This window comes from Centropristis striata, chromosome 22 (genome assembly GCF_030273125.1).
Source record: "Centropristis striata isolate RG_2023a ecotype Rhode Island chromosome 22, C.striata_1.0, whole genome shotgun sequence".
NCBI classification, from domain to species: Eukaryota; Metazoa; Chordata; class Actinopteri; order Perciformes; family Serranidae; genus Centropristis; species Centropristis striata.
The window spans coordinates 19329608-19473297 of record NC_081538.1 but is presented as its reverse complement, the minus strand read 5'-3'; the positions used below and the strand labels follow the sequence as shown (position 1 = coordinate 19473297).

Genomic DNA, 143690 nt, shown 5'->3' with positions numbered 1-143690 from the left:
GTATACATTTTAGTATACACACTTTTTGTTCATATTAATATTATGTTTGTTTATTTGAGAGAGAAAAAAACTCCTGAAGCTGTTGTAATGGAGACACTATGAGAGAGCCTGCAGCTCCGTGTGCATGTACTGACTGTCCCCTGTGCTACTGTTTATAGAGAATAAATGTGCAGATCCTGACTTCCTGGTGACTGGTGTCCTTCTCTCTATGAGCAACCATCTTAAAGCTGCTACATATATATATATATATATATATGAGAGAGAGAGAGAGAGATGTAAATATATATACATAGATATACACACACTTATATGTAAATATATATCATATATCATATCAAATATATATCATTTTTATTAAATGAATCTGTTTTTGATACAAAAAAAGTTTTTGTAATTTACTAATGAAATGTACAGGAATATCTGATATGTTAATATATTTCCATATTTATGAATTTAATCTGTTTTTGAAAAAAATTTTATTGTAATTTGTTATTGTAATTTAATAAGTTGAAAACATGGTTTTTTTATGTAGCTGTCATTGACTTTAGTTATAAATGTGTTATAATGAGTAGCTGCCATTGAGATGATCCACCACCTGCCCAGCCACACCTGCCCCAAGCTCCTGATTGCGCAGCTGGGCGAGTAAGAAGTCCCCCCCAAACTTCTTGGGACGGTCCTGGAAGTCAGACATTTTGACCAGAACCTCCAGCTGATCCCCTACATGCCACTGTCCTCCTCCCCTCCTTGGGAGAATGGTGAAGGAGCTGTGAGCTGGATCACTGGTCTGATTCAGGGAAAGAGGAGCTGGCAAAAGTGGAGGTTCAGGCCAAGCAATGGTTTCTAGAAGGAGGATTTCCTCCACAGCATCCTCTGGAGACAGTGGCTGGAGGGTGCAGAAGCCTTGATGCATGTCAGAGTCTGTGGAATCTCTTGGGACAGGGATGGTAACCTTCACTTCCTGTTGAAACTGGCAGAGGGGCAAGACACAAGGTGACAAAGATGCATTAAACAAATGTGCTAAAAGCAAATTTAATCAGCAAATATTGTTAACTTTTATCCATAGAAAATATGCATTTGTCCAAAGCATTCAAATTAAAGTTATTTTATCATGTATTTTAAGTTCTTGTTCACTGAAATTTATGTTTTGGGATAATTCTTGTCATTCACTTTTGGGTGACTTTTTCTGGTGAGTCAAGTTACTGTCAGCCTTTTTTGTACCAATGTGGGTTTTTTTAGCCTTCCTGGTGGCAGCTGACTTGTATACTAGGGATGCACTAATTGCACAATTCTGGGCTGATACCGATGTTTAAAATAACAATATGGCCAATGCCCATGTTTTTTGTTGTTTTTCTGTATTTTGTTTTGTTGTTATTGTTCCCCCCTTTTGTGCCATTTGTGGCAACAACTAAATCTTCTATTATAAAATTATAACTGAAATGTCTTTCAGCCCTTCACCACACAAATGTACCATAGTCCCTGTACAAAACAAAAATTGGCCTCTTAGGAAAAACCTTCTCATACAGTGGGCCTCCTCTTTTTAATATGAAATTGTACTTTTTTAATCTCAAGTATTGCGTATCATAGCCTACTTCTTAGTAAGATGCATGCTTCTCTTTTCAAAGATAAGCATCTTGCAGTTCAGTCTATTTCTTTTCTCATCCAAGATGTGAGACGCAGAGCTGAACAGCTGCTCACTGTCCGTACTTGTGCATGGCGTACATATAGGTATCTGCGAGCCATTTTGCCATTTGCAGAAAGGCAGATGGCAGTTAACATCGATACTGATGTGTGAGTGATAGATTGGTGCATTCCTATTGGTGCATTCCTATTCCCTGAATCAACTTCCTGGAACATGCCAATGACAATCCCCTTATCGCTTCTGCTTGCAACTGCTTACAGATTTGGCACTGATGCAAGTTCTACCGGATCCACACCTGCTGGTGTGGAATGCTTTGTTTATTTTGTTGTTGTTGTTGTTGTTGTTGTTGTTGTGAATTTGTGGACATGGTGTCTGATATCTCAAAGAAGATCCTGAACATTGCTGCTGAGCATCCAACAGCTAATGCTCTCATCATACACACAGGAGCCCTTGATGTTGTGAAGCAACAATCAGAGGTATTAAAGCAAGACTTCACTGATCTGATTAACAAAGTCTGATGTTTAAATACTGAGGTGTTTTTCAGTGGACCACTACCAGGAGTTCGGCAAGGGGATGAGAGATTCAGCAGGCTGATGATGCTAAACAGATGGCTCAAAGATATGTGTGCCGCTCAATCAATGAACTTTATTGACAATTTCAACATCTTTTGGGGACGCAGGTACCTCTTTAAGGCAGATGGAATTCACCTCAATAAGGCAGGACTACAGTTGCTAAGCTCCAACATTTTTTATCATTTGCGTCACACACAAGCAGCCTGTGTCAAGGACATGAGGCAAGACGTTCCAAAACATTGGATAAGATGTCGCTCTGGTGAGGGTGCTATGATAACAACGCTCAACTAAAAATCACCGCCCTCCCCCACCCCCTCTGAATCGCCATACCTGTGAATCCCTGAATGACCCTATCTGTGAGTCTGACTGATATGTGCCGGGTCCAGGCTCTGATATCAATATCAAGGTTGCTCTGTTCCAGCAACAGTCAGGGCCCCATGGAGTTCAGTCAGCTTTCTCAATCCCTGTGATAATAGGTAACAGAAAAGGGATCAAACTGGTGAGAAATAAAAAGAGTTCAATTAAATCTGCCAATCTACTGAGTATAGCATGTCATCCTCCAAACTCACCAGCGTCTCCTGTTAAGCATAGACCACGGGCCCTGGACACAAACTCGCCACGGGCCCCTGCCTACACACGCAAACAGTGTGCGTGCAAAGGTGCTCTTCCCATTACGCACATAACAACACCGGGCAACACACAACCACACAAAAAACTGTCATTTTAGGTTTGTTTTGTTTGGCACCTGCCACGTACAGGACGATATATATATATTATTGGAGAGACAGAAAGCTCAAATAGCCAGCCCTTGCAGTATTAATTAAAATATAGCTAACCACCTATTTTTAAAAATGAAACTATCAACCAGCGCACCCAGAGTGTCCCATTAATACTCTCTCTCCCTCGCGCTGGCCAGCGCACACAGACGCACTTACACACACAAATACAGGCACATGCCATGGAGGAGTCATGTTGTAATGGTAATAAACAAATGCACTAAATCGCGCTAATATGTTCAGACCGACCGTCCGACCAGGGGGTCGAACACGGCACTCAGATGCCGAGTACTCAGATACCGGCTACATTCCTAGAAACCACTTACCTAAACCACCGGCCTTTCCCTGGCCTTCGAGGAAAAGTCCTTGATAAAGTAATCACAGTCCAACTCTCTGACCAGTTTGGCCTCTACGGCCAGTTACATAGTGTGGTTTCAGCCGTTTCACCTTTTTCTTTCCACTGTTTTCGTTTAGCTGATCCACTGAGCGCCCACGTCTCCATTTTAAAAACTAATTTTTTTTCAACTTTGACCCCAGCGACCAGCGTATTGTGTCATCACACATTACTGATTTAATATTATAATTTCTAAAGCATTTAATTGATTTTATTATCATACTACATTTTGAAAGCCACATTCATTCCAATGTATTTTTAAATTGTACCAAAAAAAAATTTTTTTTTTAATCTGAAGGCCAAGGGCCCCTATTGGCTCTAGGGCCCTGGGCACACGGCCACTTTGGCCATGCGGTAATCCGTCTATGCTGTTAAGGATTTACATTTAGCTCTTTTAAATATCAGATCTCTGGTTGGCAAATCTTTCTTAATCAATGATTTTATTCAGAAGCACAACCTTGATTTTATGTTTTTAACTGAAACTTGGTTAAGTCAGGATAATAGTGCAGCAGTTCTTATTGAGTCAACCCCCCCAAATTTTAGTTTCTTCAGTGAAGCAAGAATACATAAGAGAGGAGGTGGAGTTGCCACCCTGTTCAAGGACAGCTTCCAATGCAAGAACATGTCTTATGGCCAGTTTGACTCCTTTGAATATGTTGCCATTCAGTTAAAATCACCCTATAGAGCAATCTATTTGACCATCTACAGACCCCCCAAATATGATGCAAGGTTTTTTGATGACTTTGCCAAACTACTGTCTATTGTGTGCATGGATTTTGACTGTGTTGTTTTAGTAGGTGATTTTAACATTCATGTTGATAATCCTGAAGATGGGTGTGCTAAAGAACTTTTAAATATTCTGGATAACTTTGGGCTTTCTCAGCATGTCACAGATCCAACACATAACAGAGGACACATATTAGATCTAATTATTACCAAAGGTCTTAATATCTCTGAGGTTGTGGTGAACGATGTTGCTCTTTCTGATCACTACTGTGTTTTGTTCAAAATGACCACCCTTGCTAATCCTACAAAAGATGAAGCAGAGGTAATCAGGAAACGCTATATAAATGAAAACACTTGTGCATTATTCACCCAGGATTTTACACCATCACCAACCCTGCCCTCAGCTCTAGTTGATGACCTTGTTAACAGTTTTAGTTCCAATGTTATGACTGTTATCGACTCTATCGCCCCAATTAAGACCAAAGTTCTGTCAGGAAAAAAAAAGTCTCCCTGGAGAAACACCACTCTGGTTAAAGCACAGAAAAAAGCATGTAGACAAGCAGAACGCAGGTGGCGAAAGAACAAACTCCAGGTATATTACGACATTTATAAAGAGGGTCTTCGCAACTTTAATCAGGAACTGAAGAATGCAAGGCAGTCATATTTTTCAGAGATTATCAATAGAAACAGTAATAATGCCTGCACACTTTTTTCTGTAGTAGACAGACTGACAAATCCCACAGCATCAGTTCCTCCTGAACTGCTGTCTAACAAGTCATGCAATGACTTTGCAGCCTTTTTCACAAACAAAATATTACAAAATATTATAATATAAAATAAAACAAAATATTACAGATAAGACAAGCAGTGTGAAGCTCCAGCTCAAGAATGATAACACTAGTCTACACTACACCAACACTAGATAACTCTAGTCACGCTAGGACATTTTAGCCTCCTAGATTACACAACACTACGTTTCAAAATTAAAGCCCACAACCTGCTGCCTTGATATTCTGCCTTCAAACTTTTTTAAAACTGTTTTCAACTGCATAGCTCTGGACGTACTGCAGATAATAAATACTTCAAATACTCCAAGCAGGACAGTTTCCACAGACTTTGAAAACTGCAGTAATAAAGCCTCTTCTAAAAAAATCTAATCTGGATTCCACAACAATTAGTAACTATAGGCTAATATCAAATCTGCCATTTCTGTGGAAAATCATTGAAAAGGTTGTTCTTGAGCAAATTCATGCTTTTATGATGCAAAGCAATCTTTTTAACACATTTCAGTCTGGATTTCGGCGACACCACAGCACTGAGACTGTACTTATCAAAGTCTTAAATGATATTCATCTGAACACTGATGCAGGCAAATCCTCTGTCCTGGTTTTACTGGATCTCAGTGCTGCATTTGACACAGTTGATCATAACATACTATTCAGCAGACTGGAACAGTGGGTGGGGCTCACCGGCACTGTGCTACAACTTTAACACTTATCTGCTGTACTCTACTGCCCTTACTTTTTAATTACGCAATGTTTGACTTGTGCTTTTTATTATTTTATCTATTTTCTTATCCTGCTGTATCTTATTTTATCTTATTTATATTTTTATTTCTATTTCCCTGTTTTAATTGACTGTTTTTACTGTTTTCAATTGTGTCTTGTTGTTTTAATGTGTATGTAAAGCACTTTGAATTACCTTGTGTTGAATTGTGCTATACAAATAAACTTGCCTTGCCTTGCCAATGTGTTATTATTTGTAAAGTGTGCACTTTCCTAATAAACTTGACTTTTGAAAAAAAATCCCCTTTTTGGCTGTATTGCGTTCTTCGATTGTCGTAAACTCTCGGGGCGAGGCCTCTAAGCTGATTATATATTAGTGCGTGATATTTACATGACGCTTGTTTTCAGCTGCCATATTTATCAACATCCTATCACTCTCATGCTGTGATTGGCGAAATACGAACGCTTCATGAATCACATGTGAACCCTGTCGTAAGATGATTTATACACTTGGATCTGCATTGGTTTCTACGTTTGTTTGATAAATAAGGGCCATCATCCTGGCCAAACAAGTGTGCAACTAAAACCAGGTTCTCACCTCCAGAACGTCCATGTTGTATAGCACCAAGATTAAGACTGCCACAGCCAGAAAGAGGAAGATGGTGATGAACTCGCTGGATAGATGAGCTCTGACCTTCATGGTAGTCTTCATCTATGGCTGCAGCGTAACACTGTCACCACTTCCTCTGGTACTGGATTAAAAATAGAAACAACACAAAAAACAGAGTAACTTTCATATGTTAAAGAATTTGAACTCAGACGTGGAATTTCCTAATACTTCTACTGTGAAATGTCCAGTTTTGAATCATGGGACTAAACTTAAAGACAGCAGCCACTTTCACTTGCAGTTCAGCAGGATTCATTCCTAGATGACCCTATCATGTACCCAGCCTTCTGTAAAACACTCTAGCCAAGTCCTTCTGTTAATTCGTTTTCACTGTAGACACTGTCTACAGACAAGTGTTAAATACAGGCAAGAGTTCCTTTGTAAAGTACAGATACTGTAGTATCCCCTTGGGGGAAATGCTGAGAAGCACATTGTACATGTAAATGCAGCTTTGTGCATAAACAAACAGTGCACAGTGTACCGGTATCATGTTTCAGGGGCAGAAGGTTTTTCCCCTGAACTGTCAGTCACTTAAGGAAAAACTGAACTTAAACTTTCCTCTGGAAAACCCATGTTTTAGACTTTTTATAAATATTAAATAGCTATTTATTTGGGGGAAACAGAAAATTGTATGTCATGATGTTTAACCCTTGTGTACTCCTAAAAAAATGTAACACCCATTCTCCTCAGGGGTCAAAAAGGACCCCATGACATTAGACTGGTTTTAGGACATGTAGAAAATGATTACCAACTTTTCTTTTTTTTTACCTTTTGAGGCAACGCATGACCAAAAAATTGATATATAATTTTCATATTTTTTTCATTATTATTGGTCAATTTTAGTCAAATATATAAAATATACAGAGCCCCTAAAGGGACATGGTGAGAATAAAACAAAAAATTGATATATAATTTTCATATTTTTTTCATTATTATTGGTCAATTTTAGTCAAATATACAAAATATACAGAGCCCCTAAAGGGACATGGTGAGAATAAAATAAAACTTTGGTTTCCCGTAAGGCCGAGAAACATTTCTCGTGAGCATGAGATGCTTTCTGGTGGCCAGTACAAAAGAGGATGGGCCCTCTTTTCCCAGAAGAAGGACTCGTAAAAATTTAGAACTATGAAAATGACAAATATAGACAAACTGGAAAAACAGTGACTATTTTACTGACAAAGGAAATGACAGCAAAACACTGCCTATAACACAAGCTCTCCCAACAGAGCTTTATAAAGGCTGTACACAATACAACAGTAAAGACAAAACATGCGTATCGGCCCTATTTATCATATCATATATAATCATTTTATTGCACAAAGTGCCGACTATAGATGAACCCAAACAGTAGATAAGGTGTAAAGGCACAGCATAACATCAGACAGAATTCTCACATTAACAGCGATTGTTGTTTCAGTGCCGCGGACAGCTCATGCATAACAGAACATGCGCAGATCATACAAATTTGCCAGAAAAGCAAATCGAAGACTGAAAACAACAAGCAGATGTATGAATTATAACAGAACAACACACGCTTTCATTTATCATAAATCAACCGTATACAATAAAGTCTGGTTGAAATTTGGCTTCTGTGCGAAAAAATTTGCTACTCAAAACATTTAGGCACCGTCCATATGGCTTATTCACATCACAACATTAGTTGCCCAAACACTAGATAAGGTGTTGACACACTGCATAACATCGGCCTGCATCAGACAGAATTCTCACATTAACCGGCAAGTGTTGTTTCAGTACCGCGGACAGCTCACGCGTAACAGGAAATGTGCAGATCATAGCCTACGGCAACCAGTTAGTGTGGAAAATAGTAAAGACACAAGACTTAGACTTTCTGTTGTCTCACGCCAGTGTTTACTTGTACTGTTTAAGGTTGAGCTGCCAGCCGTTGTGAGAAATAAAGCATGATGCGGTCCGAGCCGCAATATAAGGACCACCCGTGTCCGACTGGTCGCTCCTCCGCCCTACATCATCATAAACAACACAACGCAGAGTTCCAGGGTGTGGAGAGGCTCATCCCACACGGGCCGGTTTACAAATACAATTATACATTTATTTCCTTTCTTCCATACATGTTTATATTTTTTTGTAACAAAATATGTTTTTATCAAACTTGGCTGGATGGGCCAGTGAGTAAAATGGGTGGGCCAGTGCCGCCTAGGCCCATTACTGGCTACGCGTCTGGACTACACTATTGTTTTGTTTTCTCAAGATCTCGAATTAATTATATCGTTATCTCGGGAAAACAACTGTCGTTTTTGCAAGTAAAGCAGCAATGTCCTTATAATGAAGTCCCAGGTCAAAATATAGCCGAACTAACTCCTGTAATGTTATTTACACACAGAAACAAGCTGAAATGCAGAGGGTGTTTTTACAGACACCAAGCGCGCATGCAATGCTTTCTGGTGAGCACGAGAAAGTATCTCGAAAAAAAAGTAATAAAAGCTGATTTTTTAAAATAGTTATAGTGAAATAATTATTTCTTGATGGGAATGCACAGAGTAGCTTATGTCAACTTTTAGTGAAACTTATGTTTTGAAAACATTGTACATTTTTGGATGTCAGCAAAAATAAAAAAATAGAAGAAATAGAAATAGAAGTCTTTTTTATCTGTCTAATTTATCTGTATTATCTGCACTTTGGGGGCTTTCCTGGTGGCACACCAGCGGGCGGCCCGAGTTCAATTTCCAACTCGGAGCCCTTTCCCGCATGTCTTCCCCTCTGTCTCCCCCTTCACTCTGTCCTATCAATAAAGCCCAAAAATGCCCCCAAAAAAAATCTATAAAAAAAAAATTATAATAATTTATCTGTATTATCTGCACTTTGAAAGTCTGTCTGACTGAGAGCGGGCTGGAGCAGTCATCAGAGCGGTGTGTGTTTCTTATTCTTTCTCTCTGCCACTGAAATGATCGGGTCAACGTAGTTTTTTAAAAGCTGGATGAGCTTACAGTCGCATAGGGCTCCTTTCCCACTGTCTAAAAAACCCCACGTCTGATCTCCAGCTGACGAGCTGCCAGCGCTGCTCGTGTGCACGCTGCAATGGAGTATCATGTGTAAGCGACATGGGTAGATATGAAGGAAGAAATCAGTACAACACAGTCCGGGTCTGTTTCATAACTTTTAGTCAGCCTTTTTCTAACGCACAGTACATTTCAAGCCTGAAGCAGGCTTGAAATGGGGGTGAACTTGGGGCTGAACAGAGCCCCCCAGGTCAATAACATTATAACAGTATTTTAACCTTACTGTAAACACCAGGAAAGAACATAATGTTTCTATCACAGTATTATTAATATATCCCATTTTCACTCTTACATATGTATGCACATGAAAACAATTACCTATCACTTCGTGTACAGCATCTAACTTTACATAAAATAATGTCCATACACTGCAGCGTTGGTCAGTAGCCTGGCTAACACCAGACTAATCACAAATGAGATATAGTCTGGAGACCACCAATTCATTTTTCCGTAGAGGAGGTGTGGTTTACGATCCTCCAGAGCCGTTTATTGGGCTCTACGAATGTCTATCAAAAGCGTCTGTACGTAGCTCTTAGCCAATCGTATCAGTTATACCAGATGACGTATGTAGAGCGACAGAAATTGATGTTTACATAGCCAGACTAGCCCATCTCTACTTTGAGATTAAAATGCTCAATTCTGCTTCTGCAGCGTTTTTTTGCAGCATGTTCTGGCTCTGGCTGCTCTTTAGTTTCAGCTCACAGTCTACCGGGTGTGTTGGTGTGTGTCTGAGCGAACCAAGATCAAATGTGGGGTTCCTCAAGGGTCCATTCTCGGGCTGCTTCTTTTCAACATCTATATTCTACCGCTAGCTCAGATTATGGAAGATCACAACATCTCCTATCATACCTATGCCGATGACACACAACTCTACATTTCAGTGTCCTCACATGACTACAGTCCCTTACTCTCACTGAGTAACTGTGTTCATCAAATCAATGAGTGGATGTGCCAGAACTTTCTCCAGCTAAATGCAGAGAAGACAAAGGTGATCATTTTCGGCCCTAAAAATGAAAGGTCTAAGATCAGGCCAAATCAAGCCAGAAATCTTGGTGTAATTATTGACTCAGACCTGAACTTTAACAGCCATCTAAAGCTTATCACGAAATCTGCCTATTACCACCTGAAAAACATAGCTAGAATTAAGGGGGTTCTGTCCAAGCAAGACATGGAAAAACTTATCCATGCATTTATTTTTAGTAGGTTGGATTATTGCAATGACATCTTCACAGGTCTTAACAAAAAATCAATCAGGCAGCTGCAGCTGATCCTAACGCTGCTGCCAGAGTCCTCACAAACACCAGGAAACTGGACCATATTACACCGGTCCTTAAATCACTACACGTCGGCAGACACTGTCTACAGACAAGTGTTAAATACAGGCAAGAGTTCCTTTGTAAAGTACAGATACTGTAGTATCCCCTTGGGGGAAATGCTGAGAAGCACATTGTACATGTAAATGCAGCTTTGTGCATAAACAAACAGTGCACAGTGTACAGGTATGATGTTTCAGGAGCAGCAGGTTTATCTTTAAACTTTCCTCTGGAAAACCCATGTTTGAGACTTTTTTATAAATATTAAATAGCTATTTATTTGGGGGAAACAGAAAATTGTATGTCATGATGTTTAACCCTTGTGTACTCCTAAAAAAAATGTAACACCCATTCTCCTCAGGGGTCAAAAATGACCCCATGACATTAGACTGGTTTTAGGACATGTAGAAATTTATTACCAACTTTTCTTTTGTTTACCTTTTAAGGCAACGCATGACCAAAAAATGTATATATAATTTTCATATTTTTTTCATTATTATTGGTCAATTTTAGTCAAATATACAAAATATACGGAGCCCCTAAAGGGACATGGTGAGAATAAAATAAAACTTTGGTTTCCCGTAAGGCCGAGAAACATTTCTCGTGAGCATGAGATGCTTTCTGGTGGCCAGTACAAAAGAGGATGGGCCATCTTTTCCCAGAAGAAGGACTTGTAAAAATTTAGAACTATAAAAATGACAAATATAGACAAACTGGAAAAACAGTGACTATTTTACTGACAAAGGAAATGACAGCAAAACACTGCCTATAACACAAGATTTCCCAACAGAGCTCTATAAAGGCTGTACACAATACAGTGTCAACAGTAAAGACAAAACATACGTATCGGCTCTATCGCACGGCACAATAATCATTTATCATATCATATATAATCATTTTATTGCACAAAGTGCCGACTACAGATGAACCTAAACAGTAGATAAGGTGTTAAGGCACAGCATAACATCAGACAGAATTCTCACATTAACAGCGATTGTTGTTTCAGCAAATCACAGAATGAAAACAACAAGCAGATGTATGAATTATAACAGAACAACACACGCTTTCATTTATCATAAATCAACCGTATACAATGAAGTCTGGTTGAAATTTGGCTTCTGTGCGAAAAAATGTCCTACTCAAAACAATTAGGCACAGTCAGTCCATATGGCTTATTCACATCACAACATTAGTTACAGGTAAACCCAGACACTAGATAAGGTGTTGTTAACGGCAAGTGTTGTTTCAGTACCTACGGCAACTAGTTAGTGTGGAAACCAGTAAAGACACAAGACAACTTTCTGTTGTCTCACGCCAGTGTTTACTTGAACTGTTTAAGGTTGAGCAGCCGTTGTGAGAAATAAAGCACGACGCGGTCCGAGCCGCAAATATGTAACGACCACCCGTGTCCGACTGGTTGCTCCTCCGCCCTACATCATCATAAACAACACAATGCAGAGTTCCAGGGTGTGGAGAGGCTCATCCCACACAGGACGGTTTACAAATACAATTATACATTTATTTCCTTTCTTACATACATGTTTATATTTTTTTGTAACAAAATATGTTTTTATCAAACTTGGCTGGGTGGGCCAGTGAGTAAAATGGGTGGCCCATTACTAGCTATGCGTCTGGACTACACTATTGTTTTGTTTTCTCAAGATCTCGAATTAATTATATCGTTATCTCAGGAAAACAACTGTCGTTTTTGCAAGTAATGAAGTCCCAGGTCAAAATATAGCCGAACTAACTCCTGTAATGTCATTTTCACACAGAAACAAGCTGAAATGCAGAGGGTGTTTTTACAGACACCAAGCGCGCATGCAATACTTTCTGGTGAGCACGAGAAAAAAATAGTAATAAAAGCTGATTTTTTTTTGATAGTGATAGTGAAATAATAATTTCTTGCTGGGAATGCACAGAGTAGCTTGTGTCAACTTTCAGTGAAACTTATGTTTTGAAAGCATTGTACATTTTTGGATGTTAGCAAAAATAAAATAAAAAGTATAACACCCATGCTTCTCAGGGGTCAAAAAAGACCCCATGACATTAGACTGGTTTTAGGACATGTAGAAAAAATTACTACCAACTTTTTTTTCACTTTTTAAGGCAACTCATGAGCAACACATTGGTATATAATTTTCATATTTTTTTCATTATTGTTGGTCAATTTTAGACAAATATACATAATTAGGCCTCATATCAAGAGAAAGAAAGTAATAAAACCTGAATATATTTTTTCAATAGTAATAGTGGAGGTAAATTCTTTATGGGAATGCACAGAGTAGGTTATGTCAACTTTTAATGAAACTTACATCTGCTGTTAACACAAACAGATCAAGGACAATTTAAATCCCAATGTTCACTAAACTACTGATCTAGATTAATCCAAAAATATAATAGCATAATACAATATTATGTATAACTATAAATAAAGGACATAGCATAATTTCAGTCACTAAACTCAAGTAAATGTACTGAAGTACAATGTACAATATTTCCTTTAAAATCTAGTTAAACAGAAGTATCAAGTTTAAGAAGTTGGACAAAGAAAAAATAATATGTAAGTAAGTACTGGGCGTTCTCTGTGGCACACCTGGTAGAGCGCATACCACAGAGGCCCAGTCCTCATAAGCGGGCGGCGCGGGTTCAAAACGGCTCGGAGCCCTTTCCCGCATGTCTTCCCCTCTGTCTCCCCCTTTCACTCTCAATCTCTCCTGTCAATAAAGCTAAAAAATGCCCAAAAAATATATTAAAAAAAAAAAAAAGTATACGTAAGTACAGAATGGTAGTGGCAATATTTCGTTTTCACATGTCTATCAAAGGAAGCTATAATATTCATATCTTTTATGTCAGAATATCATGTGTCTTACCTTCAGCAGAGAACCGTGATGAAATCTGAGATTGTTCTTCTTCTAATGTCACAGGAGGATATGTGTGGGGGTAGACTTTTTCTCGTGGTTCCACATGGTCACCGACAATGTGGAGAAACCAGTGCAACAGGTTCTGTACTAAAGTTTTCATGTTAGTACCTTAACAGCTGAATCAGAGAAGGGGGAAAAGCAACTCTACTAGGACACTCTACTCGAACTATTAAAAATTAAATCAAAAGAAATTCAAACTTCATCAATTCAGATTTTTGGTTTTCAAAGGAAAATAATCCAATCAACCACCTGTTGAACTGTCTGCCTTTGCCCTGGAGCCCAGGAAGGAAGGTCATCTCCTTAGCAACGTCCAGGCTTAACGCTTTTGTTATTCCAGCGAACTGAGACGAACTGTTTGGTGCTTGACAAAGGAGGGTCTCAGGCTTACACACACAAACTTCCTCATATATGGCTGCAGGTCCGGATGGCTGCCTGGCTATGGTGCTTGGTCACTGACCTTGATTCACTTTATAAGTCAGACTTTTTTAAAGCTCAAATACAGGGAGGTGCAGAGGATATATTATAGGGGCTGGGGCCCAAATTCATAAAATAAATATTCCTTGAACTATGACTTCATGCAACACTGTCAAAGGGATATTACAATGTATGCATTTAAAACAAAGCCATAACCAATAGTGTGCAGGTTTAATTTCATCATTGGGGAGGACACATATTAAGTGGGGGTCTGGGAGTCATGAAACACATTCTGATTCTGATTTGTTCCTTTTTGCATCAATTTATGGTGGAAATGTCTTTATTTTTCTAAAGGAAAACAAGGTGTTCTGTATTGTGGTCCAGTATTAATGTTATCTCTGCTGAGTCAACACACATGTAGGCATGCTTTACTTTACTGTCCTCTTTTGTGTGTTTAAACATATAAAAGGTATGAGAAACACAGTTAGTGGGGCGGCATCGCTAACTTATTGTTCATTTTGTGATAAAAGCACCAAATTTGGTATATAGCTTAATATATTAAGAAAAAGACTGGATATTGGGCAATCGCATATTCACATTCTGATGACCATGGCCGGCAAATGGCGGCCAGTTGTTACAGGTAGATAGAACCTAGCCTAAAAGTTCAAGTGAAAATATGTTTTTTGACAATGTAAAACAATAACAAATTAAAGAAAATGCAACAAAATGGTGAGATTGTTTCTACATGTTACAGTAATTAACGGAACCCCTTGGTGTTCCGATGTTCCGTCTGCGGCACATTGGGCTCATCATCCAGCCGGCAGGCTCACGTGGCTGTAGTGGGCTCAATTTTATCTAGTGCCTGAGGCAGCAAAGCAGCCCCAAGTCATGATGCTCCTTTCATTATACTTCACTTTGGGATGATGTTGTCATATTGGAATGCAGCGCCCTTTTTACACCATACGTAGTGCTACGAGTTTTTATTGATAAATTCAGTGTTTGTTTTGAGGACTGATGAAACATTTTCCACTGAAGTGTCAGGTTGTTCTTTGGCAAACTTCAGGTGTGCACTGATGTTTATTTGTGAATCAACAACTTCCTCCTTGGTGTCCTGCCAACGACCCTACACCTGTTCAATCTTGTGTGTGAGAGGTAGACTCCTTTTTACACCATACCTAGTGTTGCATGTTCTTTTTGAACAATCCAGCCTTTATTTTGTGGACTGATGAAACATTTCATGAAACAACAAGTGTCATGGAGTGTCAGGTTGCCCTTTGGATATTAGCAGCTTCCTCCATAGTGTCCTGCTGTGGATATGTTTTGTTCAATCTTGTGTGTGTGGTAGACTCATGACTAGAGATGTTAACCAGTTTCAATTATTCCTTCAAGTCTTTACTTTTTACCCCGGAGGTCTTTTATACCTCAATGAGCTTTCTGCGTTTGGCCTTTGGAGTAGAGGTCGACCAAAACATTGGCTGGCCGATACATCGGGCCGATATTTGCGTTTTTTTACTTGTATCAGCATCAGCCTATATGTGTGTGCATTGGGTAGTCATGCATTGAGATGCTGGAGATCACGTGAAGCGCATGCATTGCCCCTCCCTCTCTGGCAGAGAGCGGCTGGTAATGTTGGAAGACTGCCAACAACAACAAGGGTAAGTTTTCAACTTTAAATGTATTTTTTTACCTGTCTAATTTATCTGTATTATCTGCACTTTGAAAGTCTGTCTGACTGAGAGCAGGCTGGAGCAGTCATCAGAGCGGTGTGTGTTTCTTATTCTTTCTCTCTGCCACTGAAATGATCGGGTCAACGTTGGTTTTTAAAAGCTGGACGAGCTTACAGTCGCATAGGGCTCCTTTCCCACTGTCTAAAAAACCAAGCTCCCAGCGCTGCACGTGTGCACGCTGCAATGGAGTATCATGTATGCACATGAAAACAATTACCTGTCACTTTGTGTACAGCATCTAACTTTACATAAAATAATGTCCATACACTGCAGCGTTGGTCAGTAGCCTGGCTAACACCAGAATATATCACAAATGAGATATAGTCTGGAGACTGTATAATAATAACACAGGACACCGATGTGTTACTTCGAGTACCTCTGTTTACTGTGAACCAGGCAGCGCACATTACACACATTGCATTGTGGGAGCTAAGCATCCTGTGAATAGTAGTCCTACTACTACTACACCTCCCCCTTATAGCTAAACTCTTTCTTCATTCAAATACTTCTCTGTGTTTTACTTATGAACTAAAACTGAAACACATTATATCATTCTTATCAACATTTTAGCCTTAGCATACTTTTGTGCTTTAACTCAAGATTTATGAACTGTAACATCCCAAATCACTTTGTTTTTTTCATGGGAACATAACTGTCATTTTTGACTTTATTCACGAGTCCAGTTTGTCAGGGGGCTTTGTCACCCGACCAACTCTGGTAACAGTCCCTATAGGTCGGAGGTGACTTCTGTTACTCCTGAGGAGACCCCTGTCTGTCTCCACCATATCAGACCTCGGAGTGTTGGCTGATCCGACGACTGCTCCTGTGGTTCTCTCAGTGGTAATCCAGACTTTTTGACCAGCAGTCAGTTTTGGGAGAGGTCTTGAGCGGTGTCTCAGGTTGTAGTTTGTGGCCTGCCTATGTCTTCCCTTCTCCTCCCTCATGCGAAAGGCCTGCAGGTCTGGCCACTTAGGATCCAGCTTGGTCGTAGATTGGGGTAGACATGTACGCAGGTTCCTTCCCATCAGCAGCTGTGCTGGTGAGAACCTGTGCACCAATGGGGTGGACCTGTAGGCCAGCAGTGCTCTGCTGTAATCACTGTCTTTTTTCCACAAGTCCTTGATGGTCCGTACAGCGCGTTCCGCCTCCCCGTTCGCTTGAGGGTAGCGCGGGCTGCTCGTGATATGTATGAAATCGTTGACTTTTGCAAACTCTCTGAACACTGATGATGAAAACTGCGGCCCGTTGTCTGATATGACAAACTCTGCAGTCCCGTGCCTGGCGAAGAACTCTTTAATAGCCCCGATTGTCACCTCAGCCGAAGTTCTTTTGAGCTCTGCTATCTCAATGTATCTCGAGAAATCTATGATCAACAGGTAATCTTTCTTAGACCACTCAAAGAGATCCATGCCAACCTTCTGCCACGGGCGGTCCGGCAGGGGAGTAGGCACCAGTGGTTCTTTGAGCTGTGATCTGTGTTTTTGACATAGTTCACACTTTTCCACCATTTGTCCTATCTGGGGGGAAATGCTAGGCCACCAGACGGATTCTTTTGCTCTTGCTCTGCATTTTGAGATCCCCTGATGTCCTTCATGCAGCCGCTGAAGCACATCTGCTCTTAAGGGGGGTGGAATAACAAGTCTCTCTCCTTTCATAAGAAGGCCGTGAGCGATGTGGAGATCTGCTCTGTCCCCCCAGTATGGGTTGATGTGTGGGTTAGCCTCACAGTTCTCCGACCACCATGTGAGACAGTGTTCTGTCACTTTATCTTCTCTCTGTGCCTTTTTGATCTCCTCCAGCCTTTTCTCTGTAGCTGGGAGAGAAGACAGTACACAGTCCACAAAAACCTCAACCTCTTTCTCCAGCTGTAGGTCTCCTGCTGTAGGCGGACCCTCTAGGGGAGCTTTGGAGAGCGCATCTGCTGTGATGAGTTGCTTCCCTGGAACATGGACGATGGTGTAGGACAGGGGTCGGCAACCTTTACTAACAAAAGAGCCATTGTTGGCCAAATAAAGAGAAATAATTTCGGAATGGAGCCGCAAACCTTATTTTGAGCCTTACAAGAAAGAAACTGAGTTTAAATTAGCCTACCAGCAATACTAATAGGTCATAATGAGCATTTATTAATATGTTTTTGTCAGAATGCAGTGAAGACCCAAGTGCAAATGAGGCTGGACACCGAAGAAATATCTCAGGAGATTTGGATTGAAAGATATCCTAGCTAGGGAAACTCAAAACTAGACTAGAACTTGGCAAAATTTAGAGGTTACGCTGGACCGTCGACTTTGGTAAACTATGACCAACAGCTGACACAAGTGTTTTGAAAAAAATGTAAATACAGTGTGTAAGCTTCACATTTTTACAATAAAGACTACAGATTGCTTTAGGCCTACACCAATGGTAAATGAAAATTAAAAAAGTAAAGAAATTAACATTTCATTTCGTATAGGTTTCTTTGTCACAGCCACATGGAGCCACATGTGGCTCCGGAGCCTCAGGTTGCCTACCCCTGGTGTAGGAGAACCGCAGCAGCCGCAGATGAAACCTCAGGATCCGCGGCGGGAGGTCATCTAACCCTCTTGTGCTCAACAGTGGAATTAATGGCTTATGATCTGTCTGTAGTGTGAAATGCAGACCTAACAGGTAAGATGCGAGTCTCTCACATGCCCATGTTGCTGCCAACGCCTTTTTCTATTTGCAGGTATCGCTTCTCTGTGTCTGTTAATCCTCTAAAAATGTATGTCAGTGGTCGCCATGAGCCGTCAGTCTGTTGCTGAGTGAGAACGGCTCCCAAGCCGTATGGCGATGCATCTGCAGCAACCTTTGTCTCAGCAGTGTTGGAATACTGGGCTAACACATCTGGAGAGCTCAGTATCTGTTTCAATCTCAGAAAGGCTGTTTCCTGGGGCTCTGCCCATATCCATTCGTTCCTCTCTTTCTGCAGTTCTTTTAGCGGTGTGGTTATTGTGGCTAGTTGGGGCAAGAATTTGGCAAGGTAATTTGCCATGCCCATGAGGCGCCGCACATCTTCCACGCATGTGGGCTGTGGTAACTGCTGGATAGCCTTGACTTTATTCGGGTCAGGCTCGATGCCTTTTGCAGAGACTTTGTGGCCCACAAACATGACTTCTTCTCTTGCAAATTCACATTTCTCATTCAGCGTGAGACCCTCCTGTCGTATCTTCTTAGGCACGCGGTGCAATCTTTGGTCGTGCTCCTGCATGTCCCTGCCATACACGAGGACATAGTCCGCATGACAGAGCACTCCATCGCAACCCTCCAACATCTGTGACATTCTCCTCTGAAAATGTTCCGGAGTGGATGCAATACCAAAAGTCGGTTGAATTGGTATCTCCCGAAAGGAGTGATGAAGGTCGTGAGGGCCCGTGAGTCTGGTGTGAGAGGAATCTGCCAAAATCCAAATTGAGTGTCAAGTTTGGTGAAAACTTTGGCATCTTTCATCATTGCCAGTGTTTGGTCCACAGCTGGAAGAATGTGACGCTCTCTTTTCACGGCTGAATTCAGGGGTGTGAGATCCACACAGATCCTTGGTGGTTTCTTTCCTAGTTTGGGAACGACAACCATTCCTGAACACCATTCAGTCGGCTCTGTGACCTTAGAGATAACTCCCATGTCTTCCATTCTGTTTAACTCTACTTCACTGCGTCTCTGAGGGGCAAGGGAACCCTTCTGGGTGCGGAGAGAGCAAGTGTGGCACCTTGGTCAAGCTCTATGTGGTAAGGTTCTTTTAATTTGCCTAGTCCCTGGAACACATCTGAATAGGCTGCTCTAAAGTCTGTCTCTGTTTCCATGACAGCATCTACTCTCTCTACAAGCTTTAAAGCTATTAGTGCTGGTCTACTTAGAAGTGCATGTTCTAGTCCTGACACTATGTAGATATGTTGAGTAGTGGTGCGCCCTTTTGCTGCCATGTTTGCTTTGAAGCAGCCCTTTACCTTAAGTGGGTATCGACCTGGCCCTAGCAGTCTCTTTTTAGGCTCCTGTAGCTCCCCGTCTCTCTCTGGCTTGTACAGTCTCTCAGGTATTGATGTTACATCTGCCCCACAGTCTAGCTTAAACTCAACATTCTCCCCATTTATATGGATTCTTTCCATCCATGGTTCTGATGTTTCAGTTCCTGTGTCTCCTAGAAAATAATAGTCGTCAGTGTCTGTGTCGCCCTGAATTTCTACAACTCCGCGCAGACCTACTACATCTCCTGAGCAACATACTGCAGCAAAATTTACTTTTTTTCTACATTTCCGACATTCTGCATCTCTCGCTGGGCAGTCTTTCCATGAATGTTTTTGTTTACGGCCGCACCTGCCACAGTCTCCCTGCGTCTGATTATTTGGCTTTTGTTTTTGTTGCCATTTCTGTTTCCTCTCTCTTTTCTTGGTGTAGATGATGGCGTCCATGTTTGCTTTGTTGTCCCCCATTATGTCACTGTGGATTATAGTCTGCTGTTTCTTTACTGTTTCACTTTATCTGACTTTTTGTATGGCTTCAGCAAGTGTCAGGTCAGAGTCCATTTGTAGCTGTTCAGACAGTCTTTTGTCTCTTATCCCAACTACGATTCTGTCTCTTATGAGCTCCTCTTTCAGTACTCTAAAGCCACAATTTTCAGCAAGTTTGTGCACTGCTGTGATATAAGCCTCCACAGTCTCTCCGTCATGCTGACGTCTGTTATTAAACTGTGCTCTTTCGAAAATTATGTTGTGCTTTCCGATATAGTGTAGCTCAAATGCTGCTTTGACAGCCTCATATTTCTTTTTATCTCCATAAGTCAGTGGTAAAACTGCTAGCACATCATCTGCTGCATCACCCATTGCATACAGGAGTGAATTCACCTGGTATTCTTACTCCTTTTTATCGAGAGCCGTTGCGATGCGAAACCTTTCAAATCTGCGGATCCACCGCAGCCATTCTGCTGGGCTTGAAAAGTCTAACGGGTCTGGGGGTGTTAGTTGTACAGCTGTCGCCATCTGCGATGATTCCCTCCTTTCCATGTGGAGTCCGGGTCCTCGGGTGCGCCGTCTCTCTCGACTCACTCACTGGTGTGCTGGTGCTAACGAGCTAGGGCTCCACTCGGCGATCGGGGCTCTGCCGTCGTCTTCCTAGCGGTCAGTTCCGGTTTAAACTGCACTAAACTTTTTCGCCAGCTAACACTCTTACTGAAACTACCGCAGAGACTTACAGTACACCACTTCTGACACCATGTATAATAATAACACAGGACACCGATGTGTTACTTCCAGTACCTCTGTTTTCTGTGAACCAGGTAGCGCACATTACACACATTGCATTGTGGGAGCTAAGCATCCTGGGAATAGTAGTCCTACTACTACTACAGAGACCACCTATTCCTTTTTCCGTAGAGGAGGTGTGGTTTACGATCCTCCAGAGCCGTTTATTGCGCTCTACGAATGTCTATCAAAAGCGTCTGTACGTAGCTCTTAGCCAATCGTATCAGTTATACCAGATGACGTATGTAGAGCGACAGAAATGGATGTTTACATAGCCAGACTAGCCCATCTCTACTTTGAGACTAAAATGCTCATTTCTGCTTCTGCAACGTTTTTCTGCAGCATGTTCTGGTTATGGCTGCTCTGTAGTTTCAGCTCACAGTCTACCAGCAGTGTTGGTGTGTGTCAGTGTGTGTGTGTGTGTGTGTGTGTGTGTGTGAGAGAGAGAGAGGGTGTTGGAGGGAGGGGAGTTGTCATTCATGCCTCATGTCATTCAGCCACACACATCCACTGATTTTATGGTCAGTAGACGAGCTGCTGGGGGTCTCTCGCCGGCTCCGCTGTCCCCCGGCTCGCTGCGAGATCACCGGCGTTACAGCAGCGATCGGTAGCGGGGCTAGTTGGTAGATTAGGCTTTTGCCAAATCCTGTCAGAAGCAAGGCTAAAACATCCTTTTTGGTGGTGAAACAGGAGTTTAAAGTCAAACGTTGTTCTTCTTTTAAAATAAACTTTGGCTTGAAACTATCTAGAACACTGTCTACAGCTAGATCCAAAGAGAGTTTTGCGTCTGCTGCAGCCATGTTGGATCTGTAAGAAAACTACAAAACTACAAGCTTCCGTCTGTCCAATAGTATGCGTCATCGTCTTGCCGTCCCTCCCCGTTCTGTGATTGGATCCCTTAAACAGGGCTAAGAAACGGCCTTAGACACCACACTGTCTGCAGGTTCGAAATGAAATCGAGAGCAAGGCAGAATGGGTATACCCAGGCTAGGTGGTCAGTGTTTTTTCTCCTCCTCTCTCTCTTTTCTTGCTGTGACACGTTCATTAAGTGTATCATCTAATAGATGGGATATTAAAACAAACTTTAATATACAAATCAAACAGAAGATGTAGCACTAGATAAAAATATACTGCATTTGTGTTTTTGTTTCTTTAATGGCTGAAAAGACTAATCCTGTCTGGCAGCACTTCACTGAGCCAACACCAGGCAAGGCTCGGTGCAACATCTGCCATTCTCTGGTGAGCTGCTGCTGATACGGGAAAAAAGAAAAACACTTCAAACATGTAGACTCATGTGCGGTACATCACCTCGAGGCCTAGAACAACATACACATTGTTTGCTATCCAACTGTTAATAAGTTTTGTTTGTTTGTATATAAATGTTTCTTTTTTTGTTTAAATTGAGACTTGTGTAACATTTGTTATCATTGTGTCATTTTTATCATGTAAATGGAGGGAGAAAAGACAATATCGGCTTCAAGAATCGGCCCAAAATAATCGGTATCGGCCTTAAAAAACCTGAATCGGTCGACCTCTACTTTGGAGTGAACTTGACTGGGTGCCCACTTCTAGGGAGAGTCGCCACAGTACTAAATCGTCTCAATTTGTGGACAATTTGTCTAACGGTGGACTGGTGAATACCTAAAGTCTCTGTTACTTTGTAACTCATACAGTCTGATGCAAATCAACAATTCCTGATCTTTTTTGCAAGGCATGGTTCACTTCCTTTTTCTACCAGCATTATGAATGTTTCATGGATACATTCAATAAAGACATGAAATATTATAATTGTTTGCATGGTATTAGGTTAAGCATGTTGTGCTTGTCTATAATCAGGACTTAGATGCAGATCAGATCACATTTTATGACAAATTAATGCAGAAAACGAGGTAATTTCAAAGGGTTCACATACTGTTTCTTGCAACTGTATATTTGGAACAAAATTAGTTATTGGGCCATCACAAATTCAGACCCTGGTTGCCGTGGGGATGATGGTTTCTCAGCACTACAGAACTAAGAACAGATATGCTTGCTATCCAATCATTGAAAATACAGAAATCTCCAAATTGACTAAGGTTTTTGAAGCCAAATCACAGCATGGGTTTTTTTTTTATGTTGTTCCAAATGTCTTAGTTTATTGATGTAATATTCTGGAGGGGTTTTGATCATTTTATACATTCTTGGTATTAGATTGATTAGATTGATTTATTAGATAATTGATGATCGTTCCTCTTAATTTTGCTCTCAAAGTGCACCAGAGTCATACATTTCACTTTAAAGTGTCCAAAGAATTTGACCCCCTAGAGGCTCTGAGGTCCACAGCCCCCCCTCCCAGAAAACAGTTCCAATATCCCTGTACCCACAGGTGATCAGTACCTTTAATAGTAAAATTGGAAATGCTTAAAATTTAATAGGGGTGTCTGTAAACATGCAAATTAAAGTGCATACATATAATAACACATAAGTGAGTAATAACTTTTAAAAAATCATCTGTACCACATTTGCTCTAGCATCCACCATCTGACAAAAAATGCACAAAAAATATTAGTTTTTACTGATTCACAGCACAAACTAATATTATTATAATATAATGAGACAACCAATTACTTTGGTAAAGTCTGTAAAAGTGTGAGTGAGTATTTTATTTGGTTCTCAGGGTTATAGGATCTAGATTATGTCCAATATTGCACCTGGGTCCAATGGGAAAGGAGAGTTTAACCAACTGCTTTTAGCCATTTTGAAAAAAATGGTTGCCACAGCAACCAGGGTTTGAGTTTGTGATGGCTCAATATCCAGTTTTGTTCCCAATATATTTATCAACACATCTGCCAAATTTGGTGCTTTTATCACAAAATGAACAATTGGTATGATATCTTGAGCTATGCCACTCCACTAGGTTGTGTTTTGTTCTCCCTCTGACCTTGGTTTTTATAGTTAACGAAAAACTAACAAAATAACGAAAACTAGAATTGAAAAAACATTTTCGTTAACTGAAATAAAAAAATAACAAGAGTTTTAAAAAAAAACGATAACTAACTGAAACTGTATTGTGTGGTTACAAAACTAACTAAAGTTATAGTAAAAATGTCTTTCGTTTTCGTCTTTGTCAACTATTTTCATTCATAATCCAGTGTTTCTATTAGAAAAACGATTCTGTTAGTCAACATGCAGGAACACATTGGTATATAATTTTGGGATGTCTACACACAAACCAAAATTCAAAACACCCAGAACTGTAAGAGTTAATAACCTTATTGGGGCTGAGATGGGTAAGACAAAGGAAATAAATGCAAAATGTATTAGGACCTCTTTCAATCTCACACCCAACACATAGCCCATTACAAAAACACTAAAACTAATAAAAACTAAACAAAAACTAAGCATTTTCAAAAAAAGTAATTTTTGTGTGTGTTTTGGTGTGGTTTTTTTGTGTTTTTGGTGTTTTAACATGTTGATTCAGTAAGTTAAAATGACAAAATAATAATCAGGTGAGGTTGTGCTGAAAGAGATGATACCAGCATGGCATGGCAATAATTATTTAAGTTGCATATACAGGCAGAATGAAAAAGAGTCAAAAACCAACAAAATAGCTCCAAACTCCAAAGGGTTGAAACTAAGACTAATAAAAAAATCCAAAACTATTATAACCTTGCCTCTGACAGGAGTATCTGTTGATTGTTCAGCTGAAAAACAAAAATCTACTGTACTCTAGCAGTAAGATGACTCCAGAAGATGGCAGTATACAACACACTAAGGATGCAAACTGCCGTTTAAGTCCAAAGAAGAAGAAGCAGGACCCTTTCCCAACAACAATGGCGTCCTCTACGAGGGGAGACGGCGTGAGTGAAGCACAGACAGGGAAAACATCGAAAAAGACTAAAAACCAAGGTAAGTTATGGGTGCTGTGGAGTTGAATGCTATTATTTGACAAACCAGCTACCCATTTAGGGTGATGCAGAGCTGAATTGCTCCGGCTACTTAAAGTGTTTACATGTGAATTGTAAGGCACGCTTGAATTAACGTTAGCATTAAGCTAGCAAGGAGCTACCGTGTGTTGCCCACAGTTGGTGACTGTTAATACAAAAAAAAATACTTTCCCCTCGGTGACTTTGTTTTGAGCTTCAACCAGTGAACAGCATATCCCAAAACACTGGTGTAGCACAGATTTATTTAATCCCTGTGTTCTTTGCTTGTACGTCGTCACCCTGTTAAAATAATCGCCTAACTTATTTTTTCAAGTTTTGCAAGAAACACAAAAAACTTCCCCAAAAGTGTAACATGTGACATTTATTGATCATTTCACTCAAAAGGATGTAACAAAGGATGGCTATTGGCATAGTAATAACACTGTGTGTAAATTATGTAAATTAAGAGAAATAAAGGACTTAGGCAATTTTTGGAAGACGTCTTTGTGACTTAAGCAAGATATGGTAACACTTTATTTTGAAGGTGTCTACATAAGAGTCACACAAGCCTGTCAGAAACATGACATGACAAGTATCATGAGCATTTGTTACTTCAAAGTGTCATTAATGTTCATGACACATCCCATGTCATGTTTATGACACACTCATGTCACTCTTATTTAGACACCTTCAAAATAAAGTTTTACCATATCTTGCTTAAGTCACAAAGGCATGTTCAAAAAATTGCCTAAGTCACATTTTATTTTGACTTAGGCATAATAAATCCACTTGAGTCACATGCTTGACATAGGCCATTATCTTTAAGAGGTAAAATCACATGATCTGATCAACTGAGGATGTAGGCGATTTTACCATATGAGGAGATGATTTAGGCAAAAAAAAAATAATGACAAAAAATGACTTATGCGATTATTTTTACAGCGTGACGACATGGACCAAGTGTCAAATATAGTTTCTAGCATATTATTGTCTACTTTATCCTCCCAAAGTTAGTAAGGCAAATAATTAGGGTGATCATATTTTCAAATCCCAGGACTGGGGCCTTAACCCCTTGATGCACAACATGGGTCTAAAGCAGGGATGGGCAACTTAAATGCTGGAGGAGGCCACAATTTTTCATAGACACTACCACAGGGCCATATAGGACGTGCACTTCACCAGATATGATGAAACTGCAATTTTACATGTTTACAGTAGGGCTGCACGATTATGGCCAAAATGATAATCACGATTATTTTGATCAATATTGTAATCATCACGATTATTCATCATGTTAGGAAAAACATCTGTATTTTTATTGCACTACTTTTAAACAAACAATAGGAACAGTTTTTAGTGTGTGTACAGAGTGTCCGGTGCTTGTTGTAAACAAACAGAGATCGCTAAGTGAACACCTCCTCTAGCGGCATACACACTGTAGTGCTACAGAGCTAGCTGTTAGCCTATTAGCAATTTGCATACTGGATGCTAAGGGGTTAACATCCCCTCTGGCTCTGCAGGTGGGAGAGACTGCAGCAGGAGGACTGTGCCGCTTCGACTCCTTCTTACTCTTCTTATGTTAAGAAGAGTAAGAAGGAGTCTCCAGTAACAGCAGAAAAAGTCGCTGGATTTGTTGCCAGTAGCTTTTTTGAAAAAATGTTGCTAAGGATGTCTGAAAAGTCGCTAAACATAACAAAAAAGTCACTAAGTTGACAACACTGATTTGCCAGCTTTTACAAATGGCGCGTGTTGCATTAAGTACTACGTCACATCCTGCTGGTGGTTGGTGGACTACTGGTGTAGAATGTGCTTGATTAGATCTGCAGGAGAGACACATTTTAAAATGATATTGGTATGCTATCAGGTTAATTTAATCGTGCCAGCCAAAATCGTGATCACAATTGCTCAAATGCATGTATACCAGTATAAATAGGAATACAAAAGGTTTGAAGCAAATAAAAAATAACCACTTACTGTGATTTCTTTTTTTTTCAGTGCAAGAACAGCAGACTAACATTAATTGCAAGAAGTAATTTTTTGCATTTTTACACTGCACTATTAAGATTTCATGCTCAAATGCATGTAGTTATACTGAGGGCCACTTAGAGTGAGGGTGCGGGCCGTATGCGGCCCCCGGGCCTCCAGTTGCCCATCCCTGGTCTGAAGTGACCCGACTGAGTTTTTATTTCCTATATCTTTGCAATAAATGAATTTCATCATTCAGTATTCTAGGTTTTCCTCAATCCACTTGTTTTTGATCATCATGCGTCCTAATTTTTTTTTTTTCATTTCTTACTTTTTTAATAACAATCCTTTTTGTATCACTATGGTTCTAATGCACAACATGGGTCAAAACTTTCATTATGGGGTATTGTGTGTATAATTTTAAGGAAAAATGAGTTTAATGAATTTTGGAATAAGGCTGAAACATGACAAAATGTGGAAAAAGTGAAGCGCTGTGAATACCTTCCAGATACACTGTATGTGTGACAAAATGATACATAAACATGTTAAATTTATTAAATATGAGTGTTGGCCTCTCTTACTGCTAAAGTAACTATTTGAAACAAATTACTATTATTATAGTATTAGGTCATTTAATTTTAAATCAAATTTGGATGAATGAGTAATTTTTGACCCATGTGTGTAAAATTGATGTAATAATAGAAAAACAATTTTTCTTCATAAAGTATGAAAGGAAAAATGGATAGAATGATCGGTTGTAATAAAAAAAAAGATATTCAAAGAATACTTGGACTGTAAAATCATAAAATAAATTTATTTAAAAAGATAGAGAAAAGAAACACACAGCCACCATGAATTAACATGAGAAATTAATGCGGGTCATTTTTCACCCATGTTGTTTATTAGAAGGGGTGTTAATATGTTGTGCACCAAAGGGTTAAAGAGCAAGCAAGTACCTTAATGCACACGTGCATGCACCATAGGCCTTTTTATCAGGATAAAACAAGTCGATTTTAAAGTCATAATTCGCTTCAGTGTTCTTTTTAAACTTTTCTTTTCAAGCACTTATGTTATGACAGTGTTAGACCAATATATCCAAATGTGTTAAGATCAAGAAATCGTTGTTTTTACACCCTAAAAAACTAACATTTTTCTTTTTAGAAATGCAACATGCAGCCAGCTATATGCTGCCTTTTTATAAAAAAAATTTTGCATTTATGCATATCAGGCTTTTTGAGACATTTGTATTAGTATGTATGTATGAATGTATGTAGTAGTGTATGTAGTAGTATGTATGAATTCTCGCCCAGCTATAAATGCACCTACAAACATTCATCAGTGTCCTACTGTTGTAACGGGTTCACCACTAAAACAGCAACAACAAATGATGTGGTTTGAGGTGTATGGGAGGAAAAAAGCAGGTGTCATAGAGTCATTGGTTCTGATGCCTGTGTCATGCAGTGGATGAATCTGAACTCTTGACTGTTCCTGATGGATGGAAGGAGGCGGCTTTCACTAAAGATGACAACCCCCGTGGTCTGCTGGAGGAGAGCAGTTTCGCCACGCTTTTCCCCAAATACAGAGAAGCTTACCTGAAAGAGTGCTGGCCGCTTGTAGAGAAGGCCTTAGGAGAGGCGGTAAGTGCGCTGAGTCAAGTTCTCTCTTTAGACAAAAAGGGCTGAAACCAAACCATAATGTTTCTGGATCAGAATCAATTTCAAACAAAATACATTTGCATGCACAAGGATTTCATTGGTCACCGATGTTCATATATGTTTACTAGGGTGGGCTTGGGGGGTGTACCAGGGTATTCAGATATTCTGTCAGTATGATTATCACTACTGTCAAAAATAAGAACACTGCTCTTTTAGTCTGTTTAGGCTGGTAGTCATGCAGGGTTTTTAATGCGTAATACACAGCGGCCGCTTCTAGAGGACAGTCTCTGCATCGTTCCATGTTATGCTGGGCTTACACCAAACGATTTCCCCAGTCCCAGACTAAAAACTGAAAGTCTTTAGTAAATCTAGGAGTTTTACTGGAGTCACGGAGATCCCGTTATCTCCATTGTTAAGTTTAAGGTAGTAATCTGCACTGTTTCATATCAGTCTTTTCCTAGTCTTGGGTTTGGATCATATCAAACGTGTTTGATATTATCACAAGTCTCAGTGACGTAACACAATCAACAACCAATAGATGAGCGGGGAAAAGGTCTCCGGTTCCAGACCGGCCAGTAAAACCACTTCCACCGGAAAAAGTAACATAATAATGATAGTAAGCTCAGTCCTAAATAAAAATATAGTAATATATTTACAGCCACAAGCGGGATTTTGGGGGCGCTGTTTCTTAGTAAAGAGAACAGTAAGGAGACCCAGTTAAAATGTATAAATAAATATATAGCCTACATAAATAAGAAATAAATAATCGATGATTAACTAAAGGAAAGTTGATAGAGCTGGTAAATATAATTCTTCAATTAAATAAATTATAATTAAATGACAAATGTATATCATGAATTCATTTCTAAATGTTCTTTTCCTTTATTCTTCCTTATATCTATTTTTACTGTAAAATAGTCAACGTTTCATGTCAGAAAAACAGAAACCCTTTTTCAGATTTGTGAGGGGGCAATTTGCGGCGTCTCCTCTTCTTTTTGTTGTTTTTGTTTTTTCTACACAAACCACTGCACACACTAGAGCAGCTGGAGCCAGTTTTTACTTGGAGCACGATGAGGAAAAAAATTGCATGGTAGGTAAAAAATGCTAAAAGAATCCAGTTGTAGTCTTGTAAATAGTGACCCTGAAAGATTCACAGTCTGTCTAAAATAGCATAAGACATAAACACCATGACAGTCCCACTGGCCTCCATGCTGCTTTCATCTGTTTACTATCCCTGAAGAAACAAAACAGAAAGTCTATCAACTATTTTTGGGGGTTTTCCTGAGTTTTTATGGTAAAGGTTATATAGCGATTCGGGCAGAAGTTTGACTTTGTGTACTCTCGCTGCCATTATTTAACATTATATTTTAAAAAAGTGATTATATGATCATTTTTTGCCCATGTTGGGTCATTGAATTAACGTAAACATAAAGACTTCAACGGGAAAACATATTTGTGCTGATCAGAGCTCCTCTACTTTTCTTTAGGTTTTTTTCCCCAAATACATTTATTTTGATAAAATAATGCAATTCTTTTACCAATAATATTGTTGTAGCTGCAGCATGGTGCATGGGAGATAAATGAAGATATTTGTTGTAATTAAAATATTGTAGGATACATATTGTAGCAAGTTTTTAATAAATATATTTTTGTGTCTGTCATATGTATTTAATTGCTTGAACTTGATCCTGTACTGTATGCACATGTAAACAAGCTTGAACTGGAAGGATTACGCCTGGTCAGGCTGAACTGCAGCCCTGTACTGCACCTGGTAATGTTTGCATCTTGTGTAACATGGATTTTTGTTCTTCTCAGCACATCAAAGCCACTCTGGACCTGATAGAGGGAAGCATCACAGTTTGCACAACCAAGAAAACTTTTGACCCTTATGCCATCGTGAGAGCAAGAGATCTCATCAAGCTGCTGGCCAGGAGTGTCCCATTCGAACAGGTAACGATCACAGGACACTGCTGTCACACAGGGTTGTGGTCTGTTGATTACACACTCTCTTGTTCATTTAACACACATGTTCTATGTAGATGTTGTTCCTTTTGCTTTTTTGAAAAGTGATAATGCCTGTTGGCCGCAGCAGCAGCAAACACAGGAGAGATGTTGAGTTCTATTCATTTTGCGTTCATCCTGTTTTTCACTTCCAGGCAGTGCGGATATTACAGGATGACATGGCGTGTGACATCATTAAAATCGGGACCCTTGTAAGGAACAGAGAGCGTTTTGTGAAGCGAAGACAGCGACTTATTGGCCCCAAGGGCTCCACCCTAAAAGTGAGTCCCACATCTATTACCTGCAAAGAAGCAGCACATAAAATACTACTTTCTTTTCATTGTTTGTGATTGTTTAACTGTTCACTCAGTTGACCGACTTCAATAACTAGACTCGCTAGAGTCCCAGTTAAATACAGGTAACACACTTTTGGGATGTAGCTTTATAGCAAGCATCTATCGAGCCAATAGCTGCATTCACAGTGTGTTCGAGGAGAATTTTCCGCAGTTATTTCGCCAGGCTTTTTTTTTAAACATAACTGTCCTAATTTTTATTATACAGTAAAATTTATTAGACCACCTTGTTTTCTCCCCGCGACCCGGCCCCGGATAAGCGGAAGAACATGGATGGATGGATGGATGGATGTTTTCTTCAATTTCTTGTTCATTTTAATGCCTGGTACAACTAAAGGTACATCTGTTTGGACAAATATAATGATAACAAAAAGAGCTCATAAGAGTTTAATTTAGGAGCTGATATCAAGATATTTTTCATGGTTTTCGTGACAATGATTTTGGTTATTATCAAGAAAACAATGGAAAATGTCTGTAGCGTTTGGCCATTATAAATACAGCGGAAGATGAAGAATTACAAGACTTAAGTATGTGTGTGTGTAACAGTGTGCCTTGTACCTATGGTGCACATTGGAGCACCCAATAAAACCGACTTGTCATGTTTGTCTGAAACCAACACTGAGTAAGCTGCTTGCCAACTTAACTCTGCTGATGTCCAAAAGGAATTATGTTACACCAGATGCCAGTGGAGTTTCCTTTTTCATAGTTGATGTAACCTTAAACCCTCTTGCTGTCTCTTTGTTTGGATTATTTTGAGGATCTACAGGTATTTTGACTTTTTTTTTTATTTACACTTTTACAGCTGTGTTGTTTTTACCATAGCTAGCTGACTGATTACGGTTTTCAGCAGATTATTTTCCACCCCGAGTATGGCAAAAGAGTAGAATGGCTGCCATGTGAATATGATCCAAAATCGTTCAGCCCCAAAACCCAATAAATTTTACTGAAGTACAAGTTGAGCATGTTGACTCTAGGAAATGGTTACATATGTAAATATGTGTGATATTAGGAGGAAAACATCTGCATTTATCAGTGTTACTGTTAATAGATTGATTCTTTTTAAGTCATAATTTAAATTACTACTTTCCTAATTAATTACAAATTACTTTCCTTTCCATTTTCTTTAGGCGTTAGAGTTGTTGACCAACTGCTATGTGATGGTGCAGGGCAACACGGTGTCAGCACTGGGGCCGTTCAACGGACTAAAGGAGGTAAGACTTCTTTTCACCATGCCCTTTGGTCCCAGTTAACCCTCTTGGACCTGTCATACACTGATCTTAATCATTGCATATTTTAATGAATTATTGTAAGGGAGAATAAAGGTTCTTCTACGTTTTATTTAAGGCATCATATTTTGACGGCCTTCTTGTAAATTCTGTGGTGGATTCTGTTAACACATCCATGTGCTCCTGTTTTGAAAGCTACATGTGTTTAGCGACAGGAAGTAATTCATACGGTTAGCAATTAATACTAGCAGTGTACAGAGTTTAGCTTTTTGGGATTAAAACAACATTTTATGGACACTAGGAGGTGTACTCACTTTGAAGTCACATTGGTCTTTGTAAATGTAGTCCTTATTAAAGTCTGTCTAGGCTTCTCACAGTTGAAATACTAAAACCTCGACCATCAAGAAGCTTTTGTTTAGTTTTACTTGTTTATACATTTTTTAAAAATTAGAGCAGAATAGCCTTTATGTGCTTCCTGAATTTTCTGATTGTGAAATTAAGTGTGCCGGAAGATTGCTTTTATTTTGAAGTCGGGTCTAACATGTTCTTACCGTAGCGCTTAGTAAATACATGCACCGGGAAACAGGTGGAGGCTGACTGGCCGCAGTGTGCTTTGTTTTCTGTCAGTAACGTTAGCTAGCCATTCGCTCCAACAGGCAGTCTGACCTCACTTAGAAACTACAGTGATGCTAACAGAGTGCTCACGATGTTACGGCTGTTATGACATCTCAAGTGTTTGACTTCCTGGCACTGTTCCATTCGCGCGTCCCTGCGGCGAGAGAGCAGAAGTTCGTTCGTTCTGTTCGTTCCGCGGAGCCTACCGATGTTGTCACTGCTACAGAGTTACAGCGCGGCGCCGCTACTAAATTAACCCATTAAGGCCTAAAGCGCATGGAAAAAAATGCCTGGAAAACCTATGGGCGATTTTCAAATGACCCCCTAAAACCTGAAGTTTTTCTGGAAATTCAACACCTACTAAATAATAGATTTTTCAGCCTCTGTAGCAGATAGAAATTAAATTCAAAAAGTATTTGAGAGCTTATAACCGTGGCTTTCATACGAAGTTGAGTTTATTTGTCCAAACCTTCAATAAAGTTTTTTAAAAAATCAACCAACTCAGCAAATGTTACATTTGACTGAATAAAAAATCCTATGCATAATACTAATACATGCCCATTAGCAAGATGCAAACATGATATGACCAGTGGAAGAACAAGACATAGTTCTCATTAGCCTACTGTAATAAAAAATAAAATAATTATCATAATAATAATAATAATAATAATAAATAATAATAATACATTTTATATATTGCACTTTTCAGGGTACTCAACGACGCATAAAGTAATATAAGACAAACAGTCATGATTTCTTATATCATCATCACAATCAATTAGCCTATTATTAATATTATTAATATTAATATATTATTAATAATATTATTAACATCTCCAGATGGCCACAAATCTGTCTGCTCTTCGGTGAAAATATGTTGTCTAAAAACATATTCCTCATCCATAAATCCCGGTCGATTGGTTCTGAGGGTTCAAAGTCCAGATCAGCAATAAAATTATCGGCGCTGTTTTCATCAAGATTGCTTCCGTCACTTACTGCTGAGCTCCTCCACTATAGTCGTCTTCCTCCATGATTTATAAGTTCTGGAAAAGTCCGATGTTGCATTGCGACACTCCCGCATGTATTCTGATCATGATTCTGATGCATTTCATTGGCCAAGAGACCGAAAATAGGTGGAAAAAAATACAAATACTACAAAATGACATATCCGCTGTCCTGGCCTTAATGGTAGAGTGACGCAACAGCGCTCCCGGTTTTAATGGTAGAAATGCGGCGCTTAAGAAGCTCTTAAGCGCTAAGAGCGTCTTAGGGACGCTCTTAAGAGCGCTGTGAAAGAAGGAAGTGTTTCCCAGAGTCGTTCTTAGCTTAAGAAGATCTTTCACTAAGAAGGAAGTGTAAGATCGCCCTGACCCACTCTTAACGGCCTTCTTAGCGACCAAACGCTCAGTGCAGCCGCATCAGGGAAAGTTATATCGGACACAAAGGAATACTAAAACCCTGCGTAATGATGAATGTGCGCTCATAGCTGCAGAACACTGACGCAAGAAAAATAATAGCATAAGAAGAAAAATAACGATATAAAAATAAAGAATTGCCCATGTGTTCCTGTAGCTACATAAATGAAATAAATCATCATTACTATCACTCTTTACGTTTTCACACACATTCGGCATCTGCATATGAGTTTACAGTAGCTATAAAAACATAAAAAACCCTGTGGTATTTCACAGATATGAGGGAAACTGACAGGTGTAATTGAACTCAGCTGGAACCTCATCAAGAGGGTCTCCACCTGCAAGTCTATATAAAGGCGTTGCCGAAGTCCACGCGTGTGAGACACCATGGCTGCAATACAGCATATTCTCGCTGCGAACCAACAGCGTCGCCGTGCGCAAAGTCAGACGGTTTATATAAACGCTTATGTGCGTCAGCACTTCTCCCCACTCGACGTGCTGTCGGACCGGGCTGTCCAGTCCAAGTACCGGCTTCCTCGTGAGGAGATCCACCGCCTCGTCACGCTCGTGTCACCACACATCCAGAGGGCAACCCGCTGCAATTTTGCCCTCAGCCCGGAGGTGCAGCTCCTCGCCGCGCTGCGTTTTTACGCAGTGGGGAGCTTCCTGGAGGTGGTGGGGGACGGCACCGGCCTCAGCAAGGCACCGGTTTCATGGAGTGTGGCAGCCGTGACACCGATCCTCCTGCGCCATGCCCGGAGACACATCAGGATGCCCACCACGCGGGACGAGGTCCGCCAGTGGGGTATATATGCGTTAATGGCTTGATTACTACTCGGATACACCTGTTAGCTGTGATCACACACACACACACACACACACACACACACACACACACACACACACACACACACACGTAGCCTTATTGCACAGGTGTGTGGGGTGACTTAAGCGCTGATAAAGTGGTGGGTGATCGATTTGCCTGGCATCGATTGATTTATATTTCAGCACCACGGCGGTGGACAGCTCCCACTAAGAGCTTCTTAAGAAGCTTCTTTGGCGGGATCTTAAGAAGGCAGTTAAGAACGCATCTGGGAAACACCCCTATCTTAGCGCTCCTTCTTAGCCGAACCCTTCTTAAGAGCCTTCTTAAGTCCTTAAGAACGAGCGAATCTGGGAAACGCGGCCAATAACATTATTAATATTATGAACTTCAGAGTCTTTGTCTTGGTCTGTTGTCGTGTGGTTAGTATAAGGAGTGCAGAAGCTGACCTGTGTAAAGTTCACTGGGACAGTAAAAAATTTTGTGCAACGAATCTACAACATCCCAACATAAAGAAAACACTTACATTAGAAATATGAGCCCACTGTTCTGTGTGTGTGTCGTCTTGCTTTAAGTAAATATAGATGTAGATTTATTATTGTAAATCAATTAACAAAACACAGTAGTTTCAGAGCTTTGAACATATTCATAGAACTGAAGTTACATCTAGTAACTATTTACCTCTGCTGGTCAAAATAATGAGCTGTCCTTTTAAGTTACCTTTAGCCCCTTTCAGACTGCCCTTTCTTGCTGCGATACTTACCATCTGTGACGTTTTGCTTGCAGTCCTGCTCGCTTTTGATTGCTGAATAAAGTCCAATAGTCTCTGAGTGCAACAGTCGTAGCCTGTCCCAACTCCTGCGGTAACGTAGTGCTGGTAATTTGGAGAATTGCTGAATGAAAACTCTCCTCAGGTCTAATTGGGCTCTAGAGATGAGATGAGGTGGAACAATAATCCCTGTTGGGAAATCTGGGTGTTTGCAGCAGCAAAGAAATAGTTGGGGTCAGAGCTCCAAAGTGTTCAGTATTAAATTAAGTTTATGAATTTATTTAATTTGTATAGCACTTTTTTTGCACCAAAGTGCTTCACACAGACTAAAAATATATGTATAAACATAAGAGGAAAACACACAGTACAGACACACACAGATTTTGCTAAAATTAAATGATATGAAAATAGAAGCGGATATAATGACACTGAAAACAAGTGAATCAGATTAATGTAAGGATGCTAGGACTGTGGAGGTGAAGACAGATTGTAAACAGGAAATGGTAATTTGTTCATCAATGACTTTTTGCACATTAAAGGCGGATAGAAAATGTCTAATTTTAAAGATAGTTATGATTTGGATGAAGCTGGACCTACTAACAGAAAGTCACCCCGCCTGTTAAACAAATGATTGTTGCTTATTTTAAGCTAGTTTTTTGTTGTTTTTGTTTACATAATGGCAGTTTCAGGCCACTTGCAATTTCCATTTAACTGTTTATTTTATAATGTCCTGTTTCATTGCAGTGGTGTTGTCAGTGTCCTCACCTCAGCCTCACATATATATCTCTTAAGCAGGCAAGCTCCAGACTCCTGGCTAAATGTTGTTGGTTTTTTAAATGTTTTTAGTATTTCTATCTTAAGAGAGGCAGGGGGTACATCAATAGTTAAAAAGTTATGGGGAAATTAATGTTTAAACCACCACTGTCATGAAAAAAAAAGTTTTGCAATAAAAACATCTAATAAAACAAATCACTAAAAATCAGTTATTAATGAAAATGAATGCTGAAATCAAAGGTAATAATGTTGACTTGAGTTAATATAATTTCTGAAATATTTTCCCATCTGGGGGCATGAAGCTCCTCAGTCTTTTATTTAAAACTATTCACATTTACATATTATTGGAACATTAACACTATAGATTAGAAATGCCCTGTTCACGAGGAATTTTTAAAATGTCTCTTCCTCTAATGTTCAGGTACGCAAAGTGGTGATGGACACAATGAAGAACATCCACCCCATCTACAACATAAAGGTATGTTCAAACTGCTGACAGAAGGTTTCTGTCCGGCCACAGCTCAAAAACAATAGTACTGGACAGAGTGAAATGTTTGGACAGGCTGCAATCATGCCCAATGACGATGTTTTCCATCCTTGTTCTTGATCTCCTGACTGAAATAAATCCCTCTGGGCTTGTCTGCCATGGCTGGTGCAACCTGGAGCTGAGGGCATGAAAGAGCCACAGATGCTATATGTACTATTCTACGATAACATATTGCTGCCACGCACACAAAAAAAGGCTCAGTATTGCGATATAACAGGATGGTTTTCACATTATTTCATGAGTTATTGCATAAGAATGCTGACTCAGAAGGATTTTGAAACGCAACGCTCCTATGCGCTGGCGGCTGTGGCTCAAATGCGTAGGGACCGTCCACAAAGTGCATGTTACCATGAAAAGGTGTAGGGTAAAAACAAATCCATCCACACAATAATCCATCCCAGCTGGTAATTGAAGCTTGTAGTAGCACTAAAACCCCCTCACATATTAATTAGCTCATCTTGGTTATACTGCAACACTTACTTTGGGAAAATCTGCATTTATTTAATTTTGGGGATTTTTTTCATCCTAAAAATGAACATGTGCATGACAAAAGAAACTGCTTTTGGCTTGCAGATGCTGAAGTAAGACCAAGGTTTGGGAATGTTGCTGGGGCAGATGGGATGGAGGCAGTGATTTTGGGTGGTTGGTCTCTACGTTTTTAACTTTGTATGCAATTGCATCAAAATGCATGTAATCCAAAAGAAACAATAGTGATACAAAACTTCCTCGTCTCTAAACCTCATCCTATTGTGTTGTTATAACATGACTACTCATTTGCATCACAACAAAAGCTGTTTACTTAAATGGGTACATCACACATCTTACCTTCAATACTATTGTATGAAACCACAGTCCTTCGTTTTGAAATGTAAAAAGAAGACTTTCATCGAAGAAAAAAGACGTATTACTACTATAAGCTTCAATGGTAATGTTATTGAATATTTTCTGTCTAAAATATACACATAAGCGTATTTTTCCAAAACAATAGTTGTAGTATTACCAGCTGGGATGGATTATTATGTAGATTGATTTTTTTTATTTTTTTTTTTACACCACACCTTTCCATGGTAACATGCACTTTGTAGATGGTCCCTGCGCATTAGAGCCACAGTCAACAGCACATAGGAGCGTTGGACTTCAAAATCCTTCTCAGAGTACACACACTTATAAAAAAAATACATCATCCACTGTGCTCAATAACTGTAGAAGCTCATCATGTGTCAAACCAAGCTTAAAGTACATTTTTATTGCTGCTACTGGATGCTTGAATTTCTCTTGGGATAAATAAAGTGTCTGTCCGTCTATGCCTGCTCGTTTTGTTATCATGAAATAACGTGAAACTATCACATTATAATGTGACACTGAGCCTTTTTTGTGTGTGTGGCACCAATACGTTTCTGTACCATTCACAGGGTTTTATTTTAACTTGTCTTTATCTAACAACACTGTGAAACAGCCTTCAAGTCTGACTTGTTCAATACGGCCACAGATGTCCTGGAGGATTACTAGTCCTGGGACTAATAATGACTAGAGCATTAATTGATAAGTGGAGGCAGATGATGTTGTGCTGTTATGCCAAAAAAAAAGTATCTCATTTTTAATTCCTTTGACTCCACCCATTTCCACATTTTCTGACAACTGGAACCATCAGACACTGATGATCAAACGGGAGCTGTCCAAAGATCCTGACTTGCGGATGCAGAGCTGGGAACGTTTCCTGCCCAAGTTCCGCCACAAGAACCTGACCAAGCGCAGGGAGCCCAAGAAGAAGAGTGTGAAGAAGGAGTACACACCGTTCCCCCCAGCACAGCCAGAGAGCACGGTCAGCTGTTTGCTTGGAAAGACATTTATTTGAACATTTATAGTTTAATAACTGCCCCAATCCTGTTCATGGAGAACACAGTAATGCTAATTTACTTGCTAAAGATAACATGTAGCATATTGTGTATATGCACAATTGTTAATACAGTATCATGCTTTATTATGGAGGAAAAAAAGCTATGCGAAGGCAGATGTTTTTAAGTTCTTCTGACAAAGTACATTTCATTTTAAGTTAACAAAGTTTAACAGTTAACAGTGCTGTTAAGATGAATTTGCATATAGAAACATTTTAACATTGATTTTAATTTCATGTAGGTTGACAAGGAGCTGGCCACAGGAGAATTCTTCCTGCGTGAAAGTGTGAAAAAGAGGAAGAAGATGGAAGAGATCAAGGTGATCACTGAGTGGATTAATCTTCTGCTGGGCTGCATTCACATGAGTGATATTACATAAATACTATCCAGCTATTTTTAAGCCTTATTTCCTTCTACTGCTTAGTTAGTTTAAAAAAAAAAAAAAAATCTAGTGATTATGTAACTGTTATTGTTCCTCTTTCTAAGGTGAAACAAGCAGAGGCACTGACCAAGAAGCAGGAAGAGCGGAACAAAGCTTTCATTCCTCCTAAAGAGAAGCCTTTAATGAAGAAATCCACTAAAGGTATACATAAGGGAATAAGTCTTTACATGAGAAACAAGCAAATATGTCTTAAACTGTGCAACGTAATCATCCAGCTAACCGATATCCAACATTGTTGATCTTGTTTTTGTCACAGTTTCTACAGAAGGCAAGCTGGACATCGAAGCCATTAAGGAGAAAGTGAAGAAAGCTAAAACCAAAAAACTGGGGGCTCCACCAGTTAACCCTGCACCCCCCAGCAGCACCACGGACAAAAAGAAAAAGAGCAAAACAAAAAACAAAGGCTGACCACAAACACACACCTCTGTCGTGGTGTGTACCATGTGATATGGTATTTGTTGGGCGAATTAGGGACCTTGTAAGGACACGAAAAGATGGGACGTCAGCCGTACTGTCATGGACGTTTTTATTAAACTGCTTTTGGTGTGCGGATTTTGTTTTCCCATTTCCTAGACCAATTATCTGTCAATAGAGATAGAAAGACCACCAGTGAACGATGTCATACATTTTCCTCTTGTCTACTTTATTGGTCTTCTATTTGTCCAGATTTTGTTTGGTCAGTATTTATACCTTATAAAACATATTTTCTCCTGCCTTTTAAAAACAGATGTTTGTTTGGGAGGAGGCAGACTCAATCAGATGGAAATGTGAAATTAAAGAGAAGATTTTTACAACTTAGATCTTAAATTTGTAGGTTTGTCTTAATTTCTATCATTGACATTTTTTTTTTATCATACTGTATGCTATGGGGGATTAGGTACTTCTAGACATGCTACATTGATGCTTGGGTTTAAATTCTAGTTTATCTGAATAACTTACTTGGAAGTGTAAATTAAGGTAAGTATAAAGATTATCATTGTGTTTTGTGTGTTCAGCTTAGTGTCTGTCTGTTTGTACTTGGATTACTGGGAAAACTACTTGCAAGGATTTTTATGAAACATAGTTGAAGGGTGTTGCATGGGCCAAGGAAGAACCCCAACAGCAGATCAGTATTGTGGCAAAAACAAAAATGTTTTCACTCTATTCCATTCTAGTTCACGATAATTTAATTGCAGAGATGTACCCCTTTTGACAGTAAACATTAAGTCACTATTTTAACTATATCTTAATTATTCATTCTCCTTATTGGTACTCGGATCGCATGGGGCTGGAGCCTATCCCAGCTGATATTGGACGACAGGCAGGGTACATCCTGGACAGGTCTACAGATTATCACAGGGCCCGTAGACGGCAGAGACGGTAAACCGTTCACACTTTCATGCACACCTACGGCCAAAAAGTCACCAATTACACCTAAGTGCATGTTTTTGGACTGTGGGAGGAACCCACGCTGACACTGGTAGAGCATGTAAACATGCAGCTTCAAAGTATTTTGTGCTACACTAGCTTGTGATGGGGAGAATGGTGCCACTGTCATTACCACTTGCTGCTGAAGGCCTCTGCTCTTCTCCGGTTCTCTAACTAGACTGTTGGTCATTTTTGGAGTTGTTCCTAAAGGAAGCTGACTGCTACCTCTAGCTGCCGTTGGCTAGTTTTGTGAGTCATACTGGCAGGACTGCTCAGACCACCTGGGGAGTGTTAGTGTTTACACCGCTGGAACAACAGCCTTGGACTGCGAGTAGGAGATGGTCTTTAGGCACAGGGCATGGGGAGGGCCTGGTTCTATTATGGCAGAGACGAAGTAAATCGAGAGGATGTTGCGGAGGAAAGAGAGAAAAAAGAAGTAAGTGACCCAGGCTGCTGTACAAGAGGAACTGCTGGTCGGGCTTTGAGAGAGCTTCCCAGAAAAGAAAAGGCTGCCGACAGACACCAAGGTAATATGGCTGTTGGACTAATAACTCATATTAGCCGGCCTGCTATGTCTTGTGTTGCTGCACTTGCTTTATGTTCAGCTGTGTTCAACAAAGTTGCAACTCACTAGATTTTGATCGTAAGTAATGTAATCCTAACAGATGCTTGCATACAGCTATTAATATTAACGACAGCATTGTAGATGTAAATTGTACTGTGAAACTGTAGGAGCTTAATTGCAACAAAAAAAAAAACAAGAACAATAGAGATAATGAATTAATGTTTTTAAATTCACCTGAACCTTTTGTTTACTTGGGGGGTAGAGACGAAACCTGAGGATTTGGTTGCTTGTTTCCTGTCTGATAGCTCAAATCACTGGCAAGCAGTTTTACTGTAAAAATCCTGGAGGGTAAAATGCAATATCTTTTGACTGTTTAAGTACAGCTCTGATTGGACTCAAAAGATGTTGAATAAATTCCTAGTACTGGTTGAAACGGTCAATGTCCTTCAGGGCACCACAGTGGTCTATTCATAGCAGAAGACATCAGGATAAAAGTGGCGAACTACATAGGCCGTGATGAAGGTGAAGATAAGGGCAATGGGCCGGACAGCCAGAATCAACCCATAGTTGGAGGCAGAGTCCCAGGCTGGGGTCCAGCTATAGCCTGGAAATACAAATTAAGTGGGATAGAGTGGTTTTAATGTTTAAACTCAGCATAGCTTTAACTGCTACTTATCCAGTTGTGTATTGTGTACTTTTTAAATAACATATTGTAAACTGAACTACATTTTTAACGAAATATCGGCTATTTTCAATTCAAATTGCACTTTTCTGTGAATCTCGTTCTTGGCTTCCTCCAAAGACATTAAGACAGAACTGATTGAAAGGCCTTCTATTCTTGAACAGATGCAGGGTGAAGATTTTCTTGCATCACCAAAAAATTGGACTGAATACTCACGGCAGAGATTAGCCTCACAGGTGCCGTTACATCCGGAGCAGGCTTTCCCTTGATGATTATACGGTTGCCTTCCGTTCACATTACCCCTGCACAAGGAAGCATCATTCCAATTAAATCACTTTCCCATATTTTAAGTCGCAAATCTTTCTGGATTGATCTTTGCTCTGAACTGTTCTGGAGTCTTATTTCTAGTTGTTACAAGTGCTCAAAACAAGGCCCAAAGGCCCTGAACTTGACTGGAGAATGTGAGCACCTGTAAGTAAACTCTGACCCACGTGTTGAACATTTTGGAGACGGGGAAATTGGTCACCGAGATGGTGTGGTGGTGAATTGAAGCCAGATTGTATAATGCCTTTTACTAACTGAATTCCTCTTAATATCAAATGTTTATTAAAGATACAAGTTATAAATACTAAACAAGCTGAGTTTGTACACGCGTTTTTCGTTAGGCATATATTTTCGTTGAGCAACTTTCAATTGTAAAATAACCTGCTGGCTCATTTCTATGCAACAGATTTAAGTTCTGTGAAATGAGAATTTATGGTTTAATGTGGTTGTATAGTAGTATTATCCACGTGTGTACATTTCTAGTTGGGTTGTCTCTTATAAAGTAAACACTGCCAGCAGGTGTGCATAAGCCCGATTTATTTTTGGTCTTTTTTGCGCACCTACGGTTGTAATTTCGACCCTACGCACTGTTTTATAAATGAGACCCCAGTCTCCATTGGCTGATATAGTTTATTTTCAGCTGCAAGTTAACAAACAATAAGTGCTCTAGTGCAGTGGTTTGCAACCTTTTTTCAGTGATGTAGTACCCCCTAATCAGAGCGCTGTGCCATCAGTGTCTGATTTATTAAACTTTGGAAGTGATAAACACATACAAAATTCAAACATTTGAAAAAAAAACCTATTTCAAACATTTTAAATGTTAATAATCCATGACTAAATTTATTGCAAATATTTCTCATCACTAAAATGTAGTGATTCAAACTAATGTAGTAAAAACAGTGAGCATATAACCATTTAAAACTATAACTGCTGCGCTTCAACCACGACTCCATCTTTGAGTTTTCAAGTGATTGAAAGGTGATGCCAGGTGGCATATGACAGGTTGGGTCCAACCATCCTGGTATGGGGGAGACTCTGTTCATTCTGTTCACTCATCTACACTACCATAGGGCCATATATAGGACCGTGCACTTAACCAGATATGATGAAACTGGAATTTTAAATATGTTTACAGTGCAACATATTTCATGCTCAAATATGTATAACAGTATAAATAGGAACACAAAAGGTTTGAAACAAATAAAAAATAGCCACCTATTGTGGTTTCTTTTTTTTTCAGTGCAAGAACAGCAGACCAACATTAATTGCAAGAAGTAATTTTTTGCATTTTTACACTGCACTTTTAAGATTCCATGCTCAAATGCATGTAGTTGTACTGAGGGCCACTTCAAATGAGGGTGCGGGCCGTATGTGGCCCCCGGGCCTCCAGTTGCCCATCCCTGGTCCACTGAATATAAAATTCATTTTATGAACTTAAACTTATATTTTCCCAAAATATTTATTAAATAATTATTTTTAAAGGATTTTTGCATGGATTGCTACTTTTTAAATGTATATTTTAAAATCTCCCGTACCCCCTGGAGTGCCTTCATATACCCCCATTTGAGAACCACTGCTCTAATGAGTATGTATAGCAGCAGGAAGATATGTGGGATTGAGTGTGGGCATCCAAGTGCAATAGTGGGGCTCATGGCTGTGTTTGTAATTGTTTTTGGACAACGGAGCAATATGCAACAGGAATAAGGTATATCAAGCTTTGGATTACATAATAATGCTTGTTTGTGTAATGACAATTCCATGCATTTTGTTGGTACTTACAGTATGACTGTTACAATTTTATTTAGCAGATGCTTTTATCCAAAGCAATGTACATTTGAGAGTCCATACAACATCCCAAAAACTGTGAGCAAACAAATTATACTGCCAGCCATACACTTTACTGTACTGAACCTTGCTTAGTGTTTTAAACATGAAACCTAACCACATCCGCAAATACCAACAGAGGAAAAAAATACAAGAAAGGTGATCTGTTTTGTAATCTTTTGGAGCCTTTTTAGCCCTTTAGTGATCCATTCAGAGTTGAAATATCACAGTTGTAGTGTATTTGTAGATGTGTTCAACTTACGCTGTAGCATAGTTGCAAACAAAGATCACACCCTCTTCAGAAGCAAAGTTTGTGTTTTTGACACCATTTGTGCAGAGCTGGGCGGCACAGCCAACCTTGTAGGTGCTTGCCCACACCACCTGGAGACCACAAAAGGGTTAAATTATACAAAACATAAGATGTCCCTCTGTATTTGCCCTAACCTCTTCAAAACATAGAACAGAAAGAAAAATGTTTCCAAAGAAAAGTGCACACACCTGTGTATAGTGGCCACAGACTTTTGTGCAGCTGTTGCTGCTGTAGCGATAGTGTTGTTTTTCATCCACCCAATTTTTTATGGCTCTCATCACATCAAAATGTGATGGTGGGTATCCTGCCCATATGTTTTCTCCTACAGAGGAGAAGGTAGGGTGCATACGGCGGACATATTTGAGGTCGGTGTTGTGCTCAAACAGACATTTCCTTGCCCACGCTCTTGCAGTAATGGCCAAGCCCTCATCCCATGTCTGGATGGACAGAGATAAAGATTGTCAATCTGTTGTCCTTTACAATAACCAACCTTTATTTACATTAAGCTTCTAAAGTGTCAGGTCACTCTTCCTTGTGGTATTCAGAAAATCTAGCTGCTAGCCTCATTAAAAAACAAAAGATAGTGTTTTTATTTGAAGAGAGAGAAAACAATATTTATTAGAAAAGATTAGGAAAAAAAAACATTGTAGAAACTACTTTTGTGTCATTGCAATAACTATAAATCAAAACATAAAACTTAAAATGAAATAAAGCTGACAGCATTGCTTTATGGGGACAAAATTATTTTTCCCTTCTGTTTTTATCACCATTAGATGTAACTTCACCAAAACTGGATTACATCAATCAATCAATCAATCAATCAATCAAACTTTAATTATATAGCGCTTTTCATACATATAAATGCAACTCAAAGTGCTTTACAAAAGCCATCAGCCCGTCCAAACATATAAAATACCCACAAACAGTATGACAGAGGTAACAGGACAGGAAGACAGAGTATGAAGAGAGAGAAATACAGCACATGTGAGGAGAGGAAAGGAGGAAAAAAAAGTAACCTCATGATCTAATCCGATTACACAATCATTTTTTCTTTCGCACAGCCTATTTTCAAGCTTTGATCCAATTTGATAATTTCCAAACAACCGTACCCTGATCTTTTGTTCTTGGGATTGGACTAAATTTAATTTGCACATCCATTAACAGGACAATATATTCACACACAGTGGCAGTTCTAGACCAGTTTAACTGTGGGGGCCAAGCAGGGGCCAGTGTTTAATCAGAGGGGCACATTAAAAAACGGCAAAGATGATATTTGAGCATTCAAAACCTTTATTTTAGCTTATTTAAAAATCTAATTTAAGTATATTTGGAAAAACTACATTGATTGAAACAGTGAGACTCACCAACATTAACAATTATTTTTGTACGACAATGACATTTCTAATTTTTGTGCACAATTACTTTTTTATAATTTTGAAAGTGCAGTACAGTGAGAATGATCTTTAAATTTAGCTTTTATTGCACAATAAAACTATTATACAATGTACACATTATGGGTTCCATTTGTGTACAATGAGATATTGTTTGAACAAAAAATAGGTAAGAATTGTTCTGTCGTTCATCGTTATAAATTGATAATTTTATTATTAATTTGACACAGGGGCCACAGCAGGGCCAAGGGCTTCTTCACAGGGGCAGTGGCCCCTGTAGGCCCCTGTGTACAACCGCCACTGTTCACACAGCTTATAAAATAGACACCTACCATTGGCTACTCAACATAATGTAACTATAGTACAGAGGTGGGTTGATTTGCAACACAGCTAATTTCCTCTGCAAGACATTATTGCGTTACATTATAGACGATATTAGTTAAATTCATGTTTCAAAGTTCACTACATTGAATGTTATGCGAAAGTAGGTATTGACTTCACCACCGAAGTATTCATTCACATTTATTTCCTCTTAGGTCACTACTGTACCTTTCTAAAACCAACAGTGCTGATCAAATAATCACTTTTCTTTTTACTCCGTTTACATAAGTCTTACACATTGTTGTGTCGACCCGTTGTGCTGTTGGTGAGGTTGTTTCACAAATGCACTTCTGTCATTTGTTTATGACGGTGAGAAAATAAAGAGTTTATCATGCCTACCATGTACAGCATGTCACTTGCAGGTGGATTGACAGACGACCGCGCCTCGTTGTGTTTCCTCACACATTCATCAATAAACTTCCCATCAGTGATTTCTGGCAGTGAGACGGAACACAAGCCACAGTCCAGGATAATCCAGCCCCACAGTAACATCTTCATCACACTCGCCATGCTTCAAAAAATAAAATACCACAGGCTAAGGCTCAGAAGCAGTTTAAAAAAGAAAAGAGAACTTGCATCTGCCCCATGAGAACAGGAAATTACACACATAAGAGGAACAGGATGTAAGTGATGTTTTTGAGATGCAGTGGTGTGAAATTTCATGTGGTTGAAAAATAGATTAGAAACAGGTCAGAATAGGTCATGTATGCAAACAATATTTTAGGCTGGAAGTGACACAGAAGTGGTTATGAGAACTTTGTGTTAATATTTTTGTTTGACTGCAGCCAAATTTTTGTCCGTGCAATGGCATCAAAACTGTGTAATAGTTATATTTATTGTCTGGCGACCTGTCCAGGGTGTAACCATCCTCTTGCCCAGTGAGAGCTCCAGTCCTCTGCAAAGTGAGTGGATAAGTGGTTAACAAATTAAATGACTGTGTCTTACGATGTCAAAACAGCACAGGTTTCTTTCGCTCCAATGCAACTTTGGAAACCTTGCAGCTTTTCCATGTCCTCTAGTGTTGTTGTTGTTTTTACACCAGTAGCTGCTGTTGTTGAAGTTTGTGGGAGTGGGGAATATATTCGGGTTGGCTGAGTTTCTAAATTATGACCGGGTTTCTTAATGACAGGACTGGGTCACTTAAGGATAGGAAAGGTATGTACAGGAGTTCAGAGTTCAGGAAAGGTATGTGGGGGGAGAAGCAGAATACGGAGGGGGGACAGGATGTGAAAGCTTCAGCAGACAACAAACGCACACATAAAGTTTGAAAGGTCAGTGAGATGTTAAATCCCCAGATGCTCGGTTAAGGGTGGTAACCAAAGCATCCCACAAAGACAAATTGACCAATTGCGTTAAAAAGCCCGCCCATTTGTACGGGGTTTTGCCCAAACCCAAGAAGATATATGTAAAGTTAAGGAAGTTTGTAATCACTCTGTCTTTATGTATTGCAGAGTCCAGCGCTGAGCATTGCATTTGGCTATTATTCTTTCAATAAATGGTTGACTTTATTAATTTGTTCTGAGTGCTTTGTAAGACCAAGTTTAGGAAAAAGAACCCGGGTGAGCGTTGGAGGCTTTAAGAGCCCGAAGCTCTAACAAGTTCTAACCCATTCCACCACAAAACGATGGTCCTTGTGCATATCAGAAACCACCTTCACTTGGTAATATTTTTTTTTACTTGAAAAAGCCAGTAAATACAATGACACAGTGTAGTAATATAACTATGTGTTGTCAATGGGTGACCTTTTAGCGTACACATAGTTTTGTGGAGTAAAACCTTGTAGTTTCGTGACTCTTCCTCTACACTACTAGCAAGTATTTCACATGTCTTCTCAATGTCTAAAATCCCAAACTATCCCTTGAAACTGACATGCTGTATAATCTGATCTAATTATGAATTCTAATTATTGATTGATAAAATGAAGTGCTGATGTAGAGAAATATTTATATGTTGTTCATTTCCAGGTCAAATTTGTGAGGTCACCAAAATGTTGACCTCTGCTGTACACCAAGACTCCACATACAGTTATTGTAAAAATAAATAAATTATATATGTATATATATGCCCTTACATATTCGTATCTAATACATAATACATACAGACACCAAGGGTGAAAAAGAGGGAGTACAACAGCAAATGTGTCGTTTGTCATTACTATTGTTAAACGTGTTATCTTTATGAAAGCTTCACATTTAGCAGATCAACGTAGTCCTTATTCATACCTAATAGGTAATCCAAACGACACACCAAACAAACATAACGCAGATAAAATCCAGTAACTGCTCCAGGAAAATAGATGTATTTTCTCTGTGTGAAGCTCTTTTTTAAAATTCTGCATCCCTCATGTTTTGGACCTGTAGAGCCTGTTGGGAAATTCCATGTGAAACTGAGCCCTTTTCACGTGGATATTCTGCAATATTGTTATAAAGTGGATCCACCACCATGCCAGCTTAGCATTTTTTTTTTTTTTTTTTTTTTTGCAGTGAACCAAACAATGGTGGCATAATGTCACCCCAGTGTGTGATTATAGAGGGCATGCTAGCCAAGCTAAGTTGGCTCCCTAACAACACATGCTCTGAAATTGGTGAAAATTGGGGCTGAAGCTGAATAGTGCGAACTGGCCATTACATTAAATGGCGCTAATAATCCTTATATATCGCTTTTCTAGTTACTTTGCGACCACTCAAAGTGCTTTACACTACAGACTGCGCTCATTCACACATTCATACTGAATGTATGAGATACAGAGGTTACCCTAAATGGTGCCACCTGCTGTGTTAAAAAGGGGCTTCACAAAAAAAATCACCTAATATAAAAAATATGTTTGCCAAAGTATATTGTAAAAACACACAACCTATAGAGATCTACGCACTCTAATGCCCATTCTGCCAAGATTATTTACTGTTTGTTTGTGTGTACGTGTCAAAATCAGATCAAATCAAAGCCTGTTATTATAAGTATGACAAGGATTAAATCAAATCAATCAAATAAAAATTACTTTATTTATCCCAGAGGGGAAATTCAGTAAGTCTGGTTACTCTTGAAGAATGAGCCTGATGGCTGTAGGAGAGAAGGATCTTTTGTATCTCTCTGTCCTGCAACGGAGAGAGAGGAGCCATCCACTGCTGTTTTTTTTGGTCCATAAAGGTTTTGTGTAGCGGATGATCTGGGTATTTCAGTTACCTCGAACATCTTGACAGGTCATCTCTCCACCACCTCCTCCAGTGTGTCCAACCTGGCTCCAACCACAGAACCTGCAAGCAGACCCCAGCAGACTGCAGCATAAAACAACACACTTGCCATTATGTGATGTATTATAAAACATTCAGTAAAATAACCTGAAAAGGCTGTTATGTACGTAAATAAAGATGTCAAAACTCATAACAGTATTGTGAATATGCGACTTATAGCAATAAAATAATAAAAATAAATGTGACAATAAAATCTGACTGTATGTGATTTGAAAGCAAAACTCTGCTATGGGTAAATTTCCCCAGGAGGGGGTGCAGTCTGACACTATATGAGAGTTAACTGTTCACACTGAGAAGTCAGAAATGATGAATGGACATCCGTTATAAATATAAATGCAAATTCACCCAAATCAGTCTCATAAAGTTACTAAACTATCAATTTGGAACAGCGATTAATAATTATCTTAATAATTATAATGAAATTACCATATTTATATTTAGTAGTGGTTGAAGGAATTTGGAATTATTTTCATAGAAGAGGCTGGCATATTGTTTGTAGTGTACAACATCAAATGGACAGCATGTTTATTCCAATGAGTAATTATTTATAAATGTAAAATAAAGAGAACAAAACACACAATCTATAGAGTATAGAGATCTACAGAGTCTAATCCAAGCAGATTATTACAATGTGTGTGTGTGGGTGTGTTTGTGTGTGATGGTGTGGGTAAAGAATGGCCTCCTCTGCCTTGGAGGACAAGGAAGATGTGTAGGCTTTGAATCCTCCTCTCTGTTAAAAAACAATTTAAAGTATATTGCATGTGAGAAAATGCACCAGGCAAATGAATGAATTGGTAGAGTTAGCGCATGTACGACTGTTTGTGTCAAGCAAGACTAACATGTAACATTTAACCTTAAGTGATGTGGCTACACAAATATTACACCAATTATACTTAAATAACACACATAAACCAAATCACTGATTACAGGTCAAAAACTATGCTTAGCCCTTGATGATTAGCGTATCTTAAGCTGTGTCCACTTCTAGGTCTAGTTGAGGAACGAGTAAGAGAGAAGAGGAGTGAAACTCCAGCTCTTTTTATAACTGCTTGGAACTTCCTATGTTGTCAGAGGTCTTCCTGTGTTGAGAAATGCATTGAGGAAACCTTTAAAATTAAATTATCTGACTCCAACATAAAATCCTCACCTATTTCTCTGCGCCGATTGTTTGATGAGGAAAGGATGCTCAGGAGACGTCCCAGTTCTCAGTTTAACTTCACTTTATTACAATACGTCAAAAAAAATTGCAATTTACAGAGTCTCTGGGTTCAATCTACACATCCCTGACATGACATAGGCTGGTCTGTTCATGGAGTCTGGACACAGTCTACTTTCCCTGAACCCTTTTTTATAGCCTGACAGAGGTTTAATAAAAAATGTAGGTTGAACTCTCCAGAAGTCACCTCCTTTCAATCCGTTTATTTGTCAGTTTAATCAATATGTGAACACGTCATGTCACCAAGCAGAGAAGTCAGTTATCTTTCTTCTCAGCACATCATGTCCGTGACCTGACCTGTTAACAAAACTTTCAAAACACAAACTCCTGCCTTGATATGACCTGCAGAGATATTATTGGAGACACGGACACAATATCCACATAAAATATATCTTTTTGTCATAATAGACTCTTGATATAAGTAGGGCAGAGGAAGTTTAAGCAGATGGAGTAAATGTATTTAGTTTACCAATAGTTAAAAACAATATTAGCACATGAGCATTGTAGGAAAGTAGCTTGCATGATTAATCTATAAATGCACAGAGAGGGCACATACACAAATAGTGAACCACGCATGCATAGATAGTGACCCACGTCAACAGAGACAGAATAACAGATTATTCTAACACCTGACCAATGACCTTGTCACACACCGGTAAGGGTCATAAATGCCAGGCATCATGGGGAGTAGAGTTTTCTGGCTGTTCCTTGCCAGGAACTTAGCTATAATAGTGGAGCGGCTAAGTGCTCATTTTTGCCAGAATCTTTCAGTTTATGATACAAGCATGAAAATTGGCATGAACACTCTCCATGGGTCACTTAACAAGAAAATTGTCTGAGACATTTGAAATTTTAAGATGGCGGCCATTTTTCAAGATGACCGACACCTAAGTGGAGCAGCTAAGTGATATAATGGTTTATTTGGTGATACAAGCATAAAAATTGGCATGAGCAGTCTCTGTTGGTCACTTGACAATGACCCACCGACAGTTATTTGAATTTCCAAGATGGCGGCCATTTTTCAAGATGGCCGACACCTTAGTGGAGCAGTTAAGTGATATAATGGTTTATTTGGTGATACAAGCATACAAATTGGCATGAGCAGTCTCTGTTGGTCACTTGACAATAATCCACCCACAGTTACTTGAAATTCCAAAATGGCGGCCATTTTTCAAGATGGCCGACACCTTAGTGGCGCAATTGAATGATATAATGGTTTATTTGGTGACACAAGCATAAAAATTGGCATGAGCAGTCTCCATGGGTCACTTGACAATAAGCCATCCACAGTTACTTGGGTTGACAAAAAAAACACTCCCAGCCACTTGAAATTTCTATTTTCAAGATGGCTGCCCCCTGGATCCTCAAAAGATCAATTTTCTCATAGAAATGTATTGGGTTTTAGATTATTCTGGAAAACAAGTTTTAACACATCATAATACAGTTGTGTTGATTTGTTGATCATAGACAGATTAGACAAGAGTGAGTATCTGCACTACCAAGGCACACTGGTGATATATGACTGCTGTAAAACATAGAGTGGGGTTCAATGTCAGCCAATTGTAAAGTTTGTCAAAGAAGAGACGACAACTCTGAGTAGTTTTAGTTAACCGGGTGGTGTACAGATCGTAAAGGGTAAAAATGGCATTGGATGAACGATCGGACTAAGCGTAGGGTTAAGGCATGAACTTAGTTGTATCCCATACATCAAAGTGCTTATTAAAAGGTAGTAAAAGGCTAAACCCTCAGCCTCTGCCTTTGAATTTGCTGCAGACATTGCAGAAGCCATCATAACAGTTGAGAAAACAAACAGCAGGACACCAAGATCATACTGGTTATGATACCATTGCAAGAAATGTTCCATTATTTCATAAAATAAATGCTCTGCCTACCTTACATAGTCCAACCCGTGTAGATGAAGGTGATGGCATAGAAAGCACATTGACAAGAAACAGAGCAAAATATCATTCAAGCTGTAAACTTATGTTAAACAACACACAGCTGGAAAGGGCACAAAAAAGGCATCTACTGCTGCTAAAGACACTGAAGATACCAAAGATGGTAAATGGTAAATGGACCTGCACTTATATAGCGCTTTTCGACCACTCAAAGCGCTTTACACTACAGACTGCGCTCATTCACCCTATCACACACACATTCATACTGGTGGCAGAGGCTACCCTAAACGGTCCCACCGGTCCCACACAGCATCAGGAGCAATTTGGGGTTCGGTACCTTGCTCAAGGATACTTCAACATGTAGGCTGCGACGGTCAGGGATCGAACCACCAACCCTTCGGTTGGGGGCCAACCAACTCTACCAACTGAGCCACAGCCGACCCAAAGATATCCATGTCAAGAGGTCAAGAAGGTCCCAGACTTCTTATGAGGCTGGATATGTGTGGGGACAGGCACTGAAGAGACAGCCACAAATGCCGAGCCCGTCCGACTGGGGATGGGTTAAACAGGACAAGGAGAAGAAAGTCTTCTGGACTCCACTTCCACCTATTGCGGAGAGTTGTTGGGAGTTGACAAAATGTGGGTGCACCAAGGCTTGTACTGGAAAGTGTAAGTGCTACAGATATGGACTCAGTTGCCCCTGCTAGAACGTATTTGCTTGTTTCTTTTGCCAGTGTTATTCCTTGTTGTCCTTTGTGTTTTCAAGTGTAGGCCTATGGCTCGGTTTCCCCTCGCCACCTCGGCGCATTATGTTCTATTTTGTCACCAGCCTATTACTGTGACATGTTCAGTTTTTACTTTGTAACATTGCTTTCACATTTTCAGTTTAGTTCCCTAGTATAGTTTCAGATACTGTTTGTCATGGTTTCGTGTCAGCCAGAGCTGCTGTTGCCTCTGGATCTGTCATTATTGCCATTCAGTATTAACCATTGCTCAATTATTATTTTGGAGCACTGTCCGTTCAGCACCACAACTGTGTTTCCCCACCCCTGAGTATTTATTTGGCATGTTTAATGGCAGTAGTAATGGTTAGTTATAAAAAGAAGGAATTTAAAAAAGCCCTCATGGTAGAACCTGTGTACCTCGGTGAACCCGGAGAGCTACGCCGGTGGGAGGGAACTCCTATCAGGTTTTACCAAACTGGACAGGTCGTGGGCAAGGAGTCAGACAAAGCACAGTCAAACAACCTCTCTTGAGGAACCCAATACATTTCTATGAGAAAATTCATAATTTAAAGGTCCACATGGCAGGCGGCAGTCATCCTGAAAAAAAAAATTGCCGCCTTGAAATTTCAAGTAGCTGTGGCTGGCTTATTGTCAAGTGACCCAGAGATACTGCTCATGCCAGTTTTTATGCGTATATCACCCAGTAAACCATTGTATCACTTAACTGCTTGACTAAGGTGTCAGCCATCTTGAAAAATGGCCACTATCTTGGAATTTCAAGTAACTGTGCGTTGCTTATTTTGAAGTGACCCACAGATACTGCTCATGCCAATTTTTATGCTTGTATCACCAAATAAACCATTATATAATTTAATTGCGCCACTAAGGTGTCGGCCATCTTGAAAAATGGCCGCCATCTTACAATTTCAAATGTCTCGGACAATTTTCTTGTCAAGTGACCCATGGAGAGTGTTCATGCCAATTTTCACGCTTGTATCATAAACTGAAAGATTATATCATTCAATTGCTCCACTAAGGTGTCGGCCATCTTGAAAAATGGCCGCCATCTTGGAATTTCAAGTAACTGTGGGTGGGTTATTGTCAAGTGACCAACAGAGACTGCTCATGCCATTTTGTATGCTTGTATCACCAAATAAACCATTATATCACTTAACTGCTCCACTTAGGTGTCGGCCATCTTGAAAAATGGCCACCATCTTAAAATTTTAAATGTCTCGGACAATTTTCTTGTCAAGTGACCCATGGAGAGTGTTCATGCCAATTTTCACGCTTGTATCATAAACTGAAAGATTATATCACTTAGCCGCTCCACTATAAAGCTATTTAGATATAAAGAAAAGTGGTTGAAAACATAAATGTGCACACACAAAACTAGGAGGATAAAGGCTAATACATTCTCTGCAAGAACAGAGAAATTTGTTCTCTCTCCCAGAGCTGCAAGAACAGAATGACGTTATTCTTTTCTTGCAGCCCTAAGAGAGAGAACAACTGTATATAGTGTATAACTGTATAACTGAGGAGAACACAGGAGGGAGCCCCGTGACTACACGTCAGAGTGTGACGCTGGTGGCTCTGAGGTCTGCTGTCATCATCCAGATTCCTGCCCCCAAACAGCCAGAGATCCACAAGAGAAGAAGGCCTCTCACTCTGACATTATTTTGAGCACAATCAAATCAGACTCTGCTTTTATTATTGGCCGTCATCATATATTTCATGTGATTGCATTCATTCATTATCCTTAACCACTTATCCGAATTTGGGTTGGAGCCAATTCCAGAGAGACGGAGTACACCCTGGACAGGTTGCCAGACTATCACAGGGCTGACACATAATAGGGCTGTTTCCACTACAGCCCAATACCCGGGGTAACTCGCCGAAATGCTCCTAATTTGAATATGAGCCGTTCGGAGCGGACTTTTGTCTGGACTTTTTTCGTCCCTGTCGAGGAGGAGAGCCTTTTTTCTCCCCTGAAAAAAGCCTGGTTGCTGATTGGATAGATCGCCAAGCAGGATGTGACGTAGTACTACACAACAACAACACACGGCATTTATTCACCTTATTCAGCCACGCCCATTTTCTACATTTTTTTACTTCCGGATTGTGTGGGAACTTCCGGTAGGCTACCAACGGCTAGTTAGCTACATTGAAAACCCCAGCTAAGTAAGATGGAGAGGCTAACGTGGGTAGAGACAAAAATCAACATTAAAAGGTCGGATGGAGGAATTGTTCTTCGCCACCCGAGGTTAAGGAACTCCACTGAGTGGGTGGATGATATGCGGCGATGGCCTCAGGTGTCATATGGAGATATTTTTAATTATTTAGTGCTTTCGGTGGGCGTCGATGGGTCGGCGATGAAGAATTTTAAGAGCACGGAGGCTTACCAGTACCTTCACAGTGGAAAGGTCGGTCGTGTTGTACATTGCGAGAGTGAGAAGGAGGATTATGTATTTTTGAAAGCTGCAGTCAACCCCAGCCAGGCAAGCGCACCAAGCCACAGTGCATGGGTGTTAACCAGGACCGATGGAGCCGTGGAGACAACCGGGTGCACCTGTATAGCCGGCCTTGGGAGGTCTTGTAGCCACGCCGCAGCAATTTTGTGGAAGGTAAGCCTGTTATTCAGCATCATTTAATGTCTCAGACATCTGTGTAATTACATTATTAGTTGATTTTTGACGACTTAGCAAAGAAAATGAGAAGCTGTCAACTTGTAAGAACTGTTACTAGGTTAATGTTAGGACACCTGAATCTGCTAGGTAGCTAGCATTAGCTTTATGCGAAGACTGCGATTCTCCCGTATTTCTTTTCCCATAACACGCAAGGAAAGCAATTGTTTGTATTACATATTATATGGTGCTATGCAATGTTGGTCAGACCGAGTTTCTCGCACTCGTACTCAAGAGTTATAGCAGTACCACTAGTTTCTTGTGCATGTTATGGTAGTTGTCATGCACGCGCATCCCATGCTTTTCTGTTTGTCAACACGTTGTTTGTTGAGTGTATCTGATGATATTAACATATTTTGTCTTTGGACAAACAGCTGCTGAACTGGTGACCATTTGTAAGTTGTCTAATCCCGTAATGGTTACAAGAACTAAGGTAAGTAAGGACTTCAGGTAAGTAACTTTTTATTAAAGATATCAACTACAGTATACCTTAAATTGAATTATGGTAAGTATACATTTTACTTGGCATTTCCAAGTTATTTTACTTGACATTTTACTATGAACAATTGATGTGAACTATACTGGCAGGCCTATGACAACATCTAAAAGGTAGGTTAGCTGTTCACTCCCAATGGAGGGTCCAGCATGGGTTGTCAATATTCATGTAATGTGGTATGGGATTAATACATTTTATAGCATTAGCCGTCACTGTCTGGAGGGTGGGGGTTACCTTGGAGGAATATCATAACCAAAGAAACTGGACATCATAGAAATGTGTGCATACATTTGTCGTATGCTTACTGCTAATCCCATACTGAAAAAAATGAAAGTTGACAACCCTGAAACGTCTAATCACTTGCTTGGAACAAGGTAAGGTCATGAATAATATTGATTTACAATTTAAAAGTAAAGGTAAAATAATTTGTCACTTCATTTTGGTTGTGATCATAACTATTGATAGCAATTTATTACTATGCATTATAATTACACAAATTTATGGTTTTAGGTTGAAAATGCAGTGTCCAATGGCCTGACAGGAATTGCCAGTACTGATGAGCAGCGGCAATGGAATAGCGGGACCCAAAGGAACATCACACCGAAGCTGCTGGCTGAAATTTCCTTTACCCACCATAGGGCCAATGATGCTTTCCAAGCACCTGATGTGAGGCCCCATCATCTACCTCTGCCTCCCACCCCTCTTTTCCAGACCCAAGAGGCTCTCCGTGATGGACTGAAACACTTGAAGCTGCCCATGTCAAGTCTGCTGTACAAGTGTGTGAATGCTGAAACACCAGCCATGAACCTTCTGGAGCCTCCAGCAGCAACCCATGCAGACCATGATGGCTCCAACATCTGCCCTCCCTGCTCTGCATTTTATGAGGAGTTTGTGAAGATAGACTCAGGGAGACTGGAGCTGCTGACTCGGGAGCAGAGTGCCTCACATCTCTGGCATGACTCTCGCAGATTAAGAGTGACTGCCAGCTCTGCAAAAAAGGTACCGGTCAGAAGCAGCCCCAAAGTGTTTCTACAGCAACATGCTTTCCCTCGTTTTCATGGCAATGCTGCTACCAGACATGGCGTGGAGGGTGAGGTGTTGGCCCTGAAGTGGCTAGCAGACAGTGGCTACAAGGTAACACGCCATGGCACAGTCTTGTGTCCTGGAGAGCCCTGGCTGTCAGCCAGCCCCGATGGGGTTCTGAGTTCAGGGGAGCTGCTGGAAATTAAATGTCCTTTCCTTAAGGCAAATGAAACACTGGAGGACTTTATAGGAAGTCATGACAAAAAATATGATGTTAAGATTGTCGAGGGTATTCCAAAGTTACAGCCTAATGGCCCCCGTGGCTTCTACATTCAAATTCAAATTGGCTTGTTCTGTACAAAGCTAAAGGCATGCAAGTTATTAATTTGGTCTCATTCAAAACAGGTGATGCTTCACATCCCATATGATGAGGCTTTCTGTGTAAAGACTGTGGCTAGACTAAGATCCTTCTATTTCAGAGACATGCTTCCTTTTGTTTCAGATGAGTATAGTGAAGGTCGCCTGTTGCTCTGTGAGCGTTATATGCAGTTATGCAAATGATTACACCCAGACCTAGTTATCCTTAAAGGATGTGTTCTATAAGTGGACCACATAAAACACATTTCTGATGTTTAAAAAAAAAAAAAATACTACCCCTAAATGTCAGTCAAATGATCTGTGATGTGCCATATACGTTACAATGGGCGTTTATGGTATTTATGTTGATGATATTTCTTATTTTAAAACAGTAAAAAACTAGACACACAAAACAGAGACATAAATTTGCCTTTCTCTTTTGCATCTCCATAACCTATCAACATTTTGACTTAAATTTGTTCTAGAAATATGGTCAGAACAAGTTAGATGCAATAAAGGACACCCTATTAACGGAATAGAATTGTTAAATTGATTTAAACTTAGCCTAGAAACAAGAATTAAGCTTTTTGAAAAATTTCACATATCTGTTTCCAGTCACAGCCACATTTTGGAGATGTCACTTCTTGTTAAAGTCACACGACCACCAAACCAGGGTGTTGAGTATGTGTCGCTTAGGGATTTAATGAGTTAATATCAAGCATAAAGCTGAATGAGAGATTCTAGAAGATTTAAAGTGTTTGTTACACTGGTGTCACCACGGGTTCTTATGGGTTAAAATATCAGATGACACCATTACTTTAACAAAACAATATAGATGTTGTTAGATTGTTGCAAAGGTGTGTTCCGATCAAATGCGAAGCAGATTTAAAGTGTTTGTTAAACAGGTGTCACCATGGGTTCTTATGGATTAATGTACTTATTTATGCCCATTGTTTTTTGATGTAATTTATTTTTTAGTAGTCTGTCAAAGCATTAACTCAAACATTAAAGAAAATAACAAATGCTGATTATGTGTCAAGTTTATTAACCCTCTCTGACAAAGACATTTGTGTATTACAATACATATCAGTTAAAGTTTTGTATAGCGTTGTAAACATGGAAAAACTCTTTATACACGTAACACTTAATACTTATTCAAGTCTTGTGCAATGCTCCTTTTCACAAAATCTGTACGTCACATATTAGCATTAGACTGTAAGAAACACTATCACCAGGAGCTCATCCATATTTGTTGCTGTTTTATCCCTGTGTAAGCACCTACACTTACAGAAGTTTACATACACTATATAAAAAGACACATATGCTTTTTTTTCTCACTGTCTGACATGAAATCAGATAGTCACTTTTCCTGTTTTAGGTCCGTTAGGATTACCAAAATTATTTCTATTTGCTAAATGCCAGAATAATGAGAGGATTTCTTTAGACAATTTTTTTATTACTTTCTTCAAAGTCAGAAGTTTACATACACTAACATTATGCCTTGAAAAAAATCTGGGAAAGCCCAGATGATGCTGTCATGTCTTTGGAAGCTTCTAATGAGGTTTATTGACAACATTTGAGTTAATTCGAGACACCTGTGGATGTATTTTAAGGCACACCTGAAACACACTGCTTCTTTGTGTAACATCATGGGAAAGTCAAAAGATGTTACACAAAGAAGCAGTGTGTTTCAGGTGTGCCTTAAAATACATCCACAGGTGTGTCCTAATTAACTCAAATGTTGTCAATAAACCTCATTAGAAGCTTCCAAAGACATGACAGCATCATCTGGGCTTTCCCAGATTTTTTTCAAGGCATAATAATGTTAGTGTATGTAAACTTCTGACTTTGAAGAAAGTAATAAAAAATTGTCTAAAAAAATCCTTCTCAATATTCTGGCATTTAGCAAATAGAAATAATTTTGGTAATCCTAAAGGACCTAAAACAGGAAAATTGATGTCTGATTTCATGTCAGACAGTGAGAAAAAAAAGCATATGTGTCTTTTTATATAGTGTATGTAAACTTCTGGTTTCAACTGTACATGCCTTATACGTCCAGGGGGAGTCCAGTAAAAGTCATACTCAGGTGATCATTTTGAAGAAGTTGTTGTACATGTACATGGTGTCATAAGGTGCTGTTAGCTTCATGTCAACAAAGTAGACACAGACAAAAGTTATGGTGGATTTACTTACAGTACTTGAACAACATATGTTGAAATTTTGTATGGATTTATAAAAACGAACAATAGAAACAACATTGTACTTGAACACTAAATATGTTCAAGTTTTGTATAGATATGTAAAAATGAACAATAGAAACAACATTGTACTTGAACACTAAATATGTTCAAGTTTTGTATAGATTTGTAAAAATGAACAATAGAAACAACATTGTACTTGAATACTAAATATGTTCAAGTTTTGTATAGATTTGTAAAAATGAATAGAAAGAACATTGTACTTGAATACTAAATATGTTCAAGTTTTGTATAGATTTGTAAAAATGAACAATAGAAAGAACATTGTACTTGAACACTAAATATGTTCAAGTTTTGTATAGATTTGTAAAAATGAACAATAGAAACAACATTTTAACTGATTGAACATTTTAACTGATTAAACTTATATACATTATAAACATTGAACATCCTATTCCTCATCTTCTTGTATAATGTCCCCACGAAGATTACATAGACCTGCACAGACTCTAAGAATTTTATCAAATTTCGGGGCGAGGTTAATGGGCACTGTTTGAGAGACTATTCTGTAGTTCTTCAGGCGGCGAATAACCCTCTCAACGTGCACACGGACGTTGGCTATGCGCCTCGTGTTGGTGGTGTCTTCTTCAGACAAAGGAAGGCCTCTTCTGGTGAAAGCTGGCAGGACGAGCTTGACTTTACGTTCAAACAGAAGATCTTGGATAACAAATCCTCTGTCAGCCATCACCTCATCACCTGGACGCAGATACTCCAGAAACCCTGAGTTGGCTGTGATGAACTTGTCACTGCATCTCCCACCATATGCTGGCGAGATGAACATTATTAATCCACATGGTGCAATAGCTATGAGGAACTTTATGGTATTTTGCCCATAGTAATGACTGTAAGACTCGCCTCTTGAGTCAAGATTGTGAGCCTTCTGAAGAGGGGTCTCAGAACAGTCGATGATGCATGTTGTTGATGGATAATGTTCCTTGAAGCACTGTGGCATTGTTGCCTGGATCGTCTCCCTGGGCAGCCATGGAACACAGCACCTCATCTTCTCCTCCATGAGGTCCAGCCACTGAGAGATTACCCTACTGACCACAGACTGAGACACTCTGAACCTCTCTGCGAGGTCGTCCTGCAATAGGTTCAGTCGGAGCTTCATCAGGGTCATCAACAGCTTATCCTTGGGGTGTAGCTGAGAGATGCTGCATCCTGCTGTCAGCTCGTCGGCCAAAGCCTGAAATGCATCCAGTGACAACCCAGTGTACAGTAAACACAGCCGATCATTCCGGAGAAGTTCGGTGTGTACCTGATGTTGTTCGGGACACTGTGTTGCCTGGTCATGGAGGTGAGGACAATGGAGTGGGTCAGCAGCATAGTTGTGATGTTCCATGATCCACTGTGTAGAAGCATCACGGTGTGGCATCCCATCAGTCATCTCATCACTCATGACATCAGTCATCGCATCCGTCTCGTGGCTTGCAAAGCTGGTTGAGGGTGTTTCTGTAGAAATAACACAGCACCAGTAAATAATCAACTCTAAGGTTAATCAATTTGCTGACTTTCAACATAGCCAGTCCTGGAAATTATAAAGCCTCGACCTAATTCTATGTTGTAATGCTGTTCATGTATTGAGGTCAAATCAAGGCATAGTTACGGGTGTAGCCTATGATATCTGCACATCTGAATAAGTGAGAATTTTATACTGAATATTTTCCCCATGGCAGCATCCCAAAGGCTTCAAACAAGCAATAAACGAGAAATTTTCAGTCTGCCCACAGCAATGCTCTGTACAATTTCGTAGGCTACTATTCTCAGTGTGTCTGGACTAACTGTGAGGAAACGTTACTCGGAACTTGCATCAATAAATCTCGTAGCAATCATTAACGTCAGACAACTGCTAACAGACGATAGCATTTGCTGATTATACTCATTAGACGCTAGCAGCTAGCTGGCTAACGACTAGCGATATTGTTAGCGCTGGCAAAATGTCATCTTACCTTGGAGCCTCACAAGCATCCGACGAGCCTTTTTCGCCGGAGGAACATATCCCAACCACTTCTCGGGGTATGGGTGTTGGGCTGATGGTCTGCCATCCACAAAATGAAAGGAACAAATGTAGGGTTTTTTCGGAGGCTTCTTCAGATTTAGCGCCTTCAGCCACATACGCCGGGCCTCATCAGTGGATGGTGGAGGATAAAGGTTAAATGTTGCCCCACAACATTCAGCCCTGGTTTTCCCGTGTTCAAAACACATTTGTTGCAGGGACGCCCGTCTTTTTCTCCAATTATTGTGACAGCCCCGCACGGAACAAATAATGCTGGTCATCTTAAGCTGTTAGCCACCGTAATGTGAATACACAGCGTTGCTCAACCGGAAGTTCGAACACAAAACGGAAACAAAATGGCGCCCCCTTGTTGACGCGCAGAATAGGGTGAATAAAAGCCCGCGAAGCAGTGTTGCCAACTAAACGACTTTGTTGCTATATTAAGTGACTTTTCAGACCCCCTTAGCAACTATTTTTCAAGAAAGCGACTGGAGACAAATCCAGCATTTTCTGGTGTTATTGGAGACTCCTTCTTACTCTTCTTAACAAGCTATGGGGTCGTCGGCTCTTCTTAATGAGCCGCGGGGGCCGGCAGTTAAATAAAAAATATTAGCTGTTAAATAAAATATTGCACGGTTATTGCACAAGTAAAGGAAGAAGATGAGTTTCCAGCTTATTATTGTCCATATTATCATATATAATAATGTATTCATGCAACAGGGAAGGCTCTGAAACATCCTCAACACATTTTGTGAAATAATATCAAGAATAACTACAATTTTAAAAAACTTAAACTTATGCATATATTTGTTTATCATGTGCATCTCTGCCACTCAGCACAAATGTATAACCTAATTTTACATTAACCCATACACCATTAAAGCTAACATCTGCTAAATTTAATTTTAAAATGATAAATGAATGATCGCTAAGTTATTTTCTATCAAAAATGTTTTTTTTGCCATCTCCTCATGACGCCGGCAACCTATGGTAAAATCGCCTACATCCTCAGTTGATCAGATCAGGTGATTTTACCCCTTTACGATAATGGCCTATGTCAAGTGTGTGACTTAATCGGATTTATAATGCCTAAGTCAAAATATAATGTGACTTAGGCAATTTTTTGAACATGCCTTTGTGACTTAAGCAAGATATGGTAACACTTTTTTGAAGGTGTCTACATAAGAGTGGCATGACTGTGTCATAAACATGACATGGGATGTGTCATGAACATTAATGACACTTTTAAGTAACAAATGCTCATGATACTTGTCATGTCATGTTTCTGATAGGCTTGTGTGACTCTTATGTAAACACCTTCAAAATAAAGTGTTACCATATCTTACTTAAGTCACAAAGGTATGTTCAAAAAAATTGCCTAAGTCATTTATTTCTCTTAAGTTACATAATTTACACACAGTGTTATTACGATGCCAATAGCCATCCTTTGTTACATCCTTTTTGAGTGAAATGATCAATAAATATCATATGTTACACTTTTGGTGAAGTTTTTTGTGTTTCTTGCAAAACTTGAAAAAAATGAGTTAGGCGATTATTTTAACAGGGTGACGATTTGATAAACTGAATTTATTTAGGAACAAAGCATTGATAATCCGGCAAGGCATGCACAGGACTACAAACAGACTTGGAGGAGAGCGCATGCGTGAGGATCTTTGCAGACCGGAAGGTGAAAAGGAATTTCACAATAGAGTAAGTAATCCTTCCAGCATAGACTATCTGTGCTTCATAAATGGTTACCACCGCTGTCGGCCGTTTGAAGGCCGTTTCCCTTGTTAAACTTCAACTCGAAGGGTGACTTTATCTCTTAATTATTCTCCTTCAGCCGGCAGCATCCTCACAGGCGCTGGAGGTACAGTAAAAGTCCTCTCTTTACTACCATCTTTATGTTAGCTTAAACGGTGAACTGTGGAGAGCCAGCACAAATAAAAAAACCTCTACTGTTACAGCAAGGAAGTATAGTTGAAACCTGGTTAATATGTTGTAACCCGAGCACTGCTTTTAATTAAAAAAAAAAGAAAAGTTTTTTATTACCATTTCAAATGTTTTAAGTCACTATTTGTCCTTTGGCAATGTCGTGTAAGATAGCTAAGGAAAGGGAAAGGAGACGCGAAGAAGCTCTCAGCTGAGACTTGATTGAATCAGTCAGGTATACCTGGTTCAGGGGTAGGCAACCTGCGGCTCCGGAGCCACGTGTGGCTCTTCAGGTCATCTACAGCGGCTCCCTATTTTTATTTTTTTTATTTTAAATTTCGTACATTTGTGACTTTCATAATTGGCCCTAATTGGCAACATTTAGGTGATTAGGTGATGACAAAAAACAACAACGAAACAATAGGGTGTTTTTTTTACATTATAATTTTAAATTATTATTGATGTATGCCCAAATCAATTTGTATTCTTCAATTATAAAAATGTGGTTCATAAACAGCAGTAAAACATTTTAAAAAACATTTTAATCAACTTAAATGTGCATCCTAGCTTTTGAAAGTCTGTGGCCTGACGCCTTTACCTCTAAATTTAGCCAATTTCAAGTCTAGTTTTGAGTTTCCGCCACCAGGCTAGCTTTCCTGAGATATTACTCAGGAGTCTTGCCTCTTATCTGCACTTCTGTCCTCACTGCATTTTGACAAAACCATCTTAATAACTGCTCATTGTGACCTATTAGTAATGTTGGTAGGCTAAGAAGGCTTCAATTAAGGCTGTTTCTTCGTTGTAAGGCAAAAAAAAAATTGTGGCTCCATTCTGACATTTTCTTTTGCCAACAATGGCTCCTAAGTGAGCTAATACATTATACAATACAACAACAGTTAAGTTCAGAAAATAACATCACTTTACTTTAATGCAGCCTTGGAAACTAGACCTTTTGTCTGACTTTGACTCTTGCAGTGGAGTCCAGCTGACAAACTGTACTCTTTCACATACGCAGCACAAAACAAATAAGATATAAGGCTACCCTCTTATCCAAATATTTGCTTAAAATTTGATAAAAAATTTACGCAAAGTTTGTAGCCTTGTAAATCCGACTGACGTTGCTGTTATCAGCACAAGAATGTACAAACATTCAGGCCTGGTTGGTTATCATGATTTCCTCTTTTGTGATCAGTAAGCATAAGTGAACAAACCTGTTAGTCTAGTAATAACTTCTGTCTTCTTTCTCTCTCTGAGCAGAAAGAGGAAGAGCAGACAGACGGATTAAAGTTGGAGCGGTTAAAGGAATGAAGATACCTGCCATGACGGAGCGGATAAAGTGGAAGAGATAAATAACACTGGGGAGACACACACGGACACAGAACAAGCAGCCCTTCTGCCTCCGTTATGGAGCAAGAAGCTGCAGCTCGGGAGGATGCAGACTCACAGCTGATGTACAGGATTGAGCGCCCAGTCTATGATGAAGACTTCATCCGGTCGCAACTTCTCAACCCCAAAGAAAACTCTAGCACCCTTCGACAGAGGCTGGCATACAAATGCAGGTAAGTTTATACTAAGAGATTTACTTCTGTATTTGTCCTGCTGATGTGCAAATCAGTGTTAGTAAGTAAGTATATACTTCCTATTTAAATATATTAAGTATATTTTTTTAATAGAATTGGATAGCAAAGAAAGTAAAAACATACGATTTTAAAAGCAATGTAGATGAAGAAAATATAGGCTTGATTAATTGATTAGTCCATTAACCAACAATTTTGGTAACAGATGAATAATTTCAGTCATTTATTAAGCAAACATGCCAACCATTGTTTAGGTCCAGCTTCCAAAATGTTAATTTTTTTCTTTGATTAATGTCAAAGGAAATCTGCTGGCTGATGGTCAGACAAAACTAGTTAGTGAAAGACAGTTGGAGAACAATTATTAAAGAACATTTGATAGGCTAAGCAGGGCAGAGCTGTAACTTAATATGATAATGTATCATGTTTCAATGGAGTTGTATCGCGATGAAATTATATATCGAGATATCTTGATACACAACAACGTCGTCTAAATTCATAATGAGTATGAGGGGTGGGCCATATGATGATATAGATCGTTAAAGCTATACAAAATATATAAAATATTGTGGGTTTTTTTTTGTTTTTGTTTCAGTCGCAATATCGAAAAACCAAGAGTCGAATTGTGTTACGCCAATATTTACTTAATTTCGACGAAGCTTAGTGTTCTGATCCTTGCATGTGGGAGAAAAGCTGGAGCGGACCATACAGGAGCGGTTTTGCTAAAATGGAACAGCATACAAAAAAAGGGTTTACCATGTGGTTATTAGATATAGACGTTTTATTCATTGAATAACCGGAAAACATGGTATATTGTTATATATATTATTGAGATATGAAATTACCTATGTTGCGATAGAAGATTAAGGGCTATGTGATTAAGCAAATAATCATTAAAAAAAAGACCTATTCATTAATTAATAATAAAAATATACAGCCATAAAGCATACATAGTTTATAAGTGCAGCAATTTAATATAGTTCTGCCGTGTAATCCAAGTATCTGGAATACACTTGAATGATTTTTTTTGGGAGTAATTCATTTTTTAGTTTTAGTTGAATTGACTCTTGATGTCTGTGCACCATCATTGCAGCTGGGGAATGACTGTAGCGCTGTGTGCGTTTCTCTGTCGATTTAGCATTTTGATATGTCCACAGTATTTATGCAGCACCTAGACCTGCTTTATTATTTTTTTAAAAGACACTGTATAATCTCACTTTGTACAATACAAGATTTATTCATGTATTTTTAATTACAAGCTGATAAGTTAATCCATTTGTTTCCTTTAAAAGGTGTTCTTCCGAGAAGGCCAAGGCAACGGCTTTGAGCTTTCTGCCTATTCTATCATGGCTGCCAGCCTATCCAGTCAAGGAGTACCTGTTTTCGGACGTGGTCTCCGGTCTCAGCACAGGAGTTGTGCAGCTCCCTCAAGGTCAGTGCCCTGCAGTAAAGTAATATTTGACAGGGAGCAGTATAGCCATTCTTGATGATACTAAGTCACAGTATTACTCATCTGTGTGTTGAAAGCCAAAAGAAAATGAACTAAATGTTATGTATTTCAAGGCAAGTACAGAGGAACAAGCTTTTTGTGGCTTTATTGGCCGGGCTAGTCATCTGGAACAACAAGGGTTAAGTGTGTGAAGGGCCAGCTGCCAACTCCTGAGGGGCTGCTTTCAGCTTCATGCTGTCTTTGTTTTGGTATCTCTGCAGCTCTGAGGTTGTGCTGCAATCACTTGGCTTCTGGGACTGTTCACTCTGTTTACACCTCTTCCTCTCTTCTGCTCCACAGGTCTAGCCTATGCTATGCTGGCTGCTGTGCCCCCAGTGTATGGTCTGTACTCGTCATTCTACCCGGTCCTGCTCTACACCTTCTTTGGCACGTCCAGACACATATCCGTAGGTGAGTCTGGTGGACTCGGTGCGATTCAGTGGTAAATTTGCAACATTGTTGCATTTTTCTTTGGTTTGGTTCGCCTTCACACTGCTTCATCAAACGCACCAAGCATTGTAAACAGATGTCACACTGTTGACGCTTTCCTTCGTCTATTGGACAGAATATGTGAGGGAAAGAGCTGCCAATATTTTGAAGCAAATCACAGACTTTAATTTAGTGTTGGCACTTTTTTCATTTTTATGCAGCACTGATCTGCTGTGCATTTGAATCCATTAGCCAACATTCTGTCGCTAAATAATTTGTAGACTTACAATACAAGCCACTGTGCTCTGTGATCGTCTGACCATATTTCAATAAGGGCCTTCATTAGAGTCTGTCCACGAGAGCCAGCCTGCTATACTACCTTGCCTGATGTTGGTTCTCAAATATCTGCCCAAATTCAGCCCAGAATGCGCTGTATTTTGGTTCACTTCCTCCCTTTGGTTTGGACTGCATTCTCACCTGCAGCAAACTGAACTCTGGTGCACCTGGAAGTGAACCAAGACCTCCAAATTTTTCAGTGGACTGGAGTTCGGTTCTTTGGACTGTCTGACAAAACGCATCAGAGTTAATTTCAAGGGGACCAAACAGCCCCATTAAAGGCTCTTGAGGCTTTGTTTTTGGGTCATAGATCCCCTGCTGGTGCCTCCTGCTAGAGTTGGTGCTAATGTCAACATTCAAGAATTAATATGGCATCAAAGAGACACCTGACAGATTTCTAACTTTATATTTCTGTTTGTATTACTACGTGATCACATTATATATCAAATGTGTCAAAAGGTTTTGTTAATGCATTTAGCAAATGAGTGTTCCCTAAGCTGGCTGCCTTTATTCCTCTTGATATGTCTGTCTGTTAACTGTGTGTGTTGTTCTCGTACGGCAAACCAGTTTACCATGATAACCGTGGCAGATTGAACACTTTTTGGAATTTTTAATAATCCTCTTCAGTAAAAAATGTCATAGATCCTTGTTTTTGGGACTGAGTTAGACAAAAGCAGTTTCTTATTTTTAGCCAGGGACGGTTGATTTTGTTGGCTGAAATGACAACTGTTGCTGGCAGATCTTATCAGTTGTTGCTAGTCAGCGTATTTAGCTATGGATAGCTCCTAGAGTTGGTTGAAAACAGTATCTTTCTATTGTTCCCAGCTGAAGTTTTAAATAAGAATCTTTTAAACGGGCCTTTGGATTATTTACTGATTTTATTTCTTTCAGAGGCTGTAGCGAACTCAGTTTTACTGGTGCAAACCATGTCAAGATATCTTGTGGGTAAAGGGGTGAAATAAGCTCCAAAGTTCGGCTATTTTTAGTCAGGGAAAACCTGGCATTTCAAGTGGCCGTCTGACCTCTGTCTTCAAGATGTCTTACTGGTCTTAAATCTCCTCTCTACTTGCATGCCCACCAATCCCAATCAGTTTAAGGCAAAAACTATGCAGTTTTTTTTTTAATTCAGTAAATCTGTTATTTTTTGACTATGGTATTTTAATATTTCTGCATACTGGGGTCCCTAAAAAGTCTGTGAATTGTATAAATCGGGTATGGTTGGAAAGCTGAGACTCTTGTGGAGCCCAGTTGTATTCATGTGTGATGATGTTAGTCCCCATAGTATCATTTCATTTCAGTGAGACCATTTCTTGAAACTTGACCTCACTGTTTAAAATGAGCTGCTGTAACCTCAAGAGCATTCAGAAAATTCCTAGGTATAGTGACAGTAAGAGAGTTTCTCAGCAGTTTAAACGCCATAAATTGCTGAAAAATGCAATTCTTGCAGAAATCTAAAAAAGAAATCAAAGGTTTTCTAAACTAAATCACAGGATGGATATTTATATGGTGTTCTTCAAGATCTTGGTGTCTTAAGGTTGTATTTTGGAGGAATCTATTTGAGGACAATTTAATCAATTCTCAAGTGCCCAGAAAGTGTTTGTGTAACAAATGGCATCAATCCAAAGATTGCTGCAACAACTTATGAGACATAATTGAGCATGGGGATGGGTCATATAATCCCATCATAATGTTGTAAGCCCTTATACACTTCCACAATTGAAATTAACTCATTAATGGGAAAATAAATAAATTCTTATTACAGATTTATGACAGGGAAACACAAGTGCTGAGTTGCGTTTTCAATTTACCTTCAGGTTCCAGCTTTCAGATGAAGATGAATGTTGAACTGCTGTATTCCCCTAAAACTACATTGTCCCCCAACTAAAAAGACAGTAACATGGGGGAGTGGAGTGGAAGAGGTTAGTTACAATCCCAGGGTTTTCCCTACCGCTATAAGGCTTAGACTCAACGCCCAAGCAGTTTTGGGCATCACCTAAGCCAAATGAAAGTGAAATTAATCTGGAGTTACTTACCCAGATCTATTAATTGTTATTGGGACCCAGTGGACTTCTTTAGCAAGGTTTTATCTTTAAAATTTTTGGCGTTTTTTTGTTTATCAGCTCTAGCTTTTTGTCACAGATGTGATGATGATAATAATAATAATGATCCAAAATTATGTTAAATTGCATATCTATAACGGGGGGAAAAATGGAGGTTTCTTGCGTAAGGATGACCCACAAATGCCCCCTCCGATTATGAGTACCTAAATCTTCCATAAACTTAGGGAAAACATAGTGACCATCAATTTTGGGATGATCCAACATTTGGCGACTCTCCAGCTGCAATACTTCCAGGAAAGAGGCTCCTGTCAATGTCCCACCCCATGTTTTTCAGATTGTAATCCATCTCTGTTCCACCTAAACAGAGTGTACAGCACTGCTCTGGAAATCAATTAACTCTCTGTCACAAGTTAATCCAAAATATGAGATAAAAATCTTTGGCATGTGGAGGAAATGTTTTCACTCAGATGTGATAACCGTGTCCTCAGCTGATGTGAGCAGCAGGATTGTGAAATTTCAGTAGCCCCACCCCACCCCTGACATGTCACCCATCAGACTTCTTTCTTTCCTAGAACTGGCTCCAGGTCATCTCAAATGTCAGCTCTCGCCTGTGAGTCCATCTGCCAAATTGGCACAATAAACTAAACCTGCTCAACCTTTTGCAACAAAAGATTTGATCTAAAGCGAACAACAGGAAGCAGCAGGCATCACTGTAAAATGCTCTCTGCTGTGGAAATGAGATACATTTTAGGGAACTTGCTACTGAGTTGCTGTGGAAATGACGATCCCTTAACTTTTGGCAGAGTGTGAGATGGAATAACTGGGCTGCTGTTCAAATGTCAGACAAGATGGCCTTTTCACTCACAGCATGAACACTTACTTGAAGTGCCTGACCCACAGTTACACTGGACATCACGATGCTGTACAGCACCAAGCCTGGACATAGGTGGCGCTATTGTAAAAAAAAAACCCACAACAATAATGTTCTAACATATAGATGCTTGGTTGTTGTGTTTAGTTTGTGTGTTTTTGTGTTGCCCTTCGACATTATCCTGCAGTGAAGCCTAACACTGATAAGAGCCTGACTCAATCAGGACCCGGTTGTTGGCTTAATATGCCAATGCGAAGCCACGCTTGATTGATATTCAAGCATAAACATAGATCCCCACAATCTTGCTGCAGATCTATTATATGGTTACAACTTTTGATAGAGCCAGACCAATATTGGAGTCTTGCATCTGATGATGATTTTACAGGAGAAAAATTCAACAGTTAATACACCTGGAAAAGACAGTGGCCCTTATTTTTCAAACAAGCATGCGTCAGAAAGTCAGCGTAAAGTGGCCGTGCAATCACTACGCAAGCCTCGGCATTTATTAATTTGGACGTGACCAGAGGGTACGATCAGATCTGACATCTGCTCTCAGCTTGTGTACGCAAATTTTAGTCAGTGTGAAGCCCACACGTCTGAGTCTGAGAATTGATCTGAGACTATTGTATCGATGCCTGGAGCTGATAAAACTCTGCCGTGTTTAGTTTTTTCATGGTGACAGACCAAAGCATGTTTAGGCTACATCATTCATCATTTAAACATTATTAAAAATAAATACACCCTGCGACCGTAAAATTCTTTAAACAGAATACTAACCGAGGCTATTAAATGTTGTAGTCTTCTGCTATTAAATGTTCACCGTTATCCGTTACCGCTCAGTCACCGGAGCTTCAGTGTGAATAGAAACATTTCCAATCATCGCTGCCACACGCTCCTCTGTCTGGGACAGAACTCTTACTAAATGTAAAGAAGTGAACAATATCTATCCATAATAATAATAATAACAATAAATATATTTGCATATTATATAGGCTATCAGGCTTTATATATATCACAGTGTATAAATGAAATATTCCAACCCCACTGGGAGTTTGTTTGTCCACTGCTGACAGCACCACTGATTTCCTTTTGATGAAACTTTTTTTATGCTGCCAAACAAAACCAGTTTGTTGTGTTGCAGCTGTTGGACGCCAGCGTTTCGCTTTCTACTAATGAGAAATTCCTCTTTTTTTGGAATTTAAACTTACTTTAAAGCATTGTTTACCTCCTGGCTGCAACCAAAAAGCAGTCGAAACTTCCAACCTCCGTCGCTGCGTATTTCTGTGAAATGTCTATTTTGCTCCTCTGTGTTGCTATTTTTAACGGTGCACTTTGCTAATAAAGGTGAGTTACACAAAAGAAAAGGGGGAAAAAATCCTCTTTTTGGTCGTATTGTGTCCTTCAGGTGGCGTAATCTTAAGGGCAGGACATTCAAATGATTGTTTTCAGCTGCCACACTTATCAACGTCCGATCATTGTTACGATGTGATTAGAGAGATACGAACGTTTGATGAATCACACGTGAACCCTGTCATAACACGATGTATAAGATCAGATCTGCGCTGGTTTCTACGCTCGTTTGATGAGGGCCATTGTCTGGATGTTAGCATGTTGCTCCAAATCCTGTATGTACGTTATATCGACAACTTTCGACAACACAATATCCTGGCAAACATGGTGCCTATAGATTATTGTTTCATATAATACTAGTATCTCCACTACGGCCTCTGGGAAAAAAACAAAATTGGGAAAATACTAACGTGGGAACGCTAAATATTGATACTTGGAGGCCATGAATCAATAATATATTGCCACGCAAAATATCGAGATACTATGATGCATCAATCATTTTTTTCCCTCACCTCTAATATAAATATATAAAATCCATAAAGTCAAGGTATTTAAGGTTTTAATTAAGTATGAATAGAAAAGAATTAGCAAATTATTGCATTCTGTTGTACATAGATTTTATGGTGCGTCCAAACTTCGATTTGGGGTTGCACATAATCCCTTTTGACAGGTGACTGTTTGTTTGTGTGATCTGCAGGCACCTTTGCCGTGATAAGTCTGATGATCGGGGGTGTTGCAGTGAGGGAGGCCCCAGACTCCATGTTTTACGTCCCGCATGGCAATGGATCCAACACGTCTCTAATCCTGGACGTGGAGGCTCGTGATGCCAGGAGGGTGCAGGTGGCAGTTGTTCTTACAACCCTGGTGGGAATCATCCAGGTCAGCCTCCAAAACAACCACCACACTCTGTGTCTTCAAGCCCAACAGAGGGTTCTTTGGTTCCAACCTCCCAGTAAAATGATACAGCTTACTGAAATCTTCTCACGCTCGAAAATCACTGTTTACCCAAAGCTGCAGGACGTCTAAATCACTGTTGACATATCAACACCTTGACTTAATGTTTTTATTTGAAACAAAACTGTGTGGCTTGTTCTCATCCCCTTACCCCTTTATTTTTCCTTTCTTTCAGTTTGTTCTAGGTCTTCTCAGGTTTGGTTTTGTGGCTATCTACCTCACAGAGCCCCTGGTGCGAGGCTTCACTACAGCAGCAGCAGTGCACGTCGTCGTCTCCCAGCTCAAGTACCTGCTGGGGGTGAAAACTCAGCGCTTCGCTGGCCCCCTCTCTGTTATTTATGTGAGTTTCTATAACTTCTGAGTGGTGGAAAGAATGCAAAAAGGGCCTCCTTGTCCCCTTTCACACATTCACTGCAACCCTGAATGGACTTTACGTTAAGTCTGTGTAATGTCTGACGCCTGTGAAAATGTATGACTAGAGAGACTAGGTGACTTGAGGACCTTATGTCACTAAGGCCAAACACTGAATTCGTCAGACTAATTCAAGGACTGGCATGAGACTATCAAATCAAATCAAACTTTATTTATAAAGCACTTTTCATACAATGAATGCAACACAAAGTGTTGTACTGAATATAAAAACAGAGATGCAACACTTAACCCCCCCCCCCCACATACACACACACAGACCCACGCATCCACTGCACACCCACACCCACACTCGCTCACACGCACACACATACGCACATACACAGGGCAGAGCTTCCCCAATCCACCCAGCCCGAGGGGCCTCCAGGACGACCCCCCCTAGCCGGCAGACCAGACACACCTCCCAGTGTGGAGGCCCCCATGAGGAAGCACTGGAGCTAAAATGCAGATGAATAAATAAAGACTCAGCTAAAAAGAAATGAATAAATATCTAAATAAAAAAGTTTTAAAAAATTAAATTAAATTTAGACTCAGCTAAGACACAATAAAATAAAGATAAATAGATTAAAAGATAAATAACTGAGTAACTAAATAAATAAATAAATAGATGAAAAGACTGGGTAAACGAAGTCAGTTAAAAGCCAAACTATAAAGGTGGGTCTTGAGCCTCCTTTTAACAACATCAACAGTCTCTGCGGTCCTGATGTCTTCTGGCAGGCTGTTCCAAAGCCTCGGACCTTAATGGCTGAATGCAGCCTCCCCGTGGGTTTTGGTCCGAACCCTTGGAACAATCAAAAGGCCGGTGCCAGAGGACCTCAGGATCCGTAGGGTTGATATGGTATAAGCAGGTCCGATAAATAAGATGGCCCAAGACCGTTAAGACACTTAAAAACTAATAAAAGCACCTTAAAGTTGACCCTGGAACACACGGGGAGCCAATGCAGCGATTCTAAAACTGGTGTAATGTGCTCCCGCCGTCTGATCCTCTTCGGCACACATGCAGCTGAGTTTTGGAGTAATTGTAAGTTATAGATGTTGTTTTTGGGAAGACCAGAGAGCAGGGCGTTACAACAGTCTAACCTGCAGGAGATAAAAGCATGCATCAGCACCTCCGTGTTGGCCTGAGTGAGAAATGGGCGGACTAGGGTGTTTATGACAGTTGTTTCTGCAGCGTACCTTTTCCATCACGTCCTTCCTCCTGCAGGTGCCACCCCTCGCCGAACATAATGAATATTTCAAGGAAGTACAAGGATAATGCACTTGTCGTAGACGATCTCCTGATGTGTGCTACATGCGTTAAAGGGCAGCTCTGGATAATGTCTGGACCTGATTCTCTGGACATTGTTTGGACCTGACTTGACAAAACCGCTCATGATTAGTGATAGTTTGATATGATAGTTTGTTTTTGTTGCATGTTTGGTAATTGCAAAAAATAGATGACATATATGCTCTCGCTCTTGTCTTAGAGCATCAAGGCGGTACTCAGCGACATCACAAGCACCAATGTCGCCACTCTCATCCTGGGCCTCGTGTGCCTCGTCTTCCTGTACGGGGTCAAAGACCTCAACGAGCGTTTCAAGAAGAAGCTGCCCATTCCCATTCCTGGAGAGATTATCGTGGTCATTGTGTCAACAAGCGTTTCTTTTGGACTGTCCTTATCTGACGACTACAAAGTGGACGTGGTTGGGAAGATCCCAACGGGGTATGCTGTTACATTCTCATTTTGTTGTCACGCAATTTAGAGAAGTATGGATTTCAGTAATGGAAAGTCATGGGATTTTTATAACTTGGCTATGTTAATTAACCACAGAACTTGGGTGTCATATCTAAATCATATTGATTTGGTATTTCTGGGCTCTTGTTCACAAGAACAAGCAGTAAAAGGAACCATCCCACCACCCAAAACATATTTCCACACTGGGATCGATGCACTACAAGTGTTATCCTATGTCTTAACTTTGCTCAACTGTTCCCAGGCTTCTCCCTCCTGCTGCCCCAGAGTTCTCTCTGTTACCCAATTTGGTCACAGACTCCTTCGCTGTCGCAATTGTAGGATTCTCAATGGGAATCTCACTCGCCAAGATCTTTGCCCTGAAGCACGGCTACAGCGTGGACGGGAACCAGGTGAGTGCTGACATCTGAGGAGCTACACATCCTGGTACAAAGAACTCCGTCCTGGGCCGAGGACGCTAACCTGACTTTCCGTATGCTAACATGCACTCAAGTGATTGGGGTTACAGTCGGCCATATTATATGAGCTGAATCATTTAAAAGACGAACCTGGTTTCTTTTCTGGAATTGAGTTTGGGGTTAGAGAATCCTCATTTATTTTTTCCTGGAAAATGCTGTTTTTCAGAATCAGAATCAGAATCACATTTATAGTCACTGTACCTGGGTACAATGACATTAATAAACACCACCAAGTCAGTGCGAGAGACAATGTCTCAGAAATAATAATAATAATAATAATTTCCCCCATATATATGAGTAGCCATGTTATGAATAAGCTTTATTTATATATATATATATATATATATATATATATATAAGAAGATGCAGGAAAAATACTTCGGGACAGATTTCTATTTGTGAACTTGAGACACATTTGTGCTGTGAGTAGGGCTGGGCGATATGGACCAAAAGTCATATCCTGATATATTTAGGCTGAATATCGATATAAGATATATATCCCAATATTTTTCACGCAGAGTGAGAGCAAATGTTCAGTCAAAGTCGAAGCCAAATATGACATGTTACAAGTAGATTTTTTGAACATAAATACTGTATAACAGGAGTACATTTAAAAAAAGCTCCATAAAGTGCAAATTTAAATAAAAAATATCTTAAATAAAAATAGGCCAATCTTTTTCTGAAATAAATGTATTTATATGAGAAAAGAGCTAAATATGACAAACCCTAGTAAAGGCAGCATTTATATATAAAGCAGCTTGCCTGGAGCAAGGATCACAGCGCAATTTAAACTATATCTATATATGCGATATGGTCTAATTCCATTTCACATTTTAAAATATATGGATATATTTTTTCTATCAATATATCGCTCAGCCCTATCTTTGAGGAGAATCTCTGGAGTTGTCACTACAACACACACGGAAAAATAAAAAAATGTCCATAGTGTCACAAAAGAGTAGCAGGTCTTTAATAAGCTCTGTAAATGTTTCCACACAGTTTTAGAAACGAAAGAATTGTCCTCCGTCTCTAGGAATGAGGCGTTTAGAGTCAAACAGTAACCAGGTTACTTCAGGCCGTTTAAAGAGCAAACTCAGAGTAACCTTTTGAGTGTAGGTTAGGTTTGGAAAATCGTGTCAAAACACACTGTGCTTTGTTTTGGGTTCTTTACGATCAACACCTGCTCACTTTAACCCACATACTATAGGCTTTTGGGGGTCATTTCTTAGAGTTCCATTTGATTTATTTAAATGTTCTGGGGAAAAACACCAATACCATAATATTGCAGTTGCCTACAGATTCTCCGTTGTTGTACAGAATCTGTTTATAGAGATTACATTAGCTGCTACCAGCCTAACACGCCCAAATCTCAGTTGCAAGTTTTGGTGAGGATGAAGAAAGTGTGGCATAAACAAGACAATATCTCTAGTTCTGCTCCATTAAAAAACGTACAGATGCATCTCAATAAATTAGAATATCATGGAAAATGTATTTATGTCAGTAATTCAATTCAAAAAGTGGAAATAACACATTGTGTAGATTCATGACACACAGAATGAAACATATGTTCTGCTTTCAGGAGCTGATCGCCCTGGGCCTGTGTAACTTTATTAGCTCTTTCTTCCAAACCTTCGCCATCACTTGCTCCATGTCAAGGAGTCTGGTACAGGAGAGCACCGGTGGAAAAACACAGGTAGCACATACACACCTCCAGCAGCACCGATTACACGACCTCACGCGACTAAATTGGTGTTGTAAAACCATAATCAGATGACGCACTGTGTTTGTTTAGATTGCAGGGCTGCTAGCGTCCCTCATGGTGCTGCTGGTGGTGGTGGCCATCGGTTTCGTCTTCCAGCCGCTCCCACAGGTGGGTGAAATTATTCTGATGACGCGGAGATTCCTGCTTCCTGTCTGGCAGATTAGCGTCACAGATGGAGCCGCAGACATTTTTATGTTTGTTGAACAAACAACGGCTAATGGCTTAACTGATACAGATATCAAGTCACAAAAATAATGAATGTATGATATAACAAGATAAAAAAAGACTCTTGTATTGTTTTGTCCTCATGTTGTTTATCGTGTTCTGTTTCCCAGACTGCACTGGCTGCCATCATCATGGTCAATCTGTTGGGGATGTTCAAACAGTTCAGAGACATTCCCGGTCTGTGGAAGACCAGCAAGATCGAACTGGTCAGTCTGTCAAATCAAACTTGGCATAATACAAATGTTACTGTGCAGTAGAGAGCCTGTACTAACCTAATATAAAATGTAACATTATGTTCAAGTTGTTACATTATTGCTTTTCTTTTTTACATTTTCAGTCAGATTTTGTGCAAATTTTTACAGAACAACCAATATGGTATTTTTGAGATCAATGCCGATATTGATTTCAGAGGGGAAAATTAATTGATTACTGATATGTTGGACGATACAGTAATTTTTTGAGCTGAAATGAAAATAGCCCTTTTTTATGTGGATTGTGCCCTGATTTTTAACCACACTGCAAATGTACCCAGAGAGCTACTTTATCCAACATAAAACTCTATCAGTCATATTTAACATTGTCATACATTATACAATTTATTTATATAAAATAAATGGCCAAATAAACATCATTACTGTTGCTGTCAGTTGCTATTTAAAAAACATACTTTTTAAAAAAAACACGTCAAGCTGAATTTTGTATTTTTTCTAAATAAATAAAAAAAAATTGTAAAAAAAAAAGTTTTCATAACAGCACGTATAGGAAAGCATATACATCGATACAGACAGGCCTTTAAAAGACAATTATCAGCCCATAATATCTGTCAATCGATATATCTTTCGACCTCTACAAATTTTATTACTTTATCAAGAAATGTATACATTATTCGTTGCTTCAGGGCCTCAGACAGCAACCCACTGAAAACCTGAAGACGCTAAATGAGCTACAAAGAGGCTCATGACTCAGTTCCTCGAGATAATCCTCAGACTGTTTCGTTTTGAGTAAAGTTTGAGTGAACTGCTCCTTTAACTACCATGTGACACATGAGATGGTGACTGAGATATATTGGGTAATATTGTCCGTGTGTGGGAAAATAAAATAAAAAAACACACCCTGCTTTTTTCCTGGCAGATGAGGAAAAGAGGATGTAGCTGTCGCTCTGCTTTAACACTTTATATTTGTGCATTTCTGTTCCTTTCCTTTTCTCTCTCAGGCCATCTGGCTGGTGGCCTTCATAGCGTCTGTGCTGCTGGGACTGGATTATGGCCTCTTGGTTGCCATCGCATTCGCCATACTAACAGTCATCTACAGAACACAGAGGTACTGATAATAGGCAGCTGCTTATCTTTAGTCCCTGTGTGGGGGATTTCCACCACATTATTCACTCCATTCACTGAATAACATTAAAGGGATAGTTTGGATGTTTTGTGGGGTTGTATGAGGTACTTACCCACAGTCAATTTATTACTGTAGATGATGGTCTGTGTGTTCCTAGTTTGGAGAACCGGACACTCCAGGCAGGAGATGAAAGAATATATTGCTGCAGACGGGGGCTGCAACAAAAATTATTTTAACCACCTAAACAAAGGCCCACCAACAACCAGCGTTCGTACGGGTGCTTGAAATCCTTGAAAATGCTTGAATTCAAATGTTGTATTTTCAATGTTTAAAAAGTGCTTGGATTTTGGATAAAGTGTTTGTAAATGCTTGAAATTCTTACTGTATTTCTCTTGCAATCTGACTATATCCATCTATAGACTATAGATAATCACATGTTCAATGTAAAAAATAATGAGTAGCCTATCTGAAATGAAGACCGTTCCTCCTTAATAATTTTGGGGTCTTTGTTTTTATCCTTGTGGTATCGAAAATGGTATCGAGTATCGAATATTTTCCTGAGTATCTGTATTGAGTTGAAAATTTTAGTATCGCGACAACCCTAAGTGGATGATCCGGGTATTTCAGGATGGCCTGGAACATCTTGACAGGTCATCTCTCCACCACCTCCTCCAGTGTGTCCAACCTGGCTCCAACCACAGAACCAGCTCTTTAGACCAGTCTGTCCAACCGCCTTGCATCTCTGTCTGATGCTGCCTCTCCAGCAGACTGCAGCATAAAACAACACACTACCACCACAGACTAAAACATCTGCAGCATCTTACTACAGAAGTCCAGAGATCTGAGCTTCCTTAAGAAAAAGAGGCTCTGCCCCTTTTTGTAGAGAGCATCTGTGTTTAGGGACCAGTCCAACTTATTATCCAGGTATACACCTAGATACTTATAACTTGGCACCACCTCCATGTCCACCCCACAGGTATTCACTGGCTGAAGGGGGGGCTTGAACCTGCAGAAATCTCTGATCATTTCCTGAGTCTTTGAGGTGTTCAGTAGGAGATAGTTCTTGTGACTCCAGTCACTGAAGGCTTTTATCAGATCCCTATATTCAGATTCCTGGCCGTTCCTGATACACGCCACAATAGCAGTGTCATTGGAGTACTTCTGGATGTGGCATGACTCAGAGTTGTATTTGAAGTCCATTGTGTACAGTATGAACAGGAACAGTCCCTTGTGGAGCCCCTGTGCTGCTGATTTATGTCCCACAAATATAGTGTTAAGTTTGATTTAATTGAGTGTTTCTGACCTTTCTGTTGTCTTCCAGCCCTAAAAATTCCATCCTGGGCCATGTTCCCGGCACAGGGCTGTACTGTGATGTGGATGAGTATGAAGAGGTGAGTCTGTCAGAAAAGAAATCACTTGAGTCTGAACCCAGGCTCAAAAAATTCACATCAAATATGTTGGTCTGAACTCTGAGTGCATGTGATTCGTGTCTTGTTACTAGGCAGCTGAATATGAAGGGATTAAGATTTTCCACTCCAACTCTTCAATCTACTTTGCCAACAGTGACCTTTATGTGAACGCCCTCAAGGAGAAGGTAATCCTCAGCACTGCGTGTGAGAGTGTGTAGGTCTATAAAGAAGGGAAAAGATCCCTTAGCATTTACATCTGTGGAGGACTTATATCCATGGAACTGAACTGGTTTTAATAAAGATATTAACCTTTCCTCACCGCCAGATTTTGAAAGTTCAGTGTGTATCATAAGTTTTTGCAGCAAATTTTGGGTTAACACCATTTGTTACACACATTTGGAGCTAAATTTAACAAGTTTCGACCACTTGAGAATTGATATAAATGGTAAAAATCCCTCCATGTGACCACATTATAATACACCAAGACGTCGAGGACCACCATCGAAGCTGCCAAGAGTTGAAAATAGAAGTGGTCTTCTCGTGTTATATAATACCAGTAGCTTCACTGCAATATTTTTTTTTTGCAAATTGATTTTTTTCTCTCACAAATGTACAACTTTAATAATTAACATAACCTCCCTCTGGCTTGTAATTATTATTTCTTTACCTGAATACACAGCCGTAAGTGTAACACCTGTTACGTCAAACTGTTTCACTGATGTATCTGCTGCTATGGATGATGTCTTTACAGACGGGAGTTAACCCTGATCACTTGCAAGCTGCCCAGAAAGCCCGAAATAAACGTAAGGAGAAGGCAAACGGCACCAACAACTCTCCACTGAAGATGTGTGCAAAGGTGAGTCCTCATTTCCTCGCTTCTGTCCGTGGTTGTTGTTGCTTATGTGCTCAGTCAGCTCTGTTGAGTCAGCATTCTGCATATTTGCATTCATCATGTAGGGGCCAAGGTTATTATAGTTAACGAAAACTAACGAATTAACGACGACTAGAATTGAAAAAACATTTTGGTTAACTGAAATAAAAATAAAAACGAGAGTTTAAAAAACAAAAAAACAAAACGATAACTAACTGAAACTGCATTTTGTGGTAACAAAACTAACTAAAATTGTAGTGAAAATGTCCTTCGTTTTCGTCTTTGTCAACTTTTTTCATACATAAACCTTTTTGGTTGAAATTAAATCTATTTCATCCATCTGGTTTTATGAGTTAATAAACTTATTGGGGCTGAGATGGATAAGACAAAGGAAATAAAGGCAACATTTATTGTGACCTTATTGTATCTCGCACCCAACAAATACCCCATTACAAAAAAACTAATAAACTATCTAAAACTAAGCATTTTCCAAAAAAATTAAAACAAATTAAAACTAGCAAACACACTCTAAAAACGAATTAAAACTAACTGCATTTGAAAACAAAAATTGACAACGAAATTAGCACAAACTATTATACCTTTGGTAGGGTCTTGTAAAATCGTGGAGCGATTTGAAAAACGTGTTCTGCATGCTGCTATATAGTAGCTGATAGTGGCAGATCAGTGTGATTGGTGGTGTGTGTTGAAAGTGAATTGAGAAAATACAAGTTTACACATACTTCTAACCTGTATGTATAGAATTTGCACAATTTTGACTTCATCGTAAATACCTTTTGTCTTATTGATTCCTGTAGTGAAATCTCTTTATTTGATTGGTTCCAGTATAACGAGAGAGGAGTGACACATGAGGTTTTGTCCCTTAACCACGTGGCAGAAGAGCAAAAAGGCCAGACAGGACACAGCAGCAGCGAATCACTCTCAGAGGAGATGGTTTTCATTGGTCCCCTCAGTGCTGTCCACACCATCATCCTGGACTGGACGCCTGCCAGCTTCATCGACTCTGTGGGGGCCAAAGCCATCAAACAGGTTCTGTCAGGCTTACTGCAACTACATTTAAGGAGCAGGGTGAATGGGCACAGAGGCTGAGCAGTGTCGTGCAGCTAAATGTATTCCAGCCACATAAAAGTAATCAATACAAGTTGTAGTGTATGCTATCCACTTACCAGCCACTTTATTAGGTACACCTTTTCCACTGCTCGTTAATGCAGATATCTTAACAGCCATTCACATGGCAACAACTCAATGCACTTAGGCATGTAAACCATGGACTATATATATAAATAATGGATGTAGTCACCATGACGACACCCACTGGTTTGTGGACTGCCTGTTTGAAGTATCAAGTTCAACGTTTTGCCGTTGCCATTTTTGTTTTTTGAAACTGGGAGAGAGGACGGGTGTAATTAGAAATAAACCGTTAAACAAAATGTATGTTATTTACCGGGAAAAACGTATAGGAGAGTACTTGGAGTGTCTGTTGGTAAAACCATGAACTGAACACACAAGATGAAAGGGTCAAAGGCCTGAGATGAAAACAGGTTCACGGTTATTTAGATGGAAAAAGAGTTTTTCTGCAAACCACATTGGCGACCCCTGTTGGACTTTTGAAAGAATGCAGGCCTTGTGGGGACTTAACTGTAGCTTCTGTAAAAACGACCGGAGACCCCTTTTCTTCGTTCAAACTTTTACTGAACAAACGTGCAGTATTACAGAGGAAAAAATGAGCGGCATAACACTACTGAAAACATCGTTTTCTCCTGACTTCTTCTCAAAAAACAACCCTTGTTTGCTTAACCTTTTACTCTAGAGTAGAACGCTACTGCCACCTTGTGGTCTGTATGAGTCACTGTACACAGTATTTTAACTTGCATAAACAGAAATGAAATGAATGACTCCTTGTAAATATGTTATCCCTTTTTAACCTTTTTAAATAAATGTATTACACATTAATTACTTATTAATGAACTATTAAATTAATAACTATATCAATTAATTAAAGATGCAACAGGCCTAAGACACTTCCTGGTTTGCTTCACTGCTCAGAGCCAGAGGTTGGCACCTGGTCCAACCTTGAAGCAGATGGGCTACAGCCTATCTTGTGATGGTTTGGAGCATTGGTTGTGCAGAAATTAATGCTACATGCCTGCATGACGCAATATGTATATAAGGATTAGGAGCAGTGTAGGGTTTGTATGGTGATGAGACCGAATGTGACAGCATTGTTTCTCGCCATCTATTTGTCACATTGGCATAACGAAAGAAACATACTCGCCCTTTTGCCATCGAGTTTGGTTTAGGAATTTGAATCTTAGGCCGCTGTGATCTCGGAATTAACCAGGCGGCAACCTCCGTGTCTGAGCATGGAGGCAAACCAGGAAGTGCCTTAAGCTGCATTCTACCAAAAATTCCAGCAGGGGGCACTAAGTTTGGCTGCAAAAAAATTCTGTCCATTAATTTCAGTGCAAAATAAGAAAAGTTCTCGCTTGATTTATTACCTCAGAATTTTTTTTAGAACACTATGGTCTCAATTGCTAGTAAAAAAAACTTCTTCAAGACAATTTGATGTTAATAGTTCTAATAATGGCCCCATTTAGAAGAAAATAGAAGATAAAGAATCATTATTTGGGGAGTGGCTACCTTTGATTGACAGGTCACTAACAAGGCGAGCTGTCATCAGGAGAGAAGCAATGCGTATCCATGGCAACGTGTCAATAAAGTCTTATACAATGTCATATAGATATAAAAAAGGACATTTACAGATTTGGTCTCATAACTTTGACCCTTTCACTGTATTTTCACAAAAAGAAAATATGTTTATTTGAACGTTTTGTTCAGTAAAAATGTCTTGTTCAGCATTTGGTTGGACGAACAGACACTCCAAGGAGTTGCTGCTCAGTTTTCTCAGGTGAGTAATATACATTTTGTTTTTGTTTTTTGCTAGCCAAAACTATCATCCCAGTTAATGCTATCATGAATTAGCAGCGACTTCTCTCAGTCAGGTTGAGGTGTAGAGAGGCGTGTAGTCAGTGATCAGATCCCTCTCGCTCCTCCACAGTCCAAATATGGTCTGCTCCCCATATCGGAAACAAGATGGCGACGACTGTTAGACTGAACTCGATGCTTCCAAAGGGCAGTCCACAAACCAATGGGTGACGTCACGGTCACTATGTCCATTATTTATATACAGTCTATGGAATTAAAATGAACATGTTTGTTTACATTACACCGATCTCCTACGATCTCCCACCGATGTGTACATAGGCAAGTATGTGAACATTTACGTCCATGATGCAGCGTATGCATGGTTCAAAAGCAACTACATTTGAACCTTAGTGGGAGGCGTTCTCCAAGAATCACCAGCTTCACGTGGTGAGCTTGATGTGGCCCAGTGACCCTGGGAGCTGTGTTGTTGGGGGCTATAGCTCCTGGTAGGGTCCGATTGGTCCCAGAGGACTTGGACAAAGGTGACAACTAGAGGTGGGCGTTTGGAAGAAACCTGCCAACTCAATTATCTATAACGTTAACAATCAATTATTCACTGCATGCATACATGCGCAAAATAAAAGATATATGTACAGTACTATGCAAAAGTCTGTTTTCATAACAGACACTTTTATTTTGAAAGGATGAAAATGGACTTGATCCTGTCAATCGTAAAACTAAATCAACTGAGATTAAACTGTAAAGATAACGTCAGTGTTTCAGTAAAGTGAGTACTCATAAGCAGTCAGAGATCAAATTAGAATAAAAAAATACACAGATCGCTTAAAAATTCCAAGTGATCGACCAAATTCTTAACAACCATTAATCAATCTTGCTTCAAATTCTACAGTTTTTTTCCTTGTCTTTCCAGTTTCCTGCCAACTTCAGCTTTAAACTGATATTGACTTATTTAGGTGGCTAAAATACCTTTAGCTGCTGCCCCCATCCAGATTGCCAAACAATGACTATAGAGGAGTACCACCTTCAGTTAGTCAAAACTGTCCCTTTAATGTCCTGAAGTTTGATTGCTGTGTGAGTTGTAGGAAAACGTGTGCTGCAGAAAGAACCCTGGTGTTCAGGATTTGACCTCAGTAAGTGAGTCAGTGTTTGTCTCTGCAGGTTATTAAGGAATACGCAGCTGTGGACGTTCAAGTTGTCATAGCCGGCTGCAGCAGTAAGTATTAATGGTCACTTTGGTCTGTAATTGTTTAAAGCAGACCTGCAGTCAACTTGAGGGAATTACAGTAACTGTTACTGTCACTTATTGAACGTTGAGATATAATAATACATCTTTTAACCAACACAAGTCCAGAACTAACCACCAAATATAATAAATATAAATAAATAAATAAAGTATGTTCTTATTGTTGGTGGGCTGTGATTTATGATGGCATATTTGGGCCAAGTATGGAACAAAAAATATGGTAGGGTAGGGGGGTAATATTTCGAGAAAAAAGTCGCAAATTAAAAGAATAAAGTGGCAAATCTACGAGAAAAAATGTTGCAGATTTACAAGTTGCAAATTTGCAAGAAAAAAGCCGAAGATTTGTGAGAAAAGAGTGGCAAATTTGCGAGAAAAATGTCGAATATTTATGAGAAAAAAGTGGCAGATTTATGAGGAAAAAAAAGTCGGAAAAATAGTATTTTGTCTTTGTTTGCTTTCCGGGCAGCGTCTGTGGTGTGTTGAGGTTCCTTGACAATGACAAAACACTATTTTTCTGACTTTTTTTCCTCATAAATCTCCTACTTTTTTCCTCTGAAATTTGCCACTTTAATCTCGAAATATTACACCCCTCCCCCAGGTCCGTATTTTTTTATTTTTCATACTTGGCCCTAATAAACCATCGTAGTGATTAGATTCCTTAATGAAACGCACAGTTTGTATGTGCTCTGACTGGTCCTGTACTTATCTAAAAGGAAACCTACTGTCTGAGCTGGACACCTTACAGTTTTTCACCGAGGCCATGACTCCAGAGATGATGTTTCCCACCGTCCACGACGCTGTACTGCGCTGTCAGCGCTCCCATCCCAAGCCACTCCAACCTGACAGGAGATGACACCTGAGGGTCCTGAGGGAGACGGCAGATGTGCTGAACAATCGTTCATATTGAATAGAGTGTTTGTAGTACAGGTGGATGCTTTTTGAAGCACACCCGATGAGTCTGACAAAGTTGATGTAAAGCTGCCAAGGGCAGCGAGATACAAGGAGGTTTAATGAGGCTTTTATCCAATCAGAAACTCAGGCCTGAGTTTCCAGCTGACATTCCCACAGCCTTATTCCCCTCTGGGATTGTTTAGAGTTGCACTTTTTAAGTCTTTTTGTAGTTGTGTTTAACTTGAATCATCACTGTTTTCAAGGTTTGTTTAGAGATAGTTGGATTATTTTAAAGTGGGGTTGTATGAGAAAAACTACTTTTAATAAACCAACAAGAGATTTGACCAGATTACAGTTAACAAAAATGCAGCATCATGAGGACACAGACAAAACTGTTTAGAGTTGATTAATATCCCCTGCCATTTAGGACTGCATTCTGCAGTTATGTTTTCATAATTACACATTTTTAAATCAACCGCCTCTTTAATAGCATTTCTGGGTAGATATATTTTATGTTTTTAGGATTCTGGTCACACTGACATAAAAATTAACAAATTACAGCATCAGTACATTGTTTAACTTCTGTCAGTACTCCATCTACTGTAGGAAATATGCTGACTATGGATAGCTCCCTCATACAACCCCATTTCAATAAATCTATGAAAATATTAATGTAGAGTAAGCGGCTGCTGTCTAAATGACCTTGTTAGAAATATTCCTGCTTGTGGTGAAAACTTCTGTGAAACTGCTGAGAAGCTGCCAGTCATCATGCTGGAATAAGTTGTTTATGGTTACTGAGAAGTTGTGTTCTGATGGTATTCTATTTCCAGCCGTATTTCTGTGTAATTGTGTATTTAAGCCAGCGAAAGCTATCAATGGTCAAGCTCCAGTATAAGGTGTTTATTGTACACTGCTGTTTTATTCTTCATTACAGCATAACAAATGTTTTCCTATTTTTTTTTTTTAACAAAGCTGTAGCTGTGCGGTTACTGTAAAACACAGGATGCCTTTAATGTTTCTATGTGGTTGTTTTACATTTAACAGAATCACTGAGGCTGAAATCTGGAATAAACTTTATTTAAGTGAACAACAATGACAACAAAAGGACAAGATGTTTGTTTTTTTTACTCTGTTCTTTTGACAGTAAAAAGCTAAAGCGGACCCCCTCACACACACTCAGTTATAGGTCATGTATCTGGGGGTGGCGCTGAACTTGGCGTAGGACTTGATGACCTTGTTAACGGCCTCCAGGAAGTCTTTCTCCGTGGCGATCTTCCTGCGAGCTCTGATGGCGAACATGCCGGCCTCTGTGCACACACTGCGGATCTCAGCGCCTGGAAGGAACATGTCAAATTCTGATTACAGAAGCAACAGGAAATACTGTGTACAACTCCTGTCACTCATGCACTAATGACCTCTGGCTTTTGAGTTATTTAGGTTTTGGTTGAGATGAGATACCTGTGAGACGCACTTGGCTGGAGGTCAAACAGTATACCACTAAATACAGAGTGCTTTCCCTGGCGGCCATCACTTTAATCAGCATTGGGTGGACAAACAGACGTTCATTTCCATGTAAAGGCCACACACTCTTTAAGAAGATGCACGTCTACTTTACGATAACACGCAGTTTAAGGCAAAAAACTGTGGTTTTTGAATATTTCTGCATACCGGAGTCACTAAACAGGCTTTGAATTACATACATTTGGTATGAAAGCTAAGACTTGTGGATTAAATGAACCCACTTTTATTCAATTGGGATGATGTTAGTCCCCATAAGAGCTTAAAACTTGAGCTGAGTGTATAAAATGAGCTGCTGTGACCTCTAGGATAATCACAGCCTCGTGAAACTTTACAACCACAAACTAGAGACCTAGAGCATTCAGAGAATATTTTTTTCTAAGTATATTGACAATACGGGGGTTTCAGCAGTTTTAGAGAACAGAAATCACATTGTGGATTTTTCTGTGTTGTTCCAATGGTCTTGGTGCATTGATGATATATTCTGGAGGATTTTTGACTATTTTTATCCATTCTTGAATAAAAAAAAATTCAGCACCAAATGTGTCAAGCAAATGGTATCAACCCAAAAATTGCTGCATCATCTTAAGTTGGTTCAACATGTAAATGGACTTCAAAAGGATAAATAATTTTCAGAACCATTATATACCATAATATGTTAATTAAGTCATTTTACAACCCCTAATGCTCTATTAAGGGGGGGGCGAATGAAAAAAGGTCTATCTAGATAATTGAAAATCACTACAGAAGTTATTCAGTGGAGAGCTACAACATGTTGCTACAGTGCACCCTTGTGGCCACACACCAGTACTAAACTAGTGGACAGATGAAGGCAACTTCAACTGTTATTTAGTAATCAATATTCCATACCAGCAATTTAAGGAGATTAATAAGATAAGACATTAGTGTTTGACCCTGAATGATGCTTTCAGAAACTAATATAGGGCTGCAGGAAGATGTATGGTAGGGAAAGTCCAGAGAGATTGTGTTTGAGACAGAACAGAGATTGAATCTTACCGGTGCTGTTGGGACAGAGACGAGCCAGCAGCTCAAAGCGAATGTCCCTCTCCACACTCATAGAGCGAGCATGGATCTTGAAGATGTGTGTGCGACCCTGAAATGCAAAACAAACAGCAGTTCATAAAAGAAAAACCGTTAAAGGAAACAGCTACACAAAACGAAAGAATACACAATCTAACGTCATGATTATTTTATTGTTGATTTATGAGAATCAAGACTGGACTCACCTCCAGGTCAGGCAGGCTGAACTCGATCTTCCTGTCCAGACGTCCAGGTCTCATCAGGGCCGGGTCCAGGGTGTCTGGCCGGTTGGTGGCCATCAGCACTTTGATGTTGCCTCGAGGGTCGAAGCCGTCCAGCTGGTTGATGAGCTCCAGCATTGTCCTCTGGACCTCGTTGTCTCCGCCAGCACCGTCATCAAAACGAGCACCTGGCAGGTTCAAACACAATAATCCATTATTATACAAACAATGTATTAGACTGTCAGTCAATCTATAAATGATAACTGAGAAAACAAAGAATAAATAGAAATAAAACAAAAAGCTAAATAAACAGAACTGTATAGTGTGAGTCAATTTGTTGACTATGCAAAAAATAAAAATAAAAATCACACCAAGCAACATTTGCTGCACTGTTTATGATGTAAAATGGCAGTTTCATAATGGCACATAGCGGACAGTATAAACACTGATACGAATATGCCTTTTATAGACCAATAATTCATCTAATTTTAAAGCTGACACATGTTAATTTTCAAGTTAATTCTTGGGTTTCTACTAGGACCTGATTTTACTTGCTTTAATTTTTTTTTTTTAAGTCTCAAACTGTGCCTGTGTGAAGCACCTTAGCACTGGTCCCCCTAAAGTTCCGCTAAATCTAAATCAATCAATGTTTATTTAAACAGCTGATCATATGAACTTGTAGCAGCACCAACTACCTATACATAGTAAAGTTGTGACATCACAACCACACAGAAGTACTGACAGTTGGTTCAAAGGCAGTTTCTGAATATAGGCTGTGTGCATTTCTCTGTGATGTTTTGATACTTTCACTGTATTTATATAGCAACTTGACCTGCTGTATGAATGAAAAAAAGACATTGAAATCTAACTTTTTACAAAATTGGATTTTTAAGCTATTTTGAAAGAATCATAATAGACAAATTAGAGAAAGTGCAGTGTAAATTAAATTGGGGGGAAAAAATGGGAAAGCTATCCTCACCTCCAATAGCATCAATTTCATCAAAGAAGATCAGACAAGCCTTCTTAGTCCGGGCCATCTCAAACAGCTCACGCACCATCCTGGCTCCCTACAAACAAAGACAGGAAATTAGAGTTCATACTTATCAGGGATCATGACCCAACATCCTGCTGTGTTGCTCCAGCTCTCCTCTTTGCACTCACCTCTCCCACGTACTTCTGCACCAGCTCGGAGCCAATGACTCTGATGAAGCAGGCGTCTGTCCTGTTAGCCACAGCGCGGGCGCACAGGGTCTTTCCTGTGCCGGGAGGCCCGAACAGCAGGACACCTTTCGGCGGCTCAATGCCCAGATTGACAAACCTCTCAGGCTGGTAAGCAAAAGACAAAGACACACGGGGTGATCAGTCAGGATGGAAACATGTGTAGGTGTCCTTCAGATAGCAGAGAACAGCTGTGAGAACACTCACATGGAGCAGGGGGGTCTCCACCACTTCTCTCAGCTTCTCAATCTGCTCTTTACATCCACCCACATCACTGTAGGTCACATCAGGCTTCTCTTCCACCTACAACATGAAAACAAACGGTTGTTACTGTGGCTTATTCTGGAGATTACCGAAGCCAGCATGTCATTTTTCTAAAATCTTAATGCACGGCTTCAACAGAGTTCTCTACAATAGTAGCCGTGTCTCCATTGAAGTTGAAGTGAACTTTTGAAATGTTGCATTAAAGAATATGTGAATTAGGGACGTTTCCATCAATTGGTTTAGGGCGAATTAAGAAAGCTGCATGAATGTACTTTGGTCAGAAGATGGCAGTGTAATGTGTTGCTGTAGGCTAATCAGTCAGTAAATTGGTGCGTTTCCATTAGGTGCTTTTCCCTCTAGTGAGCTGCTATGGGTGTGGCTTGGAAGAGAGGATCCGTCCAAGATCCCCCCAACTTTACCGTTTAGCGGCTCAGAAAGTACCTGCCGCTACTCACTAGTCGACGCTTATTTGATACGGTTATGTCGGCGATTTCACGCATGCATGATATATTTGCAGACTGGGGCAAACTGGACACTGAGGAGTTAACAGCTCCTGCTCTGCTGAGGAGGAGGACTGGGTCGCTTATGAATGCTTTGGGACAGTGCCTGCCACTTGTTAAGAAGAGTAACGAGTCTCCAAAAGTCTCTAACACAAGAAAAAGTCGCTAGATTAGTCGCTAGTTTCTTTTTTGAGAAAGAGAGGGGTCTGAATAATCACTAAATAGAGACAAAGTCGTTAAGTTGGCAACACTGCTTGCCTAGTCGGTATGTTGTCACATTTGAATTCCGTTGGTCAGCCGCTACAAAAGTACCTGTATGGGAACAGAGGCAGAGGGGAACTAACTAGTGGGCGAAGCCAAAACACTCAGCCGATTTGCAAAAAGTACTCAATGGAAACAAACCTAATAGTAGTAGTAGAGATTGTGCGAGAGAAAACAAAAAAGGTTTCTAATCAGACAACTTTAGGCAGCTTATATTTGTTCTTTCATGTCAGCTGTTGACCGGCGGAGCAGAAACAGCTGATCAGTCACGTGAGTTTAATGTTCGCTACGTCAGAACTTATTCAGAAAAATCGTTTTCATCCCATTTAGTGCATTAACTATTTTACGACAAAAACCACCGCAAGCAAGTGGGAAAACTTTCATGTGCATTTTCAAAAGCTTAATTGAATTTTGGTGTTTCCATCAAGCTTTTCTCATGCTCATTTTCTTCAAAATGTACATAGAAATTCATTGATGGAAATATGACTAGTGTTGCTCTCATAAATAGGTCTCATACCTGCATCATGGTGACAGTTGGGTCAATCTTAGGAGGCAGAGGAATATGGATCTGATACTTGTTTCTGTCAACACTGGAGGAAAGAAGAGACTCTAAATGTAACAGATTGTTTCACTAGACATTTGACGTCAATTTGACTTTTAAATAATATTTGAGAAACGTTAAAATAACACTTCTTCCTCACCCGACTCTCATGCCCTCCTCAATGTCAGTTGGGGCCACCTGGTCGCTCAGGTCCACCACAAACTTGGCAAACTGTTTAACATTGATGATGTATTTCGGGTCCTCGGAGTCTGCATTGATGATCTTTGTGCATCTGTTGAATAATACACAGAAACATGGATATACTTAGAGGCTTCCTACATCTTTTTCAATGTCAAATTTAAGCACTTTTCAGGCAATTTTTAAGCTTTTTAAGCACCATACAGGTACGGCAAATAACATGTTTATAAAACAGTACACACAGCATATATATTGCAATATATAATGTGTCTTCATCACTTTAAATAAGATGTTATTGTGCTATAAACAACCACGATTATGTCTGGTGACATAATTCTACAGAAGGACGACAAATTAAAAGGAAAATACGACAGTGTTTTATGTTTAAAAAATGTCACCTGAACTTTGTATCCAGAAGCTGAATTTCTAGCAGTTTTTAAGCATTTTATTCAAAATCCAGGAACTTTCCAAACCCTGAATCCTGATCTTTTAAACAAAGATGTCTTTTGTACTAGAAGGGAACATGATTAAACGGTGTAAGTGAGCCATCACTGAAGGATATTTAACTTTAATGAGGGAAAATACATCTTATAATATTACTTGAAGGAGATGGATAATGCAAACAAAGTTTTCCTTTGTGATATACGGCAACAAGAGTTGTATCGTTAAATACTGTCACATTATCCTGTTTTTTTGCTACAATAATAATTGAGTCTGACTGATTTTTTAAACTATCAGCCAGTTTGCTTTACCTTGCAACCTGCAGCGGCTGCTCACTCTGTAGAGTCTGTTTGTCAGCAGCCAGATCCCACAGTGCTGGTGGAGCCAGGCCTGTGTCCGACTCCTTAATGCCTGTAAAGCCAACACAACAGCAACTTTAACACAACCCAGCATCCATTCACAACAAACACACATCCTTACTATCATATATGCCCAATGATGGTTTTATCACCCACCTGTCAGCTCGTTGATCTTTTTGAGCAGCTGCTGGATGTCATCTTCTACTTGTTTGATCTGTCTGGAGTAGGTGCTTTGACCCTGACAATAAACAGCAAACACCACGTTAAAACATTATACTATTAATGCAAATGTGACCAGTTTCATCGCTTTCATTGGCAGATCTCAGGTGCTGTAACTAAAGATTTGCTAAGGCCGTACTTACATATGTTTTGAGCAGGGCGATGTCCCCTTCATCCAAAGCTGTGAAGATGAAAACATCAATGAGTTTGCATTGTGACATTACACTGGGCCGCTAACACTGTTGTCAAACTGAGCGATGCCGTTTATTAGCTTACATCACGGTTCACACTTTACAGTAAGTGCGTTCACTGCTGGTATCTGAAATGTAACATTCACCAGGACACAACAGTTATCATGGCCAGTAGCAGTTTATTAAAGGAGCAGAGCTAACGTTAGCTAAGTAGCTAATGCCGACGTTACTTTTCAGCAACGAACAATTTTTGTTTTCAAGAATTATATTTAATTTTCAGACATACCTCTTATAGGTGCGTCATCCTTCTCCTCTTCCTTAGTCTTCCTTTGGTCTTCTCCCAAATAGTCCGGCATTTTTATTCTGGGAATAAAGTGTTTGTCACAAAAAGACCGAGCTGCTCCAGCAGCTACACGTACAATTACACAGCAGCTTTGGGTTTCCGCCACTCACCGGAAATACAGGTCGGAATCTTATCGAGGATGTACCACCAATGAAAAAAAAAAAAATTTGTCACATAAACACGACTCATATAATTGTACCTCACCATCACAACTACGAATTAAATATTGAAAAGTTATAATTAATATCAGTGGGTTTCCAGCTAAAAGGCGCTGCGCCATAAAACCTTTATTGCGGAACTGTAATCGCGAGGAACTTTTGTGGCAACACGGAGCCGTTAACGGCGTGACGACACCGCTGGTTTTCGGCACTTGGACAGGGAGGCCCATGTGGTGTGTTCATGAGCGGCCAACAAACTTCTGCACTTTCAGACAGCTTTCATTTCATAATTTTGGCAGCTGAATGTTCGTCTAGCTCATTTTTCTAAGATGTTGTTAGAAGCGGTGGACACTGATGAGACGGTTGTCTTCGCAGCCGTTGCCGGTAAGAAGTGAAAGAGGCCACAGGAAGGTAGCGAGCTAAGCTACCAGTGTTATATATATAAAGACATGCTATACTCGATAGCACGCAACTCAGAAGCAGACAATAAGGACTAAGATAATATTACCAACTAATTCAGAGCTGGGAAGAGTCCCTTTATTATTAATAACGTGTGGTGTTTTGCGGTTCATTCTAGAGTAAATTTTCCCTCTGTGTTCCATCATGTAAGCGAGCTGCTGCCCACTCATGGTTGCACTTGCTGCAGTGATTTATTAGAGTTCTTTGCCTTAGCTGAACACTTGGTATTTAACACTTTAATTTGTTTAGTATTTTTACTGATATTCATTACAGGACTACATGTTATGTAATATGTGGACACCTGTTGTAAATTCAGATAGTCTAAGCCGGCTCCATTTTTAATGAGGATAAAAATAGCTGTAGTTGTTCCTTTTTATAGGAAAGGGTTAGACATGGCTCATTTGGGAGAAGTCTCCCCTTTAATTTAATTCCGATTTATTGAAGTGTGGTTTTATAAGGTATCTGTCTGTAGTCATTGTATTATCTATAGTAAATGGCAGTTTGTACACCCCCAGTTTGGTGAGGCCAGCAGGAGTACTGACCATAGAATTGAAATGTAAATGTGTTTATGCCATGTCAATATCAGTTTAAGTGTTTACTATATTTGAAATATTCTGTTAGACAGCCTGGTTAAAAGTTTATGCGAGTTAAGTGAAGACAGTGTCTTAACCTTCTTCAAAGCCACCAGACTCCATTCACATAAACGGTAATTTTACCCAGCAGAACACAGCAGTTGCTGGTCTAATGTTACCTCCTTTGGTTAGTTTGTGTTATTGTGTCACTTTTGTGTTAGTTTAGATTCACCAAAGTCACACAATAACACAAACAAACTAACCAATTGAGACAGCATTAGACCAGCGACTGCTGTGTTCTGTAAGGTAAAATGACCACTTTTCTCAAAGGATTTTGGTGGTTTTGAAGAGAACATAAACAGTTTCATTTCCTGGGAAGGTGTTGAGAATACTCTATGGAGTACCCTCAAACTGATATGAGTTGGCTGAAATGTGTTTAACTGCTACCCCTGTGGTAGTACATTGCTTAGCCTCTGTGCCAGTGCTCCTGCCTGCATCTCCAAATTGGGGAAGTGTCGACTGCCATCTACTGTAGGTGGAGGGATCTGTATAGGTTTATTTAAAAAAAACGTATAGCATTGGCCTAAAAACTCTATTACCTGGGGCTCTTTGTCCAGACTTGATGAGAACCTCTCTGTCCCCCTCAGCCTCTGTGCAGATCCAGGTAGAGCCTGTGGGTCGATGGTTCGAGGCCTACGTGAAGAGGAGGAACAGGACTACGTCTGCCTCCTTCCAGGAGCTAGAGGAGGAGGAGGAGTCCTCAGAGGAGTCGGAGGATGAGGAGTTTCAGCTGGAGGAGTACCCGATGCTCCGAACACTTGATCCCAAAGACTGGAAGGTATCAGTCGAGATCAAAAAATGTTTCTGCTTGATACTACTAAAACATCTAATTTTCATTTTCACTCTGCAGTTTTGTTTAGTTCTGGAAATATCTTGACCTGAATAGCAACTTTCCCTTGTATTTAACCCTCTGAGCCCTGAGCAGTTTCAGAGTGTCTATTTTTTTCACCTGTCACATTTTACTCGCTGTGGCTTGGTTTTTCAAGTCCTGCTCTAAGGAAGCAGCACAATCATAGCGAGAAGTAGGGAGAACTCAAATGTCAGTTGCAGAATAACACATTTCTTTAATAATTTATTTCATAAATATAAAAAATGGAATCTTTCTTTACATAATTTTTCCAAGTGCCCTGAAGTTTTACCAATATTGGTATAAATGGGGGCTCCACATGCTACATATTGAACTATTTCCATTTTACAACCTTACCATTGCTCTGTGGAAACAGTCTGCAGTTCAGTCCAAGTTTCACAGAGTTTTAGTCACGGCCCTGTTGGCCTCAGCAAAATAATTTGTGGCTTCACAGTTGTGCTAGAAGCACAGAGTTTAATGGGTTTTTTTTTGTAGGATTTAGTGAGTAGAAAATTTTAAATCAGACACAAATATCACAATATTAAGCTTCAAACTGAGCTCATTGATTTAGATTTTGCTTACGGAATCATTCGCCATGCAGCATTAATTCAAGAACTGTTGGAAATGTGAAAATCTGACAACAATTTCAGTTTTTACGGTTTCTGACTGATAAATTGTGTGAAATGGCATAACATAATTTCAAAATCAAGCAAAACTAAATTTTCTGCAATAGATAATAGTTTTCATTACGTTATATACATAGATGCAGATAGGCAGTTTGATAGGCTACTATCGGCCGATTAAAATCGGTCAACCGATATATCTGTCGGGCGCCAATTCTGTGGTTCACACTGAGGATTTTTTGGATTTGCTTGTAGCACTTTTAGTGATGTTTGATCTAGGGCTGGGCGATATGGACCAAAAGTCATATCCCGATATATTTAAGCTGAATATCGATATACGATATATATCCCAATGGTTTTTTTGCAAAGTGAGAGCAAATGTCCTGTCAAAGCCAAATATGACATGTTACAAATAGTTTTATTGAAACCGTTTATTTAAGTGAACATAAATACTGTATAACAGGAGTACCTTTTTTTTTAAAAAAAGCTCCATAAAGTGCACATTTAAATAAAGCAATATCTTAAATAAAAACAGCCTATGAAATACAACAGGCCAATCTTTTTCTGAAATGAATATATTTATATGAGAAAAGAATAACGAACAATACAAAAGAACTAAATATGACCCTAGTAAGGGCAGCATTTATATATAAAGCAGCTTGCCTGGAGCAAGGATCACAGCGGAAATTTAAACTTTATTGATATATGTGATATGGTATTAATTCCATAGCACATTATAAAATATATCGATATATTTTTTTATCGCTATATCGCCCAGCCCTAGTTTGATCCATATTTCCACATCTGAGCTTTACAAACATGTATGTGCATCTATATGATATGTAGTTTGGTTCATTTATAGACTGCTCAAAATGTGATCAACAAACACAACAGATCATATTATTTCATAAACTCTTGACTTGTCTGTCAGAATCAAGATCACTATGCTGTCCTTGGGCTGCCACACTTGAGGTACAAAGCCACACAGAAACAGATCAAAGCTGCCCGTGAGTATATTATTATCCTCCTCCTCCTCCTCAGAGGTCTTTTCTTTAGTTGGCCGAAGTTATTCTGCTCACATTCTGCGCCGTTTGTCCACAGACAAAGCGATTGTGTTGAAGCACCATCCCGACAAGAGGAAAGCTGCAGGAGAGCAGATTGTAGAGGGAGACAATGACTACTTCACCTGTATAACTAAAGGTACATATCACTGTTGCGCACTGCTGTTACTAGTGGAGGCTCTGAACTCACCGTCAATGTTTCATGTGCTTGTGTTTGTTTGAACTTCAGCTATAGAAATCCTGTCGGACCCTGTGAAGAGGAGAGCCTTCGACAGTGTCGATCCTACCTTTGACAACGCCGTGCCTTCAAAGAGCGAAGGCAAAGAAAACTTTTCCGAGGTGTTTTCTCCCGTTTTCGAGAGAAATGCCAGATGGTCTTCCAAAAAGCACGTTCCCAAACTTGGAACCATGGAGTCCTCTTTCGAAGAAGTGGATAATTTTTACTCTTTTTGGTAAGTGGGAGAGGTTTTCTCGGCTTAAGAGCAATACATGTTGATTTGATGAGGGGAATTTAAGTGACTGGTTGGCGTAAGGACAGAGAGAAGAGAAAGTGTTTTAATTGTGCTTCAATTTCTATTAAAGGTACAACTTTGATTCGTGGAGGGAATTCTCCTACCTGGACGAAGAGGAGAAGGAAAAGGCCGAGTGGTAAGTGTGTGACAGCAGTCCTTTGCACATTTGAGACCCTTTGTTATAAATCAAGTACGTGGCTGACAAGTTTACCTTTTTCTTGCAGTCGAGATGAGAGGAGGTGGATTGAAAAGCAGAATCGAGCTTCCAGAGCTCAGAGGAAAAAGGAGGAGATGAACAGAATACGAACACTAGTTGGTACAGTCTGTCAGAGCCAGCACACACTGCAAGATGAATCAATCACAATAAATATAGAATAAGGCTACACAGGTTATTAAAGTTACTACTACAAGGAACTTTCATTTTGGCGTCCCCTGTGGATGAAAGTGGTAGTGTGTCCATTAGGAAAACCTCTCGTATTCCCATTACGGAGTCTGACAGTCTGCTCTGCTCAGTCCTGGTTCTGGTTTTGGTTCTCCTGTGTATCCATCCACCATGGGGACACACATAGGGGTTTTCAACCAGGAGCCAGTTCAGAGCCAGAGCCCAGCCAGTGCTTGTGTGGTTCGCAGTTAGTTCAACTTGTGAACCAGCTCTGAACTGTTTGCTTTTCCACAGGCTCTAGAGCCACGTCAATGCGTCACTGCTAACGTCTGTATATGTCTCCGCCCTCTTATAATAATATAATAACAGGTAGACTACCTGTCTCTACAACACATCTGCTGTGCTGCTCATCTTGATCACTATGGACGCCCAATACATTCTTATAAACACTGAATGTCAGATGTTAATGTTGGACTTTGTTGTAAGCTAACGCTAGCATGCTAGCGCTGGCCCGATAGCCCACTAGCACTAGCCTGTATCAATCACATTTCAGTTAAACAAATCAAATAAATGAATGATACACGTTTAGGTTGGTCTCTCTCAACGGCATCGAGTTGGTTTTGGTCTTGCTAGCCTGCTAACGCTAGCACGCTATTGATTGCCCGGCTAAAATAGCACAATATTGATCTTCCGCTAGAGTGCTAGCCCATATCAATCACATTGCAGTTAGAGAAATCAAACAAATGAATGATACACGTTTTAGTTGGTCTCTTTCAACGGCACGGAGTTGGTCTGATAGCCCCCAGCCCCTGATGTAGCGATTCACGGTTCAAGACCAGCAAAGAGTTGTTGCCCCTGTGGAACTTGTTTGTGGCCGGTAGCCGGCTCTTTGGCGGTGGAAAACCAAAGAACTGTTAACAATCGGGCACTGGCCAATGGCCGTGAGGCACAGCTCCACTTCTGGCTGAAGGAGGAGCTCTAACTGCAGGTGAAAGAAGGCATCGGAGCCGGATCGGTTTCTGTCCGCAGCAAAGTCTGAACCCGAGCCAGTGCCAGAGCAAATAGTTCTGTCTGAGGGACAGGAAATGTACTGTATAGACTCTTGTGGAAATAGCCAGTCTTCTGGCTGATGGCCTCGTTTGCTTGTGTAGGTCATATAGAGGCATCAGTATGAAACTGAGTGTTTCATTACCAGTTGAGTTCCTTGTAGTAACTTTAAACATTTTGGAGGAAAATAAATCTTTGTACAGACAGGCCTATAACAAGGTGCAGCAATCCCAATATTCCACAGTTGAATATTGGTAAAACTGATGAATTGTATTGTTCCACTGCAGATACTGCGTACAGCTGTGACCCTAGAATAAAGAAATTCAAAGAAGAAGAAAAAGCCAGGAAGGAGTCGGAGAAGAAGGCCAAAGCTGAAGCCAAGAAGAGAGAGCAGGAGGAGAAGGATCGAGTAAGTTTCATCCACATTCGTTCTAAACAAAACATCCTTAGCTTATCCAACTGTTAAACTTAATATGCCACTCGCATTAAAATGAGGCATATTCTTGCAATCTTTTATTGTCCCTGTTCCTAAATAAATGCTATTTAACATTATAATGGGCTAAATTACACATAGTGTATTACATTGTCAACCAATTCTAGAAATGGGGAACTGAGAAAATCAAATGTATATTTAAAAAATGTGTTTTTCAGTGTCAGTCAATTTCTGACCATTTAAGTAAAGAATAATAAAAAATAAATAGCTGAAATAAAATCAGTTCTGTGTGTTCAGTGTTGATCAATTGTCGACAAAATGAATAAATAAAAATAGAATAGCATAATTGACATCAGTATTGTGTGTTCAGTATCAGTCAATTTCAAAAAGGATAAATTAAAGTAATATAAATAGCTAACACATCGTTTTCTACATTCATTTTTGTAAAAAAAAAAAAGGTTCCTACACATTTACACTGGTTGTTTGCTTAAGCAGATGCTCATCAGTTTCCCGTGTGTTTCACAGGCGCGACAGGCAGAGCTGGAGGCTGCTCGTTTGGCAAAGGAGAAGGAGGAAGAGGAGGCCAAGCAGGCAGCTCAGCAGGCCAAGAAAGAGAAGGAGATCCAGAAGAAGGCCATCAAGAAGGAGAGGCAGAAACTCAGGACCACCTGCAAGGTTTGTCCTCCCACAAACACTTCAGATTTGAGATGCTTGGAGTGCTGCTGACAGCTGAGACGTGCTCTGCGTTAATGTCTCCACAGAACTGGAATTACTTTGCTGACGATGAGTCTGACAGTGTGAAAATGATGGAGGAAGTGGAGAAGCTCTGTGATCGTCTGGAGCTGACAAGGTACAGAGCTTCACGCTGATTCTGATGCATTTCTTTAGATCATAAAATCGTCATTATATAAGCTGAAACAGATCCTGAGAAGATGTGTAACAGTGTTTTCTGGTACTTGTCGTTTTCCAGTCTGCAGTCCCTGAATGAGGTCCTGGCCTCAGGCTCCAAAGAGGACAGCAAAGTGGCCGTGGAGAAGCAGGTAGAAGCGCTGAACCCTCTAAGGGAACGTGTATCATTCGATGTACATAAAGTCCTCATGTGTCCAAACATGATGGCGCTCCTCCCCTCAGGTGCAGGAGGTGAACGCTCAGCTGCAGAGAGAGAAGGAGGCCGAGGTCCAGATGAGACAGGCGGCCCGCAGCGCTGATCAGGCCAGCGGAGGAGGAGGAGCAGGGGGGAAGGGCTGGAACGAGGAGGACCTCCAGCTGCTCATCAAAGCTGTCAACCTGTTCCCTGCAGGGACCAACGCCAGGTACACACAGCCGCTGTCTGCACACCATAGGCCCGTTTCCATTAGGTACTTTTCCCTCTAGTGAGCCGCTATGGGTGTGGCGTGGGAGAGAGGATCCGCCCGGTTAGCGGCTCAGAAAGTACCTGTCTCGGGTAGGTAGTAGTTACTGAGTGGGGATTTCACGCATGCATGATTCATTTGCAGACTAGTGCAAACTTGTTACTGAGGGCTTAACAACTCCGGCTCTGCTGACTGCAGCTGGGAGAGACTGCTGCAGGAGGACTGGGCCGCTTGTGATTGCTTTGGGACGGCGTTACTCGTTAAGAGTAGGAACGATTCTCCAAAAGTCTCCAATAACACAAGAAAAAGTTGCTAGATTTGTCGCTAGTCGCTTTTTTTTATATATATATATAGCAACAAAGTCACTAAGTTGGCAACACTGCTTGCCGCGTCGGTCTGTCACATTCGAACTCCGTTGGTTAGCCGCTACAAAAGTACCTGTATGGAACAGAAGCCGAGGGGAACTAACTAGTGGGCGGAGCCAAAACACTCTTAACAACACGCTTAACAAAAAGTAGTCAATGGAAACACACCATGTGTTCAGTGTAGGTCACCTCTTTCAGCAACACTCACTGCCTTGACCGTCACTGTAGATCAGCATATACAATGGACTCAAAGTGAAATGAGCTTTGACAATGGCTGTGTAAACAGTTAGTGATTTGCACTTATTGTAAGTCACTTTGGACAAAAGCATCAGCTAAATGACATGTAATGTAATGTAGTGATTAAAATGGAAGCAAATCTGTTGATTCAGACATGCAAGACATGAGACAGTCACAGCTAAACCAGTTAGATGTGCATGTTAGAGTAGATGTACAAAGTGTACTCACTGATCTTGGCCTTCATTACACTGTTCAATTTAGTTAGTCACACCTGAAATGTAATTGAATGTCTTCAGACTCGTCTCGTTCTCCCTTTTGTCTCTACATGACTTGTTACTCCCCTTTTTCTCCCGCACAACAGATTTGCTTTCATTTCTGTCCCTAACCTGTATGTAGTGCGTCCGGGGCTGTAATCTCGTCTTGTTAATGTTAATTAAGGAGAAAATCAGACACGCTTGGTTTGGTGCAATAAATCAGTCAAATGCGAACACTGCCCAAATGATGTGGGGGTTTCTTAATTTAAAAAAATATATATATTAATTGTCCTTCCAGATGGGAAGTTATTGCCAACTACATGAACCTGCACTCCACCAGTGGCATGAAGAGGACGGCCAAAGACGTCATCAACAAAGCCAAGAATCTACAACGGCTAGGTGAGCTCAACCTGCTGCAAACACCATTTAACATTACTGCTTCCATTCAGTTCAGCTGTGTTTACGAACAGTCACGTTTAATTGTTATAGTGACTCTACAACTGCTTATTAGTGCTAATAATGAACTCGAGATGGGCTATTTAAGAAATGCAGAACAAAGTGCAAGTTTTCTTCTTATGATCAAAACATAAATATTTCTCCAGTGCAGTTTTCTTTCTGCAGGTCATCAGAAAACTTATGTTGGAGTACAATACACATCTCTTCTTAGATGAAGTTACAACTGGTTTTCTTGCTTTAGAAAATTATTTCATTAAATATTTTTATAACTGAAAGAACAAATTAAATTAAAATATATGGAATCAATTTTATATTTACATGCAATTCTTATTAAATACTATACTATTGGCGATACATTTATTGTGAAGCTTTTAAATGTTAAGTCATGTTGTCCTCCCCACAGACCCGACGCAGAAAGATGAGATAAACAAGAAAGCCTTTGAGAAGTTTAAGAAGGAACACGCTTCAGTAGCTCCAACCATAGACAACGCTGTGCCCTCAGAGAGATTTGATGGTGAGTGTGTCGCCACAGCTTGTATCCTCACTGAAAAATTTAATCCTCTTAAGGAACTTATATTTAACAAATTTGTGACAATGTGCCGCAGCTTCTGGTAGCGACGGTAACGCTGCTTCCTGGACCACTGAGGAGCAGAAGCTTCTGGAGCAAGCGCTGAAGACCTACCCAGTCAGCACGCCTGAACGGTGGGAGAAGATCGCTGCTGCCGTCCCAGGACGAAGCAAGAAAGACTGTATGAAGAGGTACAAGGTAAGACGGGTCTCTAAAGCCGATGTGTCAGTTAACAGTTTAATAAAGAGGGCGACAGTTTCTTGGTCCACCGCCCCATTTCTACTCATCAAGGTAGACTTAATATCAGAAGCATCTGTGTAACTGTTCCAACATGTTTCTCTGTGTGTGTCTGACAGGAACTGGTGGAGATGGTCAAAGCCAAGAAAGCTGCACAGGAACAAGTGGCAGGCAAGAGTAAAAAATGACAAGAACCACAAAGAATAGTATCTATGTTATTTTAACATTATTGTGTTGGTCTTTATTTTATAATAAAAATTAAAGGAGGAAAAAATACTACAGAGGATACTTAAATACTGTGTGTGTTATGTGCTGTACAGTTGATGGGTTATCTGTCGTCTGAGTCGGTCTCTTCAGGTTCTATTCCAGAACATTCCACCCTGGATCTGGTTGTAGTCTGGCAGCTGTTCAATTGGACCTGAGGCAAAAAAAAACAAGTTGGGTTTAATGTCACCAGAACTGTATTTTGCTGATTTTTAAGAAAAACTAAAGCTTCTTAAAACATTGGTTGTATTTGGTAATATTGGTTATGGTCATTCAAAGATTTCTGGGAACACAGTGACATCTAGAAACATCACTGGAGTTGTCTGGTTTCCTTCTTAAAGAGGGATTAGTAGCAATATTACAGATTAGATGGCAGAATTTCGTTGAGTGTAATGTTATCATAAGCAATAGTAACATTAGCTGTTAAAATAAACCCCAAGTTTAGTTGTTCTGTAAAGGAATAGTTCACGATTTTGGACACTGTATGAAATACTTGCCAGTAGTGTAGTAGATGCAAAACTATTAGCTGACTTTTCGAGCTAAAGTGTCAGAGTTCTGGCTGGTTCTGATCGCAGCCTGCATGTACACTGTATGTACTGGCTTTTTCAAGGAACAAAATAGTGCCATGTGAAGTTGGTTTCTGATAGCAAGAGGACCATTGTTTTGCAAAACCTTAGTTTCGTGACCCTGTCAGCTTGCCGGAACTATCTATTCTTATCGGAACCGATCTTAATGTCCAATATCCTTAACTATCACTTTTAATTAATTCAGAGATAAAATAAAGTTAGCATCCATATCTGAAGAAACTAATTAAGCTATTTATGTTTTTACGTGAGGATTAAGTGTCCCCAAGCTGCTTCTTCAGGTGATAAGCAAATCTTTTAACCAACAATAGTCCTGATCATAACTGCCAGATATTCATTCATTTCATTAAACACTGCAGTGCTGTATTATACAGCAGCAATAACCCAAGTGGAAACCAGGAATCTAGCATGTATTTTGAAACATGAGAAAATGCCTCAATGTGGTGGAAAAATAGTAAACGCTACAGATTTTGAAGCCAGGGCTCCGACTGAAAACCTAACATAATAGAATACATGATTTGAAGCTGTAATGGCCATGGTTATAATGGGTTTAATGGTTCTTAAATCTGTAGGGTTTGAGTGTTTGGATTTTGGATGGACTGTTTATATTTGACTTATGAGCTGAGGTTACACTTCCAAAAATGAAAAACCCCACACCCTTGTCAAAATGTATGCATAATAATCGCAAAAATATCCCCAAAGAGACTAGGGTTAAGTCTTAATATTGTGCAATACTTTTATTTTATAGCAACACACTTAGTTGCATGGAGGAAAATGTCTCAAAATTATGCAATACTCTAGTATATATATATTAGTACCACAAGACAGGATTGTTTTGGTACTGACAATATTTGGACATTCTTAAACTATCCTCATTCCATGAGCTCTGCCACACCAGAGTCAGGTCTGCCTGCTGAAATGTGAACATGTGACTTTATATCCATTATGAAAAAAAACATTAACATACCAACTGCTGCAATGGCTGGAGCCTTGTTGTAGATATATTTGGCGCACACGTCCTTAATGGTCGAAGCATCAATTGCCTGTTCAGGCGCAAGAAAAACACATTCTTATAAACACTGCAATAATTTACCACCATAATGAACCCAGTGTGTTCATCTTTACCTTTATTTACTTAAATGTATCAACTGGAGCAAATAAAACCTAACCATTGAGATATAAGCAAAGCAGATAATCTCTGCTGATTTTCTCACTGGAGTTGTTATTGAAGCCTTCAGGTGCATCAAGAAGATTCAACATTTTCTAAAAGTTCTATTTCATGGGATTTTTTTCAAAGGCCCAAAGTGATTAGCTTCTATAATTATTTCACTGATTTTACTCAGCTGTCTAGGGGACATGACTTGACAAGATTAGGTTTAAAATCGGATTCTACAAACCAGACATGCCATAGTTTAATCCTTGAACTCCACTCTAAGCCTTTAAATTAAGTGTGGGAACCTCTACACATTCTCAGTGGGTCCACTCACATCGATTCTGGCCTCCAGCTCGTGCAGAGGGATCCTGCGGCTGTAGCACAGCATCTGTCTGCCGATGTCCTCACAGATCGGGGTGGATCCTGGGCACAGCGAATTAACAAGTTGATTGCAGTAAAAGAAAAAAGCAATACTACTTCTGATCTGTGCAGCCTGTGATGACTCACCGTCAAGATGCAAGAGCATGTTGGTCTTGAGCAGATTTTTGGCCCGAGCCACCTCACTCTCCGTCACACTCGTGCAAAGAGACATCCTGACAGGGAGCAACAAGATTGATCATCACACCTACAGGTATTATTATAACTTTATATATGGGCTGGTAGCAGACAGCTGTACTACAACAGTATATGTGATGTGGTTTTTGTGTGTCCTCACCATTCCATCTGAGTGAAGTGCATCATGTCGTTGATGGTGCCGGGCTCACACACCATGTAGAGCCCCCACAGGCCTGTGTCAGTGTAGCAGGTGTTGAAGGACTGGAAGCTGTGGCACAGGTTCCCCTGACAGGCCATCTGAGCCAGTTTACTGGACAGATTCTAGGTTACAAAATCCAACAGGGACGGTTAGACAATCTTCACGTCAAACTTCATTACTAAATATGAACTGCTGTTGACAAACACACTCTTGGACCACTTCTTCACTTTCCCTTTGAATAAGCAAACAATATTTTTGAGGCAGGGTTTACAGTGAAGCGTAACAAACAAACAGGACTGTGAAATAGATTTATTTAATGTCCTATAGACTGTATGAAGAGGACCTGACAGCTCCTCATAAGTGAAGCCAGAACACATCGAGTAGCAGTGAAGGTTATAAACCCCTGATATTAAATGTCTTTAGACCACAAAAGGACAGCAACTCTCTCACTAGGCTGTGTATTTTCAGTGCTGTAGATTAGGTTGTAAACAGTTTATTAGGCTAGTTTGGCTAGCTTGTCAGAGACTGGCTGTGTTTGAAGTCATGCAACCGTGGTGTAGTTTGCTATCGCATAATGTTAGCGTTCTACTTCTGCAATAATGCTTCAAACATAATAAAAGTGGTCTTCATTTGTGAAGATTATCCTGCTGAATAAAAATGTGTAAGCATCAGAAACGTGGGTTTGACATTGGAAACCAAAATCCAATTCAAAAATCCCATAGGCAAATTCTCAATAGACCCCATGACGATGCTAGTTCCAGGTTGGCTGACAAAAATGTCATTTGGTTTCCTGTCTATAAAACGGGGTATAATGACATGATTGACAGCTGGGATTGTGCTCTGATTGGATCGATTGTTTTAGGTGGGAAACCAATTACCGCAGCTCACCACTGCAAAGACTCTGGCTCCAAACGACATCACCAACACAAGAAGGCGGCATCTGTTTTTTGGCTTCACTTTTGTACATTTCCATTCTTTATGCAGTCTATGGTCCTTAATAGAAGTTCTTGGAAAGAGTCCACACCATAATACAGCCAGCCAGACAGGATACAGGCCAAATTTATTATATATTTAGAATAAATATTTACATAATGTTCTATAATTTGAAATTGCAAAATCATTTTGTCATCAGATGATCTCAGAACAATTATACCTTGATCCAGACATAAGTCAGAGTAATCACTTTGTCAGCTCAAAATCACTAAAAACAATCTCTTTAAATAAAGATCAGAAAAAGATCAGTCACTGCAATTGTCCTTAAAATATAGTCAGTTCGATGTATGCCTCAAATCTTTTAATAATATTGTATTAATAATGTATACTGTTGCTGTAAAAATAAAAGCCTCACATCTTAAGACATTAGTGCAAGTCAATCAACCTACCAAGAAAATGCAAAAATGATAAAAGAAGCAGTGCAGCCCATATGGATTGATTAACATGGATGTGTCACTGAAGTTGGTCTAAAAGTCAGTGGAAGTGGAGTAAACTTGACTGAGGTTTCCTCGGTACTCACCACTCCTCCACCAAACGAGCGGTCCCAGTTTCCAATAAGTGTGTTTGCCACCATGAGGGGGATGGTGTCAGGGTGAGACCATCCAACCGCCTCCACTGCAATGGCGATATGAGCCAGAGGCATCTTGTTATCACGCACTCGGATCTGAAGAGACAGCAGAGAATGTTCACTGGTATTATGGAGACAGAACGCCACATGTCCACGTCATACTCTGACTACGGCCATCGGAGGGGAAAATGATCCATCGCTCTCCATTGATTTTAAATTGAAACAGCCTCCTTGACAATTTTGTCCACTAGTAAAAACCAGAAAAATGGTCAAAAGCTGCTGTGTGGTAAATGTCTGTTTTAGCTTAAACTTTATTTAAACATATATATATATATATATATATATATATATATATATATATATATATATATATATATATGTTTAAATAAAGTTTAAGCTAAAACAGACATTTTGTTAGAGTTTCAGCCCATGTTTGTCTTAAAGTTAACATTAAATATACTGAGTTTCCACATTGTAACTGTTGATGTCTAACGTCTGTATATGTCTGTATCCACTTTTGTCCTTTTAAAAATTTTTTTTCTTTTTGGTTTGGCAGTTTATAAAAACTTAGATTTGTCATTCTACCACACAGCAGCTTTTCACCATTTTTTTGTTTTTTGCTAGCGGACGAAATAGTCAAGGAGGAACCCTCTTTCAATACAGAGTCAATGGAGAGTCCCTCAATGGTTTGTTTTTCCCGCTGAAAGTGGACGGAGCATAAATGCACTCTGTCTCTATTTTACACTGTCAGGAAGAAAAACAACAAAAACCACAATAACAAATTTCATTAGGCTTCAGACTTCAACCTTACCTCACTTCCTGTGAAGTGGCATGGAGGAAGAGCCGGGGCTTCACCTTTATATCTGCCAGGAAGTTTCCCAAAATGATACTTGGCCAAATCAATGAGCTCGTCGTGTGAAACTCCTGATTTAAAAGACAATCACACAATTTCCTTGGTATGATTTTATAGCTTGTCTGGTGTGAGTTAATGCAGCACCAACAGTAACATAAAATTAGTTTAAAACAAAGTAACCCCAAGACCAAGGTTTCTTCTCCATTAGCCTCATTCTTATAGCTTTACCATTGTCAATAAACAATGTGACAAACACCTCAATGCTGTTAATAAGGTTCATTTCAAACTAGCATGACTGACCTCCTGCAGCAGACAGCACTATTCTGGGGCCTTTGTAGTGAGTCGTGATGTACTCCACCAGGTCTCCTCTGTTGATCGTCCTGCAATCACATTCAACTGACTTAAAGCACCAAATAAACATGTACAAGACAACAGTCTTACAGCAGAACCAGGTGAGACCAGTACATGCTCTATAGACCAGAGCAGCTGTACATTGGAAATTAAAGGCTGGTCTTACTTGATGTTCTCTGTGGGACCCAGGATGGTCCGGCCCAGAGCTGTGGACTGGTATGCAGTAGCATGCAGGTAGTCAAAGACCACTTCCTGCAGATTGGTCTCTACTTCCTGCATCTCTCTGAGGATCACCCCTCGCTCCCTCTCGATCTCAGCCTCGCCCAGCATACTGTTCTGGATTATGTCAGCCAGGATCTCCACAGCTTGGGAGGAAAGAAAGAAGAGAACATTTTCATCAACAGTTTAAACATGACTACATGTCAGTGTGGTCTGGATCTGACTGGAACATTCAGCTGCTCTGTACCTCGTGGGAGATCTTTAGAGAAAGCTTTGGCGTAGTACACCGTTTGCTCTCGGGACGTGTAGGCGTTCAGGTGAGCCCCCATGTTCTCGATCTCTAACTCCAGATCCAGCTGGGAGCGCTTCCTGGTGCCCTGTCGCACACACAGACAGGTGAACAAACCTTGGGAGATGTTGTACAATACTGGAGATACATACAATATCATGTATTGTTCCATGTCCTGAATATTACATTCATGCAATTATTTTTTCATTATGTTAACCTGAAACATTCCTCTTTACGAATGTTCATGTGCAAATAAGAAACACTAGATGACGAGCCAGTCCAGGAAGCAGAAATAAAAAACTTTGCTGCACTGCCACCACCTCACCTTAAATGCCATATGTTCCAAGAAATGTGCTGTGCCATTATTCCTCTCATTCTCGTAGCGACTGCCGGCATCTATCCAAAGGCCCACCTGGAAGAATTCAGATGTAAATATTCACTAATTAATATTGACACAATGTGCTGCTACTGTACCATACCTACAGACAAATACCCAAGGTGGGGCTGCAGTCTGTATTGATGGAACTAAACTCTTTATTAGGCTTCCCTACTGTCTGAGGACACAATACATGACCCGTCTTGTGACACAGACACACACCTCTGTAAATAGCCCTGCCTAAATGGCTACAATAATTATGACTTCCTCTAACAATTAGCTATTTTCACTGTGGTGCACTCACAACACTTTTCCACTGCCTTAGCTCTGGTTCTTCAGCTCGTTCTGTTCAGCTTTCTTGGAACCTTGGTGCTATCTAGAGCAGTGATTCCCAACCTTTTTCTTAAGGGACCCACATTTTTACCATTGTAAACTTTGGCAACTTTTTAACTTGTTCTGACCATTTTTCCGAAACAAATTAAAGTCACAATTTTGAAATATGTTATGGAGACGCAAACAAAAAGGCAAATGGTTATATGTTTTGATTTATTATTGATTTATTATTATTTTATTACTTAAAAACATCAGAAAAATAATAAGTTGTTACACAGCAATATTATTGTCACAATTTTGATAAATGTTGTTAAGATGCAAAGAAAAAGGCAAATCTGTGTTTCTGTAAGCAGAAAATGTCTAGTTTTCTTTAATTTTAAAATAAGAAATATTATGAACATAAATACAATAAACGGCCAATGTATGGTATATGTCACATCACAGATCTTTGACATTTAGGGGTAGAATTTTTTTTAAAACATCAGAAATGTGATCTATGTGGTCAACTTGGTCTGTGGTATATCCCCCATAATGTTCCTTCAAGGCTAACTGGGTCTGGGTTCTTGTGGGTTAAGGTGTTACTCTTAACTTACCGTGCAGGTGGTGAGCCCAGCGTCCTCAGAAGCCACCCGGAGTCCGTTTTCTAAAGTGGTCACCTTAGTTTCAGGAACATTTAGAGCCACTTGCTGAGCAGCCTGAGTGGCCAACAGTCTGTGTGCTCCAGCTGGGAGCTGCACATGAGGACACACACCAGTTAACAACCAGTCATGATGATACTGCACATTTAGGACAGTTACGTCAGCTGTAACCAGCCACATGTTAGCGATAATACACTCGATTTCTGACCCATACTGCCGTCTTACTGTACTACACGGGACAAACATCACATATTACTTAAATAATAGTTTTTCCTAGCATGTCGCAACTGTTAGCTGACTGTAACTGTTAGCAAACACTGAGCCACTTTTTCTCCGTTAGTGTGAACACTGATAACTGTCGAGGACACAGACTGAAAACACACACTTCTTACCCTGCTTAAAGAATGTGTCTTCAGTAAATTTCTTTGAAGGAGATATCTCCCAGCAGAAGTGAGGCGCTGTAGGGACGCCGCCATATTGTTTATCTGTCACACTGCGCAAGTGCCGTTTTCATTGACGTAACCACGCTACATCCGGCAACGCTTCAAGACCCGCCTACCCGTGTCTGACTGTATAGTGATGCACATTTTCTTATAAATTTAATTTTTCTTTTTGCCAAATACCACATACACAAATGCAAATTTTCAAGTTTTGTTGAAGTCAGAGTTTGAACAGCATATCTCAACTCTCTCCTGTCTACAAAACAAAAAAGCTGTGAAGAGTACCAGCATATGCGTTTTATGTCTTTAACTAACATGTAATCTTGCGTCTATTTATTTTATTATTATTTATTTGTTTTTGCTTCATTCTTTTCCATTTAATTACTCTTCAATTTTTTTTATATTATATAATTTATTTCTATTTAATTTTTTGCATTGTTTATTTTTCTGAGACTGTACAGTCTATGGGACTGTGGTTTTATTGAAATAACAAAACAAAAAAAAGTACAAAACAAATACTTTTCAGACTATGACACAATAGCATAGATCAAAGTACTCAAAAAAGTCGTCATAATATAAACAAAAGTTATAATTGTCAAGTGAAAAAACTTGAAATAATAGCAGAAAGAGTATCTAAAAGGGTATTTTTGCAATTAAATAATGGATAGGTGGATGGAGAATGGAAACTATTTTATTCATTTCACTTCGCTATTTTACTTCTATTCTTATTTCTCACAAATGTGGTTTTCTGTAATATTTCTGAAATTACTTTGATATTCAATTCTGAAAAGCAAGTATGCAGTAAAATGTGCCGCATTTATGAAATGATTGCATTAGACATAGTCAGAATATGGATTCACAACTTTTCTGATGATATTAAATACATTTTACTTTGTTTCCTTTTTTTGGTGTTAAGGTTTCCTCAGCACTACATGCAGAAAGTGACTTTTTCAACGCCGTAGACTTATTTATTATTATTATTATTATTATTATTATTATTATTATTATTATTATTATTATCATCATTATTATCATTATTATTATTATTATTATTATTATTATTAATAATAATAATAATAATAATAATAATAATAATAATATAGTTTATTTATAGAGCACTTTTCAAAACGCATGTTACAAAGTGCTTTATAAAGATAAGTTAAAAACAGACATAAAACAACAACAAAAAATAATGTTAGAGAATGACATAGTTCCGTGCAATTAAAAGACAGTTCAAGGGTAAAGGTAAAATTCAGGTAAAATCAGAAAAGGCTCTCCGATAAAAGTATGTTTTAAGAAGAGATTTAAAAGAGATCACTGACTCAGCCGTTTAAATATGTATTTACAGCTGTTCGGATTATAGTTAATATACTTTGCTTATGTTTATGGTAGGAAAAAAAAATATCAATGGGGTCAGGTTTATTTTGAAAGGGTGTGACAGCTGGAAGGCGGAAGTGAGGCTTTAGCCAAGCGCCAATTTTCTTCAGGAGACTTAAGTTTGTCTGTTGATTGTCAGCTTCTTCTTAACCGTCCGCAGTGAGTGAAAAAGCCAAGAACGGCTAAAATATAAATTAACGCAGAATAGACTCCGCTGCCGTTTGAGATATTTGATATTTGTCTTTTAACCCAGAGTTGTTTGATGCTCTGCCGGGTTTAATACTAACTTCTGGAGTATCAAGCTGCTACTGATTGTGTTAGCTGTTATAGCTAAATCGTAGCCTTAACTTTAGCTGATGCATTAAAACAGCAGTCAACAGCCATTATCGTTGGTGTGGTTTCCAGACAAGAAATGGCGCATGGCGGAGATCTAATGGACGGGGATCTGGAGGATGGAGAGATCTCCGGCTCAGATACTGAGATGGGAACCGCCGCAGCTCCACACAAGGTTCCTCCAGCATTTAGCGGCCAGTCCTTCCAAAACAGAGACGCTGCTCAGCACTCAGCCGCCGCCTACCGCAGCACTGGAAGGACGGCGGAGTCCAGTGACAGTGACCCGGACTCGTCGGACGAGGAGGCGGCTCTTTGGCGTAAGAAGCGACAGAAAGTATCCAACGCTCCCCAGCCGCCTGCCTGCACCACCCGGGCAGAGCCGACCCGCATGCCCGTCCCCGGCGCGCTGGGAGGCCGAAAGGTGAACAACGTTTGGGGCTCGGTGGTCCAGGAGCAGTGCCAGGATGCCATAGCTACAGAGCTGGGCATCTTTGGCATGGAAGGTGAAGTTAGCATGTCCAGCAGAAATGTAGAGACTTATAACTATGTCCTGGCTCGTAAGATCATGGAGAAGGAGCGAGAGATGGAGAAGCAGCTGGGTGATGATGGAGAGGTGAGCATGCTGGACGCTCAGCTGGAGGAGTACATGAAGGAGAGGGCAGGAGGTGGTGATGCAAAGAGGAAGAGGCCGGCTAAAGATAGACTGGGCCCCAGAGCTGAGATGGACGTGAAGGGCAGGTATGAGATCACAGAGGACGACCCCGAGGATAAGGTGACGGATGAGATCGCACACAGGCTGCAGGAGCCTAAAAAGGACCTGATAGAGCGTGTTGTCCAAGTCATTGGGAAGAAAAAAGCCATAGAACTGCTCAGTGAGACTGCCACGCTGGAAGAAAGTGGTGGTGTGTACACCATGGACGGCAGCAGGCGACGAACACCAGGTGGGGTGTATCTCAACCTGCTGAAGAACACACCCAGCATCAGCAAGAACCAGATCAAAAAGATATTCTTTGATGAGAACCAGAAAGAGTGCAAGAGCAAGAAGGCCGCCCAGAAGAGGAGGCGGCACGTGGTGGCCAAGAAGATGAAGCAGGCTATCGGCACTCTGAACCTGCAGGAGCACGACGATGTCTCCAGGGAGACTTTCGCCAGTGATACCAATGAGGCCTTGGAGTCATTGGAGGACGCTGCAGAAGAGGAAGAGGAGGCTCAAGAGGAAGCTGCTGTGGGCACTGAGGAGACAGCGGTGGTCTACAGTGCTGTAGACCTGGAGGTCTTCTGAGGGCTGCCTCTGTCTGAACTCTGGGAGCTTCCAACAAGGACATTTAGGATTCAAATTAAAACGCAACACTGAAAGCACTGTAAAAGTCTCTACTGATGACAGAATATTATGGAAGCCTGTTTCCACCAATGTGATGAAAAAATCCTGCAAGTCATTATTATAACAAACTTTCTCAAAATAATAATAATATTGATTTAGTCCGTCAATATAATAATACTTAGTATCTAAAAGTTTGTTTTTTTTCCTTTGTGGTACTAAGTCATTTTGAGAAAGTTCATTATGAGATGGTTTTTTTGTGTGAGATACATTCTCATTTGAGAAAGTTTCTCATTACTTTGAAATACTAATATATAAGACACTAATTAGTATTTTTGAAATGACTTAAAACGACGCCATTACTTTGAGTAAGTTTTCATTTTTCATTTTTCTGGCAGAAATGGGCTTCCATAGAAACTCACCCGAGTATCCTTTTTTTGTTGTTGTTTTTCCACAGCAATTAAAGTAAACAAATGTTGATTTGATTGGTTAAGCATGGATTTGAAGAGCTCTACACGTGTAAAAACAGTAAGACTTTCTGCAAGTAAGTGATTTGTGATACAAATGTTGTTTGCCTTTAAATCAAAGTCTTAACTATCAAAATAAGTTGTTGAAGCATATTGGAGTAACACTGAATAACTCTGGCTTATTTTCAAATATAGCAACTTTCTTTGTTAGAATATAATGAAATCTTGATTTATGACATTAATTTGTGTGACTGGAATATAAATAAAGATGACTCGGGTAAAATTACTTGCACAGTAATTGGATTTGCTCCCTTTTTTCCAATGCTGCTCACTTTAAGAGAAATAATATTTATGGCTAATATTTAGCATTATGATACAGATGCAGTCCCTAATATATGATGCTTTATAGCAGGTCACAATAGTTAGGCGGATTATAACAGAAAGTCAGGTTGGTTTTTTTTGTCCATAACTGGAAACTTTAAGACAAACAGCTTTGGACAGATATTGTAGTGCAGAAGTTTATCCACTAGATGGAGGACATGCACTATTTCCCATAAGGAAAGTTTTGACCCAAAACAAGGAAATAAAAGGATACAATCCTAAAAGTTGTTAGATAATATGTAGAAAAACATATGATAAAAGTAGCATGTCATTGAGGGGTTTATGCACAATGTGCAAATGGTATATACAAAAGTGTACTATTATATTTAATAATAGCCAAGTGAGAAAATGAAGAAGAAACATACAAAAGTGGCACTAAAATGATTGGGAGAAGGCAATTGAATAGAGTGTCTATAGACAGAAGTACCTACATACTGCACTTGAATCAGAAAACTTAAAATAGATGACATAATCCAGCATCAGTGGCAGCATGTAGCCTGCTGATGATGCAAAAAAAAAATCATACAGTGTCTTAGTTAATCTGCGTAATCCACATAAGAAATGGTACCTGTGAAGACTTTTGACAGGGGTTTTGGAAAGAGAAGTTGAAGTTTTTTTTTCTAAAAACACCTCAATGAACTTCTCTTCAAGGAAAAGTCCTTTATTCAGCCTTTTCTGTGCTCCTGCTCCTCTGCTACTCAATGTGTAAATAAATGAAGAGTGTGAGCGGTATGTGACTGCACGCTGTGGAGAGGAAGAACGCATCTTTCTTCACCCATCTCTACAGAGATTTTCTTTCGTTAGTCATTTTTAAATGTTTGTACACAAGCCACTAAAAATAAAATTCCAACCAACTTCACTGTATTGTACGGAAGAGGATTAGGGCCAGATAGGAGAAAAAAATGAGAGGAGAGGAAAAAATGTCATTATGCTCTTCGAGAAAAAAGTAGGAATGTCGAGAATAAAGTCAACTCTTTGATTCGGTAGTAGACTGCAAGCTACAACCTGATTTTCCTCAAGTCCTCTTATATATTAATAAAAACTTCACATAAATGACATAAAAGCAGATTTCCCCAAAGCAATAGTTGTAGCAGCTACTACCAAGAATAGCTCATATACAGGTGCATCTCAATAAATTAGAATATCATAGAATAGTTTATTTATGTCAGTAATTCAATTCAAAAAGTGGAAATAACACATCCATTATCCATTACACACAGAATGAAACATTTCAAGTCTTAATTGATTTCATTTGTTCTAATTATAATGATTTATGGTTCCCATTTAATGAAGATCTACCATTCAGTGTCTCAAAAAAATATATTCCAAAAGACACATTTTTAAAAGTATGTTTAATATGGAAATGTTGGCCTCTGAAAAGTATGTCCATCTATATGGCTCAATACTTGGTTGGGGCTATTTGACTTCAACTACTGGAAATTGACTTTTCTTCATATTCTAATTTATTGAGATGCACCTATATACTCATTTTATGAAATTAATGAAAATCAGCTTGTAGCTTGCAGTCTACCTAACTGTTTAAATAGAAAACAATGTTCCTCTGATGACTTACTGACAGGAAAAAAGTTGACTTTTTTCTCAAAATGCAAAATGCAAAAAGAAATCCTCCTCTTATTGTTTTTTTCTCCTACTTGGCCCAAATCCTCTTCTGTAGTATTGGCATGGAGGCAAAAGGAAGCAAAAACTAAGGGCAGGAGGGCCAGTAAGTAAGGGCATATCAACCGTTTAAATAGTGAGCAGAAATCATTCTTATTTTGAAGGGAATTTGGTGGTGATACATTGATTAAATGAACCAAATTGGAGTTTTTGGTACAATTCCAGTCATTCTTGCATTTACACGGGTCAACAAGTGGGTGGCAGCAAATGTCTGATTATGATGGTGGCAACCCATATGAACTTAACAGTACAGGGCAATGGTGTTCTTGGATAAAGCAAAGAATCAAATATAGGATGAATGTTTTGGATTTAGTGGCTTTCTAAAACAAGTTTCACAGTTTCATTTATAGAAGTCTCAAGTCTTAAAACCTGTATTTTGTCTCAAACAAAATATACAAAAAGTGCCCATAAAGCCCAGAGGTATTATTCATACATGTTTGTCTTTAAGAGCCATTATTTACCAATCATTTTTTTAAACTTTACGTGCACAAACTGTTATTTAATACAATTTATAGTAAAAATAAAGACAAAGGAATGTTATTTTATTTTGTCGAGTTAATAATGCTGAGTTAAGCAATTGTGGATTTCCAGATTAATGTCACTGTCAGCAAAAGTAAGTATTTATTAATTATTTATTTGTTGCTTGTGGCTTAAATTCTTATATGTGTTGAGTTGGATGCTTGCCAAATAGACACATTGTATGTGTTTAGGGTGCACTGACCACTAAACTCTAAAGTTGATTTTGTTGGTTTAAACATTTCATAGGAACTCACAGGAAAATGAGTCCATGAACTTGTTATTAGAACGTTTACTGAGGTAACACCCTGGGGTCAATCACTAGTTTCAAGTCTTCTTCAATACAGCATCATGTTCATTGGTCACTAAAATAGAGGAAAGAAGGAAGGGAATACTTCAGGATGCAGCTACCTTGTGATTGACAGGCCACTGCCACAGTGCACTGTGTGTTTTCGGCTTTGAACTTTGATCCATTCACAGTGGGGTTTTATTCAGTTTGTAGGAACTTTTTGGCCACTGACCAATCTTTTGTTCCATGTTCAGTTCAAGTCACTGAAAGATGCTGGCCATTCTCCTCTGACCTCTGGCATCAACAAGGCATCAAGGCTCACTGGATATTTTCTCTTTTTGGGACCATTCTCTGTAAACCCTAGAGAAAATCCCAGTAGATCAGCAGTTTGTGAAACACTCAGACCAACAACCATGCCATGTTCAGTCACTAAAATCTCCTTTCTTCCCCATTCCGATGCTCACTTTGAATTTAAGCAGCTCGTCTTCACCATGTCTACAGGTCTAAATGCATTGAGTTGCTGCTATGTGATTGGCTGATTAGATATTTGCGTTAAAGAGCAGTTGCAAGAAATGTTTACCCCAGCTTTCCTAGTGTACCAGAACCCACTGACCTGGACCCATTCTTGACCCTGCTGCCCACTACAAAGGGCATGATTTCTGTGTTATATAATCTCATTCACTCTTTAAAGCCATCCATTCTTCCTCCTTAGGCGTGTTTCCATTAGGTACTTTTCCCTCTAGCGAGCTGCTATTTGTGTGGTTTGGGAGAGAGGATCCGCCAAGATCCGCCCAACTTCACCGGGTAGCAGCTCAGGTAGCACCACAGAAAGTACCTGCCTAGGGTAGGTGTTACTGAGCATCGATTTCGCGCATGTGTGATTCATTTGCAGACTGGCGCAAACTGGACGCCGAGGAGTTAACAGCTCCAGCTCTGCTGACTGCAGCTGGGAGAGACTGCTGCGGGAGGACTGTGAATGCTTTGGGATGGTGCCTGCTACTAGTGAAGAAGAGTAACAAGTCTCCAAAAGTCTCCAGTAAACCCAGAAAAAAGTTGCTAGATTTGTCGCGAGCTGCTTTATTGAAAAAGAGTCGCTAAAGGGGTCTGAAAAGTTGCTAAATATAGCAACAAAGTCGATACGTTGGCAACACTGCTTGCCGCGTCAGTCTGTTGTCATATTCGGACCAGGCGGCAACCTCCGGGTCTGAGCAGGGAGGCAAACCAGGAAGTGCCTTAAGCTGCATTCTACTAATTCCAGCAGGGGGTGCGAAGAGTGGCTGCAAAAACATTTCTGTCCATTCATTTTAATGCAAAATGAGAAAACTTCTCACTTGATTTATTACCTCAGAAATTTTTTTTAGGACAACACTATGGTCTCAATCACTAGTAAAAAAAATACTCTTTAAGACAATTTGATGTAATTTTGAATGTAAATAATGGCCCCATTTAGAAGAAAATAGAAAATAAAGAATCGTATGATTTGGAGCGTGGCTACCTTTGATTGACAGGTGGCTAACAAGGCGAGCTGTCATCAGGAGAGAAGCATGTCAATAGAGTTATATATAACATTATATAGATATTTTTTAAAAAGACGTTTACCGGTTTGGTCTCATATCTTTGACCCTTTCACTGTATTTTCACTTAATGACAGTTTATTTGAACGTTTTGTTCATTAAAAATGTTTTGTTCAGCATTTGGTTGGACTAACAGACACTCCAAGGAGTCACTGTTCATTTTTCAAGTAACATACATTTTGTTTTTGTTTTTTGCGAGCCAAAATTAACATCCCAGTTAATGCTCCAGTTAATGCTAACATGAATTAGCAGCGACTTCTCTCAGTCAGGTTGAGGTGAAGAGAGGCGTGTAGTCAGTGATCAGATCCCTCTCGCTCCTCTACAGTCTAAATATGGTCTGCTCCCCGTATCGGAAACAAGATGGCGACACAAGATGACGACGACTGTTACACTGAACTCGATGCTTCCAACGGGCAGTCCACAAATCAACGGGTGATGTCACGGTCACTACGTCCATTATTTATACAGTCTATGATTCGGACTCTGTTGGTTAGCCGCTACAAAAGTACTTGTATGGGAACGGAGGCCGAGGGGAACTAATTAGTAGGCGTAGCCAAAACGCTTTCCAAAAAGTACTCAAAAAGTACTCAGTCAAAACATGCCTCATATCTGCTAGGCACGGGTTGCTCCAGTGTAAGGTTCTTCATCGTTATCGTTTTACTAAGGTCAGACTGTCTAAAATATATGGTGATGTTGACCCTATTTGTGACAGATGTCACCAGTTCCCAGCTACCTGTTTTCATATGCTTTGGGCGTGCCCTTCCCTGACTACCTTTTGGTTGGAGATTTTTAATACTATTTCACAGATCACCTCTGTCTCTTTCACACCATCTGCAGTCACTGCCCTATTCACCCTCATACCTGCTATACCTAATTATAAGAAGAACCTGGAAGCTTTTGTAACCCTCTTAGCTCGACGTCTCATTCTTGGAAATCCCAGACTCCACCAACCTGCCATGAATGGATAAAGGACATTTTTTACTTTATTAACATGGAGAAAATCCGTTGCACACTGAGGGGATCATCTGGGGACCATTTTTTGAGTATGCAAATGAGTTGACTTTTCCTAACATCCCGAACTGACAAACAACCAGACCATGTACAGGACATGGTCTGATCTGTTTTAAAGACATGCTTTGCACAGATGTATGTGATTGTGCACATCAATGTGACTTTAATAACTGCCATCTATGTAACTGTCTAATTCTTCATTTTGTATAGGTGACCTACTTTTTTTCTTTTTTCTTTTATTATTTTTGTTTGTTTGTTTATGTATTTATATACAAGTGTATTGTACATTGTTTGTCTTTATTTGAGTTTTGTAATAATAATAATAATGAAAACTTGATACTTGCTTTCTTATAACTGTCATTTATGTGATGAAACGTCAATAAACAAAGTTGGAAGAAAACAAAAAAAAGCTGTTGCATAGGTATTCATAATAAAGTGACCAGTGAGTGTATCAGTAAATGTGTCTAAATAACTAGTGAAGTTAAAACTTATTTGCATTAAGGTGTTATCACATTAACTTTAACAGCCCTATAAATAAATTGATAAGTTTACTTTAATGTTTCATGCACACCTGGAAGCGTAAAGTAGCATACAGTTTACCATCCAATATTTGCTTTACAAATCTGAGTTTTGCTTGAACTAAACAGATCTCAGTAAACAAATGCCCCCTGCTAAAGCAACTGCATCTAAATCAAAGTAAGAGTATAGAGTCGCCCCACACAGCTCCAGGGGAGAATGAAAGCCTTTAATGGTGGTGGTGGATTTGTCAGCTGGAGCGCCTTGGAAATGATCATTATCTCTGCTCATGGTTGCCACATGAAAGGCCCAGCATTCTGGCAGAAACATGTGTAATAATCCCACCACTTATGGCTGTTTTTATATTTGCTGGCGGATATGTCTTCTCTGATAAGCTGCCAGCGTGTACATCATGATTCCATGCGGCAATTAGGCAAGCTGATTAAGGTTTGCAAAAGGTGCGGGGATCAGTTTCCTGCAATTGAGTTTTACTGTCACTTCATCTGCTCACACGCAGGGTTTATTGCATTTGTCAACACTGATGAAGACGGGACTCGACTGTTCATATGATGGATGTATTGTTTGCGTTAATGGTAAAGGCAATCAAAGCAGGATTATCAAAGAAATGTGTGAGTTGCAGGAGGTGACTGATGTTCTGCCTTGTCTTATTCATGTGGAATTGTTGCACGCAGTCTCTGGTCTCAGGACCTCTGTATCTGTCACCTGGCAACGAACTTGTTGCCTGGATACAACACGCTGTTTCTTATTTCCATTGGATCAAACAGAACCAGGGTTGAAAGACTTGTATCTTTGGACGGGGAGGGAGGTGCTGCATGATGTCAGCACTCAGAGAGGTTGTCAACAAAGAAATGTGTTTTTGTGTATGTGTGTATGTGCAGAGGATTAGTATTATTTTGTCAGACACTGCATCTCTTTGACTATCAGCTCTTTGAGATCTGTCCACAATCATCGAGCTGTGTCATGGATGAATGGCTCATCGCCTCGTATGTCACAAATCAGGGAATCAGAGGAAGCTATTCAAAGACTTTTTTCCCTTCTTTAATGATCACACAAGCAGAAGTAAAATGCAGTCTAAGTTTATCAGTGCACCCCTGCTGACCCAACTAATCTTAGAAACGTTGACAAAGAGGCAAGAACACCACAATTCAACTACAGTTCCACACTCCTGGTTGTATTTTTTCAATGCGTAACATGTCATGTCTGAGCTCATGCAAGTGGTCAGAAACACAGCAGCAAAGGTGAGTCAGACAACATTATCAGAGGACTATTGAGAACAGGCGGTGACTCATCATTTTCAAAACAAAGGTGACCCAGTTGAGAGGAGAAAAGAGACGATGGATCACAAAGTGTGTCAGCTCTGGGGATGATGTCCTTTTAGTCCAAAGGCTCTTATTGTTATTGAGGAACATTTTTGCTTATGGTTTATTCACAAATGCAACATCAAAGTTTTCCATTAGTTGCAGTTTTGCAAGTGCTTGTTGTTGGTGGTTCTCATTGGAAATGATAACTGAGACCACAGGAAACAGATGTGATTTAAATTATAGATCTGCACCGGCCTAAAATTTAAACCTAAATCTTCCTGTATTCGTGTCTTTAATACCAAACCCACCTGCAATCAACTGGAAATGCTGACTTCAAATACAGTGACTACTAGATGCTACTCTGGGTCAATAAAACCTGGGAAGGTGCTCCTCTGCCTGCACAAAACTATCTGAGCCTTTTATTAAACAAGTGTCAGAACTTTCACAAATTCACGTTGCTGATGATATGAATAGTTTTAATCCAAATCATTCACTGGCGAGTAGTTCACATTTCTGTGTTGATTATTCCTCACACCCCCAGTGTGTAAAAGCCCTGCCTTTCGACTATTCCCCCATGACTTGGTGGAGCCCAAAACAGAGCTAAAATAGAGTAAATAATGGAGTCATTGAACAAAACATGAGTCCAAATGAATGTTAATGTTGATTTATGTCTGCTGGAGTAGGAAGGTGCAACTGTTTCCTAACATGTTTGCTATATGAACTTTAAAAGGTGATGATGTCATTGTGTTTGTAGCTTTTTAAGTTCTCCCTTAGTGACTAAAAGAAATCAATGAATGCTGCATGAAGTAATAAAAACAATATTTATCTTGGTACTTTACTCTTATGTGATCCCTCTATGGTGTCACAAATACTCCTGACACTCACTTTTGCAATTATTGTTAGTTCAACTATATAGTATATATAATTGAAGGTAATTCTATAGTTGGAAGTGTTTTGCAAAGAGCCAGAATCAAACTTTAAAACATGACAAATTACAAAAAGAGTTTGGTGTTTTCTACAGTTGTGATAATTACTGAGAGCTTCTTCTCACAGAATTGAGAATCAGCTTGTGTTGCTGGTTGCTAAGGTACTGGTAAGCTTAACATGAAGTAGCCTACAGCAAACAAAATTATTTAAGGATAAGAAAGTTGATGTTGATTAAGCAGGGAAGTGGGTGTGAGTGCTAAGCAAGTGTAAGCATTAAGCACAAAGCCACTTTGTCCGAATGAGGCTCCAATGCCACTGGTTTCCTTTCATACAGTCCTTGATGAACTATAACTGGCATATTTTGAAGCATTCCTTTTCAGTTATGTTCCTCATGGCTTGACGTGGGTGGCCTTATTTAGTTGCGGTTAAGCAGCCAACTATGCCAGCATTATTTACGACTATTTCCTTACAAAGCTTCAAGCGCATATGACGTAATTTTAAAGAAAAGCATGCTCTCAATTTTCAGACGTACAGCAGGTTGACACTTAAGCAATGACGTAGGACGACCTTGATTGGATTTTCATAGACAATAAAAACTCCTAAAATAGGACAGACCAAATGTGAGTGGGTGGTTTGGAGTAGATGTAGCTCAGTGGGTAGAGCAAGGCATTTACACTGCCAAGGTTAGAAGATTGATTCCTGTTGGTACTACCTACTGGCTATTTTTCTGTGTTTTCATTACAGCACATTTGCATTTACCTTGTTACTTTCTTGGTCCTGGAGTTTATAGCTTGGTTGTAAGTTGATGCTTGTTAGTTTCTGGAACCAGGAAAATCTATTTTTTGATAGTTGAGCTAGCTAGTTTTAGACCCCTAATGTAATGCAGATTAATTCATGACTTCCTCCTATTGCTCTTGTTATCATTTTTCGTTAACGTTTAAAAAACAATCTTTTTTTTATTTAGTAGCAGACTACACAATTCCTGCGATAAATTCGGATTGCCTACCAAACCACAAGAGACTAATTTGGTTGTTTGCCGCATGAAATCAGACCACAGTTCCAATTATTTTTGACCAACCTCTTTTATCAAACGTGAGTTTATTATTATTGTATATTAAATCATATACACAAAGCAACACACACAATAGCAAAGGATAAGAGGATAAACAACTACTCATTAATGATTAAATGATGAATTAGTGTCAGTTTTAGAAGTGGAGGCTTTGTGTTCAGATTTAATGGGAGTGTTGTGGTGACTCAGCAGGTTGGCAGCTGCCTGAATTGAGCATCTCTGGCAGGTTGATGGGACAAACATGGCCACCATCATCACTGTCAGTCTGCCCAGCAGCCAGGTGAGGCCAGTCAGGCCTCTGTGCTGTTTGGGGAGGCAGTGAGGAGTCATTACAATCAGGGTTCAAACTGAATGCTTCCATGCTGGGATGGTCTTTGTTTGTGTTTCTTAGAGTGAATTTTATTTTGTTAGATGAATAATCAACTCCAACAGTACTCTTGCTATAATATGATAACCTTCATAACAGTGTTACAGACGTAAACAGCTTCTCCAAAGGCTGGTTATTGATCATTACTTTAGTTGATTGGTTGAACGTTACTTATAGTTCTTTGTAGGTTAAGTGTTACATAAAGTGACCTCAAGTAGGGTTGTAATTATCTTGTTTAGGGGGGTCCACTAGAGTGACCCCATATTGCTGTAAAAACTGTAAGGTAAAAATGTTGGCACCCAGTGGAAGTTAACTTTATATTTTCATTTCCATTGATTCCTTTTTGTTTTCTACCCTTGATAGGTTCTGTGATTTTGGCCGAATTCTGAATACACTCAAGAGAAAAAGAAATCTGCAACTTTTTCTAAATTAATTAGATAATTATTTTAGAAAAAAAAAGTTTTCATGAAAAAAAATTAGTTTTTCTGATTTAATGAGAATTACTGGGAGAAAAAGCTTCTTTTTTTATCTTCAAAGACAATTTTTTTTTTTCAAAAATAGGCCAAATATGAAATAATGAAAATGAAGGAAAAAATATTTAAAACATTTTGAAAACACAACAAGGCAATGTTAACTGACTTAGAAGGTCAATCTTGGTGTCAAAAATCTACATTTTCTGTTGGGAAAAATGTATATACAAGATCTGACATGAGATGAAAGCGTTCCCTTGAATTTTTTGAGCAGTGTACATGGCAGCTAATCCGCACTCTTCCGTAAACATAGATTCCAAACATTTTCAACTCAGGATTCCCTGCTGCAGCACTTGAAGCGAGTTGCCTACCAGTCTGGGTGAAAATGAACATATCTATTTGATCAAATAATCATCTAGTGATATTCTCAATAGCTTTAAATGATTCGTGGACCCAGAAAATGTAGATTTTGACACCAAGATTGACCTTCTGAGTGGCTTGGAAGATATAATGGTTCTCATAGACTTTATATGGCTGTTATCTCCAATCTGCAATCTTGATGAAGTAGCTCCTACCAAAAATGGAAACCTATAGTGATCGAGAGCATGTGGAAAAAATTTGGTGCTTTTGTCCGGCGTGTCCCCTTTATTTATCTAAGCCAGCTGATGAATTGTAAAAACCTTTGTCACACCTTCTGCGCTTCAGTCATTCTGCTTTTGGTACTTTTTGTGTGCTCTTACATTACGTGTGCTGGTGTGGTGTGGAGTGACAGAATGGGTTTTAATGTGTGAGTGAGCTTCTAACAATTATCTGAAGACCACTCACCGTGAGCAGCTCTACAACACACAGAGGATCACTTGTGTGAAAGACGAGCCACGCGGATGCGACAGTGCAGGACGGACATGTCAATGAATGAGAAAAGGCTCGTCAACTGCACAGAGTGACAGATTGCCCCGAGAACACCATTAACTGCCCAATTCAGAGCTGAATGAGGGATCATTTACATACAAATAGTGTGCCTATATGAATCAATGATGGATGAGCACACCATCATAGACTCCATCACTGTGTGCACTTTTTTTCTGCTTGAAGGACACAGGCTCAGGAGAGTCACATGACAGAAATGTTAAAAGGAATTGGCAGATTGATAGAAATGTTTCTTTGAGGCAAAAAGTCTTGTAGTGGTTGAGGTACAGTTCTGTAACTTCTAAAAAAAATCCATGCTGCTCAAATGTTTAAATATTTATTTTGAGCAGAGTTCCTTTTTTTTAATGACCACCAATAATGTTTCCACATTAAACAACTTTTTAAATTCTAGTAATTCTCTGGCAATAGACACTGGATAACATTTTGTCAATCAAAGGTAGCCAAATCATAAGATTCTTTATCTTCTATTTTCTTTTAAATGGGGCCATTATTTACACTATTGACATCATATCGTCTTAAAGAAGATTTTTTACTAGGGATTGAGACCATAATTACAAAATTTTTCTGACATAGCTTACATGGCAACTTTCTCTACTTTTGACTCCAGTCCCTCAGAGGTCAGTAATGTAAGATGAAATTTTTTGCGTTTGAGCAAACCAAAAATCTCACATAAATGGGCATGACTTAACTTTACCTCCCCCATGCAATAAATTAATTTTGTTGTTATCAATAATGTTTTCCCATAATAGACAGGATAAAAGTGGATGAAGCCTGTAGGTCTGAAAACTGAAGCCAGTGCGGAAGTGCCTCAAATCTACATTTTTTCTAAAGGCCAGCAGGGGGCGACTCTGCTGGTTGCAAAAGCAAGTCAGAATCATAGACTGTATAAATAATGGACATAGTCACCGTGACATCACCCGTTGGTTTGTTGCCCGTTTGAGGCATCGAGTTCATCGTTACACTCGTCGCCATCTTGTTTCCGATACAGAGAGCAGACCATATTTAGACTGTGGAGGAGCGAGAGGGATCTGATCACTGACTACACGCCTCTCTACACCTCAACCTGACTGAGAGAAGTCGCTGCTAATTCATGTTAGCATTAACTGGAGCATTAACTGGGATGTTAGTTTTGGCTAGCAAAAACAAAAACAAAATGTATGTTACTGACCTCAGAAAACTGAACAGCGACTCCTTGGAGTGTCTGTTAGTCCAACCAAACGCTGAACAAGACATTTTAATGAACAAAACTTCTTCTCAGACCCAGAGGTTGCCGCTTGGTCAGAATGTATAGAAGTCTATGAGAAAATGAGCCAACTTCTCACATGATTTATAACCACAGTAAACATTTCCCTAATGAGTTTCAAGTCTTTTTCAATAGAGCATGATTTATATTTAGTGAATGATGTTCCCATTTAGAGTAAATTAGACGATAAAGCAAGATGTGCTTTAAGGGCATGGCTACCTTGTGACTGACAAATCTCTACCAAGGCCACTTGTCAATCAGGATAGAGGTGTAGTAATGCATATCCATGGCACTGTACATTTAGAAAGTTGTGAATTTGTTTTTGGTTAACCTTGAATCATGGACACTAACTTTGTTAGCAGCTACTTTGCACAGCGCAGCCAGGAGCCAGGTGCAGTCAGGTTGCGGGGATAGGTGGGTGCACATACCATCCAAGATGGCGATGGCCAAATTGCTAAATTCGAGGCTTCAAATCAGTAGTCCACAAACTAATGGGAAACATCAGGTGGCTCTATCCACTTTTATACTGGGCCCTCATGCTGCTCCCCACCTTTACGTACTTACTTGCATTAGATTTTTATTTGCCTGTCCAAAGCCAACAACAGGACCACAATCTTCTTAACACATATAGCAACTAAATTCCTCTAATCTCGAGCAAGATATGCATGTTTGCCTTTTGATCATTTTGTTGGTTTAATGTTCCAGTGTTATTAGCAGCCATTTCTCAAATATTAGACAGAAGAGCTTCCCACAGGCACTTAAACCCTACAGCCTGGAAATGTTTCAAATCAATCCACCTCCTAAACAGCATTACCAAAGCGGGAACACATTACCCTAATCCTCGCGTCTTTGCACTGGCTCCCTGTTAATTTTCGTATTGATTTTAAGATGTTATTGTTTGTTTTTAAAGCTTTGAATGGACTGGCCCCACAGTATATCAAGGACCTCATCCAAATCTATACTCCAGCGTGCGAATTGAGGTCCGAGGGCTCCAGCTCGTGGTGCCTAGGGTCCCAGACTTTGGAACGCCCTCCCCCTCCATGTCCCAACAGCCCCCACGGTCGAGTGTTTTAAGTCTCGTCTTAAGACCCATTTTTATTCCCTGGCTTTTTAATTTTGCGTGAGTTTTGTGGTCCTCTGTGTCTTTTATTTATTTTACTACGTTTACCTACGTCTTTTATTTATTTTACTATGTTTATCTGTTTGATTTTATTGTTTTATTTATAGCATCATTTTAGATTTATGCACTTATTTGATTACTTATTGTTATATGGAAATGTTTGTTTTATTGTTTTTATGATTCTATGTACAGCGCTTTGGAGACGTTTTTGTTGTTTAAATGTGCTATACAAATAAAGTGGATTGGATTGGATTGGATTGAAGCTGATCACTGTTATAGATTACTTATCTGAAGCATATTTAAATATATGTTAGACAGTTGATTCAACAGTTTATCGGAAAAATGTCTGCCTAAAGTGTTTGTATTTTTTTAGTTTGCTATATAAGTACCATCACATTCACGTACAGTAAAATGCATATTGGTTTGGTCTTCCCCTCCTCCAGTCTAGTGACATCTCTCTATACAGGTCACTCTCTGCTAAATGTTTTGGCTTGGACCAAGTGGCGGTGTCCTCGAACTGGATGGCGAGCTCATTAATCTGCCGAGTGACTTCGCCACCCCTGTCATTCCTCCCTGGCCCTCACATAATGGGCTTCTATTATGTCGACCAGTGTGTAATCGCCCAGACTCTCAGACCACTCGGATTGCTTTGGTCCCATCATGATGGCCCTGTAATGCTCCAGGCACTGAACATGTCTCACATTGGTCTCCCACATCAGTGAGAATATAGGTCGCTGGTAATGCATACTGTGAGAGGGCATGGAATAGAAAGTTCTGGGTTTCCAGTCCATCTGGACTTCACTGTGACCTGTAAAATGGTGTTGGTCTCAAACATTTGCTTTAAAACCCAATCAGAAGACATTCTCTCTATGTTTTTGTAGCCTAGCCAGGTTCCAGACATCTGAATTGCTGCCCACATCTTAGATTTTTTTAGTGTTTCAAGTAGGTCAGAAATGTGCCGTTTCCCTGGTTGGAAAAACAGCTGAGCCAGTCTGAGATTTGTAGGAATGAAGACATTATAATCCTGTGCCAGAGCCACAAAAATGGTGAAAGAAATTGCCTTAAAATGAAAATGGAAATGGATAGATTAGACTGACACTGTTCAGGTTGTAGAGTCAGTAGAAAATGATGTTGGTGGGACAACCTCTAGTGGCCAGAGTAATTATGACATGACAGGAGGGTAGCAGGAAATTAGCAACAGAATATAAAAACTGAAAAAGGCAGCTAAGGGTGGGTGTACAAAACCCCCTCAAAAACGTCAATATAAGGCATTTGTAAATGCAGCAAAATACGACTCATATTTATGTTTTAGACTGTCCTCCGCTGCCATCTTGCTGACATAGTAGTAATGATTGACGCTGAGGCACAATTTAAATGGTGGACACAACACTTTGGGTCGGAGGGAGGGGAGTTGGATGGGTTGGACAAACGGCAGACTTTCAACCACTAGAATAGGGTTTGTGTCCCTTGTGAGAACAAAAGTAAATTATTTTTAACATAACTTCTGTTTTTTATGTAATTTCCGTGGCTCGTGTAACTACTTCACTTCCGTTATTTACGTACATTTATTTACTTTTTTTAACGCCTTGCCATCATTTTTTTTTTACCCTAAACCTAGGTTAGTGGTTTTATAGAATAAATTCACTAAACTGCAGTCTTTTTTACAACCGTGAACCGTATGTGTAATGACGTGTGCTATTTTCATAACGCTCCGCTCTGTACCTCAAGCAGCTTTTGACAAACCCTCATGTGTCGTTATGGGTGGTATCGACAAACGGTCTATTCTGACGTTTAGGTTGGAGATCTTGTTGGGGTGGATGGGTTAAAACACTTTGAACTTTGATCCAAGAGGCAGTAAAAGTCAAGGTTGTTGTTTAAAGTTAACCTGTAGATTCTTAAAAACCTCAATCATCTAAATTCATCCACTAGTTATGTACAGAAGTGATTATTTTTAACCCAATCCCTGTTCTTTGGATGGGTGGAGTTTGGTTTCTTGTTGCACCAGAAAAGAACTACAGAAGAGAAAAGTCTAGCTAGTGACGTGGTTGTGAAATAGGAATAAGGTTTGTGACCCAGCGGCCATTTTTAAAACATTCTAGCAAACCAGAAGAGAGGGAAAGGGGAGAGCATGGCATGGCAACACTGACCTAAAAGAGTTCATCTATCCAACTGGGTATCCATCAGCTGATAAACAGAGCTCATTTGCCGGGCCGACCCTTACAAATGTTTTGTTTTGGTGTAAAAGTCTGTGTTAGTCTGGCTTCCACGTCAGCAGAGATGGTCTTATAGACACAAAAGGAAAAATATAAATGATCATTGAATTATGGGTGTCTTCTAAGCATCGGTTAAGAGAAGTGGGCTTTGTCCTCATTCTCCAGACATATTTACAGAACAGCGGCTGAGGGGAGAAATGATAATGGAAGGGAAATCTTGTCTTGCATGTCTGAAGGCTGTGGTTGGTGATTGAGAGATATCGGAGATTTCATTACACTAATTGAGTGTTCAGCTCGTGTTATAATTCACGACAATGAATTCTTAGAAGGTCTTTCTTCATCTTGATGGATGAAATGGTCCTCAGGCAACATAGGGCTGAAATCCGGACATAGGTTGACCCTGAGTATAATAGGACTATGCAAATATGAATATGAATCCTCATATTTATAGAAAAAGTTAGGACATAGGTTCGTAGCCACATCTCAAACAGTGGGTGCTCGGGAAATTGATGATAACACCATATCAAGCCAAGGGCAGCATATTGATTGGTTTGCAGTAGGGTTCTCCCATGAGCTCTTGGGTTGCTGGTAGCAAGACTACTAACTTTTGTAGTCAGTAAAAAAGTTTTAGTTCAAGGCTGTATTCATTTTACTCTGAATATGAAAGTTCATTATTGACTATGGTAGCTATACTTTGAATGGCTTTAATCAGCAAATTCACATTTACTGATACAGGCTGTGAGATGCATTTGACAGCTAGTCAGTGGTCCTTGAGTTATTTTTGTTCAAACTCTCATTGTGACTTTCAGAGAATCAGAAAGCCTTTATTGTTATTGCACAGGGTAGTAGAAGGAAATTAGCCATCAACCCGTCCAAAACGTATAAAAACACACAAAACAATATGACAGAGTTAAGCAGGACAGGAAGACAGTGATGAAGAAAAGAAATACAGCACAACATGAGGAAAGGAAAGGAGGAAAAAACAATGAAAAAAAACTCAGCAACATAAGCATAATACACTTCACAACATGAACAGACTTATGACATGCCACGTTTCAAATTAAATGATTGCCAATGCAATCATTTAATTTGAAACAAAAAAATGCATCGATAATATTGTGAACCCAACATTTTTTTTTATCACTGGCAGATGACCGGAGGGAACTCAGTCTTTCTGCATGTAGGCTACTGGCCACACTGATGTTCCCTGGTGGAAAGACTACTACTACTTTTACATGTAGCTGCTGTCAATCAGTTTGCCAAGGTAGCTGTGCTGCCAGGATTGTGACACCCCTAGTTCTCCATTATACTGTACAATGACATTTAGTTTATCAAAATAAAATTAACTTGAATCAACTAGGAGACAGATACTAGTTATTAGTTACAGCTAATGAAGGGACAACGAAGCTTCATGAATCATTTGCTTTATTTTTTGACCCCAGTATATGGCGGCTTCAGCATTGGTAATTGAGTGTGTTTTCAGCTCTTTGTTAAACAAAGAGTGCCATCTCTTGGGCTCCGTGAATAAAGCAAATGCTTCACCAAGCTTCATTGTCCCTTCACTAGTTACAGCCAATTTAATTTATTTATTCATTCATCATCCAAAACTGTTTATCCCTAGTGACAGAGGTGTTACAGGGGCGAGACTGGTCGTGAAGGGATCAATGTGAACAGGCGGAGCCAGCAAGACGGGAAATACGTGACATATGTTATTTTTGCCACCCACACTCATAAGAAAGAAGATAAGAAATAAGAAAGGAAGTGGACTGTATCAACAGACAGAGGACTTTCACCCAGGAGAACAGGGTTCGTGTCTGTGTGAAAACAAAGGTAAACAACTTTTTACGTAATTGATGTTTTTTACGTAACTTTCATGGCTCACTTCACCCTGGCACATAATGTGTGAACATTAGTGAGTTTGCATGATCTCCTGTGTCAGCGTGGGTTCTCTCTGGGTCTTCCAGCTTCCTCCCACAGTCCAAAGATGCAGCTTAGGTTTAATTGGTCACTATATAGGTTTGAATGAGAGCATTAATAGTTGTCTGTCCCGGGTGTAGCCGCCTCTCGCTCAGTGTCAGTTGAGATCGGCTCCAGAGTCCTGCAACCTGAGTTTAGGTAAGCGTTTAAGGACAATGAATAAATGGGAAACGCTTGTCATATTTTCTTGTATGGTTGAAGTCAGTCCAAGTTAACTACATTAAACATTTTTGTAGTGTTTTTGTGTTAATATATGAGCTGTATGAGTGTATGACTGAACTGATATAGATTTTTTTAGGTGGCTAGAATACATTATGCTGCTGCCCCCATCTACAGAAGTATACATTGTTTTAGTGTCAGTGCTCCTGCCTGCTTCTACAAACTGGAGCCGTGCAGGCCGCAATCTGCTGTCGCTACATAGTCAGTATACACTGATTATAGATAAGTACCTAATACAACCTCACTTCAATGAATCTGAACTATTCCTTTCAGTCTGAGTTCAAAACTTTGATCTCTAGAACTGTCGTGGGGCCAATCAGTAATTTTTACATGTTTATAGGCAGTGCCAAGGTGCATCATCTCTGCTGGTTTCACATTATAGAGACAGCCCAGTGGTCTTCATCCAAAAGTAACCATTCCTTATTAATTCCAGTGAGGGAGAGGAGCGTGCACAGTACATCTACACGTTCAACACGATTAAGGAATCATTTTTCATATGAATTGCTCCTAATCTTTGCGACTCCTCTGTTTAACATTAATTGGCTCATTAAATCACTGCCAGCAGGCTGACACCAGTGTGAGATTAATAAGCTCCATGTCTGTGATGTGGAGAAATCCTAACAGCTTCAGCGCAGTTTCAGCTCTGCTGCCTCAGAGGGTCTTGAGATGGGTGAGGAATGCAGGTAAGAAACTTTTAAGCACACTCATCTTTAATTAATCTGAACTAGAAGTGTGAGGTCAGAGAAATATTGTTCTTTTCAACAAACAAATCCCTGTTCTGAACTAAAAATAGCCAGCAGAGCAAGCACATCAGTCCACAAGGAAGCCAGATTAGCTGCTATATTAGTCACCGGGTCTCCACTACACTCACAAGTGCTGCTGATTGCTTTTGTTTCCTCCCCCGGAAAATTACTAAAAGCCCATAACAGTGAGTAGGAACACTATTACTTTACAGGGCTTGCAGAGGTTGAGTCAGAGCACTGCTTCACTATCTTAAATAAACTGTCAGGATACAATATTAATATTATGACTGCCATTTCCAGAAATCTGTTAAGATTGGGAGTACATTTTTAAATCATATTTTAAGGATTGGTTTCATTATATTATTTTCATTTTGGCAATTGAAAACCAGAGAAAGTTTCTCAATATTTAATTTCTCAATAAATAATTAAAACAGTAATGTTAAAAGGGGCACTGCACTTATCTCACGTTTTCTGTGGCTCTGGAGGAGCCAGAAGTCCTATAACATTGAAGTCTTCAGGGTTATCTTTGATTGAGCTTTGATATGATCATAATGCAGGAATTACTGTGTTACATTTTGGGGTCAGGAAATTTGTCAGATGAGGGTATTTAGGACTGTTCTCCTAAAACACGACCCCATAGGCTGTTGTACAGCTGTACAAGCAACGTATTACAACCTGATTCAACATAGGTGAATATTCAATATGTATTGTGATTTTTTAGTAGAAAAAGTTGAATCATACACTTCTAGAGACTGAGGCATATTTTGTCAGTCGGTCATTCTGACTTATTTCTGCTGCATCAGCACCAGAGTAACCATTAGTTACATGAGTAAACCTAATGTACGGTTGACCGCGTTTGGTCAGTGCGATTTTGTGGGCAATGTGCTACAGGAATAGGAATAGTGGTAGTGTTTATTAGTGAAGGGACAACGAAGCTTCGTGAAGCATTAGCTTTATTTACGGAGCCCAAGAGATGGCGCTCTTTGTTTAACAAAGGGCTGAAAACACACTCAATTAACATTGCTGAAGTCTTTTTTTTAAGCCAAGGCTGCCATCTAGTGGGGTCAAAAAAAAGCAAATGTTTCACGAAGCTTCGCTGTCCCTTCATTAGTGTTTATGATGTGAATATTTTGGATGTTATATGTTGGATATGCTTGTGCCCCAGTAATACAAACAAGTAATAATATGCTTAGTGATATAATAAATCCCTCTCTGTCAGTCACGCGTCTAACAGATCAATTAGGATTCCATTTCTATTAAGTGTGTCACTTCACACTGAGGGTGTGAGATGCATGTCTTTTTATGTGTCAATCAATCAATATATACAAACATTGTTGATTTCTTCCCATGAAGCTGACATGAAAACTATTCAGTAAAACAATAAATTTCAGTAAGTTTCTGCTGTCAGTCAGCCTGGTGAAGGCAGGTTAGCCAGCCGCTGTCCACTAATCTCCAAGCTGCTGCTGACAGACAGCGCCTGGCTGCCAGCATAGCAAGTAAGAGGGAGCTCACAGACAGACCGGGAGCCTTGATTAATCAGTTAACATGTGGTTAACACATTTCAACACATACTGCGGGATATTTGTCTGATTTAAAGAGCTGTGAATTGTTGAGAAATACATTGAGGAAACCTTTAAAATTAAATTATCTGACTCCAACACAAAATCCTCACCTTTTTCTCTGCGTCGATCGTTTGATTGGGAAAGGATGAGCAGGAAACGTCCGAGTTCTCAGTTTAACTTCATTTTATTACAATACGTCAAGAAATGTGCAGTTTACAGAGTCTCTGGGTTCAATCTACACGTCCCTGACATGACATAGGCTGGTCAGTACCCAGTTTTATAGCCTATCAAAAGTTTTCTAAAAAATGTAGGTTGATCTCCTCCAGAAGTCGCCTCCTCTCGATCCGCTGATTTGTCAGTTTATTCAATACGTGGACGCGTCATGTCATCAAGCAGAGAAGACAGTTATCTTTCTGCTCAGCACACCATGTCTGTGACCTGACCTGGAACAAAAATTTCAAAAGACAAACTCCTGCCTTGACATGACTTGCAGAGATATTATTGGAGACACAGATTTGGCAACAAACAATAAAATATAAAACATAAAATAGATATTTTTGTGATAATAGAATCCTACTCTAAGTAGGGCAGAGGAAGTTTAAGCAGATGGAGTAAATGTATTTACTTTAATCATAGTTTAAAAACAATATTAGATACATTACATAGTCAGTGTGGATTGCATGATAGAACGTATGTGCTGCTCATATCTCGCTCCCAGTGAAGATTCCCACCAACAACAGCACCCTTTTGCACCACTTGGTGCTTGGGCCCTAATAAATACCTTTGAAATGAACTGAGTGAAGTAAAAGCACTGTCCTTATGATGTCAATAACAAGGTGTTTGAAAACAGGTGCGCGCTGTGAATGTAGAAGAGGACAGTACACGAGCAGCCTCAAGCCCTCGAACAAAGTTGTCCACTCACTGACTGACTCACTCACTGACATACAGACCTGTGTGTAGGGCTGACCTCCTGCTATGCTGAAGACTGACCATTTTATTTTATTCATTCATTCATCATCCTTAACTGCTTATTGGTACTCAGGTCGTGGGGGGCTAGAGCTGATTCCCATTGGGCTGACATTGGGCGAGAGGCGGGGCACACCTTGGACAGGTCGCCAGACTATCACAGGGCTGACACATAGAAACAGACAATCACACTCTCATTCACTCCTACGGGCAATTTAGAGTCACCAATTAAACCTGTGTAATGAAGGGACAACGAAGCTTCGTGAAGCATTTGCTTCGTTTTTTGACCCCACTAGATGGCGGCCTTGGCTTAAAAAAAAGGCTTCAGCAATGTTAATTGAGTGTGTTTTCAGTCCTTTGTCAAACAAAGAGCGCCATCTCTTGGGCTTCGTAAGAAAGCAAATGCTTCACGAAGCTTCGTTATCTCTTCACTACCTAAGTGCAAGTTAGGGAGAACATGCACACTCCACACAGTGGAACCGGCGGCCCTCTTGCTGTGAGGCAAGAGTGCAAACCACTACACCACCGTGTAGCCCATATTGTATTTTATGACCCTAGATTTTAAATAATACATATTAATTATTTGCCGGTTAACTGTTATTGATCTGTTGTATGTAGAGTGCCCCTTGAATCTGTAATGTGACCGTTTAGCTGGTCATACCATGTGAAGGCTTCAGCTCTATAACACAGCTGCTTTTCACCCATTAGGGTTAAACAGTAACCTGACAGCCAACACTGCTTGAATGTCAGTGGCCAAAGGAGAATGCATTGTGTTTGTTCAGACATTAAGTGTTACTGCGTTAGGGCGGAATCACACTAATAGAACCACCACATAATTACTATTGTGCTCATAACCAATCCCTTTACTATGATTACATTTGCATATTTCCACAATAACAAGACCATTCACCATCCAATGCACTGCAAGAATAATGCTGAATAAAATGCATCGGCATTACTAGTTTAGCATGAAGTGCAATCATGTTTTGGCTCGTGCAAAAAACTCTTGAGGGTCTCATAGTGCTTTTAAAATCTTCTTTCTCAGTAGATTATACTACACTCTCCACATATCGTTTGTGTTCCACATACATAACAAAGTGTGTTTTATATTATCATAATCATTATGCAGAAATTACCATCAAAACACACATCCTGAGGCAAGCAAGGAAAGTTTGGAAGTGAGAAAGTGTGACTGCCTGCTCTGTACATCAAAAAGGTGGGACATTACCATTTCCATTTAAAAAAATGCTCCTCTAAAGAAACAATCATGACAAAATGATTACTGGGATGAATATAAAACTGTGAAAGATAAGAACATTTTTAGAGTGTTGTTAAGACTTAAGCTAAAGTATCTGACACTATCTAACTAGTGTTGTAGTAGAATGTGGATAATTCAGAAATTCAGACAGAACTCTGACAGACAGACAGACCTGTTGCGACCCGTCCCGCAGATAGCTGAAAACTTAAAAGACAACCATGTTTTTAAGAAGCACTGTTATTGCTATGCTACCCCGACAAAATTACCCAACACTTCCCAGCATCTCCTAGCCTGGGTATAACCATGCTGCCTTGTGCGCTTGATTTCGTTTTGAACTGCAAGGCGGCATAGTGTCCATGGCCGATTCTTAGCCCTGCTTTTGGTATCCAATCACAGAATGGGGAGGGACGGCAAGACGATGACGTGTACTATTTGAGAGACAGAAGTTTGTAGTTTGCTTACTGATCCAACATGGCTGCAGCAGAGGCGAAGCTCTCTTTCAATCTAGCTGTAGACAGTGTTCTAGATAGTTTAGAGCCAAAGTTTATTTTAAAAGAACAACGTACTCCTTTATCACCACCAAAAAGGATGTTTTACCCTTTGCTTCCAACAGGATTTAGCAAAGGCCTACTCTACCAACTAGCCTCGTTAGTGGCTAAGCTAATGGGGTTTAGCGAGACCCCAGTCGTTGTCTGCGATAATTGAAACGATTGGCTAAGAGCTACATACAGACGCTTATAATCGACATTTGTAGCGCCCAATAAACAGCTGTGGACGATCATAAACCACGCCTCTTCTACGGAAAAATGAATAGGTGGTCTACAAACTATATCTCAATTGTGATATAGTCTGGTGTTAGCCAGGCTAAGCATCACCAGCAATACTTTAGAATCAAGACAAGGTATTTTATCAGAAAGGTGTCAGACATATGAACTCTCATTTCTGGCTACCCGGCAAAAGACGTACTGGTGTGGCAAGGTGTAGACAGAATGTGGATAAAAGCTGTTTGTGTCCAAATAAATCTGACAGAAAGAGTCACCACACAGCACCTTATGACCTGCAGTTCTGACATGGTTAGGATTGTGGTTAAGTGGGGAGTGTCTGCTGTCATCACCCACCGATGACACAAGAATAAACGGACCCATCTGGAGCTGCAGGTCTGAAGTGACGGCGTGGAGCTGCTGGCACTGCGGCACTGCGATTGGACGTGCCTCCTTAAACCTGCTTCAGTAATGTAGCTCCCTTAGTCTCGAGGAGCAGAGTGGAAAATCCAAAGTGACTGGAATTATGTAAAGTAACACACTACTGGCTTTTTATAGAAAGGGACCGCCTCCCGTCGGCATGGTAACTGGCGGCTGTAATTGGCCCCCCATTTCTGGTGGTGTGAACCGAGGCATTCCTCCCCTCACTGTCTTGCGTGTGTCGTTCTGGATAATCGAGGTGTTGACAGAAAGGTGAACGAATTCGACTTGGGCTACACAACAGGCTAACACACACACACACACACACACACACACACACACACACACACACACACACATACTTGTTTTCAGGACTTATCAGTACATATGACAAAGATGTGAAAAATGGGAACATGCCTTTCTCAAGGTCCTCGAGGCTGGGGAATCAAAGTGTTTCTTCCCCATGCTTCCAGGAATATGCCCATCTGTTGAGATTTTGGCTAGGGCTATCTTTTGGTCAAACCTTATTTTAATGCTACTTGTTAGGACATTGTCAGGTTTATGTGACTTATAGGTGCAATAACATCACACACAGATATTTCATGTTTAGGTGAATTGTGAAACCCATGGATAAACACAAAATTTTCATGTATACATGACTTATAAAGACCAGGAAAGGGAAGGGTCTGTATTTTCACCTTGACTCCTGTTGCATACGTTTGAAATACCTATATAATATATGTTAATAGTCATGCTCATCAGTCAGGTAACCTCTGACAGAAATGTCAGATATTCACATGTTAATACAACACAGTAACACTGAGCTCTGTAGAGACTTAAAATGAGACATAGCTAAAAATGTGGTCAGTCTACTTTTTGAATCTTATTATTGTATTGCATTTATGAATTTTGTAGTACATGTTCATGTGAATAAAAACATGGAACACTTTCTGCCATTCTTTCTTTTTTTAATTGCTGGCAAAATCTGTAAATTGAAACAGAACATACCACAGAAAATACAGAAATCTGGCCTCCTTCCCTCATGGATATAAGGCAGTGCAGTAGACAAGGCATGTTTGAACTGAACCAGTTTTGTATCTTTCTATAAAAAAAGACAGTTCACTCTCTATTGAAGCTTACAGCTTCTATGAAAAAGTATATTCAGCTAACCTTTCTAAATAAACTCAGAATTTACATAGCTCCCATTCCAGTGAATTGTCTAATACTTCAAAAACCAGATTCAACAACTTATGGGTAAGAACAACGCAATGCTGAAAACTTAGGAGATAACTATGGAAGAAACAATCTCTTTTAAGAAGTTTCAACAAGCAATAGAGAAAGTACTTAATCTTCTTAAACCCCATTTTCTAAAAGAAATTATGGCAGGTACTGTGAATAAAACCAGGAGAGTGGGGGTTGAAAGAAACATGCTCATTAATCTGAACATTTGGCAGGACTGAGCAACTCAGAACAATCTTTTACAAACATCGAATAAAAATAAAATTCAGTTCAACTGACATAGAATAGTACCTTGGCTACAGTTTGCATTATCAAGTTCTATCTATTCATCTTCCTTTTTAATGCTATGATTCTGTTGTGAATGTAGTATTTGATGGCAACCCAGTCTCTGTCTTTTAGAGCTACCGGCTCTGCTTGGAGGCAGGAGTCACAGTCCCTTTTACCTGGTACTCTGCAGCTCGTTATGAAATGCAACATGTGCTGCTCAACAGCCCTCACTTCGTCACCTGTCCACTTGCTTCTCACCTTCCCATCTGTCATAAACAGAAACAAAAGAAAATAATTTATCAATGGAACAATGGCTCTGCTAATGTAAAAAATGCAAGATAGGATAGAAAATATTCTAGTTAATAATGTGAATACAAAATGCTCTTTAACCTTGCTTTCCATTGGAGCACTTTGAGGATGCTTGGGATGTACCCACTTGAAGTGCTGTGCTCTGCTGGGAATCTAAAAGGATGAAATAGAATATGTATTATGATAAAAGCACACATTCACATACTGCCATGCCTGAGGAGACTTAACTTTTCATCACATGTACATTCACTTCAAACATTCTGTATTTGGCTGCATATTATATTTTACCATTTCTTGGTTCAGTGTTGCCGTTTTTGTTGTCCAATGTGGCTGAAGCAGAAGTGCCCTCCATGTTGTCCAAGGTAGTTGAGTCAGACGTGCCCTCCATGCTGTCCAAGGTAGTTGAGTCAGACGTGCCATCCATGCTGTCCAGGGTGGTTGAGTCAAGTGCATGGCTTGGATCCCCAGGAGTCTCAGTTCTTGAGCCTTTGAAAAGTAACAATGAAATGTGTTAAATGGATCCCTATGAAAAAGGCTTTCCTGACTTGCTACCTCCTCTTTACCTTCCTTCTAAGTTGCTCTACCCTCCAGTGTACTGCTAACTGACTTCTTAGCTATTATTGCAAAACATAAATTCCCTTTTTGTCATCTAATGTTGCTCCATTGCTTTCTTATGTGTCTTGTATCCTTCACTAATTTCTCTTTTTCTTTCTGTTGTCTAGACCTAATAGGCTTCAACCTGTTCATCTTTCTCTCAATGTTTCCAGATCTTTCAGTACAATATTCAATATTCATAGATGATGTCTCCCATCCTCTCTAATGAATATACTGTTGTTCCTTAAGCCCATCTAACAAGATTATCACAGTACCTATTAACAGTCTCCAGTCTCATAACTTAAAGATGTTACCACATACTGTGCGAGTCAGGATACCTTTGTGTTGATGTGGGTCAGCAATGGTTTCTTCGCTGGAATCATCATCACTCGTGGTTACTTCATCTGGTTGAGTACAAAAGTCAGGCCAAAGTTTTTAAATTAAAAGCCGAACATGCATATATGTTACATTTAAAGCTTTATAAACCATGTTTCAAACTAAATTTTACCGTCAGGATTGATCTCAATGTCATCCAGCCCTTTCCCTTGCAGATCAGACAGTTTTCCTTTTTCCATTGCCATCAACAGTTTGCTGACTTTTGCAAGCTGCAGGGTACTCTCTGGAAGCCGGTAGAATTCTCTGTGGACACGGATGTTGTGTCCGAGGAAGGTGGCAAGTTGATCCATTTCATTTTCTTTAAGGTTTAGTACTGTGGACAAAGTGGCGACTTGTTTCCGCAATCTTGTTGAGGTGAGGGCCTCTGGGTACTTTGCACCACATTGTTTAGCATACTTGCGAAAGCAGTCAGAGCCTCTGTAATGGGAAAGGACACCTGGGCGTGCAAACAAGTACACATTCTCTGTGCAGACTTGACAGTCATTCCTGTTTGTCATGAGGAGGTCCATTGCAGCGATCATGTCAGGTGTGAGAAGCACAGGTACCATTCTTGACCCTTTACCACGAATCTCAACTCTGTCAAAGTGCCTTGCAAGCTTCCTTTCAAACTCAGTAAGGCCGATCATAATGTCAGGATTCAACTCTGTGCGATTCCGGGATGTGAAAACCTGGAGCTCCATTTTTGAAACTTCCCCTTGCCTTTTTCTGTTAAATAGTACTACCTGCGTTAAAGTCACTTTAGCAAGATTTCCGAAGGTTATGCTGTTGCGGTTTTCCTTCAGGTCCTTCATGCACTTAGCAGATTCGGTAGCAAGAAACTTGTGCAGCAGCGACACATCCTGTGTAAATGGTAAAACCTGTGGTTTATTCCATTTGGCTTGTTTAAGTGTACCCAATGCAGCGGCTGAAATGGACTCTGTCCACTTTTTCTCATACAGAGTGGCAAATTGCTTGGCTAACTCTGCAACATCATGGCGATTTGCAATGATGGCATCGCACTGCACAATGCCTGCAACTTTGGCCAAACTGTGCCCCAATTTCAAAGCCAAGGATGGGGTTTTATATGAGTTGCTTTCCAACTCATAACCAGCAACAGCTCTGACTGCTTGTATGACCTGGGGAAAGTTACTCGGCATAACAAGGTCTTCTGTGCTCTTCAAAGGTGTCATAGCTCTTGCCGTTATCAATAATCTTGCCATCTCTCTCATTTTTTGCCGTATGTAATCATTCCTTCTCTCATGTGGTTTCCTGGCATTGTACAGTGACTCACCAAGGCTTAGAATGTGTCTTTCACTCCTTACTACCAAGGAAATGTCATCCTGGTTCATTTCACAGGCAATCTTCCAAACAGCTTCATGAATTTGATTAGGTTTTGGTAATTCCAGTTGGATCCGTTTTCGCCCAGCGGGAGGCTCTCCCTCAATGGGCTTCTGAGGGCAGTTTCTCACATGTCTCCAAAGGCAATCTCTTGCATATAGTCCTTGACAAAACTTGCAATGACGATAACCATCAGACTCTCTTGCTGTAGTGGGTCTTCGACAAGCAACCATTTCTCCAGCACCAGAGGTTGCCGCGGTAGCATTATGGTTAAAGTTTCCCCTCTTCTTGATAGAGCGTAACAAATCTCTTCTTTGGCGGGACCTTTTATTAAAACCGAAAGCCCTTGCAACATCAGGCTGATTCCCGTGGGCGGATTCAAGGTGTCTTGCCAATTTAGAAATGGCCTTTTTACAATAAAGACAATATTGCTTCTTGTTGTACTTGCTTTGTTTTGCTGGGTTTGGCAATGGAGCGACTTTTATGGAGCTGTGATTGTGTGATGTATTCCCTGATGAATTGGCACTGCAACTCATCACTGAAGTGCTATGACTGCTGCTCCTCAGTGGCGAACTAAAACTTGTAGGTTTATCTGAACCAGTGATCTCCCCACTGTGTGCTGTAGCTATCCCCACTAGCATGTCCTGTAACAGTTTTTTGGGAGCATGAGAGTCTGTGATTTCCAGTTCGTTACTACAAAGACTTTCGTCTGAGGAATTGCCACTTGAGTCTGGAACATAGTCAATATCTTCATAATCTGTACAATCTGAAGATTCATCAGTAGACATCTGAAGGAAAATGGAGAAAAAAGCATTGTTACATTCCTAAATAGCCAGGTTATCATTCCCCATACAGTACCATCACATTGTGCATAACACAACTTGAAAATGATGAGTCATTAAAAACATGAAATTTAATTGAATTGGATTCCTTAATACAGTTGTTTTTCTATTTCACTACTGTGTCATATTCATTAACTGGTCACTTAAGCTTGCAGAGTTTCCATCATGAAATCCACCATCATCGACCAAGGGATGTTCAACCTTTAAAACCATTATTAATACTGTAAATACAATTCACTGAATAGACATTTTCCCCCTAGTTATATTAAAGTGGAAATGATTAAATTATTTAAATAACACTTTGAAAATATTTGCCTCACATCCCTACCTATGACATACTATTAGGACAATAATCCCTAAACCACAACACGTCTCAGTGGGCGATTTGATTTTGATGGTGTATGATATAAAGGAGAACAATGCATAGCATGAAGTTTTGCATTACTATGACTCACCTATTGCATAAAAATATAACAAATATTTTGAGAGAAAAAAATCTGTTGCAACTTTGTCATTTAA

The 143690-nt window shown here is 39.7% G+C and overlaps 10 protein-coding genes across 11 annotated transcripts in view; 4 read left to right on the top strand and 6 right to left on the bottom strand.

Moving 5' to 3' along the window:
• LOC131961115 (NXPE family member 3-like) overlaps positions 1–6324 on the bottom strand; it is a 17534-nt gene extending 11210 nt beyond the window's left edge. Inside the window, exons 1-2 of the mRNA XM_059326386.1 lie at positions 6211–6324; positions 564–967 (exon numbers count right to left, since the gene is read on the bottom strand). Of these exons, the coding sequence (XP_059182369.1) occupies positions 564–967; positions 6211–6324 (518 nt within the window). The remainder of the gene's footprint in view (positions 1–563; positions 968–6210) is intronic.
• Positions 6325–24723: 18399 nt separating this feature from the next.
• On the top strand, positions 24724–40304 carry krr1 (KRR1 small subunit processome component homolog). The gene is made up of 10 exons (XM_059326150.1): positions 24724–24826; positions 28270–28445; positions 30279–30413; positions 30620–30745; positions 31945–32028; positions 36861–36917; positions 38638–38808; positions 39123–39200; positions 39368–39464; positions 39580–40304. Exons 1-10 carry the CDS (start codon positions 24751–24753, stop codon positions 39729–39731), a joined length of 1152 nt encoding a protein of 383 aa, XP_059182133.1. The 5' UTR covers positions 24724–24750; the 3' UTR covers positions 39732–40304.
• On the bottom strand, positions 40094–46717 carry glipr1a (GLI pathogenesis-related 1a). Its single transcript, XM_059326154.1, has 5 exons — positions 46547–46717; positions 44624–44872; positions 44388–44506; positions 42194–42279; positions 40094–41899 (listed from the first exon to the last, which is right to left on the bottom strand). The coding sequence occupies exons 1-5, from the start codon at positions 46715–46717 to the stop codon at positions 41760–41762; spliced, it is 765 nt and encodes a 254-aa protein (XP_059182137.1). The 3' UTR covers positions 40094–41759.
• A 13163-nt stretch (positions 46718–59880) lies between these two features.
• Positions 59881–62392, bottom strand: LOC131960874 (uncharacterized). Its single transcript, XM_059326147.1, has 2 exons — positions 62065–62392; positions 59881–61567 (listed from the first exon to the last, which is right to left on the bottom strand). Exons 1-2 carry the CDS (start codon positions 62390–62392, stop codon positions 60507–60509), a joined length of 1389 nt encoding a protein of 462 aa, XP_059182130.1. The 3' UTR covers positions 59881–60506.
• Positions 62393–63827: 1435 nt separating this feature from the next.
• On the top strand, positions 63828–87532 carry slc26a5 (solute carrier family 26 member 5). Of its 2 annotated transcripts, none has more exons than XM_059326136.1 (18): positions 63828–63981; positions 65301–65602; positions 66910–67049; positions 67407–67517; positions 72850–73031; positions 73282–73446; positions 75002–75237; positions 75512–75659; positions 77305–77418; positions 77518–77595; positions 77823–77918; positions 78926–79032; positions 80372–80441; positions 80552–80644; positions 81211–81315; positions 82174–82377; positions 85453–85507; positions 86251–87532. In XM_059326136.1, the coding sequence occupies exons 2-18, from the start codon at positions 65448–65450 to the stop codon at positions 86388–86390; spliced, it is 2199 nt and encodes a 732-aa protein (XP_059182119.1). In that variant the 5' UTR covers positions 63828–63981; positions 65301–65447; the 3' UTR covers positions 86391–87532. The 2 variants fall into 2 exon arrangements, with proteins under 2 accessions (XP_059182119.1, XP_059182120.1); XM_059326137.1 differs by having other exon boundaries at positions 63835–63981; positions 65307–65602.
• Positions 87319–93847, bottom strand: psmc2 (proteasome 26S subunit, ATPase 2). The gene is made up of 12 exons (XM_059326148.1): positions 93687–93847; positions 93353–93390; positions 93147–93228; positions 92943–93042; positions 92153–92284; positions 91969–92041; positions 90634–90729; positions 90370–90534; positions 90188–90275; positions 89194–89396; positions 88964–89060; positions 87319–87762 (listed from the first exon to the last, which is right to left on the bottom strand). Exons 1-12 carry the CDS (start codon positions 93754–93756, stop codon positions 87605–87607), a joined length of 1302 nt encoding a protein of 433 aa, XP_059182131.1. The 5' UTR covers positions 93757–93847; the 3' UTR covers positions 87319–87604.
• Positions 93848–94013: 166 nt separating this feature from the next.
• On the top strand, positions 94014–103645 carry dnajc2 (DnaJ (Hsp40) homolog, subfamily C, member 2). Its single transcript, XM_059326138.1, has 16 exons — positions 94014–94285; positions 95580–95770; positions 97394–97469; positions 97564–97662; positions 97753–97975; positions 98106–98171; positions 98260–98351; positions 99752–99873; positions 100423–100572; positions 100659–100747; positions 100868–100937; positions 101029–101210; positions 102404–102504; positions 102965–103075; positions 103167–103327; positions 103486–103645. Exons 1-16 carry the CDS (start codon positions 94231–94233, stop codon positions 103552–103554), a joined length of 1857 nt encoding a protein of 618 aa, XP_059182121.1. The 5' UTR covers positions 94014–94230; the 3' UTR covers positions 103555–103645.
• On the bottom strand, positions 103571–111241 carry pmpcb (peptidase, mitochondrial processing subunit beta). Its single transcript, XM_059326144.1, has 13 exons — positions 111134–111241; positions 110697–110834; positions 109720–109806; positions 109353–109482; positions 109053–109251; positions 108836–108915; positions 108494–108606; positions 107635–107778; positions 106083–106243; positions 105875–105960; positions 105702–105790; positions 105182–105257; positions 103571–103784 (listed from the first exon to the last, which is right to left on the bottom strand). Exons 1-13 carry the CDS (start codon positions 111215–111217, stop codon positions 103720–103722), a joined length of 1452 nt encoding a protein of 483 aa, XP_059182127.1. The 5' UTR covers positions 111218–111241; the 3' UTR covers positions 103571–103719.
• A 1419-nt stretch (positions 111242–112660) lies between these two features.
• phax (phosphorylated adaptor for RNA export) lies at positions 112661–114966 on the top strand. Its single transcript, XM_059326149.1, has one exon. It carries the CDS (start codon positions 112971–112973, stop codon positions 114171–114173), a length of 1203 nt encoding a protein of 400 aa, XP_059182132.1. The 5' UTR covers positions 112661–112970; the 3' UTR covers positions 114174–114966.
• Positions 114967–140910: 25944 nt separating this feature from the next.
• LOC131961114 (uncharacterized) overlaps positions 140911–143690 on the bottom strand; it is a 6081-nt gene continuing 3301 nt past the window's right edge. Inside the window, exons 7-8 of the mRNA XM_059326385.1 lie at positions 141125–143117; positions 140911–141020 (exon numbers count right to left, since the gene is read on the bottom strand). Coding sequence (XP_059182368.1) covers positions 140911–141020; positions 141125–143117 — 2103 coding nt within the window. The remainder of the gene's footprint in view (positions 141021–141124; positions 143118–143690) is intronic.

Bases quoted from the DNA above. Each gene is read 5' to 3' on its own strand.
- LOC131960874 (XM_059326147.1), bottom strand. From the start codon at position 62,392: ATGACCAGCATTATTTGTTCCGTGCGGGGCTGTCACAATAATTGGAGA. The intron at 61,568-62,064 runs GTAAGATGACAT...TTATTTCTACAG, and splicing joins GATGCTTGTGAGGCTCCAAG to AAACACCCTCAACCAGCTTT.
- pmpcb (XM_059326144.1), bottom strand. From the start codon at position 111,217: ATGGCGGCGTCCCTACAGCGCCTCACTTCTGCTGGGAGATATCTCCTT. The intron at 109,483-109,719 runs GTGAGGTGGTGG...TGTGTGCGACAG, and splicing joins TGGAACATATGGCATTTAAG to GGCACCAGGAAGCGCTCCCA. The intron at 109,252-109,352 runs GTACAGAGCAGC...TTTCCTCCCAAG, and splicing joins CTCTAAAGATCTCCCACGAG to CTGTGGAGATCCTGGCTGAC.
- krr1 (XM_059326150.1), top strand. From the start codon at position 24,751: ATGGCGTCCTCTACGAGGGGAGACGGCGTGAGTGAAGCACAGACAGGG. The intron at 28,446-30,278 runs GTAAGTGCGCTG...TGTTCTTCTCAG, and splicing joins AGAAGGCCTTAGGAGAGGCG to CACATCAAAGCCACTCTGGA. The intron at 30,414-30,619 runs GTAACGATCACA...TTTCACTTCCAG, and splicing joins GGAGTGTCCCATTCGAACAG to GCAGTGCGGATATTACAGGA.
- psmc2 (XM_059326148.1), bottom strand. From the start codon at position 93,756: ATGCCGGACTATTTGGGAGAAGACCAAAGGAAGACTAAGGAAGAGGAG. The intron at 93,043-93,146 runs GTGGGTGATAAA...TTGGCTTTACAG, and splicing joins AAAGATCAACGAGCTGACAG to GCATTAAGGAGTCGGACACA. The intron at 87,763-88,963 runs GTAAGATTCAAT...TGTTCCTTCCAG, and splicing joins TCTCTGTCCCAACAGCACCG to GCGCTGAGATCCGCAGTGTG.
- dnajc2 (XM_059326138.1), top strand. From the start codon at position 94,231: ATGTTGTTAGAAGCGGTGGACACTGATGAGACGGTTGTCTTCGCAGCC. The intron at 97,663-97,752 runs GTACATATCACT...TTTGAACTTCAG, and splicing joins CTTCACCTGTATAACTAAAG to CTATAGAAATCCTGTCGGAC. The intron at 100,573-100,658 runs GTTTGTCCTCCC...ATGTCTCCACAG, and splicing joins AACTCAGGACCACCTGCAAG to AACTGGAATTACTTTGCTGA.
- glipr1a (XM_059326154.1), bottom strand. From the start codon at position 46,717: ATGGCGAGTGTGATGAAGATGTTACTGTGGGGCTGGATTATCCTGGAC. The intron at 44,507-44,623 runs GTGTGTGCACTT...TGTGGTCTCCAG, and splicing joins TCTGTGGCCACTATACACAG to GTGGTGTGGGCAAGCACCTA. The intron at 42,280-44,387 runs GTAAGTTGAACA...TTCCTTGTGCAG, and splicing joins GTTTGCAACTATGCTACAGC to GGGTAATGTGAACGGAAGGC.
- phax (XM_059326149.1), top strand. From the start codon at position 112,971: ATGGCGCATGGCGGAGATCTAATGGACGGGGATCTGGAGGATGGAGAG.
- slc26a5 (XM_059326136.1), top strand. From the start codon at position 65,448: ATGGAGCAAGAAGCTGCAGCTCGGGAGGATGCAGACTCACAGCTGATG. The intron at 67,050-67,406 runs GTCAGTGCCCTG...TCTGCTCCACAG, and splicing joins AGTTGTGCAGCTCCCTCAAG to GTCTAGCCTATGCTATGCTG. The intron at 77,419-77,517 runs GTAGCACATACA...GTGTTTGTTTAG, and splicing joins GCACCGGTGGAAAAACACAG to ATTGCAGGGCTGCTAGCGTC.